Source organism: Eubalaena glacialis, chromosome 19 (genome assembly GCF_028564815.1).
Source record: "Eubalaena glacialis isolate mEubGla1 chromosome 19, mEubGla1.1.hap2.+ XY, whole genome shotgun sequence".
NCBI lineage: Eukaryota > Metazoa > Chordata > Mammalia > Artiodactyla > Balaenidae > Eubalaena > Eubalaena glacialis.
In genome coordinates, this window is record NC_083734.1 from 43,361,924 (window position 1) to 43,501,826 (window position 139,903).

At 50.8% G+C, this 139,903-nt stretch overlaps 6 protein-coding genes, 1 non-coding gene and 2 pseudogenes across 7 annotated transcripts; 7 read left to right on the top strand and 2 right to left on the bottom strand.

The window, feature by feature from the left end:
* Positions 1-12,286: 12,286 nt before the first annotated feature.
* On the top strand, positions 12,287-19,766 carry HAP1 (huntingtin associated protein 1). The gene is made up of 12 exons (XM_061175675.1): positions 12,287-12,758; positions 13,786-13,865; positions 14,256-14,372; positions 14,492-14,676; positions 15,039-15,141; positions 15,220-15,286; positions 16,609-16,739; positions 17,120-17,194; positions 17,528-17,662; positions 17,795-17,886; positions 18,223-18,261; positions 19,346-19,766. The coding sequence occupies exons 1-12, from the start codon at positions 12,287-12,289 to the stop codon at positions 19,764-19,766; spliced, it is 1,917 nt and encodes a 638-aa protein (XP_061031658.1).
* Positions 19,767-20,112: 346 nt separating this feature from the next.
* Positions 20,113-21,035, top strand: LOC133079933 (huntingtin-associated protein 1-like). The gene is made up of 2 exons (XM_061175676.1): positions 20,113-20,293; positions 20,954-21,035. The coding sequence occupies exons 1-2, from the start codon at positions 20,113-20,115 to the stop codon at positions 20,998-21,000; spliced, it is 228 nt and encodes a 75-aa protein (XP_061031659.1). The 3' UTR covers positions 21,001-21,035.
* A 10,529-nt stretch (positions 21,036-31,564) lies between these two features.
* GAST (gastrin) lies at positions 31,565-32,021 on the bottom strand. Its single transcript, XM_061176430.1, has 2 exons — positions 31,811-32,021; positions 31,565-31,668 (listed from the first exon to the last, which is right to left on the bottom strand). The coding sequence occupies exons 1-2, from the start codon at positions 32,019-32,021 to the stop codon at positions 31,565-31,567; spliced, it is 315 nt and encodes a 104-aa protein (XP_061032413.1).
* Positions 32,022-52,208: 20,187 nt separating this feature from the next.
* On the bottom strand, positions 52,209-54,829 carry EIF1 (eukaryotic translation initiation factor 1). The gene is made up of 4 exons (XM_061174874.1): positions 54,641-54,829; positions 53,769-53,932; positions 53,523-53,624; positions 52,209-53,085 (listed from the first exon to the last, which is right to left on the bottom strand). Exons 1-4 carry the CDS (start codon positions 54,669-54,671, stop codon positions 53,041-53,043), a joined length of 342 nt encoding a protein of 113 aa, XP_061030857.1. The 5' UTR covers positions 54,672-54,829; the 3' UTR covers positions 52,209-53,040.
* Positions 54,830-89,858: 35,029 nt separating this feature from the next.
* Positions 89,859-89,961, top strand: LOC133081047 (U6 spliceosomal RNA). The gene has a single exon (XR_009698717.1). It is a non-coding gene; the product is annotated as a U6 spliceosomal RNA (small nuclear RNA).
* An 8,512-nt stretch (positions 89,962-98,473) lies between these two features.
* LOC133080520 (keratin, type I cytoskeletal 42-like) lies at positions 98,474-105,795 on the top strand (annotated as a pseudogene).
* A 2,098-nt stretch (positions 105,796-107,893) lies between these two features.
* LOC133080464 (keratin, type I cytoskeletal 17-like) lies at positions 107,894-111,954 on the top strand. Its single transcript, XM_061176366.1, has 6 exons — positions 107,894-108,415; positions 109,482-109,564; positions 109,959-110,115; positions 110,733-110,894; positions 111,501-111,626; positions 111,730-111,954. Exons 1-6 carry the CDS (start codon positions 107,894-107,896, stop codon positions 111,952-111,954), a joined length of 1,275 nt encoding a protein of 424 aa, XP_061032349.1.
* Positions 111,955-119,871: 7,917 nt separating this feature from the next.
* Positions 119,872-122,262, top strand: LOC133080609 (keratin, type I cytoskeletal 16-like). The gene is given in 7 exon segments (XM_061176599.1): positions 119,872-120,378; positions 120,854-120,936; positions 121,086-121,214; positions 121,216-121,237; positions 121,345-121,506; positions 121,594-121,719; positions 122,038-122,262. Coding segments are annotated over 7 exon segments (1,254 nt in total).
* A 15,349-nt stretch (positions 122,263-137,611) lies between these two features.
* On the top strand, positions 137,612-138,629 carry LOC133080192 (mitochondrial fission factor-like; annotated as a pseudogene).
* The last annotated feature ends 1,274 nt before the right edge of the window (positions 138,630-139,903 follow it).

Below are 139,903 nucleotides of genomic sequence, written 5' to 3' on the forward strand. Positions count from 1 at the left end.
AGGGCAACCTCAGAAGGAGAGATGAGCAGGAGTGAGCCTGCAGGCTGTATGGGTGGCAGGGGTTCTACGGAACAAGAGCCCTGTGGGAGAGAGCTTGGAGGGGCTTGGAGAGGAGGAAATGGCACTCTGCCCAAGGTCCTGGCCACCCTCCCTGGAGCCCCTGCGTCCCACCCCGACCATTGGCCCAGGTACTTCCCCTCTGTCCTCTCTCCTTGCTTCTCTCTCTTCCCTGTCCTGGCCAACAGCGGGGCCTAGAAACCAGAAGACAGTGGGCTGAGGGGCTCAGGCCCCCAGTGCATCCCCATGTCCTCACCCCGGCTCAGGGGAGGGCTTGGAAGGCTCAGTGCCCCAGGAGTCTGGCTGGGATCCTGGGAGGAGGAGTAAGGGAAAGGGGGCGCTGAGGGGAGGAGGGACCCGGGGGATCGGGGGTTACACTGTCGTGGCCATTGCCTGGTTCTGCTGGGGAAGTGGGACCAGGAGAGGGAGGAGGGCTCCCCTGAGGCCTGCGGGAGACGAGCGGGAGTGGAGGTGGGGGTGAGAGGTCTGTGCTGTCCCACATCCAGGGCACCCCTCCGTCCTGACCCCCAGTCTGATGCAGAAGGTAGGCCTGGTGCCTGGCCCTGCCCAGGTCCCTGCATTCAACCTCAGGGGCTCTTTCCATGGGGAACCCTGTCCCAGGTGGCTTTTTCCAGGTTCAGGCCAGGGGAAGTGGCCTGAGCTGGGTGTGTGTTGCCCAAGGCTGGGGATCAGAGTGTCTGTGCCCCAAGTTCATGGCTGCGGTGAGGAGTGTGCCTGGCAGACCTGGGCAGCAAGCGGCAGAAACCCAACAGCCAGACCGAAATGCTTATTGTGGAGGGACTGGGGGTCTGAGCCCTGGTTTTTCCATCTGAAAAATGGAGTCACCATCCCTGCACTGCCTCTTCTGTGGGGTGATGACCCTGCAGGCGAGGGAGCTGGGGTGGGGTGGGGTGTGGGTGGGGGCATGTGGACTGGTACTGCCCTCTGGTGGCTACAGTGAGAGTTGCCAGGCACTAGTGCCTGGTCCTAGAGGGTGTTGTTACCTGGGAGCCTGATGGGTCCCCTTCAACTCTGTCTTCTCCATCCCACTTCCTTCTTCTTTACCCCACACTTCCCAGGGGTCTCAGGGCTACTTTCTCAAGGACTGGGATAATTCAGTTCAGCAAACATCTATTCAGCAAAAATTGAATGGGCCCCTACTCTATGTCCTGTTCCGTGCTTGGTGTTGGAGCTACAGAGATGTCTCAGTAAGACTGTCCAGGAAGCTAGGGGCTAGTGGGGGAGCCACTCAACAGAGTTGCAGAGCTGCAGCCTCATGAAGTCCGGGCTGTGCTGATGCCCGGTCACGGCCACCTCCTGGTATTCTCCAACCTCCCTGTCCACAGCAAGCCCTTGGGGTTGGGTTGTGTCTTCTTAAAACTTTTTTTTTTTTTTTAAATAAATTTATTTATTTATGGGACTTTCCTGGTGGCACAGCGGTTCAGAATCCGCCTGCCAATGCAGGCAACACAGATTCGATCCCTTGTCCAGGAAGTTCCCACATGCCGCGGAGCAACTAAGCCCGTGCGCCACAACTACTGAAGCCTGCGCGCCTAGAGCCCATGCTCCGCAACAAGAGAAGCCACCGCAATGAGAAGCCCACACAACACAACAAAACAGTAACCCCCACTCACCGCAACTAGAGAAAAGCCCATGCACAGCAACGAAGACCCAATGCAGCCAAAAAAAAATAAATAAATTAAAAAAATAAATAAATAAAAATAAATAAATTTATTTATTTATTTTTGGCTGTGTTGGGTCTTCATTGCTGCTCGCAGGCTTTCTCTAGTTGCGGTGAGCGGGGGCTACTCTTTGTTGCGGTGGGCGGGCTTCTCACTGCGGTGGATTCTCTTGTTGTGGAGCACGGGCTCTAGGCGCTCAGGCTTCAGTAGTTGCAGCACGTGGGCTCAGTAGTTGTGGCTCACGGGCTCTAGAGCGCAGGCTCAGTAGTTGTGGCGCACGGGCTTAGTTGCTCTGCGGCATGTGGGATCTTCCCAGACCAGGGCTCGAACCTGTGTTCCCTGCATTGGCAGGCAGATTCTTAACCACTGTGCCACCAGGGAGGTCCCCTTCTTAAAACTTCTTGTTGACAGACAGAGAAAGACAGATATCAAATGATATCACTTATATGTACAGTCTTATATGTAAATAAATCCACAAATGGACTTATTCACAAAACAGAAACAGACTCACAGACATAGAAAACAAACTTATGGTTATCAAAGGAGGGGCAGAGGGATAAATTAGGAGTTTGGGATTAGCAGATACCAACTACTATATATAAAACAGGTAAACAACAAGGTCCTACTGTATAGCACAGGGAAATATATTCAATATCTTGTAATAACTTATAATGAAAAAGAATATATATATATGTATAACTGAACCACTTCGCTGTACACCAGAATCTAACGCAACATTGTAAATCAACTATACTTCAATAAAAAAAAATAAAAAACTTTTTGCTGACAAATAAACCATAGGAAAAATGTGTACACTATATGCACCCCTATGTTCGTAGCAGCATTACTTACAATAGCCAAGATATGGAAGCAAAGTGTCCATCAACAGATGAATGTATAAAGAAGATGTGATATATATATATATATACACATATATATATATATATATATATACACATATATATATAATGAAATATTACTCAGCCATAAAAAAGAATGAAATCTTGCCATTTTCAACAACACGGATGGACCTAGAGGGTATTATGCTAAGTGAAATAAGTCAGACAGAAAGACAAATACCTATGATTTCACCCATATGTGGAATCTAAAAAAAAAAAAAAAAAGAACAAACATAACAAAACAGAAACAAGGTTATAGATAAGAGATACAAACAGGTGGTTGTCAGAGGGGAGGAAACAAAAAGTTGAGGGAGATTAAGAGGTACAAATTTTCAGTTGCAAAATAAATGTCATGGGTATGAAATGTACAGTGAGGGATATAGTCAATAACTATGTAATATCTTTGTATGGTGACAGATGGTGACTAGACTTATCATGGTGATATATATATATGTATATATATATATATATATTTTTTTTTTTTTTTTTTTTGCGGTTGGGGGCCACATTGCGGGACTTGCGGGATCTCAGTTCCCCAACGAGGGACTGAACCTGGGCCACGGCAGTGAAAACCCGGAATCCTAACCACTATGCCACCAGGGAACTCCCATGGTGATCATTTTGAAATGCACAGAAATATTGAATCACTGTATTGTGTAACAGGAATTAACACAGGTTGTAGGTCAATTATACTTTAAAAAGAAACACATAGAAAAAGAAATCAGATTTGTGGTTAACAGAAATGGGGGGTAGGGGAAGGGGGAAGTAGGGGAAGGCAGTCAAAAGGTACAAGCTTCCAGTTACAAGATAAAGAAGTACTAGGGATGTGATGTATAACACGATAAATAGAATTAACACTGTTTTATGTTATCTGTGAAAGTCGTTAAGAGAGCAAAGCCTAAGAGTTCTCATCACAAGAAAGAAAATTTTTTTGTTTCTTTAAAAAAGATCAGTGGGGGACTTCCCTGGTGATGCAGTGGTTGAGAATCTGCCTGCCAATGCAGGGGACACGGGTTCGAGCCCTGGTCTGGGAAGATCCCACGTGCCACGGGGCAACTAAGTCCGTGCGCCACAACTACTGAGCCCGTGTGCAGCAACTACTGAAACCCGTGCGCCTAGAGCCCGTGCTCCGCAACAAGAGAAGCTACTGCAATGAGAAGCCCGTGCACTGCAACGAAGACCCAACGCATTCAAAAATAATAAATAAATAAATTTATAAAAAAATAATAAAATAAAATACAGCTGCTATAAAAAAAATACAGTTGCTAGAACATTTAAAATTACATGTGTGGCAAAACAAAAACAGATGGACATAGAGAACAGACTTGTGGTTGCCAAGGGGGAGGGGGTGGGGGAGGGATGGATTGGGAGTTTGGGATTAGCAAATGCAAACTATTATATATAGAATGGATAAACAACAAGGTCCTACTGTATAGCACTGTATTCAATATCCTGTGATAAACCACAGTGGAAAAGAATATGAAAAAAATTACATCTGTGGCTTGTGTTTGTGGCTCCCATTCTATTCCTATTGGACAGTGTTGCTCCAGAATTCATTCTTTACCCAGGAGCCAAAGTGATCTTTTTATAAACGTAAGTTAGACCATGTTGCTCTCCTGCTGGAAAATCCTCGGGGGCGTCCCTTCCCACGAGCATCCAAGCATGCACGGGTCTCCAGGTCTTTGTACTTGCTTTTCCTCTGCCTGGACAGCTCTTCCCTCATATAGGCGGGGCTCACTCGCTTAATTCACTTTGGTCTGTGCCCAAATGTCACCTCCTCAGGGAAGCCTTCCCAGAACACGCTTTCTGAAACAGTAACATCTGTTCCTCCTTCTCCTTACTTGGCTCTCTTTCTCTCCCAGAGTGCTTATCACCATAGGATATTATAGATGGTGTCACTATGTGACACTATAGGTGGTGTTACTGTGTCTACTTCCTTAGAGTGGAAGCTCCCGACGGTAGGGACTTGTCTTGTTCATCGCTGTATCTCCAGTTCCTAGAACAGTACGAGGCTCTTGGAGGGGCTCAATGAAGACTTGTTGAGTGAATGAATGAAAGTGTGAGAAGTTCCAAGAGTTGGGAGAAGTCCTGCATGGCTGGAGCGGGGGGATGTCAGTGGATGGCAGAGGTGCAGGTGGGTGAGACGGGAGCCCCAAACAGGAATGAATGTGCTGCCAAAAAGTTGGACTCTTGTTGGCCTTGATGGCAATAAAACTATGTAAGATTGGAATGTTTTGGGCGACAAAGCAGGAGAGATGCTTACAACTGATTTTCAGCCCTCTTTGTAGAGGATAGGGAGTTATCAGGGATAATGTGTGTCTGTGTGTTACTACTTTAAAAGTAAGATTTTATTTATTTATTTATTTATTGGCTGCGCCGCGCAGCTTGTGGGATATCAGTTCCCTGACCTGGGATTGAACCCCGGCCCTGACAGTGAAGGCGCCGAGTCCTAACCACTGGGCCACCAGGGAATTCCCTAAAAGTAAGATTTTATTAAGACACCCCCCCCCAATGTTCATAGCAGCGCTATTTACAATAGCCAAGACATGAAAACAACCTAAATGTCCATCGATGGATGAATGGATGAAGAAGATGTGGTACACATACAGAAAGGAATACTACTCAGCCATAAAAAAGAATGAAATAATGCCATTTGCAGCAACATAGATGGATCTAGAGATTATCATACTAAATGAAGTAAGTCAGAAGGAGAAAGACAAATACCATATGATATCACTTATATGTGGAATCTAAAAAAATGATAGAAATGAACTTATTTACAAAACAGAAATAGACTCACAGACATAGAAAACAAATTTATATTTACCAAAGGGGAAAGGGAGAGGGGGAGGGATAAATTAAGAGTTTGGGATTAGCAGATACAAACTACTATATATGAAATAGATAAACAACAAGGTCCTACTGTATAGCACAGGGAACGATATTCACTATCCTGGGATAAACCATAATGGAAAAGAATATGAAGAAGAATATGTATATATATGTATAACTGAATCAATTTGCTGTACACCAGAAACTAACACATCGTAAATCAACTATACTTCAATTAAAAAGTAAGATTTTATTATGGAAAACAAAAAACACACGAGAGAGAGAGAGAACAGTATTATGATCCACCTGTGTTTATCCCACGATGACGACACTATTTATCAACTCATGGCTGACCTTGTTTCATCTATGTCCCCATCGGCTTCCCCCTCCTGTGTTATTTTGAAGCAAATCCCAGACATTGTTTCATATACAAAAAGTTCGGTATCTATCTTTAAAAAATAAAGGCTCTTTTCAAAAACATCAGGGGACTTCCCTGGTGGTCCAGTGGGTAAGACTCCGCGCTCCCAATGCAGGGGGCCCGGGTTTGATCCCTGGTTGGGAAACTAGATCCTGCATGCATTCCTGCAACTAAGAAGCCCACATGCCCCAACTAAGAAGTCCACATGCCTCAGCTAAATATCCTGCATGCCGCAACGAAGATCCTGTGTGCTGCAACTAAGATCTGGCGCAGCCAAAATAAATAAATAAATAATAAATAAAACAAAAACGAAAGGACATCAGTAGGTGAATAGATTAATAAACCATGGTACATCCAGATGATAAAATATTATTCAGTGCAAAAAAAGAATGAGCTATCAAGACATGAAAAGACATGGAAGAACCTTAAATACATATTAGTAAGTGAAAGAAGCCAATCCAAAAAGGCTAGATATTGTCTGATTCCAACTATATGACATTCTGGAAAAGGCAAAACTATGAGATTGTGAAAATGTCTGTGGTTGCCAGGGTTGAGGTGGAGGGAGGGATGAAAAGGTGGAGCACAGGAGATTTTTTAAAATTTTTAATTTATTTTTGGCTGCATTGAGTCTTCATTGCTGCACTCGGGCTTTTCTCTAGTTGCGGCGAGCGGGGGCCACTCTCTGTTGTGGCGCACGGGCCTCTCACTGTGGCGGCCTCTCTTGTTGTGGAGCACAGGCTCTAGGCACGCGGCCTTCAGTAGTTGTGGCTCGCGGGCTCTAGAGCGCAGGCTCAGTAGGTGTGGTGCACGGGCCCAGCTGCTCCGTGGCATGTGGGACCTTCCTGGACCAGGGCTCAAACCCGCGTCCCCTGCACTGGCAGGCGGATGCTCAACCACTGCGCCACCAGGGAAGTCCCGAGATTTTTTTTTTAATTGAAGCATAGTTGATTTATAATGTGTTAATTGTTGCTGTACAGCAAAGTGATTCAGTTATACATATATGTATACGTTCTTTTTTATATTCTTTTCCATTATGGTTTATCACAGGATTTGAATGTAATTCCCTGTGCTATACAGTAGGACCTTGTTAAACAACAAGGTTATCCAAGGTTGTTATCCATTTTATATATAATAGTTGGCGCCTTCTAATCCCAAACTCCCAGTCCTTCCCTCCCCCATCCTTCCTCCCCCTTGTCAGCCACAAGTCTGTTCTCTATGTCTGTGGGTCTGTTTCTGTTTCGTAAATAAGTTCATGTGTGTCATATTTTAGATTCCACATATAAGTGATATCATATGGTATTTGTCTTTTTCTTTCTGACTTACTTCACTTAGTATGATAATCTCTAAGCCCATCCATGTTGCAGAGGATTTTTAGGGCAATGAAAATGCTCTGTATGATACCATAATGATGGCTACATGTCATACATTTGTCCAAATCCATAGAATGTAAAACACCAAGAGTGACCCCTAATGTAAACTATGGACTTTGGGTGATTATGATGTGTCAGTTTAGGCTCATCAGTTGTAACAAATGTCCCACTCTAGAGGGAGATGCTGATAATGAGGAAAGCTATGCATGTGTCGGGGGAGGGGATATATAGGGAACTCTTTGTACTTTCTAAGCTCAGTTTTGCTGTGAACCTAAAACTGCTCTAAAATATAAACTTTATTTTTTTTGAAAGATAAAATATGGAGTGATGGATATGTTCATTATCTTGATTGTGATGATGGTTTCATAAGTATTATAAGTATATCAAAATTTACCCGATTTAAGTATGTTCCACTTTAAGTATGTTCAGTTAGAATTGTCAATTATACCTCAATAAGTCTGTTTACAAAAAAAGGAATGAAGTATTGATATATTCTACACCTTGGATGAACCTTAAAAACATGATGCTAAGTGAAAGAAGCCAGACACAAAGGCCACATATTATATGATTCCATGTATATGAAGTGTCCAGAATAGGCAATCCATAGAGACAGAAAGTAGATTAATGGTTGCTGGGGCTTGTGGGGGAGGGGAATGGGGAATGACTACCAATGGGTATGGGGTTTCATTCTGGTGTGATGAAAATGTTCTGAAATTAGGTAGTGGTGTTGGTTGCACAATTCTGTGAATATACTAAAACCAGAGATTAAACATTTTTTCTCTTTTTTTGTTTTATCTTTTAATTTTTGAAATTATTTATTTTAAATTTATTTTATTTATTTATTTATTTAAAAATTATTTATTTATTTTTGGCTGTGTTGGGTCTTCGTTGTTGCGTGTGGGCTTTCTCTAGTTGCGTCGCGCGGGGACTGCTCTTTGGTCCGGTGTGCAGGCTTCTCACTGCGGTGGCTTCTCTTGTTGCGGAGCACGGTCTCTAGGTGTGCAGGCTTCAGTAGTTGTGGCTCGTGGGCTCTAGAGCGCAGGCTCAGTAGTTGTGGCGCACGGGCTTAGTTGCTCCGCGTCATGTGGGATCTTCCCGGACCAGGGCTCGAACCTGTGTCCCCTGCACTGGCAGCGGATTCTTAACCACTGTGCCACCAGGGAAGTCCAGATTGGACACTTTTAAATGGTGAATTTTATGGCATGTGAGTTATATCTCAAAAAAGCTTTTATTTTTTTTAAAAGAGTGATAGGGTTGTTACAGACTGTTTTGTCCTCCACCTCCCTCTGCAATTCGTAGGCTGAAACTTCAGTCCCAATGTGATAGTATTAAGAGGAGGAGGCTTTGGGGAAGTGATTATGCCATGAGGGTGGAGCCCTCCTGAATGGGAATTGCGGCCTTATAAAAGAGACCCCAGAGAGCTCCCTTACCAGGTGAGGACACAGTGAGAAGGGAAGAGGGCTGTCTATGAACAAGGAATTGGAACTCTCACCAGACACGGAACATGCCGGCATCTGGATCTTGGACTTCCAGCCTCCAGAACTCTGAGGAATAAATTTCTGTCGTTTATAAGCCATCCAGTCTATGGTATTTTGTTAGAGCAATCTGAACGGACTAAGACACCCCCTACTGTCTGTCTATTCTCAGCCAAACAGCCAGAGCCTTCCTGTTAAAAGCTTAAGTCAGGTCACATCACTCCTCTGATGTAAAGTCCTCCACTGACTCAAATTAGGTCTAGCCCATCGGGCCCTGCTGTTACCTTTCCGCCTCCCTCATCTATAGTTCCCTTTGTTCATGCCATTTTAGCCACTGTGGCCTCCTTCTCTGGCCTCGAGTCTTTGCATTTGCCGTTGCTGCTTCTCACCCTCTGTCGGTGAATATTCTCCCCAGCTCCCTCCCTCCTTCAGCTCTGGACTTAAGTGACTCTTCAGTGAGAGCTTCCCTGACCACCCAAATATTTAAACTTGCAACCCACAGCCCACCCACCCCTCCCAGGTCCTCCTCCTGCTTTCTTTTCTTCTCCCAGCACTTTTCACATCATTTATGCTATGTGCTCTACTTCTTTGTTTATTATTTGTAGCTCTGCATTGCATGTGGGCCCTATGAGGGCAAAGATCTTTGTTTTGTTTCACTGATGTGTCCCCAACACCTGTCACAATGCCTGGCACCAGGTGCTTGATAAATGTTTGTTGAATGCACACCTATGTTCATAGCAGCACTATTCACAATAGCCAAGACATGGAAACAACCTAAATGTCCATCAACAGATGAATGGATAAAGAAGATGTGGTACATATATACAATGGAATACTACTCAGCCATAAAAAAGAACAAAATAATGCCATTTGCAGCAACATGGATGCAACTAGAGATTATCATACTAAGTGAAGTAATTCAGAAAGAGAAAGACAAATACCATATGATATCACTTATATGTGGAATCTAAAATATGGCACAAATTAACCTATCTACGAAACAGAAACAGACTCACAGACATAGAGAACAGACTTGTGGTTGCCAAGGGGGAGGGGGAATGGGGGAGGGATGGAGTGGGAGTTTGGGGTTAGTCGATGCAAACTATTTCATATAGAATGGATAAACAGCAAGGTCCCACTGTATAGCACAGGGAACTACATCCAATATCTTGGGATAAATCATAATGGAAAAGAATGTAAAAAAGAAGGTATATATGTGTATAACTGAGTTACTTTGCTGTACAGCAGAAATTAACACAACATTGTCAATCAACTATACTTCAATAATAAATAAATAAATAAATAAATAAATAAATAAATATTTGTTGAATGAATAAGGAGTAGAAGGTAAGTTAGGGGGACGAGAAGAGCTGAGATGAAAGAAGAAATGAAGCCAACAAATATTAAGGTTGTTAAAGATTATGACCATAAAAAATGGCCGTGGATCTTAGATGCCCCACCTTTTTATCCAAAGCCTCTGGCCTGAGCCACCTTTAACAACTTGGCAGAAGTGCCCTGGAGTCTAGATGGGAGGAGAGGAGAGGAAGAGGGAGCAGGGGCCAGGTGGGCAAGGGTTGGGAAGGGTCTGGTTCTGCAGGGGAACCACTTCTTACTTCCCAGCCAGTGAGGGGGCTGCATTTGAGCCACTGTTTCAGAAACAACGTAACTAGTGCAGATTGCTCCTTTGATAAACTAGCAGATGAATCCCCGTGGGGGTATGCAGGATTTGGGGAAGGGGAGGTGAATTGGCACCAGGGTTCACTCACCAATCAGGAATAAGAAACACAGGCTCCTGAGGAGAGAGGCTGCCACTGGAGGGGTGTGGGTATGAATGGGCTGTGAAGGTGGAGGTGTGGGTTGAGATGCAAAATACTATGCAATTAATGATTTCTCCTCTCCCACGGCCCAGACCACCCTGTCAGTAGCACTTTCCATTTTTCTCAGTCATAGCTCCCTGTTTGTTTCTTTCAGAGAACTCCCCACACTCTGTAACTACCTTACTTGTTCTCTTGTTTATCTGTCTCCCCTTCTAGACTCTAAACTCCAGGAGAGCAGGGATCTAGTTTCTCTTGTTCCCTGGTCTAGCCTGAGAGTCTAGCACAGTGCCTAGTATATATAGTAGGTGCTCAAGAAATATTTGTCAAAGGAATGAATGAACCCAGACAGAAGGAAATACTCTGATCACAATGCTTCTCCACTGGACGGCTGGGGATGGGGCACTCTGATCCTCCTTCCTGGGTTGTGCCTCTTGTTCCAGGCTGTGTCATGGACACCTGGCCCCCAAAGCACGCTGTCAGCACGAGGAGCCTCTGTCCTGGGCTCCGGCTTTGAGTGGTGGCTGTAGGAAAAGGGCTCCTGGAATTCCTTAGCTAGGACAGGGGTATGAGTGAGAGAGATGGGTTAGAGATGGAGTCATGTGGATGGGGGTCGGGTGGGTGGGAGGATAGACTCACAACAATCTAGAAGAGAGAATGAGGCCTCAACAGCAGAAGGGCTGAAAAGGAGGTGGCACATTTGAGAACTATTTAGGAGGTAAATTAAGCAGGATTTGGTGATTGACGGTATTGAAGAGAAGGAAATTGGGGCACCAAGAATGATCCCAAGGCTTTAAAAGAATCAGTGCCGCAGCCATTTCTTTTTGGCCTGTAGGTTCCTCCGGTCCAAAGGCACAGAAATGGCCACTGGACTCCTCTGCCGCTCCATAGTTCATTCAGGACTTACGGCGACCCTCACAGGTATCCCGTCCTGTGTTGCGCTCTGAGGGACACGCTCCCTGTGTTGAAGGGGCGCACGTCTGGTCTCGGAGACACACACAGTGTGACCACTGCGGCCATCGCATAAAGGATGCTCTGGGGCCGAGAAGGACAGGGTCGGAGGAGTCTTTACGCGGAGACACCTAAGTGGGGTCTCCCGGAAGAACAGGTGTTTGCTAGCGTGGTATGAGGTGGGCAAAGTGAATGAGGGCGGAGGTAAAGCACTAGGAAAGACAATAAAACGACTTAAGAAATAAGAAAGAGGTCTGTCAAGCGGCTGCAACACCGGGAGTGTGAGCGCCGGCATCATGATGCCCCAGACTGGGCAGCGCGTGGGGGCCGTACTGGAGTTTGGATTTATCTCCCAGCCCACGCGGGAGAGACACAATACGGCCCCAACTCACAGGTCAGATCCAGGGAAGGCAGCCGAAAAGCCTCGGGCTGGAGCTGAGCGAGGGGGTGCCCCCAGTTAGGGACTTCCAAGTCCCTGTAACCCAAACCCCGGGAAGCGGCGGCTTTGGGCAAAACCATTCTCCGGAGGTGGAGAGGGGAGAGAAGGCCAGCACTCGGAGCCCAAGTCCGCTGAACCAGCTGCAACGTCCACTCGCCTCTTCTCCTCGCTCTTCTCTTACTTTTGCGCTCTGTTCCGCCCCATTAGCTCGCCTCCTGCGCGCCCGCCAGTGCCGGGCACCACCAGTTGCTCCTCGGCCGCCCCCTCCCGCGCGTGGTACGGCCCGGCGGGCGCGCGTCCAGGCACAGGTTATAAAGGCCCTGCTGCGGCAACCGACTGCGGACTCAAGATGCGCCCTAAAGAGTTGGGGCAGGGCTCAGCCGGCGACTGGCCGGGACCCGGCGATCCGGCAGCAGTCACCCCAGCTCCTCCGCCTGCAGCCAATCCCGCTCCAGAGCCCTCCGCCGAGCCTGAACCCGCCCCTGTGCAGGTACCGGCGGCAGGACCGGGAGCAGGATCCGGATCCGCAACCGTCTCGGGACCCTCAGCGGGAGCTCGCCCGGCCTCCAAGGCTGGATCGGAGGCAGGAGCCCAGCGCGCGTCCGCATTCTCGGCAGTCCAGGGGAATGCCCAGTCCGTGCCCGACAACTCGGACGCGCCGTGGACTCGCTTCATATTCCAAGGTCCATTTGGCCCCCGGGCCGCTGGCTTGGGGACTGGAAAGGCAGCGGGCATCTGGAAGACGCCGGCTGCCTACATCGGCCGGCGGCCTGGGGTGTCGGGCCCCGAGCGCGCCGCCTTTATTCGGGAGCTGGAGGAAGGTAAACTGGGTCCCCGGGCCCCCGGAGCAGGTGGGACTAGGGCAGCAGCAGGGAGGACGGGGCCCCGTCGGGTCCGGGCGCCCGGTCCCCTCTGGCACTCAGTCCCACCCCTCCGCCCACCCTTGCGAAGTCATGGTCTGCGGCGCCTCTCCGGTCCCCTTTTCCCCACCTCCTTCTCCCCTTCTCTCGTTCCCTATTTCCGTCGGTGGGTAGGATCCCCGGGGCTCGCGCTCCCCTGCCCCCCTCTTCACGCCTGTTGCTGCAGCAGATCTGCGCACTCTCAGTGCCCCCCTCCCGAGGCTACCGCAGTGCCAGGAGAGGGGCGGGGGGCTGCGGGAGGGCGCTGCCCGGTGCGCTCTGAGCCTGCGCTGGTCCGCCGTGCCAGCGACGGGGAGGTGGGTGGGCAGAGGGGAGGTTTTGCCAACCTCTTGGCTGCTGGGGTCAAGATCGGGCTCCCCCCCCACCCCAAACAATCTTGGGGGTGGGCGGAGCCTCAGACAGATGCTGCCTCTCCTCTTCCCTCCCACCTGCTCCTGGGTCGCTGGAGAGCTCCTGATTGGGTCTAGAGGCTCAAGTGGCCCCTACCCCAGTGCTGGAGAAGTCTCCTCCTCCTCTCCTCACGCAACAGGTGCAGGGTGGGTGACTGCGTCTGTTTTTAGGACCTGTGAGGCTCCAGTGAGCTGGCCAAGGCTGCCCTCTGGGTAAGGGGTGATGAGTCAGTCGGCGCTGTACTTCCGCTAGCTGCCTCTATTCTCCTAGGTTCCAGGAACTGTAGGACTGGGATATCCTTACCTCTCCCAGGCCCCTCCAGAAAAAACAATCAAACAAACAAACAAGAGTCCAGTTGGCCCTGGGAGCAGGGAAGGGAGTGCTGATTACTGGGGGTATGGAGAGGATATTGGGGGCAGAAAGGGAACTCAGTCTTCTCCCTTGTTGCTGACCCTTGCTGTTGAGGGCAGGAAAGAGTAGGGTGGCAGGTAGCATATGCCCCCTTTTTCCTGATGCGGCTTCCCGCTTTCTCTTGCAGCGCTGTGTCCTGACCTACACCCACCAGTCAAGAAGATCACCCAAGAAGATGTCAAAGTGATGTTAAGTTTGCTAGAGGAGGTGTGTGCTGCCTTCCCTGCCCGGGACAGCCCCAGCTGTAGCCAGGCTCCCGTTTTAATTATGTCTGTAGGGGTAGGAGTGTTCTTGCCTGACTACCTCTCTGGGGGCCAAGCTGGAGGTCCCTCTTATGGAAGGCAGGTAGATGTGGGATGTCCAGGCTGGAAGAGCTCTTAGCACCATCCGGTCTGATCTCTTTTTCCATAGGGGGAGACTGAGTCAGGTCCCGCAGTGGGTTCATGGCAGGCTCTTGTCTAGTACCTTGGAGAACTAGGGGATGGAGAGGGTCTCCAGTAGTGGCCTAGCTTTCCTCTGACCGCTAGCTTCTCCCATCTGTCTGGGAGATCCCAGAAACCAGGAACATATTCCCCATGGATGGGGGTCCCTCTGCAGAGAGAGCGGGACCTGAACACGGCAGCTCGCATTGGCCAGTCCCTGGTGAAACAGAACAGTGTTCTGATGGAGGAGAACAGCAAGCTGGAAGCCATGCTGGGCTCGGCCAGGGAGGAGGTACCTGGGTGGGGAGGGCAGGGGGAGGCGTATCTCAGGCCTGCCTCCATCCCACTGTGCTGGGATCTGTGCCTGCCCCTGCCCATACCCCGACCCAGGGCTCCTCTTCCTCCTGCCAGATTTTACGTCTCAGACACCAGGTGAGCCTGCGGGATGACCTCCTTCAGCTTTACTCAGACTCTGATGATGATGAGGAGGAGGAGGAGGAGGAGGATGAAGAAGAGGAAGAAGAAGAAGAAGAGGAGGACGAGGGGGAGGAAGAAGAAGAGCAGGGGCATGATCATCCCTACGAAGACTCAGACCCGTGAGTGTCCTGCCTTTTTTTTTTTTTTTTTTTTTTTTTTAATTTTTGCTGCGCCACGCGGCTTGCGAGATCTCATTTCCCCAACCAGGGATTGAACCTGGGCCACGGCAGTGAAAGTGCCAAATCCTAACCACTGGACCACGAGGGAATTCCCCACAAGTGTCCTGCCTTTGCATCTGGGCGGCCCCTTCTCTGAGCCTCAGTTTCCTTGTTCGCAAACAGGGACACCATGTACCTGCCACTGGGGTTGCTGGAGCTAACTGAGACCACCGCAGTCAGCCTGGGGTGGGGGAGCCCTGGGTGGGCAGGGAATTGGGTCCCCCGAGCCCCTGCACCCCGACTCCCATCACTCCCTCCCCTAGGACTCCTCTGACAGAGTCAGAGTCACACCGATGCCCGCAGCTGGAGGCCCTGCAGGAGCAGCTGCGGCTGCTGGAGGAGGAGAATGAGGAGCTGCGAGAGGAGGTGAGGATGGGGGAAGAGGGCGTGCCTGTGGGCAGGGGGTGTTGACTCCCCTGCCCCTTCCTCTCTCCCTCCCTGCAGGTCTCTCAACTCGATGACCTTGAGGAGGAGGAGCAGATGTTCATCCTGGATTGTGTGGAGCAGTTTTGTACGTGAACTTGTAACGCGGGGTAGGGGGCTGTCCAGAGGAGCAGAGAGAAGAACCCGGGATTTGGAGTCTGGAGACTTGAGTTCATGTCACAGCTCTGACACCTCCTAGCTGTGTTAGCTTGGACAAGTTCCTTAACCTCTCTGAAACTTCATCTTTAGAATGAGGGTTAATAATCTTGGCCCTGCTGACCTCTCCAGGGGTTACAGATGAGGAAGTGCTTTGTGCAAACTGTGAAGAGCTGTACAGATGCCATGGGGCTCCGCTAAGCCTGTCTCCTTTTGTTATTTGAGAAAGGGGAGGGAGGGGGCTGGGAGCAAGGAATGGAGGGAGCCATGAACTGCCAGAGACCAGGCCCCCCCTCCCTCCTCAGGCACTGCATGATTAGGCAGAGGCTGTGCCTGGCGCTGTGTGGTCGTGAAGATGAGTGAGGCACAGCGTTTGTCCCTGAGGAGCTCAGGCCTAGCTGGGGAGATGCATACTCAAGGTGGCAACAGCTGAACTCGTGCTGTTCCGCTCACCCCAAATCTGGCCTGCCTTCCCCCTGGGTTCCCTGAATGGCCCCCCTGGTCCCAGGCCCCCGGAGTAAGAGCCAGTCCCCACATTCTGTTGCTTCTATGTCCTAGGAAAGGCTCACGTCTCTCCTTTTCCCACCCCAGCTGCCTCTAGCCCAGGCCACCTCTTAACTGGTCTCTCTGCCTCCACTCCTACCCTTCCAGGCCCTTCTGCACACAGCGCAAAGGAGTTTTCTAAAACCAAATCTATGTCACTCCCCTGCCTAAAATACCCAAATAACTCCCCATTGGCCAAAGGATAAACCCCACCCTCCCTGCCCCAGCCCTAGTGATCTGGGCCCTGCCCACTGCCCCAGCCACTCCCTCCTGGTGCCCTCTGGGCCTCTCCACACCCTGCCTGGGCCCTGTCTTCCCTTCTGCTGGGCGAGCCCCACTTCCCCGAGGAGGTCCTAGCATCTCAGACCTTGCCAGGCTGGCCTGGGTGCGGCAGCTGTGACCCCCGATGCACCCTTTACACTTGCTGCAGCCTAGTCCATAATATGCACTATTGTGATTTCTTTTTCCCTCAGTCTCCACACTGGTCTTGAGCTCAATGTGGGCTGGGGCCAGGTCTTGCTGACTGCTTGTCCAACACCCTGCTCTGTGTCAGTCAATAACTGTTTATTGAAAAGAAGACCCAAGTGAGGGATGCTAAGCCCTGTGGAACCTGGGGTACTTGGCGCGAGCTGAGGGGTGCAGGTGGACAGAGGCATCTGGGAGACTGAGGGCCCGGGGAACCAGGGCTGACCTCTCCCCACTCCTCCCCAGCGGAGGCCAGCCAGCAGATGGCCGAGCTGTCGGAGGTGCTGGCACTCAGGATGGAGAGCTATGAACAGCAGCAGAGGGAGGTTGCCCAGCTGCGGGCCCAGGTCATGAAGCTGCAGCGGTGCTGCCAGTCGGTGCGTCGGGGTGTGTGCGGGGCTCCTTGCTCCTGTCGTGGCCCCGTGGGACCCACACCTCCTTCTCCCTGCCCCCACCCCATGGAGCTCAGAGGCCCAAGGCCCCTCTCTGTGTCAGAGTCAGTGTTGGAGGAGACATCAGAGAGCGCCTCATCCTGTCCCCTCGTCCCAAGTTGGGGACCGAGCCCAAAGAGAGACACAGGGTGTTCCAGGAAACAGACCACGTGACTCCCCACGTTCTTTGGCCTTATTCCATGTGACTTCTTTTTTAAAGAGCTGCCAAAGACTCACTGATGAGCCTGGGAAGACTTGCCAGAAGCAGGGTGTGCACGGGAGTGGGGAGGTCTGGGGTGAGGTTCACTGGTCTTCGGTCCTTCCAGTATGGGGCTGAGGCTGAGAAGTTGCAGCAACAGCTGGCTTCGGAGAAAGAAATCCAGATGCAGCTCCAGGATGAGGTGAGGCCCCCCTGGGCTCTTGGCCCAGCGTGGGGGACCTGGGACCCTTGGGCAGCTGCCTGACTCTCCTGAGAGGACAAGCTCCTTGCAGCAGGGACTGGGTCTGTCCTTTCCATACCCTCAGGCTCTGGTACAGGGCCTGGCAGGTGGCAGTTCATTTGGGGTCTTGAGTGGAGTGGAGTCCGGGGATCACCCTGCATATCATTATGGGGGTCTAGAGTCTGGGCCTCTTGCCTCTTTGCCCAGGCTTCCCCACCCCCTGGGGAGAGAGTGGGCAAGGCATCTGGGCTGGGTGTGCCTGGGTCCCAGCAGAGCCTGGGGGCGGGTTCCCAGCTGCAGGACCTACGGGAGAAGTACTCCGAGTGTGGGAGCATGCTGATTGAGGCCCAGGAGGAGGTGAAGACCCTCCGCCAGCAAGCCCCGGCGTCCACTGGCTCTGTCACCCACTACACATACACTGTACCTCTGGTGAGGCCCCCCGGCTGCCTGCCTTTTACCTCTGTGTGCTCTGTGTCTATCCGCAGTCTTTTCCTGTGCCTGGAGGTACGGGTGGGGGGTTCTGTGGGGATCTTCTGGTAACGTCCCCCCTCTCCACCATAGGAGGCACTTCCTGATTTCCAGGAGACCCTGGCTGAGGAGCTCAGAATGTCTATAAGGAGGATTATCTCAGACCCTGTGTTTTTTATGGAAAGGTGCACTCTGGGCCCCAGACCTTTGCCTGCCCTGCACTCACTCTTGCCTACCTGGTAGGCAGCAGCCTTTCTGGTAGTGGGAGGGGTTCCCCCCCCGCCCCACCCTGGCTCTGACCTCCCTCCCCCCTCCCCCTCCCCCCCTTCCCCCCCCCGTGGTGCCCCTCCTCCTGCCTCATTGGTCCTCGGCCCATTCCACTCAACACACCTTTCCTCTGTGCACACGTTCTGGGTGCATCATTTCTCCCTGGGATTTTTCTGCATGATGGAGTCCCAGGGATTTCGCACTTTCAGCTTCCCGTTGCCTCGGGACAGTGAAGGCCCTTTTCTATGTTGAAGGAATTATGAAGTGACTCCAGAGGAGACCTCAGATCTGGGGTATGCCGACCAGGGGCTCCCCCTTCACCTGCCCTCACCTTTTTTTTTTAAATTTTATTTTTTTTTGGCTGCATTGGGTCTTTGTTGCTGTGCAGGCTTTCTCTCGTTGTGGCGAGCGGGGGTACTCTTCATTGCGGTGCGTGGGCTTCTCATTGCAGTGGCTTCTCTTGTTGCGGAGCTTGGGCTCTAGGAACGCGGGCTTCAGTAGTTGTGGCTCGCGGGCTCTAGAGTGTAGGCTCAGTAGTTGTGGCACATGGGTTTAGTTGCTCTGCGGCATGTGGGATCTTAGTTCCCTGACCAGGGCTTGAACCCGTGTCCCGTGCATTGGCAGGTGGATTCTTAACCACTGTGCCACCAGGGAAGTCCCCACCCGCCCTCACCTTTCAGCAGCCAGACAACCCCCTGCAGCTGGTTCTGTGACCCTACAACCCTGGAGAAGCCCCTGCTCTCGGGCCGGCTGGGCTAAGAGTTGTTCTGGGAAGGAGCTGCCCCCTTTGCCTTCAAATCTTGCCCCATAGGTGGCCGTCTGATTTGAGGCTTCTCCAAGTGGGGGCTGAAGCCTTCCCTTCACCTGACCAGGGGCTGAGAGGCGAATGGGCACTGGCCTAGGAGCTGGGAACAACTGGCACTGAGTCCCAGCTTGATCCCTTTACTGGCTGTGTGTCCTTGGGCAAGTCACTTGACCTGTCTGGGCCTTACTAAAATGGATTTGTTCCTATGGCAACTAGATGTGGGATGGGTTGTGAACGTTAAATAACGAAGGAGGGGGGCAGAGGGGATGTTATTCCTGCTGGTCTGTTCCGTGCAGCAGGGTGGGGTTACTGGGGGAAGGCGGAGCCTATGCAGTGTTGGTGACCATTCTTCTTTCTACCAGGGTCATGGGCTGGGTGTTTGAAGCCTTGAGGCTGGTACCCAGCTGCCCTCTCCCCTGGCTGGGACAGAAGTGGGGAGTAACCATCAGGGTCTGTGTGCAGACCGGGGCGGAGAGCAGGAGCCCCAGTGGCTGGAGATGTCCTGGGGGAGTGAGGAGGGGTGGCTCTGGCTTTGGGGGGTTAGGGAAAGACTTTCCTGTCTCCCTGCCCAGATATGAGCTGCACCACAGTGAGGATCGAGAGCAGGAGCAGGGGCTCGAGGCAGAGGAGGGGCTGATGTCGGCTGAGCATTTCGTGCCTGCGGAGGAGCTGGGGGCCACAGAAGAGGCGCTGCCAGCTGAGGAGGGGGTGACGGAAGAGGCAGAGCTGGTGTCTGAGGAGGCTGAGGCCTGGGAAGAGGTGGAGCTGGAGCTGGATGAGGCAACGCGGATGAATGTGGTCACGCCAGCCCTGGAGGCCAGCGGCTTGGGCCCCGCGCACCTGGACATGAAGTATGTCCTCCAGCAACTGGCCAACTGGCAGGACGCCCATTACAGGCAGCAGCTGAGGCAGAAGATGCTCCAGAAAGGTGAGTGCTCCCGTGGGGGCCTCCCTCCGGCCAGCCGGACAAGCTGCAGATCGTCAAGCCGATGAAAGGTGAGGGTAGGTGAGCCCCCCAAACGCTCACTTACCCCAGCCCGGCCCCACCCAGCGTGCTGATTTGCATGGACTTTGCATATCATTTACATAGGCACCTCAGGTCCCCCTCAGTGGGAACTGTGGCCCCAATGCTTATTTACGTGGAGTTTGCATAGGATTCCAGATCTTCACCCTTTTTGCTCCTGGGGCTGGGCTGGGGGTCAGGGCGCGGACTGTAGCCCCTCACTGCGTCTCAGCTTCCTGTCTCTGCCCGCTCCCTTCCCGTGTCCCCCACCCCCACCTCCCCCATCCCCAAGGCTCCCCAACCCTGCAGCAGTGGCAGCAGCAGGCCAAAACAAACATGGGGGGCGGGATCGTGGAGGAGCACCTGGGGGTGCCAACCCAGGACTTTCGGAGGCTGGAGGAGGAAAGGGCCAATCACCCTCCCAGGGCCTGGGAGGAAGAGGGGCCTTCTGGGGCCACCCAGGCCATTGGGATGAAAGCCTCTGCCAGCAAGGGCCGCAGTCGGACCAGTCCCCTGGGTGAGTCTGAAGGTGGGCTAGGGTCTCCTACAGAGTGATGGGGGGCGGTTAAGGTCTCCTCTCCCCAGCTGGAAGCCCCAAACGTTGGGGAGTAACACCTGCTGAGTACAGGCCTTGTGCTAGGCCATGAGAGCCCTGCCTTGAGGAGCTCATGGAGATATCAAAGGTGATTTAGTGATGCGAATTATCTTCTTTAATCCTCACACCCCTGTAGGTACGTATTATCCCCATTTGGAGAGGAAACGGAGGTTCAGAGAGCAAAATAATTTGTTCAAGGCCACTGAACCCGTTTTCTTTACTGCTATGCCATAACAACTTTTCCGACCCATCCCTCCCTCCCCTCTAACCCTGTCCTGGTGCCTTCTTGGCCTTCTGGGTGAGCTGTGAAGTTTATAACCTGTTGGCAGCCTCACCATTATATCTGATCTGCCCTGACTCTGATGGTCACTGCTGGGTGGCCTCATCGGGGTCGCCATGTAAGGTTGTGCAGGTTGTAAACTGAATGGTGACCTCTATGGCCGGGCAGCAGACAACCTGCATAACTCTCAACGGTGGCTGTCTCTTTCTGGTATAGCTGACCAGGCCTAGCCCCTGCCTGCTGCCCAGGCCGGACCTGTGGTCCTCAGGCCCCCAGTTCACGTCCACCCCCTTCTCTTCCAGGCTTTGCTGTTTCCCAGCAGCCTGCAGAGGCCCCACAGACAGGCTGAGGCCCCTCCTTCCGCTGCCTGGCCAAGCCCCACCCTCCCCAGACCTCCCTTCCCTGGCTCAGAAACCGGACCCCCGATCTGTCACCAGCCCACCCGCTGTCCTGATGAACCTGGGCCGGAACTTGAGGGCCCAAGCCTTGACCCTCTTCTGGGACAGGCTGAAGGAACCCCGGCCCTCGTTCTGCAGCTGGTGCAAAAGCTGTGGCTGCTGGGCCTGGATCACTTGGTGGCCCCGGGGGTGTAAGAAGCCCAGGGGGTGTGAGAAGCCCAGGGGGAGGCCCACCAGCTACCAGACTCCGCTCTGAGCTGGGGCAGGGCTCAGGCCCGGGGTGTAGGAAGTTGTTTTGAGCACCTTGCTCACTACATGCCCCTCACCCCTTGACCCCCAAATCAAAGGTGGCTTCCCAGTCCTTGGTGACTTTTAGGGACCTGGTCGTCTGTCCCGGTTCTTGGCTCTTTCTTCTCAGTCCCTAATTGCTGTGTGTAACCAGAAGCATCTGTCTGTGTGGGCGAGGACTCCCTCTGCCCAGGATGGGGGTGCAGGGCCCGCTCCCCTCCCCTCCCCTCCCCACCTCCCCGCCTGTGGCCTGTGAGTGTCCAGGCTCCCTCCCAAGGCCCTGTCACTCCCACCACGTCCTTTCCTCAGTGCCCCTTGTTTCCTTGTTCTAGATGTTTCGCCCTTTCCCACCCTTTACTCATAAACACCTGGAGTCGGGGGCGCAGGACCCCCGTCGGTATCTGCCCACCTCCCCACTGTGCTTCTCATGCTCCTGTTGCTTGTCAGCCCGTGTACGTGCCGGTGCAGGAAATAAAGGACCTGTGCGCTACCTGGCCCAGCCTCTGCTGTCTTTCTCAGGGAGTGCACGTGTGTGTGTGTGCATTGTGTGCGTGTGCCTGTGCACTTTGGTGGGGCAAAGCTGTGGAGAGAGGATGGGCTCCAGTAGTGAATCATGTGCCAGGGGCTTTGATTAAATACATAATCATTTCAACAACCCCTGGGGGTGGTGGTGGGTGATCTGACAAATGGTCGTCAGGTGATGAAACTGACACCTAGGCAGGTGAAGTGACCCTCCCAAGAGTGGAACAGCTGGTTGTGGAGCTGGGATTTGAACCCAAGCGCTCAGGCCTCCAGAGCCCATGCTTGGGCAGGCCCCCTTCCCTGATCCTTTCTGTTCCTGGGATCCTGACTCAGTGCCTGGCTGCAAAGGGTAAAGCAGGAATGAAGTCACCACTGTCTTAGGCAGAGGTCCCCCAGAACAGCATGTGAAAACAAGTCATTTATTCCATTAAATGAGGCTGTTGGACTGACTCTCGCCAAGGCAGGATGCTCAAACATGCAGGCAGAGAGGGACAGAAAACAGTATGAGATCAGAGGGTCCCAGAACTTTTGTTATGAGTCTGGCTTGATATGTTCAATTTCCAGTTTAGAGTTTATCATTTTGGAAAATAAGAGCTCAATTCTCAGAGCGGTTTAGTCACCTTCTAATTCTTGGTGTTTCCAGAGCATTGATAATAAAGATTTCAATCATGAAAAAAAAAAACACCCAAGTAGTTTATTTAGAAGATGATCCCAGGAAGCACTCTTGGTGGGGGAGTGGGGAATTGAGAACAGAAGGAAGCTAACGAAAGGGAGTTTTAGGCAACAGAGGCTCAGTCCTACTGGGGAACCCTGGGAGGGAGTGTAGCCCGTTGCAACTCAAAGTGTGGTCTGTGGACCAGCATCTTTAACATCTCCTGGGAGTTTATCAGAAATGCAGAATCTCAGGTCCCACCCAACACCTATATTGTTGGAATCTGTATGTTGACAAGGTCCCCAGGACCTTGACCTTCAATGCATATTGAAGTCGGCGATGCACCAATCTAGAACCCATTTCAGTTACCCCATCCAAGGGGCGAGGAAGCTGGGGCAGGCATCCTCCAAGTTTCGTTTGTCATTGGCCGAGGTCTGCTCCTGGGGGTATTAACTCACTGGTGCTCTGGCCTCTCCACACATACGCTGGGGAAAAGCCCCCTGGCAGAGACTAACTGTGCTTGTCACGGACCATGGTCAGCGTGTGCTAGAATGGTGAGTGCCGAGGATGCGGGCAGGTCACTGACTTTGTGCCACTCCGATGCACTCAAGCCCCATGTGGAGTTCACTCTGGCCTGGCATTGCTTCTTTAAGATGGCGGCTGGTCACAGTATCTTAGAAAGAAGAATTACACCTGGAGGATGAATGGTATAAGCTGTGGTCCTCAGCTGCAATTGGTCCTGAATCCCTAGATGAGATTTCTCATCTCCTTCCTCTACCACCCATCCTATATTCCCCTCTTCCTTGGTCAGCACTTCAGCTGGTCCAGGTTGCTCTCCTGGTGAAGTAACCTAGATCTTCATTCCTGAGAGGTCCGAACACTTGGTCATCGGCCCTGGTCAGGCTATTGTTACTGCAACTGCCTGTTTATGGTTATCACCAGGCAGGAAGTCCCAAGACGCACCTCAGTGAATCCCCCTGAGTTCCAGACCCCGAATACTCCTTCCTGCCCCCATTATGAGGCAGTGATCCTAGCCCCTCATGTTAATCAGAATCAGTAACCCCTGCTAATAATTGACCTTTCCTTGCCTGATGGTCTAATGACATGAGCCAAAAATGGCCAGGCAGCCCCTATAACTTTATTTTTTTCTTTTTCTTTCTTTTTTTTTTGTTTTTTTGCTTTTTTTGTTTTTGGCTGCACCGTGTGGCTTGCGAGATCTTAGTTCCCTGACTAGGGATCGAAACTGGGCCCCCTGTAGTGGAAGCACAGGGTCCTAACCACTGGACCACCAGGGAATTCGCAAGCCCCTATAACTTTAGATTTAGGAGAATCTTTACTGTTTTCCCTGGTGGAAGCATCTTTCCCCAGGAACCAGGATTTCTAGTCCAGGAGTGTCTAGAATCGTGGGGACAGGAAGTACAAATTTCTGAGGTGGGCCACTGGCAGTGATGGTCATAGGGACCACTTCCATTCTCCCCCTAGGTTCCCGGACCCGCGTGTTCTGGCTGTCAGGGACAAAGCACTGTTTGAGAACCTCTGGCTCAAAGTATATCCTGCACCCCACCCTCCAGGGTGCATCCCCAAGTTAGTGCCTTAGCTGCGCCTTTAATTCCAACATTCTTTTAGGCCTGCGGTCTCTGGGTCACATGGTGTCTGGTAGGACAAGTGGATCCCCATGGTCATGTGCTCATTGCTGCACCTCCTTCACTATAAAGCAGGTCCCTTGTCTGAGGTCATGTTTTTTTATTTTTTAATATTTTTTTAACTTAACATCTTTATTGGAGTATAATTGCTTTACAATGTTGTGTTAGTTTCTGCTGTATAACAGTGAATCAGCTATGTATATACATATATTCCCATATCCCCTCCATCTTGCATCTCCCTCCCACCCTCCCTATCCCACCCCTCCGGGTGGACACAAAGCACCAAAGCACCGAGCTGATCTCCCTGTGCTATGCAGCTGCTTCCCACTAGCTATTTTACATTTGGTAGTGTATATATGTCAGTGCTACTCTCTCACTTCATCCCAGCTTCCCCTTCCCCCTCCCCGTGTCCTCAAGTCCATTCTCTGTGTCTGCGTCTTTATTCTTGTCCTGCCCCTAGGTTCATCAGAACCATTTTTTTTTTTTAGATTCCATGTATATGTGTTAGCATATGGTATTTGTTTTTCTCTTTCTGACTTACTTCGCTCTGTATGACAGACTCTAGGTCCATCCACCTCACTACAAATAACTCAGTTTCATTTCCTTTTATGGCTGAGTAATATTCCATTGTATATATGTGCCACATCTTCTTTATCCATTCATCTGTCGATAGACACTTAGGTTGCTTCCATGACCTGGCTATTGTAAATAGAGCTGCAATGAACATTGTGGTACATGTCTCTTTTTGAATTATGGTTTTCTCAGCATATATGCCCAGTAGTGGGATTGCTGGGGCGTATGGTAGTTCTATTTTTAGTTTTTTAAGGAACCTCCATACTGTTCTCCATAGTGGCTGTATCCATCTACATTCGCACCAACAGTGCAAGAGGGTTCCCTCTTCTCCACACCCTCTCCAGCATTTCTTGTTTGTAGATTTTTGGATGATGGCCATTCTGACCTGTGTGAGGTGATATGAGGTCATGTTTTATGGGATCCTGTGATGGCATGTCACACACTGTGCGTCCTTAGATGCTCTGTGGTCCTGTAGCGCTGGGGGAGGCACTGCGGGCAGAAGGGAAAGCCTACCTTCAGAACGTGAACCACTCCCCACCAGGATGGTTCAGTGCCCCTTCTAAGGTGGAGGGTGTTTGATGGAATCAATTTACCAAGTGGCTTGTTGGTCCCCTAAGGGCATGGTCCCATAGCCAGGGCTCAGAAATGGCCTCTGCTGCTCACAAGTTGGATGTGCAGCTGAGGTAGTAGCTGGATTGACTCTCGGTTCCATGCCTGACCTCTGTCTCTGGCACCATGGTCACTTTATTCATGGGCCCACAGTGCAAGTAGGGAGTGGCCAAAGACTGCATCTAGCTGACCTCCATTGGGTGAGACATCCTGACCACCTGGTCGTTTCAGTGGATGCTCTCGGGTGGGCACTGATGTGAGACACGAAGGTCCACAGGCCCTGTGCTGCCCTCCATAGATCTATCTACTTGCCTCTTTCCCAGATGTCTTCGTCTCGGAATTTCTAGTCTTTCTCTTGCACGTCCCCTGACCGATCTGCTGCTGCCCAGAGGTCTGTGTGTGTTCTTCCCCCAAACCGCTTCTCCCTCCACGCCAAGTGGATGCCCAGGTCCAGAACGTGAAGCTCTACCCACCTGAAAGACTGCCCTTCACCACTGTCTTCCAGGGCCGCCCAGAGTGAGCCGTGGTTCAGCAGCAGTTCATTTTCAGTTTTTACCAGCTTATCAAGTCTACCCCCTCGTGAACCAGGCCTGAATTTTTCCTCCTGTATGAGCTGGCCATAGGGAACCTCCAGTGAGGCTATAGGGGTAAGCCGAGGAAGAGGCACTGGTGCAGTAGACGTAGGTGGCCTGGGGGTGTAGGTGACTGACTAACTTTTTTGTGCCTTCTGGCCTTCCTCAGGCCCAATCTCAAGTGTACCATTTCATCCTAAACTGAATCACTGCTTGGCCCATCCAACCTTATGACGTGGTGGGTCTGAAAACACCCAGCTCATGATGGGCAACTCTGATTGCATAGTAACTTAATGTTCAGTGGTCAAGTGCTCGTTCCCTACTAGGGCCCAGTAGCATGCTGGGAGTGGCTTTTTTAACAGTAAATAATTCTCTTCTGTAGATAGCATGCCCTTGACTCTAGAACAGGGGTCAGCAAACTATGACCCATGGGCCAAATCTGGCCCGTCACCTGTTTTTGTTTGGCCTGCAAGCTAAGAATATTTTTTTGTTTGTTTTTTTAAAATAAATTTATTTAAATTTTGGCTGTGTTGGGTCTTCGTTGCTGTGCGCGGGCTTTCTCTAGTTGCGGTGAGCGGGGGCTACTCTTCGTTGGGGTGTGCGAGCTTCTTATTGTCGTGGCTTCTCTTGTTGCGGAGCATGGGCTCTAGCCGCGTGGGCTTCAGTAGTTGTGGCACGTGGGCTCAGTAGTTGTGGCTTGCAGGCTCAGTAGTTGTGGCGCACGGGCTTAGTTGCTCCGCAGCATGTGGGATCTTCCCAGACCAGGGACTGAACCTGTGTCCCCTGTATTGGCAGGCGGATTCTTAACCACTGTGCCACCAAGGAAGCCCTAAGAATGTTTTTTATAGTTTAAATGGTTACACTTTAAATGGTTATTTGAGTACCTATGCAATGTCCTTGATTTTGCCTCTTGGCCTGCAAAGCCTAAAATATTTTCGATCTGGCCCTTTAAAAAAAAGTTTGCCAGCCCTAGGGGTACACTGCAGTTCTCTTATTGGGACTTCCCAGAGACTTCACATGAAATTCTTGTCCAACACAGATATTTCTAGCACTGTGGGATCTGTAGCATCACAATTACTGAGATTCTTTTTAAAAAATTTTTATTTTATATTGGAGTATATTTGATTAACAATGTTGTGTTAGTTTTAGGTGTACAGCAAATTGATTCAGTTATACACGTACATGTATCTATTATTTTTCAAATTCTTTTCCCGTTTATTGCAGAGTATTGAGCCGAGTTCCTTGTGCTATACAGTAGGTCCTTCACAATTACTGAGATTCTTATCCGTAGTGAATTAGGATGGGATCCAGGTGGATGAGGGTGCATTGGCTTATCAATTGCTTCAGCACTTAAGAGATAAGAGCAATGATTATTATGACTGTGGAGTTGCTTGGCTATTGTTAATCATCAGAGAATCTCTAAAGGAGGAAAATGTTAGGCTCATGTCAGCCAACCATTAACTCAGGATATGGTTGATATGGTATGAAAGTCAAATGGCCTCCATTGCAACAAAGGGAAGATTGCATTGGAAATCAGGACCAAGACCTGATTGTACGAGTGCAGAGTAACAAAGGAGGTTGAAAGCAGAACCCCAAAAGTCTCCTCTGCTGAAGTCCTAGAATGAAAGGAATGGGACCATGACACCCATGGGTGGAACATTTGAGGAGATGCCCTTAAGAATCTTGAACTCCCAACCCTCCTACACTGTTGGTGGGAATGTAAATTGGTGCAGCCACTATGGAAAGCAGTATGGAGGGTCCTTAAAAAGCTAAAAATAGAGTTGCCGTATGACCCAGCAATCCCACTCCTGGGCATATATCTGGGCAAAACTCTAATTTGAAAAGATACATGCACCCTTATGTTCATAGCAGCACTATTTACAATAGCCAAGACATGGAAGCAACCTAAATGTCCATTGAAAGATGAATGGATAAAGAAGATGTGGTACATATATACAATGGAATACTACCCAGCCATAAAAAGAATGAAATAATGCCATTTGTAGCAACATGGATGGACCTAGAGATTATCATACTAAGTGAAGGAAGTCAGACAGAGAAAGACAAGTACCAAAAGATATCACTTACATGTGGAATCTAAAATATGACACAGGGATTTCCCTGGTGGCGCAGTGGTTAAGAATCCGCCTGCCAATGCAGGGGTTCGAGTCCTGGTCCGGGAAGATCCCACATGCCGCGGAGCAACTAACCCCGTGTGCCACAACTACTGAGCCTACTAACTTGTTTGTGAAGCTCTACCCACCTGAAAGACTGAGAGCCCGCAAGCCACAACTACTGAAGCCTGTGCGCCTAGAGCCCGTGCTCCGCAACAAGAGAAGCCACCGCAATGAGAAGCCCCCGCACTGCAACGAAGAGTAGCCCCCGCTCACTGCAACTAGAGAAAACCCGCGCGCAACAATGAAGACCCAACTCAGCCAAAAATAAATTAATTAATTAAGAAAAAAATGACACGAACCTGTCTACAAAACAGAAACAGACTCACAGACATAGAAAACAAATTTATGGGGAATTCCCAGTGGTTAGGACTCGGTGCTTTCACTGCCGTGACCCGGGTTTGATCCCTGGCTGGGGAATTAGGATCCTGCAAGCCTCGCGTCCCAAGGCCAAAACAAACAAACAAACAAACAAATAAATAAATCCCCTACCCCATTTAAAAAAGAAAAGAAAAGAAAAACTTATGGTTATCAAAGGGGAAAGGGGGTGGGATAAATTAGGAGTTTGGGATTAGCAGATACACACTATTACATATAAAATAGATAAACAACAAGGGCCTACTGTAAAGCACAGGGAACTGTACTCAGTATCCTGTAATAAACCATAATGGAAGAGAATATGAAAAAGAATATGTATACATATGTATAACTGAATCACTTTGCTGTACACCAGAAGCTAACACAGCGTTGTCAATCAACTATACTTCAATTAAAAAAAAAAAAAAGTAAAAGAATCTTGAACTCCCCGTTTCTGGGAATCTTCTGGGCTGGAAGAAGGGCCTCTACTTTGCCAGAGGGGAGCAGCTTCCCTTTACCTGGAGGCTGCAAAGACCTCCTTGAGGCAGATGCCTCCTGAAATGATGCTTCTCAAGATTTGCCCCTGCCACCCTTAGGCGTTTCTAACCCACAAGCTAATGTCAGGTCTTAGCATGTGGAGAAGTACTGTTCCAGATAAGAGAAGAGAGGGATTATTCACCGCCAAATGCTGCAGGAGCTGAATGACCTGGATAATATGTACCAGCAGGGACCAGGATGACAAATACAGGAGTGGATTTTTGAGGTTGGTAGACCCAGGAGGGTGAGCTGGAGAATGGTAGAATGACTGGCTAGGGGAGAGTTTATTTTATTTTATTTTGACCACGCTGCCCGGCTTGCGGGATCTTAGCTCCCCGACCAGGGATTGAACCCCGGGCTCTTGGCAGTGAAAATGTGGAGTCCTAACCACTGGACAGCCAGGGAATTCCCAGGGGAGAGTTTATTGATATGGGAGACAAGGATGCTTACTCTCCTATGATTCAGGATTTAATTTCCTGGCAAAGACACCTGAAGCCAAATGCCTCGCTGGCAATGACTCCTTGAAGCTCAGACAAAACAACAGTATACAGCAATTGAATCGAAGATGTCTGAATTGCCTCAGCAGAGTATTGAGGAAGGAGACAAAAGGCTCAGAGAGGCAGGCTTGCTAGAATGGAATTGTGATGTAAGATGAGAGAATCCACAGGTGACAGTGATGCTTCAGGTGTTATCAGCACCCCTCTTAGCACAGCAATGGGGTCTGGCTAGTGCAGGACCAAATCTCAGAATCCCATCATGGGGGTCTTACTTCCTATAACCCCTTCTAGTACCCACTGTCTTAGGATGAGTTCCCCCAGATGCAGACTTGGAGATAGGGATTTGAATGCAAGTAGTTTATTTGGGTGGTGATCACAAGAAATATCCGTAGCAGCCTAAGGATGTGAGACAGGGAAGGGAAGGGAGCCAATAAAGGATATCGTTGAGCAGGTCACTGCTGTGGGTAACTAGGGCTCAGTGCTACTGGGGACCTTTGGGAGACAGAGCAGCATACACCTCAGAGTTACCCCACTCCAGGGGTGAGGGAGCTGGGGTATTCATTCTCCAACTCTCATCTGTCATTGACTGACAGATGCATCTGGAGGTACTAACTCCCCAGAATTTCCAGCCTGCCTTGCATTCTGAAAGCCCTCAGGTGGAGAGTAGCAGGTGCCTGTGGTAGGATGCTGTGACAGGCACAGGAACAGTAAAGGAATACGAGTGAAACGCCAAGTGTGTGTGCCAACCATGCGCCTATCCATTTGATAAATATTTTTAAAATTATTTATTTATTTAATTCATTTTTGGCTGCATTGGGTCTTTGTTGCAGCACGCGGGACCCCTCGCTGTGGCGCTCGGGCCTCTCTCTAGTTGTGGCGTGTGGATTTTCTCTTCTCTAGTTGTGGTGCGCGGATTTTTCTCTTCTCTAGTTGTGGCGCGGGTTCCAGAGCGCGTGGGCTCTGTAGTTTGTGACACGCAGGGCTCTCTCATTGAGGCACACGCGCTCAGTAGCACGCGGGCTTAGTTGCCCCGCGGCATGTGGGATCCTAGTTTCCTGACCAGGGATCACACCTGCATCCCCTGCATTATAAGGCTGATTCTTTACCACTGGACCACCAGGGAAGTCCCCTATTTGATAAATATTTATGGGGTATCTCCTGTTCTTGGCACTAGGGATACAGCAGGGAAGAAGGACGCGTGGTCCCCACCCATACAGAGTTTCCCTTCTAACTGGGGAGGCAGACAATAAACTGGCAAACAAAACAACTACGGACTGTGAAATGCGCTCTGCAGATAGTACTGTGCTGTGATTAAAGACTACTGGGGGCTGCGTGTGAGGAGCAGAAAAGGCAGGTCTCTCAGGAAGAGGCCTTTCAACCAAGACCCAAGAGAAAAAGAGGAGCCAGCCAGGAAATGCATGCCACGCACAGGGAACAGCAAGGACAAAGGTTCAGAGCAGGAAAGAGCATGGTGCGCTTGAGTGGCAGGAAGGAAGAGGAAGGAGAAAGGAATCTGGCACCCGTGAGGGGGAAGAGGACAGCAGGGCTAGGTCTTAGGGCTATGGCAAGGAGCCCACTTGGTTTTTTTGTTTGTTTGTTTGTTTTGTTTTTTTGGCCGGGCCACGCGGCATGCGGGGATCTTAGTTCCCCAATCAGTGATCCAACCCATGCTCCCTGCAGGGGAAGCGTGGAGTCTTAACCACTGGACCGCCAGGGAAGTCCCCAGGAGCTTAGGTTTTATTCGAAGTGCAACGGAAAGCACTGGGGGGTTGACTCTGGAGTGGCATGACTGATTTCTCTTTTAGAAGGCTCACTCTGGTTGCGATAATACCATCTATTCTCCCATCCACACTGTAGAGTCTTGTTCAACGTTAAACTCTGGGGACACCCAGGAGACTTAGCCAGTATCCCTGCCCCTAGGGGAGTGCTCAACCCTCCTCCCTGTCTCAACTCTGCCGCAACCCCCATTCCCTGCCCCATGACACTTGACACAATGTGATTCATTGGAAACTAGTTTATTTTGATATGTGTTTCATGGGGCTGGGCTGGGCGGGGCTGGGCTGGGAGGTGGCTGGGCTCTCAAGCTTGGTTCTAGGGACGTAGGTCCCCTTCCTCGGCACTGCGGCGGCCGAAGTCCATCCATCCATATGCTTCTTCTTCTTCTTCCACCCATGGTCCCTGCTTCTTGGACAGGTCTGAGGGTCAGAGGTGGGAGAGGAGGTGAGGATGCGGGAAGGACGCCTAGCCTCTGGAGACTGAGGCCAGGGCCAGCCTGTGGGGACCTTGGCTAAACCAGGCTGGGCGAGGCAAGTAGGGACTGTTGTCACCAGCTCCTACCTGCTACCAAGTGTGAGGGATCCTGGAGCCCCAGCTGCCTTCGGTGGTGAGAGGCTGGGCCCAGCCGGTCCAGCCCACGTGGCTCCTGGCCCCTATTGGCCCCTGGATCCAAGGGTGCATCTTGCAGGTGGGAGTGGGGCTTCCAAGAAGCTTCAGAGAAGGCGGCCAGAGCCAGCACCACGATCAGCACATACACACACAGTCGCTGCATCTTGTCTGCAAAGGAGAGAGGGGTTGAGCTTAAAGGTGGGGCTGTCCAGGCACCCAGAGGCAGGGCCAGGACCCTCCCTGCTGACGGGTCTGCAATTCTGCGTGGGGTTGTGGTCTGTTCCTCCAGGTCCTGCCAGCTCTTTCCCTAACTCCCAACCTCAAGCCTTGCCCCTTTGCTCCTTACCTACCCTAGTTACAGTGACTGCTTCTCTCGGAGGAATTTAAAACCCAGAACAATGGTTTCCAAACTGTTCTGAAGAATTTGAGGCCACGTGAGCGGTTCTGTAATGCTTAAGTCTTGCAACTGAAAGTGAACTTTTAAATAGTAATAGGAACGGGATGTACACACTCAGCTGCTTACGTCTCTCTTTGCAGCCAACCAGCACATTCACTGTGTAGTGGGGTCACCCTGTTTTTGTGCAGCCTTCGGAGGGAAGGTTCTCCTGCCATTTTCACTTAACTGAGGACTATCCTCTGACTATAATCCAGCACTTAAAAAAAAAACCAAACTGAAACTGTCACCATTTGCAGCTATGTGTCAAGGTGAACCAAGTTTGGGGAAACCAGTATACAGAAATAAAACGGACACTCAAACAAATCTAAAATTTATCAGAAGTAAATAATAAAAATCTTGCCTTCGGAGAACACATTTGTATTAATAAAATACTGGTTTCATCTGTTTTCTCTGTTAGATTTCTTTTGGAAGAGAAAGGGTTCTGCTGCTAAAGAAACAAACCTGAAAAATCAGTGATCTAGAGAGATGCTGTCCAGTATGGTAGCCACCAGCCACATGTGGCTCTTTACATTTAAATTAATAAAAATTAAAAATTCCTGGGACTTCCCTGGAGGTCCAGTGGTTAAGACTCCATGCTTCCTCTGCAGGGGGCACGGGTTCAATCCCTGGTCCAGGAGCTAAGATCCCACATGCTGGGTGGCCACACACACACACAAAAATTCCTCTCCTGCACAAGCCACGTTTTTAGTGCACATGTGGCTGGCAGATACCGTATTGGACAGTGAGGCTGTGGAATGTTACCACCAACATGGAAAGTTTCACGAGACAGTGCTGGTCTAGGAAAGAGCTTGAGATGGGTCTAGGAGCTGTGGGTTCCAGTTCCAACCCTGCCCAATTTGTGTGACTTTGGGCAAGTCACATCTCTCTCTGGGCCTCAGTTTTCTCCCCCGAGAGATGGGAGAATAGGCTTCGTCCTCACCCCGCAGGGCTGGGGTGAGCATGGAGTCAGAGGGTCAGGGAAAGGCCCTGGTTGAGGCAGCAGGGCAGCTCGAAGGCAAAGGTTGGGATGCCAGAGTGGGTCCTAGAGCTGAGATCTAACCCAGCTAAGGGCTAAGGGAAGGCTCCCAGCCCTGGAGACACTGAGGTGTGAGCCTGCTAACTGGATGAGGGCAGGGGTCCCATTAACCCTCCTCCCAGCTTCTCCCCTCCCTTCCTGGGTGCTCTCACCTGCAGAGTTGGGAGATGCGTGACGCTGCTGTTGGCCTGGCGCCTCAGTTCTCTGCTCTGCTGGGTGCTCCAGCCTGACTTATAAACCCTCAAGGGCCCTCCCAAGCCCTCCTCCCCCAGGAGGCCAGGCTCCCCACTGCAGAGGAATAAGGATGGGCACAGGTACCTCAGCCCCGCCCCACCCGGTCATTTAGTCAGCTGTCCAGATGTGGGGGAAGGGAAGGCGAGTTGAACTTCAGAGCGAGGGGCAGGAGCAGAGTGGGGGCAATTCTTCAGCTGGGCATATCTGGTGGGAGACAGGCTCCCTGGGCTCAGGACAGAGCCCCCTGCCATGTCCTTGGGGTCAGCAGCCTGGTGATCATCCCTTGGACCACATCCCAGTTGGATGGACCGAGTGACCTTAGATTCAGAGGAAGCATATTTCCCTAAGTGTTCATGTTTGAAGAGCAGGGAGTGTGTGAATGTGGAGTGATGTATTGATCCCCTGTCCCCTCTGTTGGGCTCTGCAAACAGGACGTGTCATAGTTATCAGGAGCAATGGGCCGTGGGCTGATGGTCCCGCTCTCTCTACCTGGTGGCTGCGTCCCGGTTGCCTCTGAAGCCCCTTCACCTCCCTTACCTGGAAAACCCTGAGCGTCCCCCTTCTGATGCCTTTGATGCCCTCTGCGCTGGGCTGGGTTTAGCTTGGGGTTCCCCATCATCTCTCGGGTCTGTCCCTCCTCCCCCACCCCTTGCATCCCCCATCAAAGCCAATTCCTTGAGGTTCCTGCACTTCCAGGCTCCCTCATTTTGTTTTCAAAGCAAGACAGTAATCTGCACTTGTCAATATCGAAATACATCTTTAAATGGTTAGCAAAGAGACTAAAGCGTTTGCCCGAATGTACCAGAAAACCAAAGAGTCCGTTTGGTCAACTTATTTGATAAACTGCTGCATCGACCTGGTTTGGGTGGATATAACTAGCTCTAGGCTGTGTTTGGTTTTTCCATGGTTGGGGCTAGAGATTTAGCTCTTGTTCATGCATCATCAGGGCCCCTCCTTGTCTGGGGGAGTTTTGATGCCCCTGGGTATCATAAGGGGCCGTGGTACCCATGCTCACAGCCAGACTTGCTGAAAATGAACAGGTGATGAAAGAAGCAGGCTGTGACGTGTCCATGGCAACCAGTGGCCAAACGTTCTGATAAATAACCACTCACATCCGGAGCAGGACTCAGTGACTCAGCAGATGAAATAAATGAAAATGACGAAAACGGGGCAGGCACTGTTGATAATTAATTGAATCACAGAATCTCAGAGATGGAAGGAACTTTGAGGGGGCTTGGGAGAAAAGGTGGGGTGGGGAGCAGCTCTGCTCACATGCTAGGGGAATAGAGGTGTTTGCGTTGCTGTGGTAACAGAAAATTATAAGCTTACAGCAGAGCCCTGGTTGTATAGGGCCCAAGACTTGATTTCTGCTGAGGAGGGGGTTATGCTCCTTTGGCTGTTCTTCTGCAGGCTGGTTGCTGGAGGGGTGGCCACTGCACAAAATAGAAGCAGGTACTCCTATGCAATAGGTGATGGTGGAAAGCGGCTGCTGCTGGTGGGCGTTGGCGGGCCTGCAGGGGGGCTCGCAGTCACAGAAACTGCATGTTCTCCTCACAAGGGGAGCTTGTCCGATGGCAAAGGGAAGGGTTTCCTGGCTCTGTCCTTTTCCAGTTTGGGGCAGATGGCTGTTTTATCCCCCCAGGAAATGAAGGAAGTAACTTGGAGAGGAGTCTTGAAGATGATGTACATAAAGCACAGTTGCCCAGAATATCGTGGGCATCTAATTTGTTTGCATCTTCTCCCCTTAGCCTCTCTGGGTCTCAGTTAGCCTCATCTGTGAAATGGGAATCACTCATTCCTACCTCACAGGGCTGTGGTGAAGGGGGAATGTGACAAGATCTATGCACATGTTTTGCATACATGGTGGAGCTTCTCCCACCCCCACTGCCCCCCCCAACCAAGGATTAAGGAACGCAGTTCCCTAAAAAGCATTGTCTGTGAACCCAAGGTTTTCCCTCCTGCTGGCCTGACACCTGCCCTGAATTGCTATTGAAAGGGGTGGCAGGGATGGAGGCTGTGGAGGCTGGGCTTCTCAGAGGCCGGCACCTACTGGTGTGTAGAGGGTTTTGGAATTGATGAGGCCAAGGTGGAATCCTGGTTCCAATGCTTTGACTAGCTGAGTTACCAGAAAATCCAGTTTCTGGGTGTACCAAGTTGAAGAGCAGATCCCTGGGTCCCAGCCCCCTCCTGCTGCCTGTGGACCCTGCCCCTGTCTTCACGGTAATGACCATGCCGAGTACCAGGCACAGATAAGCCCTTCGGGGGAATGAATGCAGTTGCTCTTCACCATGATCCTCAGACACAAGTGCTAGCATGTCCCCATTCTACAGATGAAGAAACTGAGGCTCAGACAGGTCTAACAATCCCTGTCCTGAGTTTACATGACTGAGCAAGGAGAGCTGGGCCGGAAACTCAGGTCTCTATCCTCCTAGTTCTGGGATCTTTCTCCTCCCAGTGGGGGTGTGGTGGGCAGAATAATGGTCCCCCAAAGAGGTCCACACCTCAATCCCTGGGACCTGTGAGGATGTGACAGTGCATGGCAAAAGAGATGTTGCACATGCAATTAAGGTTACAAATTTTAAAATAGGAAGTTTACCCTGGATGATCTGAGTGAGCCCAATTTAATCAGATGAGTCCTTAAAAACAGAGAGCGCTCCTCGGCCAGAGGCAGAAGTGATGTGGCTAAAGGATGAAACAGAGATTTGAAGAATGAGAAGGACCAGCCCTTGCTGGTTTGAAGACGGGTGGGGGGCAACGAGATGAGGGATGCAGGTGACCTTAAGGAGCGAAGTGGTCCCCCCTGACCACCAGCAAGGAACAGGGATTTCAGCCCCACGACCGCAAAGAACTGAATTCAGCCAACCACCTGGATGAACTTGAACTTGGATTTGTCCCTGGCACCTCCAGAAAGGAATGCAGCCCTGGCAGCACCTTGATTTCGGCCCAGTGGGCCATGCTATACCTGGACTCCTGACCTACAGAACTGTGAGGGAATGAATTTGCGTTGTTTTAAGCTTCTAAGTTTGTGGTAATTTATTATGGCAACACTAGAAAATGAATCCAAGGAGTTCCAGCCTTTTGAAGGCTTCTGTCAGTGAGAACAGACCCTGAGTGAGTTCGCGGGTGATTTTTCCAGTGCAGTTAAGGGAGATGTTCGTCAGGACATCTGACTCCCCATCTAGTCCATTTTTGTTCCAGTTATCGAGCATGTGCTGTAAACCACGGTCTAGATGAGGCCCTGGGGATAAGAGGTGACTGTGACCGGCCCTCTCTTGGCTTTGGTGGAGTTTAGATTCTTGAGGAGGGGGGACACATAAAATAGACAAAAGCGATGGTTCCCTGTCAAGGTGAAAAGATTCCCTGGACTCCGCTGCCACCACGTCCCCCGCCCCTCGCCCCAGCTACACTCCCTGCTGCCAGGACTGGCCTTGGGAAACCTCTGAAGAGCGGCTGTCAGGAAGGCAGTGCCTGGGCTTCCTAATCAGTTATTGATATGGAAAAAGGGAGAGGTTGACGGTGACTCAGTCACCCCGCCCCAGGCAACGGGGCCTTGGAGGGTGTGAAGGTGCTGGGACAAACAGGGACACCTGGGTGCCGTTCATATCCCCATGGGCATCCACGGTTCCTCCCAGGGCTGGGGCTGGGGCTGGGGAGAGGGAGGTGGGTTCACGACTTCTGGCCTCACCTGCTGTCCGAAGGTCATAAGGTAGCAGGACCAAGAGGACAGCCCGTATGATGCCCTCAGGCCTAACTGGAGAGGACACCCGCCAACCTCAAGGGCAGGTGACAGGCCCGGCGGAGAGGAGAGAGAGCAGAGGTGCTCCCATCCCAGCCTCCTCTCCCTAGCCCTGCCTCTCACCTTCTCTCTCTCTCTCTCTCTCTCTCTCTTTTTTTTTTGGCTGTGCTGCACGGCTTGGCGGGATGTTAGTTCCCCAACCAGGGATCGAACCCGGGCCCCCTGCATCCGGAGTGTGGAGTCTTAACCACTGGACCACCAGGGAAGTCCCACCGATAGTGTTTTTAAATGGGAAAATAATTCTAAAGGTACTAATGTGAGAGGACTCTTTACTCAGGTGCATTTTAGGGAGGGTCGGCCAGGTTGAGTCGCTTACCCCAGACCCCACGGGTAGGAGGTGAGGAGGCTGAGCTGTGAACCTGGTCCGTCTTCTTGGTCTCCGCGTGCTGCAGCCTCTCCTCGCCCACAGCCTCCTGTTCTACCCTTTCTCCTGAAGCCCAGCTCCTGCTGAATCTACCTTTGCTGGGACCTCCAGTTCCCCAACCCCGTCTGGGTCCTCACGACCCACCGACCCTTCCCGGTCTCACTTTCCTCCCCAGCCTGGGCCACAGGGTTTGTCATTTCAGTTGTGTGTGGTGCATCTGGATTGCTGCCCTTGTCCTGCTTCAGAACCTGCCAGGCTGGTCCCCAGTTCCTGGCAGAGGATGCCACTACCCCTTAGTTTCTGTCTCCCTCTCCCTGCAAACAGGAAAGTTCCTGAAAGTGGCCGGTTGATTCGATTACAGATTAATATGCTGCAGCTGGGCTGTTGCCTGGCAACCTTGTGAATCATCTCTCCCTTCACTCTCAAAGTCATCTGACATCAGCCCCCATCTCTCCACCACGACCAAGGTTGTCCAAGTCCGCCTTCCATCCTTTTTTTTTTATTTTTAATTTTTTTTAGGCCCCTTGGGATCTTAGTTCCCCAACCAGGGATCGAACCTGCGCCCCTGCAGTGGAAGTGTGGAGTCTTAACCACTGGACCACCAGGGAAATCCCTGCCTTCCATCTTTTTCTCCTTTCTGCCGTTACTAGAGGGGGCATAGCCCTGTTCAAGATCAACCCCCCTACCAGGGTCCTTCATCCCAGACCCTCCTGCCTGCTTAGAGACCTTGTGCCTTCACTTTTTCATTCATTCATTCATTCATGCATTCATCTGTTTCTTCAACAAAAATTCTCTAAGTTCTCACCTAGTGCCAGGCACTGTGCTGACCCTGGGGACACAGTGTTGATTGAGAGGGTCTTCATGCCTTTTCTCTTGAAGGGGAGACAGTATGATGCGAGCTTAAGGTACCACAGGTGGTTGGGGACGATGTAAGCAGGGGAACCTTGTCTATTTCCCTGGACCTTGAAGCTCTCCTCCATGAAAGCCTCCTGACATCTATAACACGTTTCCCCCTCCCTCTTCCCAGAATGACGGTGATTAAAATTTAGGGAGCACTTCTATGGCCAGACCTCCATGGTAAGCACTTTGCATGCATTATGTCTTCTAATCCCTACCACAACCCCACAAGGAAGGTAACACTCTTATCCCTAGTTTATAGCTGAAGAAACGAAGGCACAGAAAGAGTTGGTGATTGTTGGGAGAAGCAATGAAGTAATCCACTATGGACCTTGAGCATCCCTGGATGCTCTTGCTGAGGAGGCCAAGAATGCAAGGTTATGACCACTCTTCACCTGGGCCATGTCTCGGGGTTGTCTTTGGAGTGAGTAACCTTGAAGAATGAGGTTCTTGATCTCCCGATGGGAGTAGGGAGACTCCCCAAGCTGAGTGTTCCTCAGCTGCAACTACTGCCCATAGAGCATCCATCTGGGTCCATATTGTGTCACCAACTGTGGAGCTTGAGGGGCAAGGGGAATTGATGCAAATCATGCTGTTAGCTGGGTTGTAAGTAATAAGGTTATTTGTCTCTGACCCAGGAGTCTTGTGTCTTCTGCCGGCATTGATCAAAGAATAACTTATCAGCTCGTAAGTAGGATAAAATCAAATCAATCAAATCAATCCCAAAGTCAACACAGTGATTTGCCAAGGACACAGGGCTCATCCATTGAGATTTGAACTTAGGCAGTTTGATTTCACAAGCATTAAATAAAAGTCTTTCCTTGCTGCTTTCCTGCTCCCTGTATGGCAATCTTTGAGTGCGGTTGGTTGGAGGGACATGGGGCTAAGGAGAAATAGGAGGAGGTTTTGATGGCTGATTTTACCTGCGACCTCACTTGGCTATTGTGAAAAGCTATTTAAGGGAAGGGAGAGGGAGCAGTGTATTTCTTCAGGCTTTACTGAAGTTCTCCTGCATTTATAAACCCATCTCATTCTACACTATCCCTGGCAGAGAGTAGAGGACATTTGTGTTCACCAACCAAAGTGGTGCCATGTGGCAAGGGCAAAAATCCCTGCTCATAATTTGCTCACCCAGCCAGCTTTGAAAGGATGCAATTTAAAAAATACATATAACTTATTTATTTAGATATATTTCACATATCACACCATTCAGTCTTTTAAAGTATGCAATCCAGGGGCTTTCAGGATATTCACAAAGTTACCCAAATATTACCATTATTTAATACCATTTTCATCACCCCAAGAGGAAACCCTGTTCCCCTTTGCTGTCCCTCCTCATTCCTCCTTTCCCCTGGCAACCACTCATCAACTTTCTGGTTCTGGACATGTCTGGACATTTCATATAAATGGAATCATACAAAACGTGGCCTTTTGTGTCTGGCTTCTTTCACTTAGCATTGTTTTCAAGATTTACTCATGTTGCAGCATGTATCAGTACTTCGTTCCTTTTTTTGCCTAATTATATCGCATTGCATGGATATACTACATTTTATTTATTCATTCATCAATTAACATGATCAGATGGACATTTGGGTTGTTTCCACTTTTTGGCTGTTATGAACAATGCTTGCTAGGAACATTTATGTACAAGGTATTATGTGAACATATGTCTTCAGTTCTCTTGGGTATATACCTAGGAGTGGGAGGGCTGGATCACAGAGTAAGTCTATGTTCAACTTTTTGAGGAACTGACAGACTGTTTTCTTCAGAGGCTGTACCATTTTACATTCCCACCAACAATGTATGAAGGTTCCCATTTCTACACATCCTCCACCAAAAATGGTTATTTTTTGTCTTTTTGACTATAGTCATCCTACTGAGTGTGAAGTGTCATCTCAGTGGGGTTTTGATTTGTGTTTCCCTGATGGCTCATGACGTTGAGCATCTTTTCATGTGCTTATTGGCCATTTGTGTATCTTGTTTGGAGGGATGTCTATTCAGATCCTCTGCCCATTTTTCAATTGGGCTATTTGTCTTTTTTTTTATTTTTTTTATTTTACTGCTTTGTAAGAGTTCTTATGCATTCTAAATCTGAGTCCTTTATAGGGTATATGATTTGCAAATATTTTTCCCCATTTGGTGGGTTGTCTTTTCACTTTCTTGACAGTATCCTTGGAAGCACAAAAGTTTGAAAATTTGATGAAATCCAATTCAACTATTTTCTTTTGTCACTTGCACTTTTGTTGTCATGTCTAAGAAAGCTTTGCCTATCTCAAGGTTGTAAAGGTCTTATATTTTCTCTTAAGAGTTCTATATTTTTAGCTCTTATATTTAGGTCTATGATCCACTTTGAGCTTATTTTTGTATATGGTGGAAAGTAGGGGGTCCAACTTATTTCTTTTGCATGTGGAGATCCAGTGGTGCTGGCACCTTTGTTGAAAAGACTATACTCTTCCCTCTTGAATTGTCTTGGCTCCCTTGTTGAAAATCTTGTGGAAAATTTGAAATGTGATAATTCTTGACAATTTTTAATTTGGGGGTAATTTGTGTTATTTCAAATGCAGTGTATAGAGGGAGGCTTTATTAAAGTGGGTTTCCTAACAGTGTTTCTCAATTTTTAATGTGCATGAGACCCACTGAGGGTCTCTTTAGGATGTAGATTCTGATTCAGTTGGTCCCATAGGGGGCCTGAGATTCTGTGTTTCTAAAACGCTTCCATGTTAGCATGATGTTGTTGGTCTGCAAATCACACTTCAGTAGCAAGGTTTTATCAAATGCGATTTCAAATGTGCACAATTGAAATCCACAATAAGAAAGCCCCAGTTAAAAAAAGGTTTGTGATAACCACCCCAAAAGATGGGAGCACAGAGATCACTCTAAGAAGTGAGAACCCTTCTCTCCTCATCGATTATTTGAAATATAAAGCTACTCTCCTGAGGGACTTCCCTGGTGGTTAAGACTCCTCGCTTCCAATGCAGGGGATGCAGGTTCCATCCCTGGTCTGAGAACTAAGATCCCACATGCTGTGGAGCATGGCCAAAAAAAAAAAAAAAAAAAAAAAACCCACTCTCTTGAAGAACCTACAAAAAGGAAACGAATGCCACAAGGTACTTAGAAAATTATAGCCACGAGAATTCTAAGAGATGGGACCAAATCTGATTTAGAGCATTAAAGCATTCGTCATCAAGCAAAGGAATTAATACAAATGTGTGAATCTTTATACTCAAGAAGTTAGAAAAAGAACCACAAAATCAGCCAATGAATGTAAGGGGGAAAGAAACATGATAAAAGTGGAAATGAATGATTGAGAAAAACAGAAAAAAATGTTAGGGCTGATAAGACTAAGAATGGATTGGGGAGGCAATCAATAAAACAGAGACATCTAGCAAGTCTAATTATTCAAAAACCAGAAATCACATGTGGTTAGACATGAGAAAGAGTATGTAATTTTAAAAAATAGAGATTTTTAAAATGATAAGAAATACTGTACATACTTCTATGCTAATAAAAATGATAATCTCAATTAAGGGGACAATTTTCTGGAAAAACACACATTTCCAAAATCAAGAAGAAAACTCAAAGAGTCCAAAATTATGGAAGAAATTGAAGGAGTTGTCAAAGAATTACCTCTAATAAAGATGACAGGCCAAGAGGATTTAATGATGAAATATCATTCTGCCATTAATAATGGTGTTTTTGAAAAACAGTTAAGGACACAGGGAAATTTTCACATAGTGGATTACACAGATTTCTGTTTTCTTTTTTCCTACTTTTTGTTGTTTTCCAATTTTTCAGTGAGTGCATATCGTTTTCCTAGTCAAATAAAATATATATTTTTAAGGAAGAGTAGTGTGTATCCAATGCACCCACCTCTTCACCACCCCCCCCCCCACACACACACACTGCTCCTTGAAAAGGGGCTTCTGGCCCTTCTCAAGGTCATCAACTCATTGGCCTTGGGTGTCTCCTAGTTGCTTACAATTGTTTCCTGCAGCATTTGGCATTGTAGTCCAGCCCTCTGGCCTTCTTTAAGATCTCCTATTAGGCACCATTCAACCTCTTTACCTGCTTGAACCTTCCATTCCTTCCAAATATAGGAATTCCACAGGGATCGTCTGGACCCTTCTTCTCTCTCCCTTGATGGTCTCACCCTGTCATGACGTCAGTGTTCATGATCTTAAAGCTCTGTTTCCAAACACACCTTCTCTTCCATGTCCAGACCCCATTGCCAACTCTTGGCTGTGTTCATTCATTCATTCGCTCATTCATTCACATTTACGGAGTACTTACTTGGTGCAGGCGCTGTACCATGCGGGGGTTCAGCAACGAACAAGTCAAACCACACCTTTCTCTCATGGAGTTTCTATTCTAGTTGGGGAGTCAGATGCTAAGCCAACCACTGTACAAATAGCTAAATTATTTCCACTGTGTTTAGGCAAGGGGTCACATTCAGTGTGTGACAGGGAGAGGCACTCTTTTTCTGCTCTCTTTTTCTCCATAGCACTTACCACCATCTGGACAAGGATCTAATTCATTTGTTTGATTTTGTTCGTCTTCCCCCACTGGAATGTAAACTCCATATGGGCAGGGATCTTTGTTTAGTGCTATATCCCCAGTGCCTCAAAGACTATCTGGCACATACTAGGTGCTGAATAAATGTTTATTGAATGAATGAATGGCTCATGCTACGAGAAGTTTAAAATGAGCAGGGTTAGCCTATCTGGTAGAGCAGGAGGGAAAGGATGGGTGAAATCAGTGGGTCTCAAAAGGGATGTATGATTTTGCCCCCAGGGGCATTTGGCAATGTCTAGAGACAGTTCTGGTTGTCTGGGGAGGTGGGGTAGGGGAAGGAGTGCTATTGGCATCTAATTCATAGAGGTCAGAGATACTGCTAAACGTTCTATGATACACAGGACAGACCACCTCCTCTCCCCCCCCCCAATAACTACCTGGCCCCAAATATCAATAGTGCTGAGGCTGAGAAACCCTGGGTTACATGAGCCCACTGGGCACTGTCATAAACCTGGGAAAGCTTTTCAGAGTCACCCACACCCTGTCTTCTGTCCCATGTCCAGCAGCAAAGCATCTGAGATCTCTCTCAGTGAGTCTCAATTTTTTTGTATCAATGAGCCTTTCTACTCTCATATGAAAAATCTAGAGGGACTTTCCTGGTGGTCCAGTGGTAAAGAATCTGTCTTACAATGCAGGGGACGTGCGTTTGATCCCTGGTCAGGGAACTAAGATCCCACATGCTGCGGGGCAACTAAGCCCACGTGCCACAACTACTGAGCTCCCACGCCTCAACTAGAGAGAGAAAACCCGCAGGCCGCAACTAGAGAGAAGCCCTCACGCCACAATAAAAGATCCCACATGCCTCGACTAAGACCCAATGCAGCCAAAAATAAATAAAATAAACAAATAAATAATAAATAAATCTTAAAAAAAAAAAAGAATCTAGAGAGGAATTCCCTGGCGGTCCAGTGGTTAGGACTCCCCAATTTCACTGCTGAGTGTGTGGGGAACTAAGATTCCATAAGCCGCCACAAGCCACCACAAGAATCTAGAGAACCAGCTTGGGAATTTTAGATCATTTTCATCATATGCCAGGTATACGCCAGGCATTTTAAGTAAAAGATAATTTATTTGAGGTTGGTAATGATAGGTTCTTCTTTAAAGCTTAATTTAAAATATAATCTGTAACTCACAGACATAGAGAACAGACTTGTGGTTGCCAAGGGGGATGGGGGATGGGGGAGGGATGGAGTGGGAGTTGGGGGTTAGCAGATGCAAAGTGTTACATATAGAATAGATAAACAACAAGGTCCTACTGTATAGCACAGGGAACTATATTCAATATCCTGTGATAAACCATAATGGAAAAGAATATAAAGAAGAATGTATTTCTATATGTAAAACTGAATCACTTTGCTGTACAGCAGAAATTTACACAACGATGAAAATCAACTCTACTTCAATAAAAAAATAAAAATAAAAATGAAATAAAATAACTGTAATAATCATATCATTTAAAGATAAAATTTGACTTTCCCATTAAAAAGTGACAAAACATCGTTTATATTTAATTAGAAGAAAAAGCACGATTTTAGACAAATTAAAAAGTGATATTGCATCATGCTTGGTTATGAGAACAAATATATGTTAAAATGCAGATTTAAATTTCGTTATGTATTTTTTTAAAGCTGTAGTCCATAAGGATCACCTTATATTTTTTTATAAACTTTGTATTATTTTTCCTGGAGGGTGATATAAGAGAGTTTCAGGCTACTTATGCAAGCACATTACAGATAGCACATGAGAGATGGGCGCTGTCTTTGGTCCCAGTAAATGAAAAGCCACATTTGATATAGCCATCACTGTATTTTCTTCTTCAGCATTGTTTTTGACATCCTTAATCAGATGAACAGGACCTGCAGATCTGGTAGGGTTCGGTAGTGGTGAATGGAGAGATCACTCATGGGCCACTCCAGGGCTTCTGGCCTGAGGCTCTGAGGGCTGAGCTCAGGCTTGGTACCACTAAAAAGCGCCCCAGCTGACTGCTGTGACAGCCAGTTTTCTGCGCCTCTCAGCCGGTGCCATGTTATTTATTTATTTATTTTTGGTGTTTCAATAGAACTAGCTTTATTATTATTATTTTTAAACAAAAGAAATGGTCTAAAAGCAAATACAGATATGTACCAAGGGATGGATGTGACCTGGTACTTACAAAGGAGCTGCTGTGTCATAAATGAAAACAGCATGTTAGGAGAAAAATAATTTTCAGGTGCTGTCTGCTTGAATAATCTGGAGATGCATGGTAATGATCAGTGTACCACGGTACTAATCAGTTCATATTTAGCTCATAACTGTTGCTTTCCATTCTTCAACGGTCTGTTTTTGTGCATTTCAATGCATATCTGAAACTGTAATGGAAAATGCATTTATAAAAAATTTAAACTCATAACGTTACCGTTTTTCTTTAACCAGCTTGCAGATCACTCTATGAGGTCTGCTAATTTTATGGTCCAAGCTGGTGCTTCTCAAACTTTGTTAATGAAGATTGTTAAAGTGAAGATTGAGGGACTTTCCTGCAGGCACAGTGGTTGAGAATCCGCCTGCCAATGCAGGGGACACGGGTTCGATCCCTGGTCCAGGAAGATCCCACATGTCCTGGAAAACAACTAAGCCCGTGCGCCACAACTACTGAGCCTGCGCTCTAGAGCCCACGAGCCACAACTACTGAGCCCACGCGCCGCAACTACTGAAGCCTGCATGCCTAGAGCCAGGGCTCTGCAACAAGAGAAGCCACTGCAATGAGAAGCGCGTGCACCGAAACGAAGAGTAGCCCCCCGCTCGCCGCAACTAGAGAAAGCCCGCGCGCAGCAACGAAAACCCAGCGCAGCCAAAAAAAAAAAAAAAAAGATTGATTTAGTAAGTCTACTGTGGGGCTTGAAATTCTGCACATCTAACAAGCTCCCAGGTGATGCTGAGCAGCAGGTCTTTAGCTCTGTTTCCATGATGGGACAATGGAACCTAAGTAAGTCACAATCTCCCTGCACCTGATTTGGTCCTGTGTTTGTTTTCTACTGTTTCACAGAAATGGAGTGAGAATCAATGACTTGACACACGCACAGATGACTGTCACGTTTATGCTCCCACATTAACATTTTCCACCCTCTGTGTTCCCTACGCTTCCTGTTTTCAACCAGTTGTCCATTCTGGGTATAAATTAACCATAAAGGTCTAAGATTAAAGACAATTTGAACCTCGCAACGACCTGGATGGCTGCGGCTGGATGACGGCTGGTGATAGTGGCTGTGCAGCGAGTGAGTCGTGTGCGGGCTTCCGAGCGCCTTGGAGTCTGGCTGCTGTGTGCGCCTCCTGCTCAACACACACTCTGTTTCAGAGTTATTTTTAAATATTTTGAATAGTTATTAATTTTAAAAATCGATATTGAAATAGGCACTGTTACTGCTTGTAGTGATGTGCCTGGAAAACCTTTGATAATCCCTGGGGCTTTGCAAGTCTTGGGAGGAAATCATGGGCCGGAGATTCTTAACTGTTTCGGGTAGTGGCTTCCTTTAAGAATCTGATTAAAGCTATGGATGGTCTTGAAGAAAATGCACACACGTACGTTATACATGAACTCTCACAAAGTCTCAGGGGTTGGTTTCTCAGATGTTGGTAACCCTCGGTTACCCCTTTTTCTACCATCTTAAATAAATAAAATACTCTTTTTTTTTTAAAGTATTTATTTATTTATTTATGGCTGTGTTGGGTCTTCGTTTCTGTGCGAGGGCTTTCTCTAGTTGAGGCAAGCGGGGGCTACTCTTCATCGCGGTGCGCGGGCCTCTCACTATCGCGGCCTCTCTTGTTGTGGAGCATAGGCTCCAGACGCGCAGGCTCAGTAATTGTGGCTCACAGGCCCAGCTGCTCCGCGGCATTTGCGATCTTCCCAGACCAGGGCTCGAACCCGTGTCCCCTGCATCGGCAGGCAGATTCTCAACCACTGCGCCACCAGGGAAGCCCCTAAATACTCTTTTTTTAAAGTTTTTTTTGTGTGGACCATTTTTAAAGTCTTTATTGAACTTGCTACAATATTGCTTCTGTTTTATGTTTTGTTTTTTTGGCTGCAAGGAATGTGGGATTTTAGGTCCCCGACCAGGGATTGAACCTGCACCCCCTGCCTTGGGAGGCAAAGTCTTAACCACTGGACCACCAGGGAAGTCCCTTAGATAAAATACTCTTGATTGCCCTGAAGTTTAGCTCTGATGATGCTTCTCTCCTGCTCAAGTTTCTTCAGTATCTCCCCATTAGCCGCAGCAGTGTTTTCCCACATGGGGTTTGTGGCCCTCCCATAGGAACTGGCTGATGCTGGTTAAAGGGCAGGGCCCCATTTAACCAGCTGGGCCCCATTTCAGAGCTTCTGGATCAGAATCTCTGGCCCTAAAGGCAGGGTCATTTCCTGGAGTTTGTAGGCCTCTGTAATATCCTCCGAGGCTATGTCACACCTCATACCAAATGAATAAAATGTACTCACAGGCCATATAGACATACATTTTCTGTAACTTTTTTTTTTTGAGGAGGGAGGAAGCAATTCTGTAACAGTTTTGAAAACATATTTATAAATTTTACAAATCTAAGTTTTGTTAAAAATAATATTCTTTCTCTAGAACCTTTATTACGTTTACATATAGTTATGTAAGAATTATATTGCAGCTCTTGTAGTTAAACAATTATGCTGATTTTGCAGTTTTTGAGTCAATTTTTGGAAATGATGCATTTTTCTTCAGTCCTTAGACATTTTGTAGGCCCTTGAAAAGTAGCTGGGACCCGGGCACTGGTTAGCTAATACCCAGTACAGCCAAATTGTCCTGGGAGGGGCCTAGAATCTGAATTTTTAACAGGTTCTCCCAAGAACAGTGCATTTTATGAATATTTTAATTGGAGTTGAGTGCAAGAGAAGAAATTACCAAAGCCTCAGATTATGGGCTAATTTTGAAATAATGTCTTATCTCCTTAAAAGTTAAAAATTAGTCAAAGGGTTCTTAATTTCAAAGTAATTGTGACAGTGAATAGTAGTTTTTTGTTTTGTTTTGTTTTTTTAATTCTTTTTTAAAAATTTTATTGGAGTATAGTTGATTCACAACGTTGTTAGTTTCAGGTATACAGCATAGTGATTCAGTTATACATATACATATATTCAACCTTTTTTAGATTCTTTTCCCATATAGATTTTATTTTTTATTTAAAAAAAAAAATTATTTATTTATTTTGGCTGCTCCAGGTCTTAGTTGCGGCATGCGGACTTCTTAGTTGCGGCATATGGACTTCTTAGTTGCGGCATACGGACTTCTTAGTTGCGGCATGCAGACTCCTAGTTGCAGCATGTGAACTCTTAGTTGTGGCATAGCATGTGGGATCTAGTTCCCTGACCAGGGATCGAACCCAGGCCCTCTGCACTGGGAGCGCAGAGTCTTACCTACCGGACCACCAGGGAATTCCCTCCCATATAGATTTTAAAATTTAATTCTTTTTAAAAAAACTTTATTGGAGTATAGTTGATTTACAATGTTGTGTTAAGTTTCAGGTGTACAGCATAGTGATTCAGTTATACATATACATATATTCATTCTTTTTCAGATTAATAGTAAAGTGTTTTGACACTGATGCCACAGGGGGTACCACCCAGGCTGGTAAACAAGGAAGGGAGTCAATTCTAGAGCCTCCTGGTACAATGTTTGTTCACGAATATACTGGGTTTCTTTGACCTATTTATAGATTAAAAATTGAATAGGTTTTAAAGTAGTTTTAGCTCACCAGTCTGCATTTTGCCTTCATTTTGTGTTTGGCCCTGCTTGTCCCTGTTGCCAAGGGTGAGCATTGGGCTGGGCAGGGAGACTGAAGGAAGAGAGGGGAAGGATGAGGCAGAGAGAAGAAACTGGGGGTGGGAGAAAGGAACTAAGGAGAAGAGAGCTGGGAGACTTTTTTTTTTTTGGCCGTAAATTTTATTAATCATCTTCCTAATCAGTCTTTATTTTTTTGGCCAAGCTGCACGGCATGCAGGATCTTAGTTCCCCAACCAGGGATCGAATCTGTGCCCCCTGCAGTGGGAGCGTGGACCCTTAACCACTGGACCACCAGGGAAGTCCCTGGGAGACATTCTTTACTGTGATTCTTTTGCATATTAACATCAAAGTCTTAGCTCGTGGCTCAGCCCACTCTGACCTCACACCAATCTTCCCCCCAGCCCTTATTCTCCTCCACCCCCTCCTCCCCACCTACTTGCTGGTTAAGTTATATTTCCTCTCTGAATCTGTATACCATGGGACTGAGTCCGTACTGCGAAATGAGTCGTTTAGCACAGGCCTGGCATATAGTGAGAGGCAGTACTGAATTATTTCTGCTCCATGCAGAGCCTTTGTTCCAGCCATGGATTCCTCACACACACTAGGTGCTTCCACCCCTGGGTCTTGACTCCTCGTCTTTGTCTGGAATGCCCTGTTTCTGATGGCACCTCCTTTATGAAGCCTTCCCTGGTCCTATGGGGTCCAGATGGAGGTGGGGAAGATTTCCCAATCCCCAGAGATCCTGCAGCTCTTTGGTCAAGCCACTGGTGGCCTTGACCCCTCTCTGCCTTGTGTCCCGGCTGTGTGCCAGTCTCACACCCCTATCTGGGGTCAGCATCCCAAGCACAGGGTGTCTGATTAGCCTTTTTGAGGCCCACGATTCCTTGCATGCTGCACTGCATATACCAAGCATGCAACCTCTGTAAAATAAACTATTTAGGTCATCTGGTGGGAAGAGCAGTGGAGAGTCCTGGGTTCTAGAAAATGTGCAACCACCCATTAGCCTTGGGAATGTCCACATTTCATATTTCTTAACTATCAAATGGAGACAATTAGGCTTTTTTTGGGGGGGGGCCACGCCCATTTGTGTATTTATTTTTTGTCCATACCACGCGGCATGTGGGATTTTAGTTCCCCGACCAGGAATTGAACCCGTGCCCTCCGCAGTGGAAGCGTGGATTTTTAACCACTGGATCGCCAGGGAAGTCTCTAGCCTTTCTTAATTATTTCATTCCCTGAGATACACCCAAGTCACATCAATTGATTAGAATGTTCACAAACCAGGACTTCCCTGGTGGTCCAGTGGTTAAGACTCCAAGCTTCCACTAAGGGGGCACAGGTTTGATCCCTGGTCGGGGGACCTAAGACCTCTCATGCCACTTGGTGAGGCCAAAAAAAAAAAAAAAAAAATAATAATGTTCACAAACCTCTTGCCATTATGTTCAGATACTTGTTTTGGTTGGTTCCAGACAGCTGACTGAATACTGATGTTGCTAGTTTTCCAAAGAATAGTCCCATTCTGGAGAACTGGAGGTCTTTAATAGCCACAAGAGATGTTAACAACCTAGCACAGGACCAGCACACCAACGGCACAGGATTCTCTTACTGTTTCACCCCATCTGATTTTTTTTTTTTTTTTTTTAATTTTTTTAAATTTTATTTATTTGGTTGTGCTGGGTCTTGGTTGCGGCAGGCATGCTCCTTAGTTGCGGCTCGCCGGCTCCTTAGTTGCGGCATGCATGTGGGATCTAGTTCCCTGACCAGGGATCGAACCCTGGCCCCCGGCATTGGGAGCACAGGGTCTTAACCACTGCGCCACCAGGGAAGTCCCCCATCTTCTTTTTTTTTAAACAGATTTAAAAAAAAAAAAAAATTTTACTTATTTATTTTTGGCTGCATTGGATCTTTGCTGCTGCACGCGGGCTTTCTCTAGTTGCAGCGAGCAGGGGCTACTCTTCATTGTGGTGCATGCGCTTCTCATTGCAGTGGCTTCTCTTGTTGAGGAGCATGGGCTCTAGGCACGCAGGCTCAGTAGTTGTGGCACGCGGGCTCAGTAGTTGTGGTTCGCAGGCTCTAAGGCACAGGCTCAGTAGTTGTGGTGCACGAGCTTAGTTGCTCCGTGGCATGTGGGATCTTTCCGGACCAGGGCTTGAATCCATGTCCCCTGCACTGGCAGGCGGATTCTTAACCACTGCGCCACCAGGGAAGCCCCTCATCCCATCTTCTGATTGTGGTCTTCTGTGGGTTTGGCCTCTAGGTTGTTCTGTAATAGAAGCCCCTATAAGCCCTTTTGCTTAACAGTCAGATCTTTCTGATTTTTAAAAGTATCATCCAAATGCTTTGAACAACGCTGCTACATTTGGAGCCAAGTGGTTAAGTTGTTCATTAAACACAATCAGTTTTGTAGGATCTTGGGTTACAAGCCTCTGCCTCTGGGGTTAGAATCTTGTTTTCAGGGCAGTTACCACTGGCTCAGCCCTGCATCTCATTGGTCCTCCTCTTCCTCACACACCCCCCTGGCTCCAGGTTGGCCTCTATGTGGGAGGCTAACCTTTATTTACAAAATGGGCCGGCAACCGAGAGGGGAAGGGTTGACTCCTAACGACCATTCTGAGTTTGAAGCCTGACCAGTTCATAATCCACAAACGGATTTTGTGTTTAACAGAATGGCCCTAAGAGCAGACTTTGATACACTTCACTGCTCATTGCCCTTTGTCAAGGGATGGCCTCCCAACATTGTTTCAGCTTCTCCAACATTTTAGTAACTACATTTTTACTACTACAAACCTATTCTCTAGAAAAAGTACTTTCATTATGCCTTTTCTAGGGTTTGTGGATTACATCAAGCCGCACACCATGTTTATCTTTTTGTCACAGTCCTTAAGACCTGTTAAGAAGGGAACTCAAGGATTTCCAAACCAACCCTGCTCTGTCATCTCACAAGGCAAGTTCCTCCACAACCACTAAACCACTCAGGCAGTTGGCCAAGTGTCTGTCAGCCAAGCAGCACTTTCTTTCAGGACAGATTAATGGGACAGCACAGCTCTGGCTGAATGCTTACAGGACAGCTGACATGTGGGGCACTTGGAGGGACAAGCTCACTAGTTTTTCATTAAGAGGCTGAGGCCCCATTTGAGGAGCTGCAGGTGCAGATGTATCCTCTACTGCCATTTCTGTGGTTCCTCCACACATACAAGATTGTCTATAACTATATATTAAACAGAAATCTGCAAGTCAGATGTTTCTGAAAACAAGTTTTATTTAAATAAGGGTTTAAATACATTACATAACATTAAAACTGAAGGGGAAAAAACCCCCCCAAAAAACCAAAAACCAGTTTGTTACTTCACATGGCATTGGGCAGCTGTTGCTAGTAAGTTGCGAGCTCTACAGCTACATGACTGATACATCGGTTTGAAATTTGTTCCCTTGTCAAAAGTTTAACTCTGATAGAAGGTTGGCCTCACGTTCTAGTTTGGACATCGATCAGCTAAGATATGTCTGGTCAAAAAGACCTTGGTGGCAAGCCAGATGTCCTCTCACCTCAATAAAATGAAGGTGGCTGCTCTAAGCTCTGCCCACCTGGTCACGTTGGAGATACCAGGGGATCTTTCCCCTGATGATCAAAGACTCCCTCTAGCAGTACAGCTGCCGTCGCTGCCTCACCCCATCCTCCACTCTCAGCTTCACCGAGGGCTGTTCAGGTGGCAACATTCTCTTAGGGCAGGGAACTCTGTAGAGGGATTGCTGAGGAGCTTCTGGCCAGACATAGCCGTCTGTGATCTTGGGGCTCTGGACTTGGCTGAAACATCACTGTTATTGCTTTGTTTCAGGCTGGACACTGCCAGGTGCCTACTGCTTGACCTCTGTTTAAATGAGGGACTTCAAGACTAGACAGCATGGCTCTTTTCAGTTTATTGCATGAAGGAGTTACACTAGTCCAAGTTAAAAGCAGACCCCAAATGGTTACATTACACAAACTGTGAGGTTTTTAAACTTGTGACAAGGGACAGAAGGAAAATTCTACTCATTGCAAGGAAATCCTCACTTAAGCTTCAGTGAGCCAGAAGCACTTAAAACCCATGAACCTTCAGCTGATCGTCCTTAGCCAGTCCAATCTGCAAAGGAAAAAAGGGCAGTTTTAAAGCCTCCATTTCTGATGACAACAATCCTGTCCTCCTGCTTCTACACTGGTCAAGAGAAGTCCCAGAGCCCAGATGCTCTCAACTCAGGGTACACTCAGTTAACCACCAATGGTGTAATAGGTAGGATTTTAGCACCTAGAACAGCCAACCAGACATCCTGCTTGTTTTAGTATGTGTCTGCATGCAATTGCACCCTTAAAGTAGATCCATGTAAACAGTAAACTTAAGGCAGACAAATCCCTTGCTTTCAGAAACACATTTTGTCTATGAACTTCAAAAACTCTACTGTTTGGCTTAGCCTTAGAAAACAAACTTCTATGTCCCCAGCAGAAACTGACTAGACTAGGCAGATCTCAGATTAGTTAGCCAGGGCAGAGGCACAAATGTGCTAACAAGAAGTGACAACTCACCTCTACGAGGAACTGGCATATGTTCTTGCGCTGGTCACCCTGTAGCTGAATTACTTCTCCATATTCTGGATGCTCAATTACAGTACCATTGCAGGCAAATTTCTGCAAGGACAACGCAAGCAAAACAAGTTAGGCAGCGCAACGGCCTGAATGCCACTAATAACCCTTTTCAGGAAGTAATACAGGACAGCAGCCCCATGTAGGCAAGGTAAATGCGATTTCCCTACAATCTCATTAAAAACCTACCTTCTTAAACGCCTTCACTAGTTTCTTTTTATCGTAATCATCAGCGATCCCTTGGACAGTAGTAAGGGTCTTCCTGCCGTTCCTCTGTTGAATTCTTATATGGATATAATCCTCAGTGCCAGCAGGAAGCAGATCATCACCCTTACTTGCATCAGCAAAGGGGTCTGGGAAAAAAGGTCAAGCTCGTTTAGTGCTGTTGTGCTCAGATCCCACTGCCACCCTCCCACTGGATCTCTTCCGTGTGCAGAAAGTGATACTGAAATCGTCAGGGCCTGGTCAGATCAGATATATTCTTTCTTGGCTCTCCTCGAACAGGTCAGTCCGGGACGGCCAGCTTCCCCAGTCCGGGAGAATGTCTGGGCTTCCTGCCCCAGGCCCGCCCTCGGAAGCCGATCACATGTCGGGGGAGCCAGGGTTGGCCGGCGGCGCCCCACCCAGCTGATGCAACCGGCCGGAACTCAAGCTCCGAGGCGTGGCCACGCTTCCCGCCCCATTGGCGCGCGCAGCTGTCACTTACGGCTGGCACCGCCTCTCCCTCCCAGCTCCGTGACAACGGCGGTGACGTATGGGATGTGACGAAAGGGTGGCGGGAGGGGCGGGTGTGGCCCGATGAGGCCAGGGAGCCATTAGTAAATGCGCCACCCGAGACGCCGGGCCCGCCCAAGGGCTGACCTCCCGCCCGCTCCTTCCGGTCGCGCTCAGGGGCCAACCCCAGGGCCCAGGCCGCGGCCCCACTGCCTGCGAGCCCGGACATCTCCCCTCTACCCAAGTTCACTAAGGCCCGGAACGCTTAGCAGCTTTCCGGGCCCTGGCTGTGGACCCGGAGCGCCCCGCCCGGGCCTTCCTCCTCTTGGGACCTTTCCGGGACTTACCGAAAGAGTGGAGGTTCTGGATAGCGGACATACGATACGATTCCTTTTCCTCGGTGGAAACGGCCTGCGGAAGGCGGCGGCTGGAGAAGGCAGGCGGGGGGGACGGAGCGTCGGGAAGCGAGGGGGCTCAAGGGGGAGGCTGCTGAGTCCTCGGCGGCGGCTCAGTGACTGGGACGGAGGGGCGGTGCCTGTATTCACTTATATAGCCGCCCCTGTGACGCCAGCGCGCTGCCCTCACGTCCAGGCCCCACCCACGGCGTTCTGCCCCCTGCGCCCGGGCGCCGCCGCTTCCAATTGGTCCGGAAACGGGGACGCGGGACGGCGCTTGCGCAGGAACTGTGTGCTGCGGGAGGGCGTCCTCTCGACTAGGAGAGAGATGGAAGGGGGAGGGAAGGGTTGGTTCATCTAGGCGCCTGCGCAGTGCTGGAGGAAGGTGTCTGGCCGGTGCAGACAACTGGCGGAGGTTTCTGCGCCTGCACCCTATGTTCTTTGGCTTGTTCCGCCTTCTTGACCCTGTTGCAGGGAAGGGTTTTTTCCTGGGGTAGATTGGCACTCCTTAGAGGGGATTTAGATGCTGACCCTCCCAAACACGACAAATTCCCACTATCTCATACCCACCCAACTACCCACTTACTCCCTACTTTACAGATTTGCTCCGTGACAGATTTAGGGCGGCACTTTTTCAACGTACAATAGTATAACCAAAACCTTAACTTTATCATTTAGATTAATTTATCATTTAGATGAATCTAATCTAAAAATGGATTAATCTACTTTAAACGTATCGTTTAGATCGTCTAAGGAAAGAATGCCCAGATCATTAGCACGAGTTCAAGGGAGAGTAACGTTGGTTCTGGGGGCCAAGAATTCACGCACTTGGAAGGGGGTCCTTTCTGTCATACAAATTGTGTGGGGCTGAGCCTTCCCAGAGCTTAGTTGAACTATTTCCTTCAAAACAGTCAACCTTTCTAGCACTTTCAATTTATTAATTGAAATGCTCATAGTTGCAGGGGTACCTAGTGTGGTTTTAGACTCCAAAGGCTTCCAGGGGCCAGGGAGGTAAGATAAAGGAGTGCAGACAGCCAAGGGTGGTGTAATGGGGTGTGGTGAGCGCCGGGGTGAAAATCAGAGGCTGCAGCGCCTCCAGCCCATTGTGCTAGATCTTCTTTTTCAAGAGAACCCTGAAATTCAGATGTTTCTATAAAATCTTTTGATTTCTAAACATCGCCAATAAATTTAATTTTGGAAAAACACTGTGCAAGGCAAACAGAAAAATGTATGCTGGCCCCAAGGACTGTGGGTTTATGTCTCTTGATGGTCAGGGTCACTGGCACCAGTGGAGTCTAATGGGAGAGAGAGACAATAAGATGACAGATTGTGACAGGTGCCAAGAAAGAAGTAAATAAGGTGACATGATAGAGTGACAAGTGTCATGGTCCGAGCACGGGTTGGAAAAGAATTTCCAGATGCAAGGCAGAATGTAAGGAAGATAGAGTTTATTAAAGAGAAGGGTCGCTGCAAGAACAGTGAGCCGACTTCCTGGTAGCCAGGGAAAGTCGAGGATGAGCATGGGTTGCTTGTCTGTTTTTATAGCCAGGGAACAAAGAGACTTGTGAGTCACCTGCCTATTGGGTAGGGTCCACATGTTTCCAGTGGGATGAATACCTTCCTTTATATGGGATGGGAAAGGAGCAAGGCATGCTGCTTGGGAAAGCTCAGAGATGTTGCAATGGTCTTATTGTGACAGAGTGATAAGGGTCTGGTAACTCTCTGTTCCGGTGATGTTGGCCCTTTGAGTTTATCTTGTTCTTTGTCCTTGGAGCACATCACAACAAGGGCTTCAGGAGGCCTCTGAGGAGGTGACGTCCCAGTTGATGCTTAAATGGAAAGAGCCCATCACATGGAAAACCCCAAGGGAGGAAAAGCTGGGTGTACTTGATAGTTTTTTTAAAAAAATTAATTTTTATTGGAGTATAGTTGCTTTACAATGTTGTGTTTGTTTCTACTGTACAGCAAAGTGAATCAGCTATATGTATACATATATCCCCTCTTTTTTGGATTTCCTTCCCATTTAGGTCACCACAGAACACTGAGTAGAGTTCCCTGAGCTATACAGTAGGTTCCCATTAGTTATCTATTTTATACATAGTATCAATAGTGTATATATGTCAATCCCAGTCTCCCAATTCATCCCCCCACCCCTCCTCTCCCCTTGGTTTCCTACGTTTGTTCTCTACATCTGTGTCTCTCTATTTCTGTTTTGCAAGTAAGATCATCTATACCATTTTTCTTGATAGTGTTTTTGATTCTGTATTTACTAAGTAGTCTTTTCAATAATCATGTGGCTTCCTTGATATCAGGAATTGGGGAACCATCGCTAGAAGGCATGGGCGTCCCAGCCTCACACCCATCCCAGTGTGAGAAGCTAAGGACACGACCTTCCTCCACCTGGAAACCTCTACACTCACAGACGTGGCTGTGCTTGAAAGGGGTTTGGGGAGAGAGAGTGAATGAGTCAGAGCTGGCTCCCCCAGTGTGCACACATATTTTGTTATAAGAAAATTTAAAATAACAATGTGGTCCAGCTTATCTTTTCCTTTAGGAAAAGATCCTTTCTATGTCATATTGAAGAAATCTTTTCTCTGCCTCCAGTTTATAAAGATACCCTGTTTTTTTTTTTTTCCGAAAGTTTTAAAGCTTTGCTTTTTCACATTTAGGTCTTTTTAAAAAAATGGGCTATAGTTGTTTTACAATGTTGTGTTAGTTTCTACTGTACAGCGAAGTGGAGTTCCCTATGCTATACAGCAGGTTCTTATTAGTTATCTATTTTATACATAGTATCAATAGTGTATATATGTCAGTCCCAATCTCCCAATCACATTTAGATCTTTAAACCACCTGGAATTGTGTGTGTGTGTGTGTGTGTATGTGTGTGTGTGTGTGTGTGTGTGATGTGAGAGAGGGGTCTAATTTTTTTTCCTATGTGGATAGCCAATTGTCCCAGCACCATTCATTGACTAGTACCTGATTTGTCCTGCCTTCTCTATCATAATCGTATTTCCATTTATGTGTGGGTTCGTTTTCAGACTCTCTGTTCTGTTCCACTGCTCTATTTATCCCAGAGCCATAATCTCTCAATTATAGGAGTTTTACAAAAAGTCTCTGTGCCCAATAGCATGAGCTCCTCTGTTTTGTTCTTCAGGATTATCTTGGCTTTTCTTGGTCCTAGTTCCCCTTCACCTCATGGTGTATCACCACTCCCCACATTCTACAACGTTCTTTGAAGCACCCGATCTTTCTCATTGCAGGGTCTGTACGTGCTGTCCCTTTTCTTCCCTCCTCTTCTCTGTTTGATATCTCCCACTCATCCTCCAGGACTCAGCTGGGAGTCTTCTCTGTGCCCCCTCTTCCTCTCTTTGGCATTAATCACACTGCATTTTGCTTGCCTGTTCCTTGAACTGGCTACATAAATTGCTGGGCCTGGTACAAGATGACAGCGTGAGGCTCTTTGTTCAAAAACGATTCAGAATTTGAAGACAGCGACAGCAGAACATTAAGGCAAGCACAGGGCCCTCCTAAGCGGGGGGCCCTGTGTGATGGCACAGGTGGCATGCCCGTGGTCTGGCTCTGCCAGTTCCCTTATTTATCTCCCTGTTAGACTGTGAGCTCAAAAGAATAGGGTACGTGCCTCTCTCCTCTGCTGTGTATGTGCGGTAGGTGCCTGCACACAGTGGATGCTCAATGCTTGTTGAACGAACAGGCATTGTAGGTGCTACCAATTAGGGTTCTTGGCCTTCCCTAATCAATAGAAATTGATAAGAGGCCAGACAAGAAATTCAGGCAAGGCTTCACTGGGGGCCCTGCTGCGGCAGGAGGGGAGCAAAAACAAGCAACCGGTTCCCTTGATTGCTCCCGAGGAGGGACGAGCTGGTTCCCTATATGGGGTGAGAGTAGGAGTGTATCCAGGGGTCGGGCCAGAGGGGTGGCTGAGGTGGTCTGCCCACCCCTTTGGTGGTGTTGAGTTCAGGGGGCATGTGCAGTACCCTGCTTTTGCTCCTGGGTCTTCAGAAGTGGCAGTTGGGTTTTTGGTCTTTTTGTATCTTGTTATCCATAATTTGCCCCAACTGTGCATGCATGCAGTTATTTTTAGTCCCTCGTAGTTTCTTTGCATTTTGTTGCTCTAGGAGATGTTTGTTCAGGTGCAAACACTGCAGCAAAGAGTCCCAGGTCCCAACTTGTCTCATAGTTGCTCAGTTACTAGGAATGGCCAACCCCTGGCTCCAGGCTGCAACCTCTGCCGCCCTCTTAGAGAGTCCTGGGGTGAAGCACTGAGAAAAAGTCCTTTTCAGAGGTCCGACTCTGGGCTCTAAAGGGAGCTCCTGGACCCGGCTTCCTGGTGCAGGGCAGGGAGGGTGGCCCTAGATAAGCATGTTCCCCAGCTCCTCTTACAGGGACCTGGTGTCCGGTGCCAGACCTGACCTCAGTGCGTTGTAAACAGTTATTGCCACAAACACACACAGGCTTTGCTTTGGCCAGCCTACTCAGAGGCCAGGCCAGGGGCAGGTGGCTAGGAAAGTGGGACACCCAGTTCTTGGTTACCACCAGCTTCCTGGGCGACCCTGTTTGCCTCTCAGGGCTCCCATTTTATCCCCTAGAAGGAGGACTCAGTAATTTCTAAGGCCTTTTCCAGGTCTAAAGTCTGTAGCTCTGTGTTCCCGTTGGGGACATTTCCAAGGAGGGTCTATAAGAGTCCACTATCCAGGGACTTCCCTGGCGGCCCAGTGGTTAAGACTTCGCCTTCCAATGCAGGGGGTGCGAGTTTGATCCCTGGTAGGGGAGCTAAGATCCCACATGCCTTGGGGCCAAAAAACCAAAGCATAGAACAGAAGCAGTATTGTAACAAATTCAATAAAGACTAAAAATGGTCCACATCAAAAAAAGAAAATCTTATTTGAAAAAAAAAAAAAAAAGAGTCCACCGCCTAGTGTGGAGGTTGTCCCAGCCCGGGGAGCTTGTAGAGTAATGATGGAGCCAGGACAAATCTGTCTGAAAGTGACATCTGTGCCTGCCGATAATACTGGCTTGTTCGTTACCGCACTCCTAGTTCCGAGTCCTGGCCCCAGAGCACGGGCTCTGGAGTACCTGAATCTGAGTATCACCTCCACCTCTTCCTGCCTGGGTGACTCAGTCTCCCAACCTCCATATTTTTCATCTGTACAAAAGGATACGAATACTTTCTCTCTTAAGCTTTTGAGGAGATTTAAAGAGAAAAATATGTGTGACAAGATAAAAATGTAATGTTATTAAATCACTAAGTAGATTATGCCAGATTCTCAGCAGAGAAGGGAAAGAGAGAGAGCTCAGAGCAGCAGGGGACAGGAGCAAGTCCCTGAGAATGGGGGGACAGATGTGGGCACCTCTCCAGGGTGAGCTTGGGACATGGCAAGGGCATGGCTGTGTGGGACTCCTGGGGACCTTCAGCCTTGATTAAGATTCCCCAGGGCTCTGAACCTGGCATGGAAGCAGCAGAATCTCCCACCAGGAAAGGATCACATCCTCTGGGGAAATAGGCATCTCCATGGTAACCAAGGCAGATGGCTGATCTGGTCCAAGTGGCCTCTCTGTAGCTCTGGTGCTACAGAAAACCCCGTGACCTAGAGGGAATCCTGGGGATCGCTGGAGGCCCTGTCACATCCAAGGTCAGATTTCTGGGCAGCTGGTGGGATAACTGGCACAGGATTTAACTTGATTGAAAGAAAGTCAAATAAATGCGATCTTTCTTGCATTCCTTATTTGGGAGCTACCAGTATGTACGTACATGATGGGAATCATGTCCCCCCACCCCTCCTCAGTGAATGAATGAAGTCTGCTATTCTTACCACTTGGAAAAGGAGGCAGACCTGGGCTTGCTGCAGCACTGACCCAGATTGCATGGGGTTGTTGTGAGATGTGCTTTAGCCCTCAGCTGGGGTTCCGCTCATGATACATCACCCCTTCAACCTCCCCCCACCCAGGGTGTGTAGTGGGAAGCGACGCGAGGGACCCTTATGGGGTGCTGAAAACGATCTCGATCTTGATCCTGGTGGTAAAAATTCATGGAGCTGGACCCTTAAGCCTAGTGTGCTTTACTCCCCTCCAGCCATCCCCCCGCCCCCTGCCGCTGCCCCCCACCGCCAGGCTCTCTTCTTGTTCTCACTTTTCCTCCGCTTGCCAGGGGCTCCTGCTCAGTTCCTCTTTGCCGGCAGAGCATCTGCCTTCCCCGTCCTGCTTTCTGCTCCTTCCCCTCCTCTTCTTCCTCCTCCTTCTGGGAGTCCTGCAGGACCCTCTGTGGATGGGATGAGAGGGAGGCAACTTTGCTTAGGAAGGGAGGTACAGGCCAGAGACCCTGGTTCCCCTCCCCTGGGCAGGCAAACTGCAGACTTGGTTGCGGGGAGGATAAAGTGTAGCCTGCGCTTGCAGAGGAAGCCTAGAAGGCACCTACCTGGCACCTACCCTCAGAGAGTTCACAGCTTGGCAGGGTTCAGAAGATGCCCCCAACGAGCCAGGGGCCCAGGCGGAAGGGAGGAAGTGCCGGGCACAGGTGCACAGAGGGTGCTGCATTCTGAGCGTGGCAGTAGGAGTCCCCTGGGGTGGGGTTGGGGTTGGGGTAGACATTCCAGATGGAGTAAAGAGCATCAGATGTGTTGTGGGGAAGTCAGTTCACACCTGGTCCCTCTCCGGGAGACGCTCACAGGTGTGTCTGGCAGTCTTCCTTGGACAGAGACCATACCTCCTCAGGTTTATTTTTATTTTATTTTTTAAAAAGCTAATGTGGGGCTTCCCTGGTGGCACAGTGGTTAAGAATCCGCCTGCCAATGCAGGGGACACGGGTTCAAGCCCTGGTCCGGGAAGATTCCCACATGCCGTGGAGCAACTAAGCCCATGCACCACAACTACTGAGCCTGCGCTCTAGAGCCCTCGAGCCACAACTACTGAGCCTACGTGCCGCAACTACTAAAGCCCGTGCGCCTAGAGCCCGTGCTCTGCAACAAGAGAAGCCACCGCAATGAGAAGCCTGTGCACCGCAATGAAGAGTAGCCCCCGCTCGCCACAACTAGAGAAAGCCCGCGCGCAGCAATGGAGACCCAATGCAGCCAAAAAAAAAAAAAAAAAAAAGTAAAATATCTCAATAACTTTTATATGATTGCTTATTGAAATAATAATATTTTGGATATATGGGTTAAATAATATAGATTATTAAAATTAATTTCACCTGCTTTTTACTTTTTTAAAAATGTGTCTACCAGGAAATTTAAAGTTACATGGGTGGCATGCATTATATTTCTACTGGAAAGCACTGCTCTAGATGATTCCAGACTGAAGAGAGGGTTCGTTGACACAGCATGTGGCAAATCCACACTCATACACTTGGCTGTTCCCCCCAGCCTTCTCCTCACCAGCATCAGACTTGTTTCCTGGTCTCCTACTCCAGCCTCAGGCATCTCTGATGAGCTTGCGAATTGCTTCCTGCTCCCAGTTTAGAAAACAGCTCAGGGATGGTCATGTGAAGAGAGTTACATGATCTTTTCCTTTACCAAGTGGCTTATCTTCGCCCACCCAAACTGGGTCTCTTCCTGGGCAGGGCTGAGAGTTCTACCACGAAGAAGGTGAAGGTCTTTCCTTTTGTTTCACTCGCCCAGCCCAAGCTGACACCTCCACCAGCTAGTGACCAAATATGGCCACCTGACCATGCCCCAGGGGCTGGGGCACCGAACTTGTCCTTTGCCCCAAACAGCTTAGATGCTGTCCACTCTACCCCTAGATAAGACTCTTCCTAAGAGGAATTCTAGGAAATAGTTACAAAAAAATAGACTTTATTCTTTAGAGCAGTTTCAGGTTTACAGCAAAATCGAGAGGAAAGTACAGAGAGTTCCCATATACCTTCTGCCCCCACCCAGGCATAGCTGCCTCTTCCACTGTCAACATTCCCACCAGAGTGGTACATTTGTTACAACTGATGAACCTACAGCGACACATCACAATCACCCAAACCCCATGGTTTACATTAGCATTCACTCTTGGGCAATACATTTTTCATTTTGTGAAACGAACAATTATTGAGTACCCACTACCCACTAGATGCTGTGCTGAGTGTTTCCCACTCCTGTCCCACGAGATTCTGACAAAGCAGGTGGCATTAGCTCTTCTGTAGGTAAGGCGCCTGGGCTTGGACAAGGACACTGGCCAGGGTGGTGGTGGCCCTCTTCCTGCTGGGCAGCATGGCCACCTGGAGTGGCTGGGTTTCCAGGGGAAGCCTTGGGGTGATTCTGCCTTTGTAAGGGGGTTGGTCATTTGCTTGGTGGGGCTAGTGCCTGGGAGTGCATCCCAATTCTTGGGGTGAGGGGGGGATGTTACTACATGCTTGAGGACTGAGTCTGGGTGGTCACTGCTGCTGTGGACAGGGCAGCTATCACAGCACATAGACTAGGATTTAAAAAACATTTTTTTGGATCCCTAATTCCTTTCTTTAAACAAAGAGTGGCTGAACCCACACTTTGACAGAAGGGTCAGAGGGGCCGCCAGAGTTCAGTTGTGCTTCACAGATGAGCGGGACAACGTATGTGCGTGTGTGTGTGTGTGTGTGTGGCTGTGTGTGAATACGTGCAGGTGAGAGTGCATGTGCAGGCTATAGGCATGTGAGTGTCAGGGTGCGTGTGGATGCATATCTGAGTGAGTGTGAGCGTGTATTCGTGGGTGTTTTCCTTTCTCTCTTCCCAGATGCTCCCGAGGATCTGAGAGCTTCCTGCGTTGCAGCCCAAACCCAGGGGAATCCTCTCAGTCCCTACAGGAGGCCCTGCTAACAAAATTGGGGTTTTAAGTCAAGGGACCGTTTGAGATGCTGTCCTGCTACTCGTCTGTTCTATGTCCTCAGGCTGTAACCGAGTCCAAGCTCGTACTTCTCACCGCAGGACAGGCCAGTAAATCAAGAGACCAGTTGTTGGGGCAAAGGATAACGACTTTACTCGGAAAGCCAGCAGACAGAGAAGATGGTAGACTAGTGTCCCAAAGAACCGTCTTCCCCGAGTCAGAGTTCAGGCTTCTTTTAGACTAAAAGGGGAGGGCGTGTGGTTGGTTGCTGCAAACTTCTTGGTGCCAGAATCCTTTGTTCTTTTTTTAAAATTATTATTAAAACAATTTTTTAAAAAATTGGAGTATAATTGCTTTACAATGTTGTGTTAGTTTCTGCTGTACAATGAAGTGAATCAGCTATACGTATACCTATATCCCCTCCCTCTTAGACCTCCCTTCCAGCCCCCCATCCCACCCATCTGGGTTGTCACAGAGCACTGAGCTGAGCTTCCTGTGCTTTATAGCATGTTCCCACTAGCTAGCTATTTTGCGCTTGGTAGGGTATATATGCCAATCCTAATCTCCCAATTCGTCCCACCCTCCCCTTGCAGCTCTCTGCGTAGGTCAGGTTTCGATGTTCCTGTAAACCTTCAACAAGAAAAATGTTATTCTCTGTTCTGCAACTTTTTATTTCTATATGAATAGAAAAGTGTTATACCTTTAAAGGTCAGAGCCTTAAGAATGGACTATCCTGTAAATTGCAGGCTATAAGCAACATTCTTAACTTGTAAGAAAAGCAGTAGGATGCAAAGGTTAAAGTAAAAGAAACAGATCCAGTATGGAGTCAGGTTTGTTCTTCCCTATTACAGGACAACTTGCATAACCTCTCTGAGCCTCAGTGTCCTTTCCTGTATGTATCAGGAAAAAAACCCACTGGTTTATCTATAACCTGCAGCTCACCTTCTAAGGAGAGAAGCTCCAGTGCCCTGAGGGGCCTTAGTTGGCAGGTGGAGGCGACTGGTGGAGCTAAGGTGCTGGGCGAAGGATGAGACCCCCGGGGAGACTCCAAGGGAGGGGTAGGTGTGGCCAGTGAGGCTGGGGGCCATGCAGTCTGTGGGGACAGGTGGAGAGGGAGGGTCTGGGAGAACCTGGATTTGTGCACCGTGGGTGTCCCACCTGACCCATCCTCACTGCTCCTGCCGAATCCTTCGTAAAATACCAATTGCTCACTGGTGCTTCTGAAGATAGGATTTTCTTTTGGGGACAGAGTGAGGTTTGGGGTTTAGCTTCAAGACTGGCCTGGGCTTCTGCATGGGGGAAACTGTGACACTTTGGTTACCTTATAGGGAGGCCATGGCCTGTTGTAGAAATATTATTTACTATCTGCTTCCAAGTGATGGGCTTGGCGTTAAGCACTTTATATTTACTGTCTTGTTCAATCCTCCCAACACCCCACCAAGTGGGAATGGCTCTTCTCTTTTACAGACGAGGACACTGAACTTAGAGAGCTGGGATTATTTTCGCAAGATCATAGCTAGTAAGTTGCAGGGCTGCATTCAAGCCCTGAGCCTGTGCCCTTAACTGTGAGGGTACTCCCGCCCTGGAGGACTGTCTGTGCCTGGCTGTGCCCCCTAACAGATACCCCCAAATTACTGCTGGCTTCTCTTCCCAGGGCGGAGGAGGCACGGAACCCCCGCCCAGGGCAGGACAGCCTGGCATGGCCCTTGAGTGAACCCACTTCCTTCAGTTCTTTCAGCATCTCTATGCTTTATTTTATTTTCAAAATAATGATGATATCTCCCCAAATTGTAAAATAATACATTCTTATTGCATAAAAATTTAAAAAGTAGAAAAGTGACCCCCCAAAAAACACCTGTTAAATCAGTTACCACCTAGGGATGACCAGGACCCATTTTGGCATGTTTCCGTCTGTTTACGTGGATTTTTATGAATCTGCCCACTGCTTTGAGTGTCCTTCTGCCTTGTGCCTTGCTATCCTGTACACAGCCTTCGGCATGGCTTCATATCCTCCCCAAAGAATCCATTCTTACTTAAAACATGAGTGAACGATGTTAAGTTTTACCCAGTGACCCTCAACAGAGGGCACTTACACCACCTCCCCTAACTTAGCTCAAAAGTCGTAGCTTGCGCAGACCCCTCCTGGTCTTTCTAATGCGGCTCTTTCTCCATCCGGGACCCACCTGTGCTGGCTCCTTCATCTCCCCCTTTGATCCTTTCCCAGTTCCAGGCCTTAAACTCTTGCCCCCTTGATTTTGCAGTTCAGCTCTGCGCCATGCCTCCCTCTGCATGTGTACAGTCAAGACCCATCTCCACTTGGCAAAACAAAAGGTGTGCAGGATTGTAGGATCTCTAGAGAGCAGATGCGGTTAGAAACATCAAAAATGTTTTTTTTTCTATTATTGTACATTTAAAAACAATATTTTTGTTTGGGATCAAACTTTACAAACTGTTTGTAACTTGTTTTTGTCTGTAATAGATAAGGAGGTACCCTAGTCTTAGTAAGAAAAAGGATACGTGTGTGTGTGTAAAAAAAAAGGTCTTAAAAAAAAAGGTTACTTGTAAGGGGAAAGAGGGGATATAGTAGAGGGGACAGGAATAGAAGCTGGATTTCCATGACTTTATCTTGTTCTAGAGATTTGATTTTGGAACGATGTAAATATTTTACATAATTATAAGGATAATACATGCAATAGATTGAAACATACCATATGTATTTATTTTTTAATATTTATTTATTTGGCTGCACAGGGTCTTAGTTGCGGCATGTGGGATCTTTAGTTGCGGCATGCATGTGGGATCTAGTTTCCTGACCAGGGATCAAACCTGGGCCCCCTGCATTGGGAGCACAGAGTCTTAACCACTGGACCACCAGGGAAGTCCCCAAATATGTTTATTTTAAATATATTTAAATTTATAAGTTTGTAATGAGGAAAGAAAATCCTTATGAGTTACTGTTGGAGGATGCTAGGGAATCATCTCATCACTTTGAAAGCTTGCCTTTCCCATAACAACTGTGGAAACAAATTGTAGATGCAGGGGAGGGCCATGATTCTCCTTATAGCAGTATTCCCAGGTAGTAAATGAAGAAGTACAATCAGAGTGTTGCCATTTTGCAACTACTAATGAATGAATGGATCCGGGCATTGATCATCTATGGCTGCTAAAGTCACCAAAAGAGAAACAACGTATTTCTCCCGCACCACCTATAAACTGCCCCTGCTGAGAAGGAGGAGGAAACCTTAAATTTGATCAAGACTTTAGGTCTAACTAGCAAGTTTCAGGCAATACAGAGGACAGGGAAACATGTTAAATTACACCATGGGAATGCAATCAACGAAGTCCAGACTCTGGCCATTGGGTTGACCAGCAGTCCGGGTCTACGGGACAAATCATTTTTTCTACAACAGATACATTGGGAGGGGAAAGAAAAGACAGGGAGGAGGTACCCATCATTTGAAAGACTTAAGATATATACAACCAGTTGTTTTGTGTGGACTTTATGTGGATCCCAAATTCAAAAGAAAAAATTGTCATTTACAAGACAGAAATTTAAACACTGACCAGATATTGGATTATGTTGTGTGGTATTATGATAAAACAAATAAATATTTGGTCTCTGTCCCCAGTTCCTGGCACAGAGCTTCTAAAACCATTGTGATTTCCTGAATGATAGGGGTGCTGGGAGCATCTTTTATTAGAATATTTGGTCTTAGTCCCTGGTTCCTGACACAAGAGCTTCTAAGACTCTTAGAATCTCTGGAGTGATAAGAGTGTCTTTTTGTCTGTTAAAGTGATGCCTGGTGGCTGGGGCCCCTAGATAGCTTCCGGATTGGGGCTGGTTACCAGAGGAACCAATCACGTGATTAGAGGGTTAGAACTTTCGGTCTTGTTCTCCAACCTCCTCTGGGGAGGGGGAGGGGCTGGAAATTGAGTTAGTCACCAGGGGCCAAGGATTTAGTCAATCAGGCCTACATAATGGAAGCTCCATTAAAACTTTAAACAACAGGGTTCCTGTTGGTGAACACATCCACGTGCTGGGAGGGTGGTGTACTCATTCCCTGGGAATAGAAGCTCCTGAGCTTGGGACCCTTCTGCACCTTGCTCTGTATTCCTCTTCATTTGGCTGTTCAAGTCTGTTGTTTATAATATCCTTTATAATTAACTGGTAATAGTAAGTAAAGTGTTTCTCTGAGTTCTGTGAGCCATCGTAGCAAATTATCGAACCCAAGGAGGGGGTTGTGGGAACCCCCAATTTGTAGCCAAGTTGGACAGAACTATGGGTACCTTAGGACCCACCACTTGTGATTGTCGTCTGAAGAGAGGGACTGAACCTTTAACCTGTGGGGTCTGTACTAACTCTGGGTAGTTAGTGTCAGAATTGCTTGGTATGGAAAACCAACGCATTTTGTTCAGAAGTCTTATGAGTAGAGAAACCATGTTCCTTTATTAAGGAATTATTAATTATTTTAGGTGTGATAATTGTATGTGGTTATGTTAAAGAAAAAGAGTTCTTATTTGCTAGCTACATACTGAAATATTTATGGATGAAATGCAATGATTCTTGGGATTTATTTGAAAATAATATGTAGGAGGAGGGAGGAGGTGGGGGGGTTATGGATGAAGGCTGTTTGTGAGTTGGTAATTGTTGACTTTGGGTGATGGGTGCATGGGGGTCTATTACATTATTTTTTCTGCTTTGGTGCATGTTTAAAAATTTCTGAAATAAAAGAGTAACAAATATATATATTTGAGCCTCTTTCTGTGCTGATAAAACAATTCTACAACCACATTTTTAACGGCTATGTAGTTTTTATTTATCTGAATGTAGCATAAATAATGTTACCAGTTTCCTTTTCTTGGACATCTAAATCATCTCCAATCCTCTGTTCTCAAAAACAGCACTGGATGAACATCCTTGTGGGTAATTCAACTTGCACACCTTTCAGGAATTCTGAGGATAATTCCTCTAAGTGGATTTTCTGGGTCAACAGATAAGCATATCTTTAAGGTGTTTGCTAAACTGCCCTCCAGAGACAAACTGGTTCACATTCCCTCTAGCAGCCCATGTGAAGGAGGGCCTTTCCCCTCTCTCCCAGCCACTTCTCTCTTTCCTCCCTGGGCTCTGGGATGCTCTCTCAACTCTCTGCCAAGGGTTTTACAAATCCTAGTTCATCATATTTAGTTGTCACGTCAACCCGATGAGGCAAGGACTTTTTAAAAAAAATTAATTAATTTTTGGCCGTGTTGGGTCTTCGTTGTTGCGTGCGGGCTTTCTCTAGTTGCGGGGAGCAGGGGCTACTCTTCGTTGTGGTGCGTGGGCTTCTCATTGCGGTGGCTTCTCTTGTTTCAGATCATGGGCTCTAGGCACGCGGGCTTCAGTATTTGTGGCATGCGGGTTCAGTAGTTGTGGCTCACGGGCTCTAGAGTGCAGGCTCAGTAGTTGTGGCATGTGAGCTCAGTAGTTGTGGCTCGCGGGCTTCAGTAGTTGTGGCTCTTGGGCTCTAGAGCACAGGCTCAGTAGTTGTGGCGCACAGGCTTAGTTGCTCCGTGGCATGTGGGATCTTCCCGGACCAGAGCTTGAACCCATGTCCCCTGCATTGGCAGGCAGACTCTTAACCACTGTGCCACCAGGGAAGTCCCGAGGCAAGAACTTTTATCATCACCATTTTATAGATGGGGAGACAGAGGCTCAGAAAAGGTAGGTAGGGACTTACCCACTTATAAACAAACAAACAAACAAACAAACAAACAAACAAACAAATAAATAAATAAATAAGAAAGGGTAAGTAACCAGCCCAAGGTCACACAGCTGCTAGCAAGCTGTGATTGGCTGTCCTGTCCTGGGACTGTACTGACAGGCAGCTCTCCCTTTGCTTTCTCTGCTAGCTCCCCTTCCTTCTCTGGACTCCTGCCGGGTCCCAAAGTCCTACTTCCTGCTGTCTTGGGTCTCACATTCCTCTCTTCTGCAGCAAACTGGCAAACTCGTTCCCCACCAGCTCTATGAAGATGGCTCCTAAGTTTGCACCTCGGTTCAATTCAGCTCCCACAAGTTTCTATTTCCAGGTCTGTCTCTAGCAGAGGTTTCCGAATCACAGTGGCCAAGCGAACCAGAAACATCTCTGGGGCAAAAGCATCCTTGGCTCAGGGCTCTGCTACCCCCTGTAAGTTCCTTTCCCTGTCTGATTCTCAAGCCCTCCTGTGTAAAAGTGGGGAAAAAACACACAGGGTTGGGAAACAGCATAGCAGCGCCTCAAAAAAACTAAACATAGAATCGACATATGATCCACAATTCCACTTCTGTGTATAAACCCAAAAGAATTGACAGCAGAGAGGCATGAGCAGATGTACACCCATGTTCATAGCAGCACTGCTCACAATAGCCAAAAGGTGAAAACCTCTCAAATGTTCATTGATGGATGAATGGATAAACAAAACGAATTCCTATACAATGGAATATTATTCAGCCTTAATAAGGAATGAAATTTTGACATATGCTACAACATGGATGAACCTTGAAAACACTATGCTAAATGAAAAAAGCCAGATACAAAAGGACAAATATTGGATGATTCCACCTAGATGAAGTGCACAGAATAGGCAAATTTATAGAAATAGAATGATGGTTGCCAGGGGTTGGGGGAAGGGAGAATGAGGAGTTATTTTTTAATGGGTACAGAGTTTCAGTTTGGGATGATGAAAAGTTTCTGGAGAGGGATTGTGATGAGGAGGATGGATGATGGCTGTACAACAATGTGAATCTACTTCATGCCACTGAATGATATACTTAAAAATGATTAAAACGGTAAATTTTATGTTACGTGTACTTTCCACAATAACACACACACACAAACGCACACACACATGGTTACCAAGTGGGTTGAATGAAGTTAATTCACTTGATATCCGCCTTATGATGTTTAATAAACACCCCAAACTTACCAAGCCCTAGTCTGAGCTCCTAATCTCCCCTCCCCGCCCAAGCTGCCCCATTCACAGTCGCCCCATCTCCGCTGATGGCAGCTCCTTCCCCGTGGAGACAGCATCCTGACTCTTCCCTTCTCTCCCACCCCACATCCAATGGTTAGGCAACCCTGAGCTCTCTCTGCACAATATATCAGAGCCTGATCACTGCTCATCACTCCTTGGTTCCTGCCCCAGACTGAGCCACCATCATCTATGCCTTGGATTGTTGCAATAGCCCCCCAACTTTCACCCCAGCTCCTTGGAGTCTGGTCCCCACACGGCAGCCTGAGGAAGCTCCTTAAAATGGAAATCACGTCATGACTGCCATCTGCTCAAAAGAAAAAGCCGGTCTTCACATGTTCTACAGGGCCCCTGTATCAACCCTCGTCACCTCTCCCAGCTCATCTCAACTACTCCACCCTCCACCCCCAACTCCAGCCACACCAGCTCCCTTGCTGGGTCTAGAACATGCCAGAAATGCTCCCACTTTGGGATCTGGAAGCTTCTCCCCAGATATTCACATGGCTTTCTTTCCCAAAGTGCTCTAGGGGAAGAAAACATAATTTTCCCTCCACGCTTCTAAGTTCTTGGCTGAGACTCCTGTAATAAAAGACAGATTAACAAGAGAAAAACAAACAGGTTTATTAACATGTATACCTCATGCATACGGGAGAGGTACCCAGGAAAAAAAATGAGTAATTCCAAGGTGGCTTAGAATTCAGGCTTTAAATACCATCTTAATAGAAAAAAGGGAAGGCGGGGGGAATATAGGCCTCTTAGGGGAAAGTAAACTAAAAAAATTTAAAAAATTGAAGTATAGCTGATTTACAATATCGTGCTAGTTTCAGGTGTACAGCTCAGTGATTCAGTTATATATAAATATAAATAAATAAGTAAAATAAGTAAATAAATAAATTCTTCTTCAGATTCTCTTCCCTTATAGACTATTACAAAATATTGAGTAGAGTTCCCTGTGCTATACAGTAGGTCCTTGTTGGTTATCTATTTTATATATAGTGACGTGTGTATGTTAACTTCAACCTCCTAATTTATTCCTCCCCCACACCCCCTTCCCCTTTGGTAACCATAAATTTGTTTTCTATGTCTGTGAGTCTCTTTCTGTTTTGGTAAAAAGTTCATTTGTATTTTTTTTTTTTTTTAAGATTCCCTGCTACCCTTCCTCTCGAGGTTTTGCTTAAATGTCTCCTTTCTTGACCACCCTGTTTTATTTATTTATATTTTTTAAAATTAAATTTTATTTTTTTTAAATTGGAGTATAATTGCTTTACAATTTTGTGTTAATTTCTGCCGCACAACGAAGGAAATCAGCCATATGCATACACACATCCCTTCCCTCTTGGACCTCCCCCCTGCACCCCCTCCCCCCGTTTTAAATTGCAGCCCTCCACCTGGTCCTCCCATACTCCTTTCCCTGCATTACTGCTCCTTTTTTCCCATAGCACCTTCTAGAACACCGTGTACTTTACGTATTTATTAGGGCTGTTAATGTCTGTCTCCCCTACTGGAATCAACCACCATTTACTGATGGATCCCAAACCATTTAGCACAGGGCCTGGTGCATAGTAGGGGCTCAATAAATACTAGTCAAAGGCATGCATGAGTTAAAGTGCTTTCTTTACTATGTAGTCTGTACACATGTGAGCGAGTGTTACTGCTTCCACTTTTATTAATTTATTATTTCTAGTTGCATGAAGGACGTCTTCACGGAGAGCAACTCAAGCTGAAGTCCTCGTCTCTCCTGGTGGCCCTGGCTTGTCGGCACTCTCAGTAGTACCACCATCAGCGCTGCATGTTCTTCATCCGTTCTCTTTGCCCAGCACCTTCTCAGCTGCCCAAAACTGCTCTCCTGTTTGCCCTGTTCACTCCCCTCCTCTGCAGCTACTATGCTTTTTTTTCCTGGAGAGATCCCTGACAGAGCTGTGCCCCTGCTCAGAGACTTTTGCTGGCTCCTTACTGCATAAGGATTTAAGTACAAACCCAGCTTTGCCCGTTAGGCTCCCAAATGATCTTGCCCTCAATGCCTTACATCTGACCTAGGCTTGGGACAAACTGGATTCCTTAGAACCGATGTTTTCCTGCCTCTGTACCTTTGCTCAGGCTGGTCCCTTCACCTGGAGTGTCTTCTTTCATCTTCGCTTGCCCCCAGTTCTACCTGCCCTTTAAAGCCCAGCTGCAACATCACTTTCCTGATGTCTCTCTCCATCTTTTGAACCTTTTGCAGACCTTCTATTTTGGTGAGTATCTGGCGCTGAGTTGAGTTTTGGACCATGTCACTTGGAGGCCACCCGGCCAGACTGGAAGCTTTAGACGAACTGTAAAGGAACGGGCTGTGCCTTGTCCCTTTCTATGTCCCTGGGAGCCGGAGCACACTGCTCAGTTTCGCTCAACCCAAGTGTTAACTTGGAACTTTACAGGACGAACGCAGAGCGGCGGAACAGGCGCACTTCCTGCTAAGGCCACAAGATGGCAGCATAGACCGGGCTTCAGAACAGGTGAGGTTCCCGCCGGTCCCCCCCGCCCCCCTTGTTCCTACCACCTTCCCAGCAACCAAAGCCCTGAAAGGTTACCCGGTTCCCTCGAGGTGTGTGGAGGAGAGTCCTCTCGCTAGGGCTGGGGGCGTTAGGTCTGGGGTGGGGACACCAGTTGGAGGCCTATAGTGAGTGTGTGCGTGTGGTTCCTGTACCGCCCTCTTCCAAGGTCCCTTTTCCAAGAGAGATCCCGGTAGGATGGAAGGAGCATCAGGCAGGGAGGGAGTGGCAGGTTTGGGTCCTTGTTCTGCACTGCGGCCTCGGGCAAGTGTCTGTGTACCAGGAAAGGGCCGATCACAGAGTCCAGCTCGCGGCAAATGCCCACGAAGTCTCCTCTTCCTGTTCTCTCCCAGTCCCCCTGCCCCGATTTTCGCGAAGGCAAATGATGGTTGCACTAATGACCTGACGGTCACCACATTCTCCCCCTTTCTGGGATTCTGTGTGGCCCAGAAGAGGGGCGATGTTGGAGCAGGGAGGGACTTTAATAATTTACTATTATTATTAAAGTCCTTTTCCGCTCCAACATTTGACAATTGAGACCAACTGAGAGAGCGGGGGTGGGATGGCGGGGATTTAGGAATGCCTGAAATGTGCTTGCCGAGGGCGCAGGAGAGAGGCGAGAGGAAAGACAAAGATGTCTGCGGAGGGTCAGGTACACTCTGGGGCTTCCCTGGGCGACGGGGTGTGTGAGGAAGGGGCGGGACTATCCCCAGTGGTTCGCGGGCATAGAGGGGAGGAGGGGGCGGGGCGGGGATAAGGACTGCGTGTCCCCCCACCCCCTCCCGCGGCGCGCAATGATGGGTCTGTCCAACAGAGGGCGCCGCGAGCACGCAGGACTCAGTCTTGAGCTTCCTCCAGCTTCTTAACTGAGTGGGTTTGTCTTCCGAGCTTTGGGCCTCTGCACCTTCACCAGGGATGTGATAGGGGCGAGGGTACTGCTGGTTAAGCTGGGGAGCTGAGTCACCGTTTGTAATTGTGCTGGCCTGCGTCCCGAGTGGCAATTGTGGGTTTGCATGTAATCAGCACAGTGATCATTCATTCACTCATTTATTCACTCATCCAGCTAAAATTATTGAGCACCCACCAGGTGGCAAGCACTGTACTGGGAGTGAAGTGGCAAACGAGGAGCGCTCACTGATGACCGACACCTAAGACCCACGTCACAGGTCAGCCCAGGGCCCTGGGGGCACACCGAGGGCGGGGAGCACTTCCTGCCTCCATCCCTCGCAAGTGCACCCACTCTGAGGTGAGCAGTGTTATGCCTCTTTCACAGAGGAGAGAATCGAGGTTCAGACAGGTTAGGTAAGAGGCCCAGGGTTACACAGCCATTAAGGGGATGAGCTGGGATTTGCACCTGGAGCCTGGTTCCAGAGCGCCCTCCCACCTGCCCTGTGAGGCTGCCTCTGTCAGGGAACAGCCAGTGAGGCTGTGAGGGGGTGAGAGGCTGTCTTGGGGGCAGGGAGGCCACTCCACCTGTGCATGTCCTGAGCGGGACAGGAGTCTGTAGGCAGGGGGAGCTTACAGCTGGCTACTTCACCTCAGAATGAATAACTTTCCAGCGATCAGAACTGCCCAGTCATGGAATGGGTGAGCCTGAGGAGCAGAAGTGCCCTGCCTCTTCCCAGACATTGCAGGGGCTGCCCGTTGACCATGTGCATTCACCCAGCATTGGAGGCTCTGCCTGGCACAGTCCGCTTCTCCCTCCAGCCTCGTCTTGTGTCCTTGCCCGGCTGCTCTCTGTGTTCCTGCCTCTCAGGACTTCTTTCAGCAACTTGCTGGGCACACTCACCTCTGGGCCTTTGCACATGCACTCACCCATCTTCGGGCCACTTCAAGCCTTCCCCAAAGCCTTGTGTGCTGCTCTGCTGGTTTAGGCTTCTCCGCTCCCCCTAGATATGGCTCCTCATGCCTTACTGAAATTATCGGGTAATAGCCTTTCCCACTGGACTGTCAGATGCACGTGGCAAGGACACTGTCTTGTTATCAGGGCATTGCCTCGTTTGGTGCTCAAGAAAGTTTTCTTGGAAGAATGAATGAATAATGAATGAAGGTAAGAAAAAATGAAAGAAGCATGCAAAGCCCAATGCATGGTTGGGGGACTTGGGTCAGTTCAAGATCTTTCAAGTCCCTTCCAATCATCCTCTGGCCGCAGCTCTTGTTCCCCCCACACCCCCACCCCCGCAGGAAGTGGAGACTGACAGCCACAGTCAACACCTGACGTTTTTAAGCATCTAGGCATCCCGCTAGGCACTGTCACATGTATTCTCACCCATCAAATAAGCAGGAACGAAGTGAAACGTTTTCAGTGGACACTAGCTTGAAGGCTTCAATCTCTGCCTGAATAGTTTGCCGGTTGGCCTCGGTCATTGCTACATCTATCTGCACGGGACCCGCCTTCCCTCAGACCTCGTCCGCCTGGGCCCCTGGCTGCACTTCCGAAGAAGGCCACCAGGTGGCGGCAGACGCCAAGAGTCGGGGCTCGGCGCGCGCCGTCCAACCTCCGACCGCCGGCAGGGGGCACTGCTGCTCTTCCGGGTGCTCGGAGGTGGGTCGGGTTTGCCAGCAGGGCTAAGGAGGCGGGGTCAGCCCTGCCTGGAGTTGGGGGCAGGTCCGAACCTCAGCAACGGAGGAAGGCTGCGTAGCACCCTCATTCTTCCTCATTCGTACAGTGCGGTCTTAACCTCTACTTTATAGGCTTAAGAGGCAAACTTTTTTGTAAAGGGCCAGATGGTAAATATTTTAGGTTTTGCTGGCCATTTGGTCTCTGTCACAACTACTCAACTCTGTCCTTGGAGTGTGAAACAACCCATGGAAAAATGGGCGTGGCCATGTTCCAATAAATCTTTACTATTGGACATCGAAATTTGAATTTTGTACAATTTTCTCATGTCACAAAATGTTGTTCTTTTACTTTTTTAAAAAACTACTTAAAAATGTAAAAACTATTTTAGTTCTTGGGAAGGGATCAGGTGAGCCCTGATCTAGGTGAAGTCCCAAACCAGTGCTTGTCGTACAGTAGGTGCTCAATGAGGGGGTCACTGATGTCAGCCACCCAGAAACACTCAGCAGGGGCTCCATGGACCCTGGTCTCCAGCAGCCCTTGGAGGGGGTCAGGACGCTCTCCTCCCAGTTTTGGCCTTGGCTCTCCTCCACCCCTCACAGAAGTGCTCAGTGAGGGAGACCTGTCTCCTCCCCTTCTTCCTGTGGCTGCATTTTCCCACCTCCATGCCTCCACCTGGGCAGTTCTCTCTTTCTAATGAAACCCCTGTCCTTTTTACCTTGCAAGTCCCAATCTCATCGCTCTCTTTGTAAAAATTCAACTTTAATTGAGGTATTGAAGTATTCACCCATTTTAAGTGCAGAGTCCATGAGTTTATTTATTTATTTATTTTTTGGCTGTGTAGGGTCTTAGTTGCGGCACGCGGCGTCTTCGTTGCAGTGTGTGGGCTTCTCCCTAGTTGTGGTGCGTGTATTTAGTTGCCCTGTGGCACGTGAGATTTTAGTTCCCCGACCAGGGATCAAACTGGCGTCCCCTGCATTGCAAGAGGGATTCTTAAACACTGGACCACCAGGGAGGTCCCAGAGTTCACGAGTTTTGACAAATGCGTGCACCCAAAGGACCACCACCCCAATCAAGATAGAGAACATTTCCTTCACCCCAAAATCTTCCCCATGCACTTTCCTAGTCAACCTTGGATTGTTTTTTTTTAAATGTCTCCCAATTATCAAGCACTTGCAATGTGCTAGGCTTCACGGAGGCCCTTGACAAGTCCTGTCTCACTGAAGCCTCGGGAACCTGGTGAGGTGGGGGCAATTGTTATCCGTGGGCATCTTTCAGCTCAGGACCCCGAGCTCTGGGTTGGGGAGACACGTGACCACTGCAAATCAGGACAGGGCTGAGATTTGATCCTGGCCTGCTGGTTCCTAACCGCTCTTTTACCTGCTTTTCTCCCAGCCCCCTTCGTGTTCCCAGGGGCATTGTGCACACACATCTATACTCCTGGGTGCTTGCAGAGTGGCCTGGGACCGGGAACATCAGTATCCCCTGGGAGCTGGCCAGAAACGCAGACTCTCAGGCCACACCCAGAACTACTGAGTTCCCAAGTCCCCAGGTAATTTCAAGGCTGAGAAGCGCTGTCCTGAGCCCGGCTCTTTACTGGGGAGTGGTGGCTGTGTCTGTGTCCACTTCCCAGATAGACTGTGAGCTCCTGGAAGGCAGGGGCTGAGCCCACCTCAAGGCCTCCATCCTGCAGCCCCCTTGTGACTCAAAGTTGAACCAGTAGGTGCAGGGAAGAGCAGGAGGCTGGAGCTTCGGGATGAAGGTTTGGAGGTGGGGGCTATGTATGCTAGGAACTAGTGCGAGGACTGAGACAGGGCTAGGGGGTGGTCTATCCCTTTGGAGTTTGAAGGTCTGGCTGTCCCCTTGCTCTGGCCACTGTCCAAGTTGACCCAGGGAGTCTAGTTCATTTGCATATTATTTGCATACAATGAGCAAGTCTCTCTGGTGCCTTTCCTCTTCTTGCAGATTACATGGTGGTGGGGGAGGGGAGCAGACTGGATTTGGGAGGCGGTGGACAGGACACAGAGCCGTGGGTTTTGGGGAGGCCTTGGGCTGCAGACTCAGGCCTGGGTCCTGGCTGATGCCCATCCTGGGAGCTGGTCTGGCGTTAAGCAGTGACCCTCTTTGGGTTAGGAGGGGCACCTGCGAGGTCCTCCAAGCTCCAGATACTTGCTGTGGGAGCAAGGTTGGGGGCTGGGCTGTTTCTCACCTCCCTGCCTTCGTCCCCCAAGTTCCCCCGCCTGGAATGTCCTTTCCCACGTCCCTGTCACCATCCTACACGTCTGTTCACACAACAGGATTCTCTCCAGCAGTGAGAGAACCTTGCAGACGTAATGTTCAGCAAGGAGACATAAAAGGAGCTGTGTTATGAGTCCAATTATATAAAGCACGAAAGCAGGTCCTATGAGTCTCTGCTGTTAGATGTAATGGTCCCCCTGGGGGATGGTTAGTACCTGGAAGGGAGCACGGGGTAGGGGGGGGTGCTCTGGGAGATGCTCAAGTCACTTTGTGATCTGGGTGTTGGTTATATGGGTGCTGGTTTCACTTTGTGAAAATTCACCGAGCTGCACAGGGATTACACATGCATTTTTCTTTTTTTCTTTCTTTCTTTCTTTCTTTTCTTTCTTTCTTTCTTTCTTTCTCTTTCTTTCTTTCTTTCTTTCTTTCTTTCTTTCTTTCTTTCTTTCTTTCTTTCTTTCTTTCTTTCTTTCTTTCTTTCTTTCTTTCCTTTCTTTCTTTCTTTCCTTTCTTTCTTTTCTTTCTTTCTTTCTTTCTTTCTTTCTTCCTTCCTTCCTTCCTTCCTTCTTTCCTTCCTTTTTTTCTTTCTTTCTTTCTTCTGATTTACTCAACATTTATTTTGTATTTGCTATGTAAGAAGTATGGCGATAATATGAATTATAAAAATTCACTTTCTGGACCAAGCGCCTACACTATGTCTGTCCCTCAGATCATTTATATTCAAAATATGTCTGAATTTCAGGAACTAAATTGTAGCATTCTAAATCCTCCAACTTTGCTTTTCACATGTCCTTAAAAAAGGAAAGTTTTCATTAAGATCCATTTGCATTTTCATATCTTAACAGGTAATTTTAATGTGTAATAATAGCACATGGAGGGATCACTTTATGAACTACTGCTCCGTACGTGCATTTTTCTGTATACAAAGTTGAAAAAAGACCAGGTTGAATGCCGAGATGAATCCTGTGCACATGAGCTGCTAGGAACGCTTCTCTCCCGCTGCCTGCCCTTTGCAGCTGATAAGGCCCTGGCTGCTCCGTTGCATTTCAGTTTTCTCTTGCCCTCTTCTCCCCTTGGGCTGGGACACCCTGACATCAGGCCCAAGCCTGATGTGTCTCCTGGCCTGGGACCTGGCACGGAGCAGGCGCTGAACATCTCAGCATGACTGTGGTTCCTCAACATCCCTGGGCTGGCCCACGAGGCCCTGGGGCACCAGACAACATGTGTATGGTGGTATTTCTCCTTACTCCCTCTCACCGCCCTGCAAAGGCCAGCATTAAAACACCTGGCTGTGGCCCAGGGTTAGAAGTGGGCTAAGGGATGGGACAGCAGAAAGTGCCAGAGGAGAGAGAGGGGCCCCTGGTGTGGGGAACCACTGACATTCTGGGCCCTCAGCACCCTGGCCTCTCATCGCTGCTCCCTCTAGCCGGGGTCGGAGCCTCCTCTTGCCTTGTGCGTTCACCCCTGACCCTAAGGGTGCCTGGGCCCTTGCTTAGTCCCCACTTCAGTCTCCAGCAGGGGAGGCTGAGGCCTGGCTTCTCTGCACTTGGCTCTGTGCTCAGGCTGCTCTGAACCTGCCCGGCCCTGCCTCTGACTCACCCCTGCTCACCCTGCCCTGCAAGTTGGGGCCTCCTGGTGGTGCCTGAGTTACAGAGAACTGCAAGCAGACACAGAGCCCCCTCCCCACGGTCTGGAACTTGTCATAGAGGAACTTTGGGCAATGGTCTGGCCTCTCTGGCCTCGGTTTCCCTTTTCCGTAGAGTGGGAGAGCAATTTTGCAGCTGTGGGGTCTGAGGAGTGTGGGAGACCTTGGGAGCCGGAAGTGCAGGGTCAAAGGCCTGCTGGGGAGGGGGGATGGCTAGTGAGGGGCCACACGGCCCTTCCCCCTCAGCTGGGTGGGTCTGCATGGCGGGGGCAGGTGAGGGGGTGGAGAGGTCTGTGCTGCTCTTCCCAGGGTTCCTCTGGGAGGTGGGTGGAGGTGCCGGGGGAGCATGGGAGAGTCAGGGGCCTTGGTTTTGGCCCGACTTGGTCCTAACTGTCTGCAGGCCTGGTCCTGCTTCTATGGGCCTCAGTTGACTCCTTTGTCAAGGGGGCCATTTTGTTCCATTGTCCCTCAGGCCCCCAGAACTCTGAGGCTCTCTCGTGCACGTGTTTGACCTGCCTGGGGTGTTATTTTGGAATCAGTGTCTACATTTAAAAGATCAGAGGCCTCCCGGGGCTTCCCTGGTGGCGCAGTGGTTAAGAATCTGCCTGCCGATGCAGGGGACACAGGTTCGAGCTCTGGTCCGGGAAGATCCCACATGCTGCGGAGCAGCTAAGCCCGTGTGCCACAACTACTGAGCCCACGTGCTACAACTACTGAAGCCTGCGCGCCTAGAGCCCGTGCTCCACAACAAGAGAAGCCACTGCAGTGAGAATCCCGCGCACCACAAGGAAGAGTAGCCCCCGCTCGCCACGACTAGAGAAAGCCCGCGCGCAGCAGCGAAGACCCAATGCAGCCAAAAATAAATAAATTAAAAAAAAAAAAAAAAAAAAAGATCAGAGGCCTCCCAATCAAATCCTGCGTTCCAGCTTCCTGAGCAGGCAGGCAGAGGTCTGGCCTCTTTGGGATTCTCTGTGCCAGCAGCAAATGGGGACAGCTGCTCCCGGGGGCCTCCATTCCCTGGGGGCCCAGCCCCCTGCAGTGTCCACACCTGGGAGCCTAGCCCCGCGGGCATTTGAGTGGAGTCGCTGGCTCCCCTTCCAGCCTGGGGCCGTCCCTGCCCAGGACCCTCTGCTTCCAGCCACGTCAGCCCTGTGGATGTCCCACCCCCAGCAGCCCAGTGGTCCAGCAGCTGGCGCACTTGCACGAACGGGCCTCTTTTCTCTCTGTTTTGCCAACTTAAGGCTTTGGAGGGCAGGTCTGGATTAGTTGGGCCTTGGCTCATGTGTTTATCCAAAGCAAAGACCTAGGTTTCGGGATTTCCGGGGGGTGTCTAGAGCCTCGGTCAGGGCCCAGAGATGGTGTCTGCTTGTGGGGAGGTGGGTCCCTACCTCCTGGGGCCAGGTCCTTCCCCTCCCCCTGCGATGACCCCCATTCTCAGTGTCTCAGCCTGGTCACAGGGCCCTCGGAGACCAGCTCTCCGTCTGCCTGGTGATCTCTTGGCCTCACCTCCACACCCCCACCCGCAAATGCCCACACTCATCGTGTTCTTGGCGGCGCTGCTGACTCTCCGCATCCCTAAGTCCCTTCCCCTCCTTCCTCTGCCTCAGCTCCCCCTCCCCCTCCCCCTCCCCCCCAAGCCTGCCCTGCTCTGTCCCCATGGGCTGCTCCATGATGCCCGTAGCCTCCTGCACCATGGCTGTGTCCCTGGCGCTGGGATGGGGCCTCGGTCCGGCCTCCCAGCCTTGAGCACAGAGTCGGACACACAGTCAGTGCTCAACGCATGTTCTAACGATTGAAGCTGCCTTTTGTCTGAGGGGCAGGGGGCTGGTGAGGAGTCACCGGAGGTCAGGCCGAGATTCTTTCAGCTGTTGCTTGGCCATTGCTGGGAGAGGGAGAAAGGGTAGCCCTAGCCGTCGGGCGAGAGGACAGGGAGGCTCCCTCCCCTCTGACACCATTCCTGGCCACAGCCCTGGGCTCCTGCCCTCAGCCACTTGTAGGCACTCAGGTGTGCCAGCTCCAGGATGGGCAGCGGCCTGCGGAAATCCAGCCGGCCGCGATCCCCTTCCCACCGCCCTGCTCCTCCCCCTCCCGGCTCAAGCCGGCCCAGCTCATGGTGGGCAAACAGAACTAGGGAGGCTTCTCAGGGACCACCCAGGCCAGCTCCTGACACTTTACAGATGGGGAAACTGAGGTCGAAGAGGGGTGGTGACTTGACCTGGAGTCCTGGGACCCTCTCCCAGGTGGCCTGAGTCCTGGGTGGTGCAAAGTCAGTCCTGGGGGTCGGGACATGGCAGTGCCTGCTGTGCGGGGGGCCCCTGCCCCCATCTGAGCAGCAGGGGAGCCAGCCCTTCCCTCGCCCGGTTCCACCTGGCCTGGTGCCTCCCAGAGCTGGCAGAAAGGTAGGGCGGGAGCAAGTCTGAATCAGCCCAGGTGGCTTCAAGTCCCAGCCGGCCCTCCCTGCCCTCAGGCCCTGGGAGCGGGGACTGAGCTCACACCCCAAATCCTCTGCCTTCCCTCCCCACCCATGCATTCAGCCTGGGGCCCAAACATGGCAGGGAGCCAGCCCCAGCCTCTCCTTGGTAATGGAGGCACAACACCCAACAATACAGACTCTTTGCCCTGCCAAGGTCACACCCAAACCTGGGCTTTCATGCCTGGCCGGGGAGAAGCCTGGCTGGGGGAAGGGGGAGGCAGGGGGGGTGGGAGGAGGGGGCAGTAGGGTCCCTGGGCCTAGAGACCCTTCCCTCCCTTCTCAAGCTCAGGGGAGCCAGGGCTGTTGTCCCAGCAGCCTTGGATGCTGTGGCCCCAACCTCAGCCCTTCAGACTTGGTAGCGCGTGGAAGGCGGAGATGGGCCAGGTAGATCACAGGGAGAAGTGTGGGTCTAAGCAAGAGAGCCCTCCTGGGCCAGCTGGGCTGTGGGAAGGGCTCAGGGAGGGAGGGTATGAGAGGGTCCTTCTGTTCTGGCTGGGGGGCAGCAGGGCCTCCTTCCCCAGCAGGGGAGGGGTGGGACGTTCACCAGCCCCCAGGTTGGGGCAGCGGCACTGGGAAGCCGTTCCACCCTCATGTTTGGGGGCTGCTTGGGTGGGTGAGCAGAGGGGGACAGGGCCTGGGGAAGCTGGGATGGCGCTGGAGAGGGGAAGGACAGTTTTTCTGACCTTCACTGGCCTTTGGTTTCTGTGGCCCAGGGCTTGGGATTGTGGGGCGATACAGGCAGACAGGGTCTCTGTCCCTGGGGAGCCCCCGTCAGGGAGGAACATGGCCCCAGACCTTGGGAACTCTGGGTCTGAGGGGGGAGGCCCAGCCTCTGTCCTGGGGAGTTTGGGAACATCCATATGGGTGACAGAGACAGAGGACAGCTGGAGTCACTCAGCTCTGGGGCACGGGGCTCACCGGGCCTCCCTGGTGAATGCCTCTGCCGCTTAGGGAGTGATGGAACCTGAGGGTCTTTCTGCTTCTCTTCCCTGGGTTGGGGGTACCACCCCAGAGCTGATGGGCCCTTCCCCAAGTTACCAGGCCTGGTCAGAGCTGTGATCAATTGAAACTGCTTGTCCAATGCTTGCAGGTTAAGCAGAAACTTCTCCCACCACGTCTGCCTGGCTCTGTGGGGAGGAACCATCATTGGCCCCCCTTTATGGATGAGGAAACTGAGACTCAGGGACGTGAGATGCCCGTGCTAGAGGGCTTGGGTCCTATGGGCCAGACCACTGTGTTTAGAGTGCCAGCTCTCTGACGTTTGGGGGAATCTGAGGCAGGCAGACCCTGGGCAGTGCAGGGAAGGGCAAGTCAGATCTGTGTCCCTGCTGTCTCCCAAGTCCTGAGACCCGGTGTGTGCCGTCCCGGCTCTCGGCCCCTCTGTTAGGCCCTGTACCCTGCTTCAATCCCCGGGGGACCAGAGGGGAGGGTGGGGCCGGGGAGACTGGGTCCTGCTGAGGCTGCATCTTCCACGCCCACGGCCCACCGAGGCTGAGTCAGGGCCGGGCAGGAGCTACGGGGTGGCAGCTTTCCCAGGACCAGCCCGGGCGGTATCCACATTCCTCACAAGCTGGGTGCGTCTGGGCTTGGCCAAGCTAGGAGTCCTGGGCCCCGCCCAGGCCCCCGCCTGCCCCAGAGCCAGCTCAGCACCATGGCCTTGGCCTTGTAGGGACCCCGCCTGGACCGGGGTGTTGGAACTGCTTGCCTTGCACATACCTGCTGAGTGGGGCGCAGGCTGGGGTGGGGGGGATCCTGCTGGAGCCCCAGCCCCCCACCATGGCCCGGGCATTGGGGTGCCCACTGCTCACCCCCTCCTCAGGCCCCCCCTTTGCCTCTGCGCTTGGAGACCTGGAGGCTGAGGCTTATGCCGCCCATCTGCGGTTTGGGCCTCGGTCTTGCTCATGGCTCAGCAAGCGCTGGTGGAAGGGCGAAGCGTGTTCTGACAGCTGGGGGGTGACGAGGGCCCCTCCAAGGCCAGGAAGCAGCAGGGGGCTCATCCTGTTTGTAGCCCCCAGTCTCTCAGGGAGGGCTTTGTCCTCAGCAGCTTGGAACCCTGGGTGCCAGGTGCGGTGCTGGGGCGGAGGCTCTGAGTGGGCCCTGTGCCCACGGGGGCTCCAGCTCTGGGGGCTGCCTACAGCTTGCCCCTGCCTGCTTCCTCTGCATGCCCGCCGGGCTCTCTGCAGGGCAGGGGGCTGCTAGGGATCCATGTAGGGGTTGGTCAAGGTCAGTCCCCACCTCTCCTTTGTGAAACGTTGCCCGCAGTCCACCTCCTCTCTCTGGGCCTCAGTTTCCTCTCCTGTCAAAGGAGGACAGACCCCCCTACCTACCTGCTGGGTGGGGTGCAGGCTGGGGTCGGGGGGAATGTGAGGCCCCTGGGCTCTTGGTGGGCGGACTGTGACCTTGAGACTGAGACGGGCTGTGCTGGGCCACCTCCCCCTCCCCACCGGGGGACCCTCCACCCCAGCTCCGCAGTTTCCCCATCAGCCTCTGTGGGTCAGGCCAGGCCCCTGCCTGGGGGTAGGGGAGGTAACCTCAAATCTGGGATCTGGGGACCCTGTCCATGGTTCCCCACTTCCTCTGAGGGCTGCTGGTGGAGCTAGCGTTTCATTCGCTCCAGCGAATGGCTGCCAGGCGCCACTTGCCTTCCCGAGTCACCCAGTTCTGCAGCCTCAGCAGTTCTGAGTTCAGCCCGTGGGGCCTGGGCTGGTCGCCTCTGTCATGTCCCGGCAGCAGGCAGGGCCGGGCTGTTTCCTGGGCAGGCCCAGGGCTGCTTGGGCTGCAGAAACCACTTTCCAGGCCTTGGTGGGAACCAACGGGCCCTGGCCCAGCGCCCAGGGTGGGCGTGGGAATTCTGTCCTGCATGGAAGGTCGGGAAGGGTGACACCGGGGCTGTCGGAGGAGGGGCAGGGGACAAGCTGAGATGTCAACTCAGCATGTCACTTGGACAGGCAGCAGGCTGAGTGCCAGGCGACCAGGGGGCCTGGGCCAGGGGAGGGGGGAGCAGGTGGGCACAGCCCCTACCCCATCTAGCCCATCACTGAGCACCGCTCAGGCTCCCCCCTCCCCAGCTTCCGACGGCTGAGCCCTAGAGCCAGCGTTCTGGGTGACCCTGTTCCTGCGGACCCTCTAGGGCAGCACTTCGCCCTGGGAGTGGTGCTGTTTGCAGTGGAAGGAAGTGCCTCAGCCCCTGAAAGCCCGCTCTGTGTCCTGGTGTCCTTGGGCTAAGGATGGTTCAGTGTGTGTGTGCGTGTGTGTCTGTGTGCGTGTGTGTGCGCACATGTTTGTGTTGGGGGGAGGCAGTTGCCCCAGTGGAGGTGGATTTCTGGACATTCAGACCAGGGTCTCTCTAGCTGGATTCTGAACCCTGAAGGGTTCTGGGAGTTAGCACTGCGAACTGGGCCCGGGGCAGCCTGGGAAACCGTGGGAACAGGTGAGAACAGGTTGGAAGGGTGCGGCAGCAGCTGGAACATGTAGGCTGGAGCAGCTCCACCCTCCCTCATACAGGAATGGGCGTTGGCTGGGGAGCTGGGACCCTGTGCCTTCCCCATGCTGTCCCCAGATCTGCTCCGCTGGCCTCCCCAGCCCCTGCTCCCTCCCGTGGGGCATCCCCACACCCCCTCACTCCTTGCTGGGCTAGAGCCAGTGGCTCAGCTGGGCCAGGCTGCTTGGGAGAAGCTGGCCACTTTTCCTGAAGATTCCCAGGTTTTTGGTTTGCACGTTTGTTTCTGACCCTCTGCACAGACAGACTCTGTCACTCACGGGGGTCGTGTTCTGATGAGTTAGGGAAGCACACGGCTCACCTATGGGGTGTTCCCTGAACCAGTGGATGGAGTTTCTGGGCCAACTCTCCTCCTGGGATAGGGGATGAGGGCACCTGCCATTCCCAGAGCTTCTGGACACACTGTTGGCCTCTGCAGAGAGGCTCTGTCCTCGCCTGTCCTTCACGGTTGATCAGGGAACCCTGTAGCCATCAAGAGAGAGGCCGTGCTCCTTAGCAGAGCATACAGGGCCTTCCACTGCGGGCCCCTGCCCGCCTCCTCAGGCCCAGCTCCCATCTCGGCCTCCCCAGCCAACCCCCCGCATCCGGGGCGTCTCACTTCCCTGAGGGTGCCAGGCCCCGGGGCCTCCCGGTTTTTGCACATGCCAGTCACCTGCCAGGAAGGCTAGTGTCTACCTGTGACCCTTATGTATACCGGTCCCTGCTCAGACCCCTGCCCCAGCTGTCCTGCCTCTTGGGCTGCATCGGGGGTCCCCCTTAGGTGCTCCCACGGCCCACCTGGTCAACCAGCTTGTGATGTCTGGTGCCTCCCCCGGGGACCGAGCTCCCTAAGACCAGGGCCCACTGTCATGTGTGTCCCCTGCCACGTCCCCAGGCTCTCCCTCACGGAGGTCGGGGAGTGAGAGGATGAACTAGTGAATGGGTGCAGGCAGCTTGGGGAATTCCTCTGAGGCCTGCAGACTTGTAAAGGGCTGTCACGTGATCCTGGCCCTGATTCTGCTCCCTCCAGTCTGAGGAAAAACATCCCTCTACCTTGGGATTGGGGCCTCCTGGGCAGATTCCAGAAATCTCTCTGAGAGCAAGGTGGGTAGAAGCTCCCCACCCCCCCAGGGGGAGGACTCAAGGTTAATGGGCCAGTGTGCATGGCAATGGCTGCTTTGTGTGAGTGGGTGGGTAAAGGACAAGCCGTGAGAGGCTGTGTGAGTGTGCACAAGTGTGAAAGTGCCCACGAGTGTGTGAAAGTGCCCACGAGTGTGTGAAAGTGCCCATGAGTGTGTAAAAGTGTGAGCGTGAGTCTGTGAATGTGAATCAGTGTGAGGCTGTGCACGTCTGTATGCATGTGTGAGGGTGTGGACACGGGTGAGTGTGCATGGGCGTGTGGGTATTAGGGTGTGTAAGTCTGTGAGTGTGAATGTGTGTGAGTCTGCGTGAATGTGCGTGAGAGCTGATTGTGAGTGTGGGTGTGGGTGTCTGTGAATGTGTATATACTCTGTGCGAGTGTGTATGGATCTATGAGTGTGTGAGTTCGTGTGCATCTGTGATTACGACTGTGTGAGTCTAGGAGTGTGAGTGTGACTATGTGAAAGCTGTGGGTGAGCGTGTGAAGGTGGGAGCCTGAGTGTGTGTATGTGAATGTGCCTGAGAGCGTAAGAGTCTACGAATGCGTGTGAGTGTGTGGTATGAAGTTGTATGAGTGGGAAAGTGTGAATGTGAGTGTGTAAATGCACGAGTGTATGAGTGTGTGAATATGTCAGTCTGTGAGCATGTGACCATGGGCGTGTGAATGTGCGTGTAAGCTGTGTGTAAAGGTGTGGCTAATCCTGGAGGGTGGTGGCAGGGGACCCAGGGCCGTGGTAGAAGCTCAGGTCTCCCCTTCCCCAGGGTGGAGGTCAACCCCAGGGAACCCTCCCAGGAGTCTGGGGAGACCCTAGGAGCTGCCAGGCTCATGTTTGCCCCAGAAGTTGACTCAGAGGGGCAAGGGGTCTTTCCCTGTTCTAGAGAGAGCTGAGGTCAATCTTTATTAGAAAGAAAAAAAGTACCACCAAATGGATTCAAAATAATATCTACAAAATATGGGTAGGATTTAAGAATTAAGACAACAAACACCTGTGAACCCACCACCCGATTTTAGAAACGTTGACAGCACCCCCTCCCATCTCACCCCGACCTGCAGTGTGGATTCTGTGCTGTTAATCCCTTGCTCTCTTTGCAGATCTGAAGCACTTCTCTCCAGGCCCCGTGGGTGAGACACAGGCCTCTTTCTGCCTGTCAGGCTGCCAGCGGGGCCAGAGCGGCTCAGTGCTGCCTCCTGGGGGCGCGGGACGCCGGCCTCCTCCCTCTCCGCGTCGCCGCCGCCTGGGTAGGCGCCCCCGCCAGGTCACTCTGCAGACCCCACAGAGGTGCACGTACTCGCTGTGCACGCACGCGCAAGGCACGCCCGGACACATGTGCACACCAGGCACTCACAGAGCTTTGCACGCAGACGTGATCCATCTATTGTGAAGGGAGCAGGTGCCATACTCTGTGTGGGGCGCTCCAGCAGGAGCCAGCCCACAGCAGCTGCTGCCCCAGGGAGCTGGAGGCAGGAAGGGGGTGGTCCTCACGAAGGGGGTCCTCGGGGACCCTTCCACTCAGGGCTGGGGGAGTCTCGGTAAGAAGTACCTTTAGGGTGAGCCATTTAATAGAAAGGTCTAAGAACGGGGTTGCCGGAGGAGGGCTTTGTGCCAGAGGCAGGGAGAGGTTTTTTGGAGATGGAGAACGAGGGGAGAGACATAATGCAATGCACAGGCCAGCTTCAACAAGGAATTTCATGTCCATTGGCCTGGAATGGACGCAATGGCCCAGCCGGGGCCCCTGGTGCTACGGGGGTCATGGGACTACAGGGAGAGGAGCTGAAGACGGTGAGGAGGAGCCAGGCCCCTGGAGAAGGCGCCGGTGTGAAGCGCAGGTGGAGGATGTCTTGAGTCCCGTGGTCCCTCCGCTAGTCGCAGGTGCCACCTCCCAGGACTGCTTGGCAGAGGCGCACGACCCAGGGCGGCCAGCAGAGGGCGCTCCCGCTACAGATTTGAGGCTCCACTCGGCGCGGTCTTGAGCCCGGGGTTTAACTAGGATCAGATCATTCTTGGAAAGCGCCCGGGCCTGCAGTCCTGATGGAAGCATTCTGGCTTCCCCCTTGGGGGCTACGGAGCAGAAGGGTGAGAAGAGACGACCACCTGAGGTGGGAGCCCCACGAGTGTCCTCCTTCTCCCTTTCCTCTGCTCCCTGGTCAGATGCTGTCCGGTCAGTGTTTGCATCCCCTGTCTCCAGGTGGCGACCTTGAAATCAACCCAGAAACGCGACTGGCTCTCCTAACCTGCCCTGGAAGTCTTCCTCGAGGCCAGCCAGCTTTTCTAGAACGTTCCCCAAGGAACTAGTCCCCGGGCTCTGCCTCGGGAGTCTCCCCGCTTCCCTCGCTGGCCACTAGGTGGAGGACTTCCTCGCCTGGTGCCCAGGAGGCTTCCCCAGCTGCCACATCCACCAAGCCCGTGGATGCTAGAGTTTTCAGGACCAAATGCAGCCCTTTGTCTTCTGCCACAAAGCGTGACAGGCTTCCACGTGGCCGGTTGGTGGGCCCAGCCAGGTCCAGCTGACTCAGACGAGGTGGCAGCCCCATCAATCCCTTGGTGGTGGTGGTGGTGGTGGGGGATTATGGAGGAGAAAGTCCCTTCATTTGTGAGTGCCTCCTTCCACACCCTGGCATCTCCACCCAGGCAGAGGCACCTCGAACTCAGGTCATTCACGTATTCATTCATTTCTGCAGTTATCAAGCACCATTTGCTATGTCTGTTCCTGGGGGCAGAAAGGAGGCAGGGTCCCTGGCTGAGTAGAGGAGGAGACAGGAAATAGGTGTGACCACACAGGGTGGTACGTGCTTTGAGGTCAGTGAATTGGTTTCTTCCTCTGAACCCCGCTTTTCTCTCTGGCTTCTCGGACCCAGTCAGTGGCATATTACCTGCCCATCTGCTCAACCCCGAAAATGCAGAGTCATCCTGATGCCTCCCCTGCTTAGGCCCATCTCCCTGTCGGCCACTGTGTCCCATCCTTGCCCTCATCATCTCTCTCCCAGGCCATCCCTTTAGCCCCGGAGCTGGCCTTTGGCCCCCTTCCGGCTTTCACATCGCCACCAAAGTGAGCGCTTCTTCAAACTACCTGATGCCCAGAGGCATAAAAGAAAAAATTAGCAAATGTGACCTAAGGGAAATCGTTTTGTCTGGGGAAAAAAACACTGTAAACAAAGTTGGAAGACCAGTGGTCAGCTGGGAAAAGACATTGCAACCCATGTGGGAAAGGCCTCCTTCCCACGTTGACCAAAAGCTCACACAAGTCAGGAGGGACAAGATCCCACAGAAAAAAAAAAAAATGGTGAAGACTAGGAAGAGCTGGTTCATAAAAAACAAGAAGGGTGCTGGGTTTGGCAGCACATGTACTAAAACTGGAACAATAGAAGATTAGCATGGCCCCTGGGCAAAAATGACACCCAAATTCGTGAAGCATTCCATATTAAAAAAAAAATGATACAAATGAACTTATTTAGAAAACAGAAACAGACTTTGAAAACACACTTATGGTTACCAAAGGGGAAATGTAGGGGGGAGGGACAAACTAGAGTTTGGGGTTAACAGATACACACTTCTATATATAAAGTAGATAATCAACAAGGACTTACTACTGTATAGCACAGGGAACTCTACTCAATATTCTATAATACCTATATGGGAGAAGAATCTGAAAAAGAATGGATATATGTTTATGTATAACCAAATCACTTTGCTGTACACCTGAAACTAACACAACATTGTAAATCAACTCTACTCCAATATAAAATAAAAATTAAATTAAAAAAACCAACCAAACAAGAAGGGACCAAAAAATTTAGGGAAGGATAGTCAGTCTTACTCATGATTAAAGAAATGGTAACTGAAGCAATAGAGAGGACTTTTTCAACTATCAAAAAGACAAAACTTGGAAAACAACAACAAACTTCAAAGCTTGATGAGACTCAGTGCTGATGGGTGTGGGTAGGTGGAGGGAGGAGTTATTCTCATTCATGGTGGCTGGGAACGAAAATTTGTAGAACTTTTCAGGAAGACTTGGAGGTGAAGATCCATGACTGGTACAGGGCCCTGGGGCTGCCCGTGACCTTTTTTTAAAACTATGGCAATTTCAAATATACACAGAAGTAGAGAGAATGGCAGAACAAACTCCCATATGCCCATCACTCAGTTTCAATAATCGTCAACATGCTGCCATTCCTTTTTTTTCTCTTTTCAATATTTTTTTAATCAAAGTATAGTTGATTTACAATGTGTTAATTTCTGCTGTGCAGCAAAGTGATTCATTTATACATATATATATTCTTTTTAAAATATTCTTTTCCATTATGGTTTATCACAGGATACTGAATATAGTTCCCTGTGCTCTACAGTAGGACCTTGTTTTTTATCCATTCTGTATATAATAGCTGACATCTGCTAACCCCACACCCCCACTCCACCCCTCCCCCAACCCCCTCCCTCTTGGCAATCACCAGTCTGTTCTCTATGTCCGTCAAAATGGGGCCATCCTTGTTTCTTCTCTCCCCTCCACCATCTTCTGTGGGGGAGATTAGAGTATTTTAAAGCAAAGATATAATTTCAATTCACTCTGAATGAAAATTTGGCAAGAGCTATCAAAAGAGAAAATGGATCTACCCTTTCACCCAGCAATCCCACGGCTAAAATTTCCCCTAAGGGTATATTTGTAAAAGTTCACCAGGCTTATGTTCAGGGAGGTTTATTACGCCATTGTTTGTAAAAAACCTGGACACCGTTTTGGGGGGGACAGGAGTGAGTGAATTACAGCTCACAGTCACGATGGATTAAAGAGAGTGAGGTGGCTCTCCAAGAGATATTATTAGCTGGGAAATTGAGACATTGAAGAGATCAGTCATATCCCTTTGTATAATTAAAATCTCTATAAACAGACAAATTGAAACAAAACAGTACAGCAATGCTTGGATGACTGTATTGCTATAGAATAAAGTCCAAACCCTGCAGCACACTTTTCATGGAGGTCTCTCTTTCCAACTTTCATTCTAGCCATTTCTCCCACTAATATGCCCTATGAATTGGCCATTGGATTCCCAAAATGGGTTCCAAGGAACCGTAGCTCCACATGCACCTCCTGAAAGTGGGTCCATGGGTGATTAAGTTTGGGAAACGCTTAGCGCTCTATCTTCTCCTTGTACAGTCACAATGCACATTAGTTTGTTAAGGGCTCTGGGAATTCTGCAGTCAAACAAACAAAAACTGCTTGACATGGATGTACGTGCCTTACCCTGGTCTCCCAGGCTCTGGAGCATGGTTCTCAGCCTTGGCTCTCATTAGCACCACCTGGGCCCAGCTCTGTGCATCAGGGCTGAGACCACTACTCTGCAACGTTGCCCTGCCCCTTTCTGAGCTTATGTAGCCCCACTCTCTCCTTTACTCACCCCACCCCAGCCATAATGGCCCTTCTTCTAGTTCCCTGAAAAGGAGTGTCTTGGTTCAGCCCCAAGGCCTTTGCACTAGCTCTTACTTTGGCCTGGAATGCCTTTCCCTGCACCCGCTCGCTCCTTCCTTAATTCAGTTTTCCCCTTAAGTGTCACTTAGAAGAGGCCTTCCTGCCCTGCCCAGGAAGCACTCACATTCCCTTTCATGTTTCCTTGAAGAATGTTTCATTCTCTGGATTAATTACTGTCCATCTTACCCCCTAGAATGTTTGCTCCATAAAAGCAAAAATGGTTTCTTTTGTGTTCATCACCATATCCCCAGAGCCTAGGGCAGTGCCCAGTACACAGTAGGTGCTCAATTAATAGTAGCTGAACAAATGTGTTTCCTTCGAGATCTGCTTTCCTTTTGCTCCCCCTGAAATTGTGATCCAGCTGCAAGTCTCCTGATGGCCCCCAAACGCGCTGGGCGCGTCCCCACTTCTGCCTGGATGAATTCTCACCTCGTCTTCTCTGCCTGGCAAAGCCCTGCCCTGGCTTCGAAACCCAGCTTTCTGGTCCCTCCCTATGAAACTGCCCTCAGCAGCCTGGTCTGAATGAGTCGCTCCTTCCCGCTCCTCCCAGGTGCTTGTACACACACACCTTCATCACCACACAGTAACATGGTGCTTGGATGGACTGTTCGTCTGTCTGTCTCTCGCTCACCTGCCTGCATTCATTAAGGGCAGGGCTAGCTGACTCAGTGCCGAGTTCTTGGGCACCCAGCCCAGTGATGGCCACACCATGAATGCGATGAATGGGTGCAGAGCAAAGCCCAGCATTGGGCTCTTACTGCCTGCATTTATCCAGCCAGCATTGATTGGGCACTTCCTGTGCGCAAAGCACCGAGTTAGACCTTAGAGTGGGTCCAGAGATAAACAGAAAGCCATCTTTTGGCTGTAAAGGATTATCATTCCAGAAGGGAAGCAGATCCAAATAATTCTAACACAAGTGAGAGTGGCTAGCACTCATTGGTGCTAGAATGGGCTGGGGGAGTGTATTAATTTCCTATTGCTCTTGGAACAAATGACAACTTTAGGGCCTTAAAGCAAAAGACACTTATTACGTTACAGTTCTGGAAGTCCGAGGTCTGAAATGCATCTTAGGAGGCTAAAGTCAAGGTGTCAGCAGGGCTGAGCCCCTTCTGGAGGCTCTAGGGGAGAATTGTCCCTTGTCTTTTCCTGTTTCTAGAGTCTGCTTCCCTGGCTCATGGCTGCATCACTCTGACCTCTGCTTCTGTTGTTACATCTCCTTCTCTGACTCTGACCCTCTTGCCTCCCTCGTTTAAGGACACTTGTGGTTATATTGGGCTCAACCAGATAATCCAGAATAATCTCCCCATTGCAAATCCCTTGACTTAATCACACCTGCAAAGTCCCTTTTGCCATATAAGGGGATAAGGCCGTGGACGTCTGCCTAGCACAGGGAGGGAAGGGTTACATCTCACCCCGGGGGCCTTCACCTAGCCAGCTTTGGAGTCATTGATCCTTCCCCCGAATCCCTGGTGTACACGAGGACTGGGGCCAGCTGCTGTGACAAGCTATCTCATGTAAGCCTCACAAAGAGTTTTTCATGGAAGCCGAGTAGCCTCATTTTGCAGATGAGGCTAAGAGAAGGGATATGACTTGTCCACGGCAGAGTCCATATTGACCCAGGCTCTTGCACTTGGCCTTCTGAGCTCTTTTCATGAGGTGCGGAGTCGTGATCACAGATAACATGCTTCACGATGGGGGTCGTGAAGATCAGGGGCTGTGGTTCCTCCCCCACAAAACCTTGCTGGAGAAAGTGTATCACACCTGAACTGTTAAATAACAAGCCCCAGGGCCCGGGTTCTGAGGCAGAGGCAGGGACAAGGGGGCTGTGAAACTGCCAGGTTGGGGCAGCTTCAGGGACGAGGCCGGGTTTAATGGCGAGGAGCAGGTGAGGGGCCTGGGGTGGGGCGGAGTATTCCATGGAGCCCAGGCCTCTGCACAGGCGTGCTCTCCCTGTTGGTCAGCCACGTGGATCATCCTGCGGTGGGCTGGGCTGTCAAAGAGCCAAGAGCGCCCCTTCCTGCCGGCGGTGTCAGGTGAAGGAAGGAGGCAGGCCATGCTCAGAGCAACCCCAGGCTCACACGGGGGAGACACGGCCTCCACCCCCAGCGAGCTCCCAGTCTGAGTGGGGAGATACAGCTTCTATCCTAGAAAGCCTCCACTCTGAGGGGAGAGACAAAGCCTCTCTCTCGGGGAGCCCGGGCCGCACCTGCCCCTGGAGGAAATCACTCAAGAGCATTGAAGAACAGGGACCAGTGAGGGTGAATTAACGGAGAGCAACCAGCCTCGCAGGGCATGGAGGGCGAAGAGCAGAGTGGGCAGGCGGGGCAGGGCCCAGGGGCCTGGGAGGCTGGGGTTTCTGACTTGGTTCCCCCAGACCCTGCAGGGCAAAGGGGAGGGGGTGAGCACCAGGTCCGAAAGCCCGCCCACCTGACCTGCTGCCCTCTCTTCCTCCCCCATAACTCCCTGAGGCCAAGGAAGGGGGGAGGGAGGGAGGGGCAGAGGGGAGGGGCTGGCCCTGTTAGGCTGGAGTCTTCTAGCCTGGGAAGAAGCCAGGGTTCCCTCCCTCGCTGGAAGGCCGAGGCTCCCCTTCCCAGACCTCCTCTCCACCCGTTCCTGCTGTTTCTAGGCCCTCCCTTGCCCTCTCCTCCTGTCCTGGGTCCCGTGGGGGCCCTGGGACCTCCGGGCCCTTTCTGGGGCGGGGCCCTGGACAGCGGATGTGGCTCTGTCCGGAGGGGGCGGGGTTTCCCCGGGCGGCTGAATCCGGTCTTGGGTCCACCCCAGGCACATGTTTCCTGGAAGCCAGTTACTGGGAGGTGGCTGAGTGTGCTTGTGCGGGGAAGGGAGCACCTGAGGACCCCTGGAGTTCAGGGGGCACTGCAGGACATCCCACCTCCGACTCTCCTAATCGTGCCTCCTGGGAGGCGGGAGCCAGGACCGCTCCCCGCCTCCCGTAAACCCCGCCCCGCCCCGAGGCGGAGGGTGGGGCCTTCTTTGGAGTCAGACATAAATCATTAGTGGGTGGATCTGGGCGGGGTGGCCCTGGGGCCTCAGGACAGAGGCTGAGGAAACGGAATAGAGGAAGAGGATTCCACCTGAGGGCAGGTGTGGCGGGGTGAGGGTGCCTTTGGCAAGGGGTGGGGAGGCTTCAGGGCTGAGGTAAAGGGAGGGGCACCTGTGAGCTCCTTGGTGACCTATACTGGGCAAGGTGCCTGCAGGTGAGAGGGACTACGTGTCTGTGAGGAAAGGAGCTGACAGGTCCTAGTGGCAGGGTCTGGGGGTGGGGTCCAGTCTTTGGGACCCCAGAAGAATTTGGGGTCCTCTCCTCACCAGCCAAGCCAAAGTCCAAGCTGGGAGCCCACCCCCAGATCCTGGACCTCTCACTTCCCCAACCTCACCTGATACGGATGGACCCTTTCCCTTGGGGGGAGGGTAGAGGTAGCCATGTATTCCTTTCCTGGGCCCCTGTCTCCGCCCCGGTCATGGCCCAGGCTCCCTGTTCCTAACAACTCAGCGAACACTTACAGAGCACCTGCTGCATACCTGCCGTGCCCTGGGTTCTGGGTGGGGGTGGGCACTGTCCTAGGAAGGTGACAGTTAATGCTCGGGGGGCCTGTAGGAGCCAAGGTCGGCTGGGCCGATGTGGCGAGACCTTTGTCAACATCGATACGCATCTATCGAGCATCAAGTGTATACGGGGCCCCCAGGCCACCCTACACCTTGTGCCTTCCATCAACATCGTAGGGTGGGTACGGTCCTGGGGACTCTCCCCCCACACCCTAGTCCTGCTCAAATCTGAGACAGGCTCTGTCCTAGTCAACCCGAGAGCACGCTGGCCGTTCAGCAGCCTCTAGCGAGGAGATCCAGGGCCTGTGGCGTTGGGCAAGGCTGGGGCTGGCTGGGGACACTGGGGGATGCTGGGAGTTGTCCCAGCCGTCTCCCTGGGGCCTCCTCCTCCTGTCCCCTGCCCCCTGTGCTGGACCTCCGGCAGGCTGTGGGGTTGGATCGCCTCCTCCTTTTCCTCTCCTCCTCCTCCTCCTCGTGGGCCAAGCTGCTGACAACCGTGAGGGCTGTGGGCCTGGCTCTGCCCCTCTGGCTGCTGGCTGGGAGGACAGGCCCGGGCAGGAGAATTCACAGCCGAGAGGACCTTGGCATAGCCCTCCGACCGGCTCCTGCCAGGCCTTCCTCCCCTGGCAGGGGGAGTGGGCGCTGCTGGGGCCCTGCTGCAGGCCAGGCTCGGCTGCTAGCGCCCGGCTGCCCTGCCGCTCCGGCACCCTGGGCCTCAGTTTCCTCATGGCGTCGTTGGCAGGATCTGGCTAGGGCTGTCCTGAGCTGTGAGGGAGGAGTGTCCGGGCTCTTCTTAGGCCTGCCAAGGGTGGCCACACTTTCCAGAGGGCCAGGGAGGACTTCCTGGCTCTGACCCTGTCCTTTCACCTGGGGAGAGGGCTTGAGCCGGGCCTGTCCTTCAGCAGCAGGTGAGGCCTCTCTGGGCCGAGGTTCTGGAGGGGGCTTCAGAGGTGGCAGAGTCTCCAAAGGCCAGAGGCAAAGGGCCTAGGGGTCACTGGTGTGGACACACACCGAGGCCCAGACCTTGACACACAGCCTGACATCGGGGGGTGGCAAATGGAAGTGATGGGGGGATGGTGGGACCTTGGTGATTTTGGAGGGAGAAAGGAAGGTTAGTAAACTCTCTGCCCCTTCAAACTGGGCCTCAAGACTAAGGTCTGAGGGCTTTGGAGGTGGGGTGCGGGCTGGGATGCAGGCTCTGAGAGAGGCAGAGGGTGGGTGGTGCCCTGTGGCCTGGCCCCCTCCCCCGGCCCCTGGCTCTGCTCGAAATTCACTTCTCTGAACTGAGTGAGGCCTGTCTGGTGGGAGGAGGTCAGTCAGCTTCTGGGGGAGGGGGCTTCCTGGGAGAGTGGCTCCAGTGGGAAGGGGGAAGGTCATTCCCTGTGAAGGTGAGTGGGTGGTGCAAGGCTGGCCTCTGAGCCATTCAGGTGACCCCAGGTTCTACTTCTTCCCTTCCCCAAGACTGTCCTGGAGCAGGAGGAAGTCCTCCCTGGTGTCTGGCCTCATGGAAGAGCCCCGGTGTTCTGACCTTGCTCCCTAGCCTTGACCTTGAGCCCCCTCCGTGCCCCCAGGAACCCTGAGAACCCCCAGACTTTACAGGCGGGGTGGGAGCAGGATGAACTCAATCAGGTTGTCCCCTCTCCCACAGTAGCTTGTGGAGTCCCCACTCTCCAAGCAAGGAGACATCCTTGCGTGCGAGGGCACTCACTTTCTTTCCCTGTGTGTGGGCCGAGAGCCCAGGCCAGCCACGTGTCTCCCTCCGCCCCTGCCTGGCCCGAAGGCCTCGCTGTCCCTGGAAGCTCCCCATTCAGACAGGCCCGGTGCAGACGCCAGGGTACTGGCAGCACATAAATCATTAGCACTGAAGCGATTAAGGCTGGTAATCTCCTGGCTGGGCGTGGGCGGTTGCCAGCTGCCAGGATGTGGGATTGTGCTTTGTCCTCGCAGAGGCCACGCTTCCCCAGGGCGCGGCGCCGTGGGGGGGTACCCGCCGCACAGGTCCTGCTTCTCCTGCGCCCCGCATCTCCTCTGGGGGCCCCTTGGGAGTGTCTTCCCGCCGGTACTGTGGGGGGGGGGGCGGGTGTGTGAGCAGGAGTGCCCTCTGCTTCCTTCTCTCCCTCAGCCCCAGCTTGACTGATGTCAAACATCTCTCCTGATTCCCTCAAAGACCCCCCTGGGAGGCAGGAATTACCCCCGTTTTGCAAATGAGGCAACTGAGGCTCTTGAACTGACTCCCTGAAAGGTTTGGATCCAAAGCTCCCTCAGGTCAGTGGCTGTGACTATTCCCCTCAGATAGGGCAGCCCCCAGGCCAGGGGCTACGTCTCCTCCCACAGACTTGGAATAATCCCAAGAGACCTGGGGGGCTCCCTCAGGTCAGAGGCTGATTCGCCCCCCCCCCAGCCTGGGGGGCTCCCTCAGGGCCACATTGTACGGGGTAGGGGAAGGTGTCCCCTGCATCTCTCCACCCTCTCCCTGGGACCCAAGAATGCTGGGTGGGGGGCCAGACCAGCCCCAGGCTCTGGGCCTGTGGAGCCTTGTTCCAGGCCCTTTCTGGCTCCCAGGGCTGGGTTCTCCGGACTCCCCCCAAGAATGAGCTCAGCCACCTGATTGCGGCTGAGAATGGAGGATCACCCTACCCCGGGGTTGCGGCTCCAATACCACCTTTGTTTCTAACAGACAGTGGGCTGCTAAGAAGCCATCGTGCCCAGGCCAGGCTCGGGATGCACTTGGTGTGTCCAGCCGGAGCCCTGGGCCCTGGGCGGCTGGTACAGAAGCAAATTACACAGCTGGGGTTTTGGGTCTGTCTTCAAGAGCCAGGGGCCCAGCCGCCCTTTAGCCTGGCTATAAAGGGCTATAAAGGGCTACCTGGGGTCTCTGTGCAAATCAGACCCTGCGCCTGACTTGTGGACACCATGGCCTCCACCACCACCAGCATCCACCGGCTTTCCACCTCCGGCTCCGTCAAGGGCCTGTGTGTGCCCAGTGGCGGGGGTTTCTCTCGATGTCTTCCATCCGTGTTGGGGGTGCCTGCCGGCCCCGCAGCCTTCTGGGAGCCAGCAGCTCTGGCAACATGTCTGTGTCCTCGTCCCACTTCTCCGTGGGCACGGGGGGCAGCTATGGCAGGGGCTGCTCCTGCAGCCTGGGTGGGGGCTTTGGTTCCAGCTTTGGGGTGGCAGACGCCCTGCTGGGGGGCAGCGAGAAGGAGACCATGCAGAGCCTCAACGACCGCCTGGCCTCCTACCTGGACAAGGTGCGTGCTCTGGAGGAGGCTAATGCCAACCTGGAGGTGAAGATCCACGACTGGTACAAGAAGCGGGGCCCCGGGCCCGCCCTCGACTACAGCCACTACGTCAAGACCATCGAGGACCTGTGGAGCAAGGTGGGCGCTCCCTGCCCTCTGTCCTTAGTACCTGCTTCTGAGTCACACCATCCCAACTTTGGACCTTTGCCAACATTTCTCCTCCAGCCTAGGTCTCCATCCCTTGCCCATTCATTCATTCACTCACTCTCTCACTTGCTCTGGAACCCAGCCCTGTACCAGTCACTGGTCCCAGGCCTGGAGGACATCCCATGCTGGGAGGCTGTTTGGAGTTCCTCCTTTCTGGGAGAGGGTATTTGGGGTGGGTGATAGAGGAGTGGGCAGGGAAGGCTTCAGAACCTTGACTGAGGGCAGCAGATGGCATTCCAGGTATAGAGATCAGTGTGGACAAAGGCATAGATGTGGGAACAAGTTTGGTGTGGCTGCTGGGAGATGAGGCTCAATGTCTCCTTCTCACTATCCCATTCTCCTTTGAGTTTGCCCCCCACCCCGCCTGCCTCACCTCCTCCAGGCAGTCCTCCTAGATGGACGGCACTTGCCTTTTATCCTTGGATCTGGGGGTCCCTTCCGCACTTTGAGGTTCAGTCTATGCTCTGTTCATTGGGCTGATTTCACTGAGTCTGACATGTTCTCACAGCTGCTTTCATTGTTGGTCCTCCTCACTCCTTCCATGATGGTCACTGTGGGGGTCCCTAAGAGCGGAGGCTGTCTCTGCTTGCAGATTGGTGGGGGGGTGGTCCCTGAGGAAAGGAGCTGTGTCTTCCCACTCAGACTGGAAGCTTCCAAGGGGAGATATTTCTCTAACTTAGTCTGAGGGAGGAGACAACACACATACACACACACACACACACACACACACACACACACTATGATCTCTGTGAACATGACCTTGGCATTCTGTAAACACGGCACCTGGGTCTTCTGCGCAAACCTTGCCCCTGGAGGGACTTACAGGGCTGCAGCCTCCAGAGGCAGGAGAGAGGTCAAAGAGGTGCAAGAGCCGGGCTTGGGGAGAGCCGGGCTGGAGGCTGGCTGGCCCGGGGTCAGCCCACTCAGTTTCCTGGTGGAGAACCAGGCCTGCTGCCCTGCGAGGGGCTTTGCCTGCTCCTGTCCGGGACCCAGGCCCGGAAGGGAACTCCAGCAATTGTCCACTGGAAGCAGAGCTACTGGGAGTGCCAGATCAGACACTGGGCTTGATCTGGGCAGCAGGGAACTCAGGGGAGCCCTGGTGAGTCAGTGTTCCTGAGCTTCGGGGTCAGCCAGCTCCTCACCGCCAGCCCCCAGTGCACTGTGCACCAGGCCTCTGAGTCACTGCCCCTCGGCGGTTTTTTACCACTGCCCCCTCGCTGGACCCAATCAGCCTCCTAAGCAGGGAGGTGGATGGGGGCCCAGTCTGCAGGTTACCGATGGGTCTAGTGAGGCCCTGGGGCGGGTTCAGTCAGACTGGCTCTTAGGTTCAGTCTGGAAACGGAGCCTGACTCAGGGTGCCTTTTCAGAACTTAGGGCCACGAGCGGGCTCTGAGGCCCAGGATGAGTTTACTGGGGCTGCCCCCTCTTACAGCTTTATACTTCAGCTCTCAGCCTTAAAAAATTCCAGATTCTACTCAGCTCATCTGCCACCTCCACCGCGACCTCCTCTCTGCTTGTTCTGGGCAGTGTGGAGGGGCCTCCCCCTCCCCCCAGCCCCATGGCCTTTGACCAGAGCCTCTCTTGGGTATTTCTCCCAACAATAACGACAGCAGCAGTGATAATAACCAACCCTCTGCTCCTTCCAGAGCCTCTCCCTTCCCTGTTGTCATTTAAACCTCCCAGATGACCCTGTGGGAAAAGAAAACCTTGCCCTAGGTTTGACGTGGGGCCAGCCATAACATTATTAATTATTTAATTAATCGTTTAATTAAACTAATGTTTCCTGGGGGCTGACTCTCGGCCAGGCACTGTACTCAGGGCTGGGGATTCCAAACTGAAGGAGACAGACATGAGACAGGGCCTTGTTCCTCTGGAGCTCAGAGTCCAGTGGAGGAGAGAAAAAGACACACAAAAAAGTCACAGAAAAAAATTGCACTTGGGAGAAGTACTGTGTAAGAGAGATGGGCCGAGGGGAGGTATGATGGGGAAGAAGGACCCAGACGGGGAATTGAAGAGGGCTTCCTGGAGGAGGTGGCAACTGAGCCTAGAGGTGAATTTATTTTATTTTATTTATTATTTATTTATTTATTTATTTTTTTGGCTGCATTGGGTCTTCGTTGCTGTGCGCCAGCTTTCTCTAGTTGCAGCGAGCTGGAGCTACTCTGTTGCGGTGCGCGGGCTTCTCATTGTGGTGGCTTCTCGTTGTGGAGCACGGGCTCTAGGTGCATGGGCTTCAGTAATTGTGGCACGTGGGCGCAGTAGTTGTGGCTTGCAGGCTCTAGAGCGCAGGCTCAGTAGTTGTGGCGCACGGGCTTAGTTGCTCTGCGGCACGTGGGATCTTCCTGGACCAGGGCTCGAACCCGTGTCCCTTGCATTGGCAGACGGATTCTTAACCACTGAGCCACCAGGGAAGCCCTAGAGGTGAATTTAGTTGGGGGAAGATGGAGTGAGGTCCAGGCAGCTTGGGCAGTGACCCTCATGGTGGGAGAGGGGTGCATATGGGTCTCTTTCCTGGCACCATGGTTACCTGTACCTGGGTATCATGCCCCCACCCCTTGTGAGCCCCCCAGCAGGGTGCTCAGAGGAGGAGACCCCAGGGACCCTCATCTCCCTCACTCTCGCCCACTCTCCAAAGGGCTGCAGGAGGGGTGTTGCAAGGTCTTCCTGTGGCTGCCCAGGGCGCTTGCTCACCAAGCCCACTGTGTCCCCCAGATCCTGGCGGCCACCATCGACAGTGCCATCTTGGTGCTGCAGATCTATAATGCCCGCCTGGCAGCCGATGACTTCCGCACCAAGTGAGTCTGGGCCTCGGGGACAGCTCAGGGGGCTGGTGGGGGTCTGGCTCTCTGTGTGTACGAGGGTGTCCTAATGGCACTCCATGGCTCAGGCTTCCCTGCCTCCCCCGCTGCCCTGCCAAGGTATGAGATGGAGCTGAACCTGCGCGTGAGCGTGGAGGCCGACATCAACGGCTTGCACAGGGTGCTGGACGAGCTGACCCTGGCCAGAGCCGACCTGGAGATGCAGATTGAGAACCTCAAGGAGGAGATGGCCTACCTCCGGAAGAACCATGAGGAGGTGAGGCCAGCTCGGGAATGCAGGAGAAACTTGCCTGAGAACAAGCAAGGCCGGGGCCCCCAAATCTTCCTGGGCCAGGGCCACGCTCTCCATCCAGTTCCCATCTCTGCTGGGTTCCTGGCTCTGACCCTGGGAGACTCTCATTGGGCCCTGGTTGAGGCCTGGAGGGCCCTTTCCCCCCAGAGATACTTCTCTGTCCCTCGAGGCACTGCCTACTGTGTGGTGGCGGTTAACTATCTAATGGGCGAATCAGTCTAAGAACACGCAGGCTAATTATTATAGTTAATTGTAATGGTGATAGTCGTAACAACCACAAAAATCTGCCCAGCCCATTATGAGTGTTTCACAGCAATTATCTCAGCTGATACCGACAGCCTCACTGGGAGAAAGGAGCAAGTTCTTCTCTTTACCAGTGAAGAAACCGAGGCTCAGAGAGGTTAAGGAATTTGTCCAAGGCTGTACAGGGGTGGGTCTTCCCTCAGGTCTGCCTGAGCCATATCCACACCCAACTCTGACTCTACCACTCTGCCACTTCTCCCACCTCCCAGGGACCCCAAGGCTCAACCCAAGGATAGGGATCCAAGACCCTGCAGGGGGACTAATGAACCTTGTGGCTTTCTTCCCATCCGACTTCTGGGCTGGCCTGAGCTGAGGGAGCCTAATGCCCGAGTAGCAGGCGTCCAGAAAATGTCTCTACTTGGCTTTGAGACTGGTTATAGGGATTGCATCCCCCAGCAGATTCACATTTCCTAATGAGGTCTGACTCCGCCGATACCGACAGAGGGCTGCTTTCCCCATGCCTGTGCTGCGTGGTTGGTGATGGGGGTGAGGCGGGTGGTCAGGGCTGGAGTGAGGTTGTCCTGGCTCATCCCCCACCATGACCGGGAGTTGCCATCTCTCCCGGCCCAGCACACACCGGGACTGGGCAAAGTCCACCCCGTGAGCGTGTGTTGGGGGAGATTGTTGATATCCACAGCCCTGCATGTTTGAGACATGATGACATCCACCTCCACCTTCAGGGTGAGGAACTGTTGGCCTGTCTGTGTCTGTCTGTCCTCTGCACCCATCTCCCCCAGACGTAGAAGGCAGCCCCAGGGACTCTTCCCAGGATGGCCCTGAGTGAGCTCCTGCTCCCCTCTCTGCCCAGGAAATGAACGCCCTGCGAGGCCAGGTGGGTGGTGAGATCAACATGGAGATGGACGCCGCCCCCGCTGTGGACCTGGGCCGCATCCTGAATGAGATGCGCGACCAGTACGAGAAGATCACGGAGGAGAACCGCAAGGACGCCGAGGACTGGTTCTTCAGCAAGGTGGGTGGCCTGCGTGAGCAGGTGTGCACACGTGTGCGTGCATGCGCTGTGTGCTGAGCACATGTTGGAAAACTTACAGATCCACAGACTGTGGATTCCCAGCTGGAAGGACCTTTGGAAACCAGGGGACCAACCCCTCACGTTCAGGGGGACATCGTGAGGCTCAGAGAGGCCTTACGCTCACACAACCCTTCACTGTGGCCTGGGGAGCAGATCCAGGTCTCCTGATCCCACTAGGGATTCTCCCAGCCCCGGCATTGGTAGGTAGGTGTGTGTCTGGATGCAGACTCTCATGCCCCCAGTAAGCATGCACTGAGCAGCTGCAGGGCCCGGACAGTGACAGGCACAAAAAGAGTAAAACCCAGGGCCTGCCCTAGAGCAGTACCTGCAGTCCAGCGAGGAAACAAACGACCACAGAGCAAGGTGAATTCTACAAGTTCCAGGGTATGCAGGTGGGCTTGGGGCCCTGCAGAGGCCGGGGAGGGGCAGGTCTGGGAGGTCAGCCCCCTGCCCCTCCTCTGCAAGCCTCCGCAAGCCCCTAGGGCCCATCCTGCCTTCCAGACGGAGGAGCTGAACCGCGAGGTGGCCACCAACACCGAGGCCCTGCCGAGCAGCCGGACGGAGATCACGGAGCCACGCCGCACCGCGCAGAACCTGGAGATGGAGCTGCAGTCCCAGCTCAGCACGTAGGGCCTCTGTCCCCTCCCTGTCCTGTACCCGTCACTCCAAGTGGGCCCCGCCTCCTGGACCCCCACTCGGAGAACCAGAGGCTGCCTGCCCCACCTGCCACTGCACACTCTGCCCCACTTACTACCCCACCCACAAACCCACACACGTGGGGCCCCCTGCTGGGGGCTCGGTCTCACCAGCCACCTCCACCTTGACCCACAGAAAGCGTCGCTGGAGGGCAGCCTGGCAGAGACCGAGGCGCGCTAGGGGGTCCAGCTGGCCCAGCTGCAGGGGCTCATCAGCAGCATTGGGCAGCAGCTGTGCTAGCTCTGCTGTGACATGGGCTGCAGAACCAGGAGTACAAGATGCTGCTGGACGTGAAGACGCGGCTGGAGCAGGAGATCGCCACCTACCGCCGCCTGCTGGAGGGCGAGGACGCCCAGTGAGTGGAGGGCGCCCCGCACCTGCTCGGTGGGCTGGGTGGCTTCACCCAGGGAGGGCCAGCACCAGCCGAGGCAGGAGGTGAAGCTGAGAACACTGGCTTGGGTCCCACTCGATGGAGTAGGCAGTGGGGAGCCACGGGGGCTTTTGCGCAGAGAGAAGTATGATCATCAAGACATCTTAGAACATTCACTCTGGCTGCAGAGGGAGAAATGCATCCGAGGGGCGAGGGTGGGGTCAGGGAGACCAGTCAGGAGGCTGGAGCAAGGGCGTCAGGCCAGAGAAGACCTGCCATAAGGCGGGCGAAGGGCAGGGAAGGGGAGGTGGTGCACCAAGAGGATGTGTTATAGCTGAAAACAGCAGAACTGGATGCCTGCATGCAGGGGCAAGCGTGGCTTGCAGGCGGGACTCGATGAACGTTTGAGTTAGCACATGAAGTGGTTAATGATGATCCTGGCTTTCTGGTTCCAGTGATTGCATGGTTGGTGATCCCATTGTCTGGGATGGGTGGCGATCTGGTTTGGAGTTGGATGGGTGATGGGGCGCTAGTGTAAAGGGGCCGAGGATGTCCTGGAGTCTCCATGCTTAGTCACACATTCCAGCTTTTTGCTCTATGACGATGGCTAAGTTTATCTACAGTCTAGCCACAGTCTCTCCTGCTTTAATTAAGTATATTTGTTGGGCCCTTCAGGATCTGGAGAAACCACTTGCTCAGCTTCTCCTTGTAAATCCCTGGTTGGCCGCAAAGTGCCTCTGGGCCTTCTGTTGGGGTATCCCCTTTCCTTACTCCTGCCCACTGGGCCTGTGCCCTTTGACCCTGTGGTTGCCATTCTTTCCTGTATACTCCCTGCTGTGATTTCTGTCCGATTTGCTGGGACCTCTCTCCCCTCGGCCGGGGGCCTCCCCAGCTGCTCCTCCTCCCAGGGGGCTGGGCTCCCAACCAACACCACTGGGCTGACAGGTCCCCCTTTCCCTGCAGCCTGGCCACCCAGTACTCCTCGTCCCTGGTCTCTCAGCCCACCCGGGAAGGTAAGAGCCTGCCCCGTCCTGCCCAGGGCGGGTGGGGAGAGGCTGAGGACCCTTCTGTGTGGGAGGCTTGGGGAGGGCCTCCAGCCTGAGGTTCCCTGTGCCTCCCTCCTCCTCCGCCTGTAGCCGCGGTGACCACCCGCCAGGTGCGTACCATCATGGAGGAAGTCCAGGACGGCAAGGTGGTCCCCTCCTGCGAGCAGGTCCATCGCTCCCCCCACTGAGGCCCCGTGTACCTGCGACAGCCCAGCCTCCAGGGTCAAGGGGCAGCCATTGCCTGCAGCTCCCAGCATGCCACTGCTGTGCCCCGAGTGCCCGTCTGGGCCACCGCCCAAGAGCGGTTGCCTTTCTGTATCTGCTTCCCACAGCCCCTCACCAAGGGGACCTCCTGAGTTTGCCCCAGTGACTGCAATTAAAGCTTTGCTTGAAGTTCAATACCTCCTGTGGTTTGGTCTGGTCATTGGCTTGGGCAGTGTGGGCTGAGGGATGGGGGGACAAGGAGAGTTTGCTGAGGGTTTGGGGCTGCTTGTCCCCTGCCAACCTGTTCTGCCCACCCCATTCGGGCCTGGGGCTCAAAGGAGGGAGACGGGAGGCTTGAGGGCTGAGAGATGGGACAGCCCATCAGGTTGGGAAAGTTCCTGAGAATCAGCCCCTGGGTCCCTATTGCCTGTGGCTGGTCCCTGGGAGGGCCCCATAGACTTTCCGGGGAGCCACACCTGTTATAGACAGCTCCCTGTCTCAGCCTGGGGCCGTACAAGGTCAAGATCGGAGGGAGAGGGGCTGGGCAGGGCGCTTTCTGGAGAAGTGGTCCTGGGTGCTGAAGCGTGCAAGGGATGGCAGTGGCACGGCCAGTCCAGGAAACCAGACCGGCTCTGTTGGGCTTGCTGGTGTGTGGGGTGGGGTGGCCCCTCTGCGTGTGAGCATGGGCGGGGGGGTGTCCTCCTTGCTTTGGTGGCTTGGCAGCTGCTGGGCTCTTGGGGAATCTCTCTCAGCTGCTGGCAGGGGCTGTCTGGGCCTGTCTGGGAAGTGGAAGCCATCGGCAGTCTGAGACACGAGCACGTTCCGCCCACTGGGCCTGCCGGGACCCTGGAACTGAGGGTGGTGGGCAGGGCAGGGTGGGGCTGTGGGGCGGGCACCTGGCCCATCCTGAGGGGCCAGGTCAGGGGATTGGGTGGGGCCCCTGGGGGAGACTGCAGGGAAGGGGAGCGGGGGGGGGGGGAGGGGGGGGAGAGGGGAGGGGGGAGGGGACTGGCCGGAGGGGCGGGGTCTCAGGAAGACCCTCTTCTTGGGCAGTGTCCTTTAGATTTCCAGCTGGCTGGGACCCAAAGGTATATGCCCCCTGCCTGAGGCCTCCTGGGGAATAGGAGGGGTAAGGAGGGTGGAAGGGGCCTGCCCCTCACCCTTCTTCCTGTTGCCTTTACCACGATGCCCCCTCTCAGCCTGCCACTTCCCCAGCCTGCAGCTAAGCTCCCCTTTGCCCACTCCAGCCCAGGACTCCCCACTTGTGAGAGAAAGATGGGGAAAGGTCAGAAAAGGACACTGGGTCTCCAGGGGGTTCCAGGGATGGGGACAGGGTCAGAAAACTGGACAGAGGGAACCACGGCCCCTGCAGTGCTTCCTTGGTGTCAGGGCTCTGCAGAAGGGGGCCAGTGTGTCACAGGCCCCTGGGGAGGCGTATAGGTGCTGTGGCAGGGTGCGATGAAGGATGAAGGATGAAGCCCTGCCAGCCCCGTTCTGAGTTAGGTGGGGCGGTGGGACACTTTCCCTCTACAAGCCCCAGTTTCCTTATCTGTAAATGGGGTGGTAATCTGAGACCTGACCGAGCTACTGTGTGTGGTGAGGCTGGTGGGTTTGGGTCTAGTTTCCAAGGCAGGATGGGGTACCGGTCCTCGCTGTCTCCCCTGCACCTCGCCCAGGGCCAGGGTCGTGTGTGGCGTGGTGTGTGGCTGGGGGCAGCTGCCTGGCAGGGCTCAGTGACGGTGATGTCCTGCTATTCCTCTTGTCCGTACTAGGTCATGGGAAAGCGTAGCTGAAGGGCCTGCCTGAATCACAGGTGACAGGCCTGAGACCAGGGACACGCACATACACACAAGCAGACGCCCAGCACGGGGGTTCGGAAGAATGATGCAAAGCCCCGACGGTGGGAGGGAAGGGGACCCACAGCCACCTGGGAGCTGGCGGGCAGCCAGCGGTGATGAAAGCCCAGGGGAATGGAAACAGAGGAGCGAGCCTGTTGTGATCGTTACGCCCATTTGTTGGGGCTTATAAAGGAGGCGGGCGAGCCCTGGCAGCAACACACACCTTGGGCCTCTCTGCTCTCGAGCCCTTTCTCTCTGTGTCTGCCTGCCACCCGTTGCCGCCACCATGACCACCACCAACCGCCAGTTCTTCTCCTCCAACTCCATCAAGGGCTCCTCTGGCCTGGGGGGCGGCTTGTGCCTCACCTCCCGCCAGCTGTCTGGCAGCCTGGGTGCCGGCTCCTGCAGGCTGGGGTCTGCCGGCAGCCTGGGCAATGCCCTTGGGGACGGCAGCTACTCCAGCTGCTACAGCTTCGGCTCTGGCGGTGGCTATGGCAGTGGCGGCTATGGCAGTGGCGGCTACGGCAGCGGTGGCTATGGCAGCGGCGGCTATGGCAGCGGCGGCTTTGGCACTTGTGGCTATGGCAGTGGCTTTGGAGGTGGTGATGGGCTGCTGGTGGGAGGCGAGAAGGCCACCATGCAGAACCTCAACGACCGCCTGGCCTCCTACCTGGACAAGGTGCGTGCCTTGGAGGAGGCCAACACGGAGCTGGAGGTGAAGATCCACAACTGGTACAAGAAGCAGGCCCCAGGGCCGGCTCCCGACTACTGCCACTACTTCAAGACCATCGAGGACCTGAGGAACGAGGTAGGGGCTGTGGTGGGAGGGGACCTGGCGGGGCACAGCTTTTCCTCCCCTACCTCCTGACCTTGACCAAGGCCTGGAGTCCAGCCTGGGGGCTGCCACAGGGTCTTGGGGAACTAAGGACAGCTTGGATCCGGCTTGGCTTCTGGGAGCCCACCTTGGGGCCACCTTGTGGCCTATGGTCTCTGTTTTTGGGGCAGCAGCCTGGACTAGGGACAAGCAGGCCTTGTGGAGCTCCTTTGAGCCTCAGTTTCCCATCACGGAGATTTTTGCCACCTTGTGTGATTGTAGGATAAGGTGAATGGATGCATGTGGAGGGCTGGGCCCCTGGGGTCGCTGGATACTCAGGCACCTCTTCCCTTGGAACAAGAGGGGGATTTAGGGCTACAGTGAGGTCAGGGGTCTGAGTGAGCTCCTGCTGGCACCTGCTAGGAGGAGGAGGCGAGAGAGAGGGGGCGGGGCCTCAGGAGGCCACTTGTGTGCCTTATTTGGGGATTTTTCTGGCTTCCCCATCTCTCCTGCTGTGCCCTCAAGACTGGGGCTCAGCAAACCTGGGGCGGGGGCGGGGCCGGGGCTGCCTGCTGGAGCCCGGGATCAGGGCTTAGCAGGGGTCATGACTTCTGATTTGGAACTACTCTTTGGTGAGGGTTCCTTTAGTCTTCCTTTTTGGGGGAGCCTCTCAGGGACACTATATCCCCAACTGTAAAATGAGGTTTCCCACATCCGTCTTCTTTCCAGGATTCGTGAACAGCTTCTGCCCTGGGGCATCCTCCCATTCTTTTTTTGTTCTCCTGCATTCCCAGCCTGGCACTCCCAGATGGCTGTCCACTCTGGTTTAAGGCAGAGCCTAGCATGAGGGTGCGGGGCAAGGTTTCAGCCATCAGACTCGGGCTGGCCCCGCCTCTCTTACCAACTGTAATGCAGTAAAGGGGAATGGCTGGGTGGGAAGGGAGCCTTCCTGGAGGAGGCAGCCACATCCTGGCCCCCAGACAGAGAGACCCATCTCAGAACCCTCGTCTGTGCTGAGCTACTCCCACCCAGTGACCTGATTACTCTCCCATCTTCCCAGATCCTCATGGCCACCACATACAATGCCAACATCCTGCTGCAGATCGACAATGCCCGTCTGGCTGCTGATGACTTCTGCACCAAGTGAGCCCTGGCCAGGGGGGCTGGGGAGGAACTGGGGGCACCCCTCCCTACCCCAGGACTCCTCAGTTGCTGGTGGCAAGGTCCAGGAGCTGGGGGTGGGGGAGTCCCTGCTAAGAGTCCTGCACCTCTTAGCCCAGGATGCAGCAAACGCAGCAGATGCTGAAGGTTGCTGGGCTTAGTCAGGTGATGGAAGAGCGGGAGGGGAGGCGGGAGGCAGAGAGGAGAGGAGCCAGGAAGCCGGGTGGGGGTGGGGCCTTGCCCTGCGTGGTCCCAGGCCCCCAGGGCTGCGATGGGCTTCTCCTGCACCCCCTCATCGTTGGGAGGCAGGGTCCTGGCCAGAACCTGCACCTGCCAGTCCAAGCATCTTGACGGAAATCTCTGGTTCCCTTCGCAGGTTCGAGACGGAGCACGCCCTGCGCGTGAGCGTGGAGGCCGACATCAATGGCCTGCGCAGGGTGCTGGACGAGCTGACCCTGGCCAGAGCCGACCTGGAGATGCAGATCGAGAACCTCAAGGAGGAGCTGGCCTACCTCCGGAAGAACCATGAGGAGGTGAGGCAGCCGGGGCAGTAGATCAAAGAGGATGCTGAGTGGGTGGCAGGGCTCTGGGGCCATGCCAGGTTGAGACTGTGGGAAGAGCACAGGTGTCCAGGCTGTTCGCCTTACAGCGCTGCCCTGTCTGCAGAGCCCTGATCCCCATGCAGGGCAGCCTCCTCCACGTACTACCTTGCTTCCCTGCATCTGGGGAGCCTCCCAGGGGCCTGCAGAGGCCTCTTCTGCCCCTCCTGGCTTCCCTCACCAGGACAGGAGAGAATCGAGGAGGTTGCCCCCTTGTCCCAGCTCAAACCCTCGAATCTGGCCCCTAGGTAGATGTTTGGAAATTAGATGGGATGTTTTGGGGGCTCAGGCCTAAGAATTAGATTTTATCTTCAGAGAGCCCTCAGTCTAATGGGGGAAACACAGAATCTGTCCTCAGGGAACCCCTAGCCTGATGGTGGAGGCAAAGCCCACATAGAGCAGGTGGATAAAAATCATTCAGAGGGTCAGAGGGTAGAGGGCAGGCAGAACAAAGGAGGTGTCCTTGGGAGGGGTCTGGAGAACTTGCGTGGGAAGGGTTGGGAGTGAGAGGTCAGGATGCATGCCCACACCCACCATCCCCTCCTCCACAGGAGATGAATGCCCTGCGAGGCCAGGTGGGTGGTGAGATCAATGTGGAGATGGACGCCGCCCCCGGCGTGGACCTGAGCCACATCCTGAATGAGATGCGCGCCCAGTACGAGAAGATGGCGGAGAAGAACCGCAAGGACGCCGAGAACTGGTTCTTCAGCAAGGTGGGGGCTGCCGCAGGCCAGAGGCCTCCCCCAGGGGATGGGGTGCAAGGCTTGAGTCCCCACAGTAAGCCCAGCGCCTGGCATCTTGGGTGCCTTATCCCCAGTGAGCCACACGGACACCAGGGGTCAGGGTCGCCTGTTGCATCCACAGGCCTGGAGCTTGGCTGAAGCTGGGATCTGGTGGGTGGGTAGGGAGCCCCCCTCAGGAATAAAACCAGAGGGTCAAGACCCCAGGAGCTTGCATCTGTCGCTCAAGAAGTCAGGAACTAGCACCAGGGGTCCTCAAGTTTCCTATTCTTGTGCTTTACACTCGCAGGGATTAAAGATAAAACTTAACATCCTTTCAAAGGCTTCTGGGTTTTGGGAAGTGGGAAGCTGGTGGGAAGGCACTGCTCCCACAGTCAGGTTTGGGAGGAGGCCTGAGAGGCCCAGGGGAGGTCAGGAAAGTGGCCATGGTGAGGGGGTGCTGGGGGGAGTGGGGAGAGCCCAGGTGCCTGTCTGGGCACAGAGTGGGCCGTGGGCTGAGCATATGGAGGCCATGGGGGTCACCTGACTTGGAGACGGGAAGCTGGGCTCACGCTGCCCTCTCCTGTGTCCTGTTTGCAGACAGAAGAGCTGAACCGCGAGGTGACCACACACTGCGAGCTGGTGCAGAGCAGCAAGTGCGAGGTCTCAGAGCTCCGGCGCACCATGCAGGCCCTGGAGATCGAGCTGCAGTCCCAGCTCAGCATGGTAGGGGCGGCTGCCAGGCCTCGGGGGTGGGGGCGAGGCGCCCAGGTCCCTGGAGGGGGCACTGAGAACCCTTCTGACCCCTGCCCCTCCCGCTCTCCTGCAGAAAGCATCTCTGGAGGGTAGCCTGGCGGAGACAGAGAATCGCTACTGCCTGCAGCTGGGCCAGATCCAGGGGCTGATCTGCAGCGTGGAGGAACAGCTGGCCCAGCTGCGCTGCGAGATGGAACAACAGAGCCAGGAGTACAAGATTCTGCTGGACGTGAAGACGCGGCTGGAGCAGGAGATCTGCACCTACCGCTGCCTGCTGGGGGGCGAGGACTCCCAGTGAGAGGGGGCCCGGGGCCAGGGCTGGGGGCCTGGGGCAGAGGTGAGGCTGAGACCCACATCTAATCTTCTCTCTCTCTTTTTTTTTGCAGGCAGACTCTGCGCAAGCTCGATGAATGTAAGCATCTTGGTAGCTGAGGGTGGGGCTGCATAGGGCAGGCGACCCACCTGTACGTTGCTGGGGGAGGGTGTCCAGGAGCTCCAGGAAATGATGGCTGATCCTCAGCAGGGGTGGGCGAAGGGACCCGGTAGGGCTCAGGGTCCTAATCAAATGAGGGAGACACTATCTGGTCCAATGGGGGAGGGGCAGGGAAATGGCCCTTACCTTGGAGATCCTAGTCTGAGGTGGGAGACATGGTCCCAGCTCTGGAGACTCTCATCTGATGGGGAGATAGGGACATGGTCTCATGATCTTTGCTCTTGGGACCCTACAGATGAGCAAAAGCAGTCTTGTGTCTGGAGTCTCTTGTCTGATGGCAGAAAGGGACTTGGTCCTTGTCCTCCAGATCCCAGTCTGATGGGGAAGAAAAAATCCCAGCCCTGGGGCATCTAGTCTAAGAGTGTGGACCAGGGTCTTGTCTTGGAGATCCGCTTCTGAAGGGAGCATGACCCATGCCCTTGAGACTGCAGAGAAATGGAGACAGACCCCATTTCGTGTAGCATCCAGTCTGTGCAGTCTTTCTCTTGCAGAAGGACATGTGGGTCAGAATCAAACCATCTATTCGGGAGGCAGGATTCACCCAGGGGCACCAGCAAGGAACAGGGTGCGAGGGAAGGAGTGGCAAGGTCAGGGGGACACCCGTGCGGATGTGATGTTGAGGGGCCAGCAGAGGTGTGGACACCAAGCGGCCATGGGAGAGGAGAAAGCTGGCTCCGCTCAGGGGGCTGGGGGCTGAGCCAGGACCTCTTGGCCCCCGCCCACCCTGAGTGTCTGTCTCCTGCAGCTGTGACCACCCGCCAGGTGCGCACCATTGTGGAAGAAGTCAAGGATGGCAGGGTCGTCTCCTCCCACGAGCAGGTCCACCAGTCCACCCACTGACAACTCTGCTCCCCCCGCCGGCCCCTCTGGGGCCCCCCATTGGCTCCGCAGACACCCCAGCCCCAGCCCCCGGCTTCAGTCCCTTTCCCATCCCCCCTCCCTGACCAATAAAGCTTGTTGACTGAGACATGGAATGCTCCCTGTTTGTGGCCACTGACGTGGCCCTAGTGCGGAAGGGGTGAACCGGTGTGGGGGGCGAATGGGGGCAGGGGGAGGAGTCCGTGGACACCCACTGTTGTTGACTTGGAGGTCAGGGGTCATCTTAGAACAGGGTGAAGACTAGGTCCGGGCAGAACTCGAAGTGGTGGGGGCTGCTTTTTATCTCCCAAGAGCTGGTGATCCCGGGGAGGGTGGTTCAGGCAGCGCCAGACCCAGGGCGAGGTCAGCGTGTCAGGGGGAGGTCTTAGGTGTCCTCTTCTTGGCCTGTAATTGGGTCCGTGACCTTGGGCGGCGCCTTCCCCTCCCTGAGCCTCATTTCCTCATCCATAAATGGACAAGATCTCAGGAGCCAGAGACGCAGGGATAAGGCGTCCGACCGGTTGCTCCTCACGGTCCTGTGGGCTGTGTCCTCCTCTAAGAGGGGACAAGGTGGGGAGGGGGCAGGGAGGCAGGCCAGGACAGGAATCAGGATCCTCCTGAAGTGGGGGATGGAGGATGGAAGGCAGGGAGGCAGGCTGGGTGATTAGGGCCCAGGTTCCTGTGTGAGTCTCAGGAAACCCCTAGAAGGGGTTTGTGGGTCCGGATGCTCCCATCGCCTCAACCCGAGGAATGTGAGCTGAGAAGCCAGGTGTGGGAGAGAGGGTGGGGCCTCTCCCAGGGATATGCCTTCAAATGGTGAGCTCAGGATGGGGCGTTCAGGGGACGTTGTGCCTGGGGAGCGGCACTGCCCTCCCTGGCACTTTGTCCCCTCTTGGTTCCAGCAGCTTGGAGGTCGGGGAGGTGGGAAGCTGCCTCCTGGGGAAGGGGGAGGGGCCGTCCTGCCCCAGCCGCTCCAGCACCCTCCAGCCCAGCCCCTGTCACTCCATGGGCAGGCGCTGAGCCAGCAGGAGAGGAGCCCCAGAAGTCTTCCTTTGAGTAAATCTGGAAACCAGTGGGCCAGGCGGGTCTGATTTCCTGGTTTTCTTCAAGAAGTGGGGGTGGGTGGAAGGGGTTAACGGGAGAAGGGATGCCCTCACCCCGGTTCACTGACAGGCCCCCTCCAAACACCTGCTCTCGCCCGGTGCCTGGAGACCGAGGGCGCGGCCGGGGCAGGGAGGGGGCAGGAGCAGCCAGAGCCCCAAGAGGCTGGCGTGGTGGAGGCGTGGGACCAGCGGAGGCCCGGGAGGAGGAGGTGGGGCAGTGGCATGAGCGCTGTCTATGACGTGGGCAGCGGGGTGTGAGGACTGGGCAGGTCACAGGCCCTCTCTGGATCTCAGAAGCCACAGTAAAGGAGGGGTGAGATGAGCCGCAGCTAACGGCCCTTCCGGCCCTGATCCCAGGGACAGGGAAGACAGTGAGTTCCTTTCTGTGGCAGGCACGGCAGACTGGAGTCCAGGGCCCGTGTCTGCAGAGGCAAATGCCGGAATCAAAGCAGGCTGGGAGCGTGGGCTCCACTCCTGCAGGGGCTGGCATCTCTCAGCTGCCTGGGCAGCAATCAGGGTAGGGATGGACGGCAGGAGGGAGGGAGGCACTGTACCCACCAGGCCCCCACCGTACATCCAGCCACAACCGGGAGAACCAGCCCTGGGCTGAGGATGGTCCGTCTGGGGGTGATCTCATTTACCTGAATGACAGTCCCAGGAAGAGGGGAGGGTCCGGGAAGAGGTGCCGCATTATGTGGATGGGGACACTGGGGCTCCGAGGAGCGGTGACTCAGCCCCTGTTCGGAGCCTGGCATGTCAGGGGTGGAGTAGGGCGTGGGAAGGGAGGCAGCTATGCTGGGAAAGCGGCCAGAGCCCCACCCCCTGCCCAACCCCAGGCTCTTAGGCAGGGCCCTCTCTCCCCGCAGACTCTGGGGGTCCACTTTTACTGATGGGGTGAGTGAGGAGGGGTCAGAGTGTGGGGCTGGGAGAGGCAGCCCCTGCCCACAAAGCGAGTGGGTGGGTGGTCAGGAGGCCACGATGGGGGAGCAGCCAGGTGTCCCGGGAGCTGCACCAGGAGAGCAGTGGCTGCGGTACCAGGGCTGGAGGTCCACAGGGCAGAGTGCTGGGCCCAGAGAGGGAAAGCTCCGCCCTTTCCAGGAGTGCTCAGCCCAGGCCGGGGCAGGTGGGGGCCGCAGGGAGGAGTGACTGGGGGTGGAGGCCTGTGGTCCCCTTGGGGATGGTATGGCTTCGTCCAGGCACACCACGCTGACCCAGGCTGCTGGGGCACGTGCCTGCGGCTGGACCGGGGGACCCAGCTGTGGGACTCTCCAAGGGACTCACAGTTCATCCACACCCGCCCACCTGCTGCACAAGATGTTTCAGTGAGCCGGTCTGTGCCTCCCCTGGGTGCCGCCTCGCCCACCCTCGTACGATGGACACACGCACCTGATGCCCAGGCTCGGGCCGGCCACGGGTAGTCAGCCCCCGTGACTCTTCCTCCACCTCGCCCACACTCTGCAAGGGTGACCTGACGGTGCTTTCTGCAGAGAAATGACATGGCAGTAACAATGTCCACGGCACTGCGTTGCTCCGTGCCTGGGTCTGCACTGGGCCCGGGGGAAGGCAGAGACCCAGGCCCTGGTTCGGAGGGACCCTGAGGGACCCCAAGGGACCCCAGTCTAGGAGTGGTAAGCCGGGCACAGTGGCAGGCCTGACAATCCTCCCTCAGCCCTTATGCAGTGTGGTCTCCTGTGCCACCCAGGCTTTGGGGGGCTGAGGGGAACAGAGGGACCAGAGCCAGGACAGTTCAGCCCCCAGGCAGAGTCCAGACTATCACCCAGCTTAACTCAGCCACAGGCTCCCCTGAGGGCCCCTGGTTGTGCAGACCATTGTGAGGGGCTGCGAGAGGCCCTGCCTTGGAAGAGGGAGATCCAACACCGTGGGGGAGGATCGCCTAAGGTGGGTAAGGCACTCACAGACTCACCCAGATCCTGGGACCAGGCACGGGGCCGGAGCCTGCCTGGGGGCCATTTGTTCACTCCCAGAGAGCCCATCCCCTCTCTGCAGGCCCCCTACCCCCCATTATGGCCTGAACACTCAGTGTTGGGGACGTCTCTACCTCCTCCAGACATTCTGCCCTGAGGGCCTCTCTGTCTTGTTCTTTGCATCTGACTGTCCACACAGTGTGTGGCACATAGTAGGTGCTTTATAAATACCTGAAGATAAATGCAGTGATAGCCACCAGTCTGTGACAGCTGCTTTATTTATTTCACCTCTCTGTGCCTGTGAAGTAGTGCTGCCATTCCCATTTCCCAGAGAAGGAAACTGAGGCTCAGAGGGGAGGAACGACTTGCCTAGTATCTGACCCCTGCTGGCCCGACTCCAGCCTGCTCTGTCCTGGCTCATCTGGCTCCTCTCGTTCTTCATCCTGCCCTGAAGCCTGTGACTGTGGCTGTCATCAGTGGCTGGGGGCTTTGCAGCCGCCTCCTCTCTCCCCTCAGGCTCCCTGGAGTCTCCTTCCCCTCCCCTCCCCTCCCTCCCCCAGCCGCCTCTTGGTTCCCAGCCTAGCTGGTCACCAGAACCCCCTGGGAGCTTGTAAAACCTCCCCACCATCAGGCTTGTCCTGGGCGATGTTGATGAAGTGGGTCAGAGCAGGGCCCAGGAATCTGTATGGGGATTCTCGTGTTCAGTCAGATTTGGGAACCACTGCAAGTTGAGGTGTGGCATTGGCCAATAATATTTCCTGGCCAATTCAGGTATGTGATGATGATACCTGGGATGGAGCTGGGCCAAGGAGAGAGGAAAGAGGCTTGGGTGGAGGAAGGAACCCACTGCCTGGAGGGGTGGTGAGAGTCTGTGCTCTGTGCCGACCAGGTCTGGTGATTCTGGCTCTTGGCAACCTTGGGGCAGGTGTGCCTCACTGGCATGTAGGAAGTGCCAGCTGCATCCTGCAGGCCAAGCATCCCAGGTTTCCTGCTGCACTGTGCTGTCTTCCCAGACTTAGTTTTCTCTCCAGGGTCAAATGATAAGTTCCAAGGTCAGAGACCACGTCAGCATCTCTCTCCTCTCTGCCACACCCCAAATGCTGGACACATGGTGGGTGCTCGGTCTGTGGTGTTGATTGAGTGATCTGATGGGTTGGTTGGCAACTTCCGGCAGCTTCTCAGCCCATGCAGATCCCCGACCTCCAGGGCTGGGCCTGTGTGTAATCCCAACCCCAACTCCTCCAGGAATGGGGGCAGGGGCGGCGATCTGGTGAGAAGGGAGGTGGAGGGTTGGGGGGTGGTGCAGAGAAGGAGGAGCTCCCAGAGACCACCGGGAGAGTCAGTGTGGATTTCGGTCAGGGTGCTGGACCTGGGTCTAGTCTCTGCTCCTCTGCTGCTGCTGCTGCTTCTTTTTTTAAAAAAATTTTTTTGGCTGCGCCATGCAGCATGTGAAATCTTAGTTCCCCAACCAGGGATTGAACCTGCACCCCCCGCATTGGAAGCATGGAGTCTTAACCACTGGACCTCCAGGGAAGTCCCTGCTCCTCTGCTTCTGTCCTGTTTAACATGGAACAAGTCTTTGGTGCTCTCTGGTTGGGGCTTGGTGGTCTTTGCTGATCTTGAAGGCCATTTCCAGTTCCGAAGGTGATGAATCTGTGATTGGACCTGAACTCCAGGCCCATCCTGAAGCCTGGGATGGTGGGAGTTTTGTCTAAGATTCCAGGGTCCCTTTTGCCTATTTTGGGGGTTAGGGGAGGGAATAGCAGGTTCTCTCTCCCAGGCCTGGCCCTGAAGGCATATGCTGGGTACCAGGTCTGCTCATCCCTCTGGGCCCTGTGCCTCCAGATGAGGGACATGATGTGGCAGAAACAAAGCCCTGGTTATGCGGAGACAGAATTTCCTGCCCCAAGGTTCAAGGTGGTATTGCCCAGCAGGACTCAGGCTGAGGCAAGCCCTCTTCCGCCTCCTCTCACCTCCACAGAGGCACTGCAGAGCAAGGACAGTGGCCAGCTCTGTCGGTCACCCCCCAGGGCACCCCAAGGAGGCCTCTTTGTTGGAGTCCAGACCCCCCAATCCTGCCTTTAGCCCTCAGGCCAATATCATGCCCACCATGGGCAGAGCTCATTCCAGGCACCTCGGGGAGGCAGATGATAACGGACATGCTTGCCAGGCATTGCGGGAGAGTTGAAGACAGCCCATCTCTGAGATCAAGTCCCGGCTCTGCAGCTTAAACCCAGTGTCTTTGGGCAAATCACCCTCTCTCTCTGGCTCTCTTTGGTTCTCCTTCTCTCCTCCTCACCTCACAGGGTTGATTCAAGACAGGGATGTATGTTGGAGGGGCAAAAAGAGAGTGGTTCAGGATGGTGGAGAGGACTCGGGCTGGGTGAGCAGACAGACGGGTTCAAGCCTCAGCTCCCCACTGACTGGGGTCTTGGTAAGCCCACTTACCCTTCCAGCCTCCTCATCTGTGAACTGGTGGCAGGAATAAGGCCCCTCACAGAACTGTGTGGCATGTATAGGGCACTCCATGCAATACCTGAGCGTGGCAGGTGACCAGAGAGCCACCTTCCCCCGTCTCCTCGACTGAACGAATAAAGTTGCCAAGTCCAGCCTGGAAGCTGTGGACTCTCCAGAGAAAACTGTTGGGATCTAAGCCCTGGATACAGTGTGGGGTCTTGGAGTCTTGTGGCGGGGTTCGGGGTCACAGGTAGTACCGGCAGCAGGATGGGGAGTGCCTCCCACCACAGTTTACGGTGGGTGCCTGTGATTAGGTGAAGCAATGCGCTGGGCGGGGGAGCTGCTCAAAGGGTGGGAGTGTGGGAGAGCAGAGGAGAGGGCAGGTGCCAGAGCATAGAGGTGGGCGAGGAGGGGCGGGTGAGGGGTAGCTGGGCTGGAAAGGAAGGAAGGGGAGGCTGGGGGTCAGGGCTGGCCATTGGGGAGGGGCCAGCAGGGTCCCTCATGCATGTTCCTTTGTGGCTGGTGGTGTGCCCTCCCCTTTTACAGATGAGAAAACTGAGGTCCAGAGGCTCATAGACTAAAGGACTACCTATGCCACGCAGCTTGTACGGGGCAGGGCAGGGATTCAAGCTGCTACCTGCTCGTTTCATGGTACATACCACTTCTGGCGGTCCTGGGGGCTCAAAGGCAGCCTCTGAAACTGGGATAAGAGTCATAGAATTTTTAGAACTGGAAAGGACTCTGAGATTGCCTAGTTCAGCCTTGTCACTTTACTGAGGGCAAACAGAGGCCCAGAGAAGGTAGATGGCGGGTGGGGGGCACAGGTCACACAGTGAGCAGAGCAGAGCAGGACCATGAACCCAGCTCTCCTGTCCACAGCCAGCCATGTAGGGTTCCCACAGCTGCATCCCGAGACAGCCCCTGGACAGCATCATTGAGGCCATTCATCCAAGGTTGTCACCGTGGGGCAGGGAGTCCTTCCATGGGTTGACTCACTGCCCAGGGATGCAGTCACCACAAATTCGCCTGTGCCAGGGCACTGCTGGCCCCTCAGGCTCCAGGAACTAACTCCAGCTAGATTCCCGTTGCCTAGCATGAGTCACCACCAACTTGAGTTGGTATGTTTTCTCTCGGCTCCACACCCCCAAAAGCTGGGTGGGAACTCAGAGAGGCACACAGGAAGTGAGTTGACCCCGGGCTGAGTAATCTGGAGAGGGGAGTTGGATGGGATCTGGAGTGATGAAATCCGGAGGGGGGCCCGGAGTCAGCAGCTGGGAGGGCCCCTCCTTCCTCACGTGCATATAAACGTTCCTGGGGTTTGAGGACGCCTCAGCATCCTCCCAACCTCCCCGAGCACCTTTCTCTTCTCTCGTCTCACCATGACCACCTGCAGGCGCCAGTTCACCTCCTCCAGCTCCATCAAGGGCTCCTGTGGCATCGGCGGTGGCTCCAGCCGCGGGTCTTCCGTCCTGGCCGGAGGCTCCTGCCGGGCCCCCAGCACCAACGAGGGCCTGTCTGTCTCCTCCTCCCGCTACTCCTCCGGGGGTGTCTGTGGGCTTGGGGGCGGCTATGGTGGCAGCTTCAGCAGCAGCAGCAGCTTTGGTGGGGCCCTGGGTAGCATCTTCGTTGGAGGATATGGTGGTGGCCTTGGAGTCTGCCTCAGTGGTGGCAGTGGTGGCAATGTTGGCCTCCTCTCTGGCAATGAGAAGATCACCATGCAGAACCTCAACGACCGCCTGGCCTCCTACCTGGAGAAGGTGCGCACCCTGGAGGAGGCCAACACGGAGCTGGAGGTGAAGATCCGTGACTGGTACCAGAATCAGAGGCCCAGGCCTGCCCGTGACTACAGCCCCTACTTCAAGACCATCGAGGACCTGAGGAACAAGGTGGGTGGCCAGGTGGGCGGCTCTGGTGGTGGAGTGTTGATAGAGGTCATGGCTGCAGTGGACCCTAGAAAAACGCTTGCTAGCATCTTCATTTTACAAACAGGGAGACTGAGGCCCGCTTTTGAGGAGTGGCCATGGACTACTCAGAATTGGTGGCGGAGGGTCCCTTTTTAGCATCAGGGTATCTGAGCTGGACCTGGTACCCTGAATCTCTTGCTCCCTGCAAGCATTCTTTGGATCAGCTTCTCTCCAAAGTAAGATGGGGCCCAGGGTGGGGTGGGGGATATGTGGGTGCATCCCCTGCACATGCTGAGCTGGGTGGAGAAGGCACCCTAGGCTGTCTGGGGGAGAGTAAAGACTGACCTGCCAGCCAGCTAACCCCAAGTATGGGGAGGCTCCTTTCTCCCCTCTTTGCTGTTCACCCCTGAGCAGCAGGGCCTTGGCTAACCAGACCTGTCCTTCACCCCCTCTGCAGATCTTCGAGGCCACAATAGAGAATACACAGCCCCTTCTGCAGATTGACAACGCCAGGCTGGCAGCCGATGACTTCAGGCCCAAGTGAGCAGCACGGTGGTGGGCTGAGGGCAGAGGGCAGAGGGCAGAGGGCAGGGGGTGAGCAGTGGCGTTGTCCAGACAGGAGGACCAGCAGGTCTGGAGCCTCAGAAGCTTCATGATGGACCCTGAGGCCCTGACCTTTGTCTTGCCAGGTATGAGCATGAGCTGGCCCTGCGCCAGGGCGTGGAGGCTCACATCAATGACCTGCGCAGGGTGCTGGACGAGCTGACCCTGGTAAGGACTGACCTGGAGATGCAGATCGAGGGCCTGAAGGAGGAGCTGGCTGAAGAAGAACCATGAGGAGGTAAGATTGCTGCTGGCAGTGGGAGGCTGATCCAGTGGGTCTGCAGATGCACCTGGGGCCAGGGAAGGGGGCAGCTGAGCTGACCACCTCCCCCCATCCCTTCCTAGGTGATGCTTACCCTGTGGAGTCAGACCAGCGGGGACGTCAGCGTGGAGGTGGATGCTGTCCCCAGCGTGGACCTGAGCCACATCCTGAATGAGATGCGCGACCAGTATGAACAGATGGCAGACAAGAACCGCAGAGATGCCGAGGCCTGGTTCCTGAGCAAGGTGATGTGGGTCCTCAGTCCTCCTGCAGGACTTCCCAGCCGGGGTGCCTCTGGAGTGCCCCACACCTTCTGTTCTTTCCTATCTCAGACAGAGGAGCTGAGCAAAGAAGTGGCCTCTAACAGCGAGCTGATGCAGAACAGCTGCAATGAGTTGAATGAGCTCCGAAGGGTGCCCTGGGGCCTGGAGGTCAAACTGCAGTCCCAGCTCTGCATGGTGAGAAGGATCAGGCCCAGCCCCAGCCTCCAAGTCGCCAGTAATGGCACCACCCCTTGTAATGGAACACCGCTGCAGTACGGTTCCATCTCTCTTTTCCCAGGAGTGGGTTGGAGGGATCACTGTACCCATTATATAGATGGAGAAATTAAGGCCCAGAACAAATAGTGGAATAACTTTTCTCCACGTTGTCTAGCCCATCAGTAGCCCAGCTGGGGTCAAACATCCATGCACCTCTCAGGAAACATGCCCAGAGACCTGGGGGGACAGCAGGGACCCCCTCCGTTGACTCTCTCTTTCGCTCTCTCACATTCACAGAAAGCATCCCTGGAGAAGAGCCTGGAGGAGACCAAAAACCGCTACTGCCTGCAGCTGGCCCAGATCCAGGAGCTGATCTGCAGCGTGGAGGAGCAGTTGGCCCAGCTGCGCTGCGAGATGGCACAGCAGAACCACGAGTACCAGATCCTGCTGGACGTGAAGACGCAGCTGGAGCAGGAGATCACCACCTACCGCCGCCTGCTGGAGGGCGAGGACTCCCAGTGAGTGGGGACCCCCCCTGTCCTGCCCCACAGACCCTTCAGCCCCACCCCTGCTGCTCCCAACACACCTAACCGCTCTACCTTTTCTCCCCTACAGCCTCTCCTCCCAGCACCCATCCGGCCAGAACTATGTTTCCTGCGAAGGTAAGGCTCCTGAGGGTCCCGGAGCCGCCTTTGCCCACCCGCCGACCTCACCACCTGAAGGCCTGGGTCCAGCCCCTGCTCGCCCCAGCTGTCTTCCCTCCCTCTCTGCTGGTGGTGGGCTAATAAAGCTGACTTTCTGGTTGATGCATCAATCCTGTGGGGTCTCCGTTCCTGAGCTGATGGGAGGGGAATTGGAGGTGCCTCCCAGGAATCTTCTGGGACCTCACAGCCTGAGGGATGCAAGAAAGAGCCAAGCACAGAAGAGCTTGTAGGGTCTTCCTGGAAGACCTGCATGCTGTCGGGGGAGTGGGAGTTGGGACATAGGATGGGAGGGAGCTCGCTCGTGTTGGCAGATGCTGTGTGAGGCGTTTTACAGCAGCTCTTTCCTCCGACTCACCTGGCGACTGTGAGGGGGCTGTGGTCAGGCTCATCTTGGTGCTTAATGTCACACAGACATGACGTGGCACAACTGTGCCTCAAGTCTGTCCAGCTGCAAAGTCCATGCCTTTCTTTTATACGGCTCTATCTTTTTAGGTATTTTAACCCAAGACTCCCAAGCTTGAGCTCTTAACTCTACCCCTTGGAGCCTCACCTTTGCACACAATGATTTTAGTGATGGATGGGGGAGGGAGAGCCTTCTGCCTTGGGGGTGGTGTCCACGGTTAGGACTGAATCTTTCTTCTCCAACCTGCTCCCCCTCATCACTCCCATCAACTCCCTCCTCTTCCTCGTTCCCCTCAGCCAGTGAATCGTGTGCCAGTGAGTCCCCTAGAAATGTCTGTCACCCCTGCTTCCTTTTCATCCCCACAACCACCGCTGCCATCAGACTTGCTTCCTCACCCTAGAACTGGGCCCATCCTACTAATTGGAATCCCTTGCTGTCCATCTCCCCCACCCTCATTTCTACCTAATGACCTTTCTAACGAGAATGTGGTACAGATCAAGAATAAGGAGGCCATCAGGACCCCTCCGTTCAACCACCTGTGTTGTTCCCTCTCTCCTGGGATGCTTGGCCTTCCCGTCTCAACCCACCGTGGTGCCTCTCCCCACCCGCTGCACCCCATGAATCCACCCTACTTGGCTATTGACGTGTACCACACTTCTCACTTGCTGTGGATGCCTTCCGTATTTTAAAATTTTGATTAAAAAATCAAAGCTATGGGAATTCCCTGGCAGTCCAGTGGTTAGGACTCGGCGCTTTCACCGCCGGGACCCGGGGTTCAATCCCTGGTTGGGGAACTAAGATCCCGTAAACCATGCAGCGCAGCCAAAACAAAACAAAACGTAACAAAACAACAAAAAGAATCAAAGTTATGTCTGTAGAACACAATCAGATTTTAAAGAAAAAGAGCCATTCCCAGGCTGACATCCCCAGGTGTCACACACCTCCATACCTACCTCCCACTTTCAAGTCTTAGTTCTTACTTTTGTCATTTGCCTCGTGCTTTCTTTTTGTTTTTGAATTTTATTTTATTTATTTTTTTATACAGCAGGTTCTTGTTAGTTATCCATTTTATACATATTAGTGTATGTATGTCAATCCCAATATCCCAATTCATCATCCCTCACCCCTGCCGCTTTCCCCCCTTGGTGTCCATAAGTTTGTTCTTTACATCTGTGTCTCAATTTCTGCCCTGCAAACCGGTTCATCTGTACCATTTTTCTAGGTTCCACATATACGCGTTAATATATGATATTTCTTTTTCTCTTTCTGACTTACTTCACTCTGTATGACAGTCTCTAGATTCATCCACGTCTCTACAAATGACCCAATTTCGTTCCTTTTTATGGCTGAGTAATATTCCATTGTATATATGTACCACATATTCTTTATCCATTTGTCTGTCGACGGGCATTTAGGTTGCTTCCATGACCTGGCTATTGTAAATAGCGCTGCAATGAACATTGGGGTACATGTGTCTTTTTGAATTATGGTTTTCTCTGGGTATATGCCCAGTAGTGGGATGGCTGGGTCATATGGTAATTCTATTTTTAGTTTTTTAAGGAACCTCCATACTGTTCTCCATAGTGGCTGTATCCATTTACATTCCCACCAACAGTGCAAGAGGGTTCCCTTTTCTCCACACCCTCTCCAGCATTTGTTGTTTGTAGATTTTCTGATGTTGCCCATTCTAACTGGTGTGAGGTGATACCTCATTGTAGTTTTGATTTGCATTTCTCTAATAATTAGTGATGTTGAGCAGCTTTTCATGTGCTTCTTGGCCATCTGTATGTCTTCTTTGGAGAAATCGCTGTTTAGGTCTTCTGCCCATTTTTGGATTGGGTTGTTTGTTTTTTTAATATTGAGCTGCATGAGCTATTTAAATATTTTGGAGATTAATCCTTTGTCAGTTGCTTTGTTTGCAAATATTTTCTCCCATTCTGAGGGTTGTCTTTTCGTCTTGTTTATAGTTTCCTTTGCTGTGCAAAAACTTTTAAGTTTCATTAGGTCCCATTTGTTTATTTGTGTTTTTATTTCCATTACTCTAGGAGGTGGATCAAAAAAGATCTTGCTGTGATTTATGTCAAAGAGTGTTCTTCCTATGTTTTCCTCTAAGAGTTTTATAGTGTCTGGTCTTACATTTAGGTCTCTAATCCATTTTGAGTTTATTTTTGTGTATGGTGTTAGGGAGTGTTCTAATTTCATTCTTTTATGTGTAGCTGTCCAGTTTTCCCAGCACCACTTATTGAAGAGACTGTCTTTTCTCCATTGTATATCCTTGCCTTCTTTGTCATAGATTAGTTGACCATAGGTGTGTGGGTTTATCTCTGGGCTTTCTATCCTGTTCCATTGATCTGTATTTCTGTTTTTGTGCCAGTACCATATTTTCTTGACTACTGTAGCTTTCTGGTATAGTCTGAAGTCAGGGAGTCTGATTCCTCCAGCTCCGTTTTTTTTCCCTCAAGACTGCTTTGGCTACTCAGGGTCTTTTGTGTCTCCATACAAATTTTAAGATTTTTTGTTCTAGTTCCGTAAAAAATGCCATTGGTAATTTGATAGGGATCGCATTGAATCTATAGATTGCTTTGGGTAGTATAGTCATTTTCACAATATTGATTCTTCCAATCCAAGAACATGGTATATCTCTCCATCTGTTTGCATCATCTTTAATTTCTTTCATCAGTGTCTTATAGTTTTCTGCATACAGGACTTTTGTCTCCCTAGGCAGGTTTATTCCTAGGTATTTTATTCTTTTTGTTGCAATGGTAAATGGGAGTGTTTCCTTAATTTCTCTTTCAGATTTTTCATCATTAGTGTATAGGAATACAAGAGATTTCTGTGCATTAATTTTGTATCCTGCAACTTTACCAGATTCATTGATTAGCTCTAGTAGTTTTCTGGTGGCATCTTTAGGATTCTCTATGTATAGTATCATGTCATCTGCAAACAGTGACAGTTTTACTTCTTCTTTTCCAATTTGTATTCCTTTTATTTCTTTTTCTTCTCTGATTGCCATGGCTAGGACTTCCAAAACTATGTTGAATAATAGCGGCGAGAGTGGACATCCTTGTCTTGTTCCTGATCTTAGAGGAAATGCTTTCAGTTTTTCATCATTGAGAGTGATGTTTGCTGTGGGTTTGTCGTATATCGCCTTTATTATGTTGAGGTAGGTTCCCTCTATGCCCACTCTCTGGAGAGTTTTTATCGTAAATGTGTGTTGAATTTTGTCAAAAGCTTTTTCTGCATCTATTGAGATGATCATACGGTGTTTATTCTTCAAATAGTTAATATGGTGTATCACATTGATTGATTTATGTATATTGAAGAATCCTTGCATCCCCGGGATAAATCCCACTTGATCATTTTATATGATCCTTTTAATATGTTGTTGGATTCTGTTTGCTAGTATTTTGTTGAGGATTTTTGCATCTATATTCATCAGTGATATTGGTCTGTAATTTTCTTTTTTTGTAGTACCTTTGTCTGGTTTTGGTATCAAGAAGATGGTGGCCTCATAGAATGAGTTTAGGAGTGTTCCTTCCTCTGAATTTTTTGGAAGAGTTTGAGGAGGATGGTTGTTAGCTCTTCTCTAAATGTTTGATAGAATACACCTGTGAAGCCATCTGGTCCTGGACTTTTGTTTGTTGGAAGATTATTAATCACAGTTTCAATTTCATTACTTGTGATTGGTCTGTTCATATTTTCTGTTTCTTCCTGGTTCAGTCTTGGAAGGTTATACCTTTCTAAGAATTTGTCCATTTCTTCCAGGTTGTCCATTTTATTGTCATAGAGTTGCTTGTAGTAGTCTCTTAGGATGCTTTGTATTTCTGCAGTGTCTGTTGTAACTTCTCCTTTTTCATTTCTAATTTTATTGATTTGAGTCTTCTCCCTCTATTTCTTGATGAGTCTGGCTAATGGTTTATCAATTTTGTTTATCTTCTCAAAGAACCAGCTTTTAGTTTTATTGATCTTTGCTATTGTTTCCTTTGTTTCCATTTCATTTATTTCTGCTCTGATCTTTATGATTTCTTTCCTTCTGCTAACTTTGGGTTTTGATTGTTCTTCTTTCTCTAGTTCCTTTAGGTGTAAGGTTAGATTGTTTATTTGAGATTTTTCTTGTTTCTTGAGGTAGGCTTGTATAGCTATAAACTTCCCTCTTAGAACTGTTTTTGCTGCATCCCATAGGTTTTGGATCCTCATGTTTTCATTGTCATTTGTCTCTAGGTATTTTTTGACTTCTTCTTTGATTTCTTCAGTGATCTCTTGGTTATTTAGTAATGTATTGTTTAGTCTCCATGTGTTTGTGTTTTTTACATTTTCCCCCCGTAACTGATTTCTAATCTCATAGCATTGTGGTCAGAAAACATGCTTGATATGATTTCAATTTTCTTAAATTTACTGAGGCTTGATTTGTGACCCAAGATGTGATCTATCCTGGAGAATGTTCCTTGTGCACTTGAGAAGAAAGTGTAATCTGCTGTTTTTGGATGGAATGTTCTATAAATATCAATTAACTCTATCTGGTCTATTGTGTCATTTAAAGCTTGTGTTTCCTTACTAATTTTCTGTTTGGATGATCTGTCCATTGGTGTAAGTGAGATGTTAAAGTTCCCCACTATTATTGTGTTACTGTCGATTTCCTCTTTTATATCTGTTAGCAGTTGGCTTATGTATTGAGGTACTCCTATGTTGGGTGCGTATATATTTATAATTGTTGTATCTTCTTCTTGGATTGATCCCTTGATCATTATGTAGTGTCCTTCCTTGTCTCTTGTAACATTCTTTATTTTAAAGTCTATTTTATCTGATATGAGTATTGCTACTCCAGCTTTCTTTTGATTTCCATTTGCATGGAATATCTTTTTCCATCCCCTCACTTTCAGTCTGTATGTGTCCCTAGGTCTGAAGTGGGTCTCTCGTAGACAGCATATATATGGGTCTTGTTTTTGTATCCATTCAGTGAGGCTGTGTGTTTTGGTTGGAGCATTTAATCCATTCACGTTTAAGGTAATTATCGATATGTATGTTCCTATGACCATTTTCTTAATTGTTTTGGGTTTATTTTTGTAGGTCCTTTTCTTCTCTTGTGTTTCCCACTTAGAGAAGTTCCTTTAGCATTTGTTGTAGAGCTGGTTCGGTGGTGCTGAATTCTCTTAGCTTTTGCTTGTCTGTAAAGCTTTTGATTTCTCCATCGAATCTGAATGAGATCCTTGCCGGGTAGAGTAATCTTGGTTGTAGGTTCTTCCCTTTCATCACTTTAAATATGTCAGGCGATTCCTTTCTGGCTTTTAGAGTTTCTGCTGAGAAATCAGCTGTTAACCTTATGGGAGTTCCCTTGTATGTTATTTGTCATTTTTCCCTTGCTGCTTTCAATAATTTTTCTTTGTCTTTAATTTTTGCCTATTTGATTACTATGTGTCTCTCTGAGTTTCTCCTTGGGTTTATCCTGTATGGGACTCTCTGTGCTTCCTGGACTTGGGTGACTATTTCCTTTCCCATGTTAGGGAAGTTTTCGACTATAATCTTTTAAATATTTTCTCGGGCCCTTTCTCTCTCTCTTCTCCTTCTGGGACCCCTATAATGCAAATGTTGTAGTGTTTAATGTTGTCCCAGAGGTCTCTTAAGCTGTCTTCATTTCTTTTCATTCTTTTTTCCTTATTCTGTTCCGCAGCAGTGAATTCCCGCATTCTGTCTTCCAGGTCACTTATCTGTTCTTCTGCCTCATTTATTCTGCTATTGATTCCTTCTACTGTATTTTTCATTTCAGTTATTGTATTGTTCATCTCTGTTTGTTTGTTCTTTAATTCTTCTAGGTCTTTGTTAAACATTTCTTGCCTCTTCTCGATCTTTGCCTCCATTCTTTGTCCGAGGTCCTGGATCATCTTCACTATCATTATTCTGAATTCTTTTTCTGGAAGGTTGCCTATCTCCACTTCATTTAGTTGTTTTTCTGGGGTTATATCTTGTTCCTTCATCTGGTACATAGCGCTCTGCCTTTTCATCTTGTCTTTCTTTCTGTTAATGTGGTTTTTGTTCCACAGGCTGCAGGATTGTAGTTCTTCTTGCTTCTGCTGTCTGCCCTCTGGTGGATGAGGCTATCTAAGAGGCCTGTGCAAGTTTCCTGCTAGGAGGGACTGGTGGTGGGTAGAGCTGGCTGTTGCTCTGGTGGGGCTTAATCCACTTGTCTGCTGATGGGTGGGGCTGGGTCCCCTCCCTGTTGGTTGTTTGGCCTGAGGTGACCCAACACTGGAGCCTACCTGGGCTCTTTGGTGGGACTAATGGAGGACTCTGGGAGGGCTCATGCCAAGGAGTACTTCCCAGAACTTCTGCTGCCAGTGTCCTTGTCCCCACGGTGAGCCACAGCCACCCCCCTCCTCTACAGGAGACCCTCCAACACTAGCAGGTAGGTCTGGTTCAGTCTCCCCTGGGGTCACTGCTCTTTCCCCTGGGTCCCGATGCGCACACTACTTTGTGTGTGCCCTCCAGGAGTGGAGTCTCTGTTTTCCCCAGTCCTGTCAAAGTCCTGCAATCAAATCCCGCTAGCCTTTAAAGTCTGATTCTCTAGGAATTCCTCCTCCTGTTGCCAGACCCCCAGGTTGGGAAGCCTGACACGGGGCTCAGAACCTTCACTCCAGTGGGTGGACTTCTGTGGTATAAGTGTTCTCCAGTTTGTGAGTCATGCACCCAGCAGTTATGGGATTTGATTTTATTATGATTGTGCCCCTCCTACCGTCTCACTGTGGCTTCTCCTTTGTCTTTGGATGTGGGGTATCTTTTTTGGTGAGTTCCAGTGTCTTGCTGTCGATGACTGTTCAGCAGTTAGTTGTGATTCCAGTGCTCTCACAAGAGGGAGTGAGAGCACGTCCTTCTACTCTGCCATCTTGAACCAATTGATCTCCTTATTTCTAAATAACAGGCTATGCTACAATTTCTTGATTTTTTTTCAGTTTTAGTTTATTTTTTTTTAAATTGAAATATAGTTGATTTACAATGTTAGTTTCTGGTGTACAGTAAAGTGATTCAGATATATATATATATATATATATATATATATATATATACTCTTTTTCATATTCTTTTCCATTATGGTTTATTATAAGATTTTGAATATAGTTCCCTGTGCTATACAGTAGGACCTGGTTGTTTATGTAGTTTATATATAGTAGTTTGTATCTGCGAATCCCAGACTCCTAATTTATCCCTCCCCACCTTTCCCCTTTGGTAACCATAAGTTTGTTTTCTATGTCTGTGAGCCTGTTTCTGTTTTGTAAATAAGTTCATTTGTATCATATTTTAGATTCCACATATAAGTGGTATCATATGATATTTGTCTTTCTCATTCTGACTACTTCACTTAGTATGATAATCTTGAGGTCCATTCATCTTGCTGCAAATGGCATTATTTCATTCCTTTTTTATGGCTGAGTAGTATTCCATTGTATATATATGTATATATCACATCTTCTTTATCCATTCATCTGTTGATGGACACTTTGGTTGTTTCCATGTCTTGACTATTATAAATAGTGCCGCTATGAACATTGGGGTGCATGTATCTTTTCGAATTAGAGTTTTCATCATTTCTAGCTATATGCCCAGGAGTGGGATTGTTGGATCATGTGGTAACTCTATTTTTAGCTTTTTAAGGAACCTCCATACTGTTTTCCATAGTGGCTGCACCAAATTACGTTCCCACCAACATTGTAGCAGGGTTCCCTTTTCTCCATACTTTCTCCAGCATTTATTATTTGTAGACTTTTTGATGATGGCCATTCTGACTGTGTGAGGTGATACTTCACTGTAGTTTTGATTTGCATTTCTCTAGTAATTAGTGATGTTGAGCATCTTTTCATGTGCCTATTGACCATCTGTACGTCTTCTTTGGAGAAATGTCTGTGTAGGTTTTCTGCCCATTTTTTGATTTTTTTTTTTATTATTGAGTTGTATGAGCTGTATGTACATTTTGGAAATTAAGCCCTTGTATGTCGCATCATTTGCAAATATTTTCTCCCATTCCATAGGTTGTCTTTTCATTCTGTTTATAGTTTCCTTTGCTGTGCAAAAGCTTATAAGTTTGATTAGGTCCCATTTGTTTATTTTTGCTTTTATTTCTATTGCCTTGGGAGACTGACCTAAGAAAACATTGCTACGATTTATGTCAGAGAATGTTTTGCCTATGTTCTCTTCTAGGAGTTTTATGGTGTCATGTCTTATATTTAAATCATTTTTAAAAAGTATTTATTGATTTATTTATTTTTGGCCACATTCTGTCTTAGCTGCGGCATGTGGGATCTTTCACTGTGATGCACGGGCTCTTTGTTGTGGCACACGGGCTTCTCAGGCTTCTCTCTAGTTGTGGTGTGGGGGCTCCAGAACGCATGGGCTCTGTAGTTGTGGCGTGCAGGCTCCAGAGCAAGTGGGCTCTGTAGTTGCAGCATGTGGGCTCTCTAGTTGTGGCCTGCGGGCTCAGTAGTTGCAGTGTGTGGGCTTAGTTGCCCTGCGGCATGTGGGATCTTAGTTTCCTGACCAGAGATTGAACCCGCATCCCCTGCATTGGAAAGTGGATTCTTAACCACTGGACAACCAGGGAAGTACTGTCTTTAAGTCTTTTTGAGTTTATTTTTGTGTATGGTGTGAGGGAGTGTTCTAACTTCATTGATTTAAAATGCGGCTGTCCAACTTTCCCAACACCACTTGCTGAAGAGACTGTCTTTTTTCAATTGTATATTCTTCCCTCCTTTGCTGACGATTAATTGACAGTAGGTGTGCAGGTTTATTTCTGGACTCTCTATTCTGTTCCATTGATCCATATGTCTGTTTTTGTATCAATACCATGCTGTTTTGATTACTGTAGCTTTGTAGTATTGTCTGAAGTCTGGGAGGGTTATGCCTCTAGTTTTGTTCTTTTTCCTCAGGATTGCTTTGGAAATTCTGGGTCTCTCATGCCTCCATATAAATTTTAGGATTATTTGCTCCAGTTATGTGAAAAATGCTCTTTGGTAATTTGATAGGGGTCACATTAAATCTGTAGATTGCTTTGGGTAGTATGGCCATTTTTCAGGTTTAGTTTTTAATCACTGCTGTATAGGAAGAGAATTTAGCTCTCTATGTGCATTTTCCCTATCCACTTTTTCCTACCCTCTCAATAAATTTTCATTAGATAAATGTTTAATGTTTACATTTTAATGACTATTTAAATATTATTCACAACCAAATCATGTTTTACACTATATTAAATTTCCTCAGAATAAATATCTGTTTTTCAGTTTGTGTAAGTTTTCTTTGTACCTATCACTAATTCATTGCCAGATGTATACATCTCCTCTTAATGTGTTAAACACTGCCTATTCCATCAATTTCATCTTCTTGAAGATGTCCTTCCTGGAGCCCTCTGTCCTCCTGCTCCAGTCTGTTCTGGGTGCTCTCTGGGCCTGCTGTCACCCAGGCATCTCCCTTCACCATCGTCTTGGACATCTCTTCTCTCTCTATTGCACCCCTTGTTTTCTGGATCCCATGTCTTCTTTTTTCTCCCTCTCCCTCCCTTTATTTGAGTGAAACACATACTCTTATGAAAAGTTTTATAGAGGTTAAATTTTTTGAGACCTTTCATTTCTGAAAATATTGTTAGTCTCTTGACTGATAGTTTGGCTGGGTATGGAATTCTAGGTTGGAAATAATTTTTCCTCAGCATTTTGGAGGTATTGTTTCTTCACTGTTTCCTGGCTTGTGGTATTACACTTGAGAAGTCTAATTCTATTTTGATTCTAGATCCTTCATACTATCCCATTCCCACCCTTCCCCCAGAAGGTTTTAGGTTCTTCTCTTTCTCTCCAGTGGCTGAAATATCACATATTCTGCCTTGATGTGGCTGTGTCTTCATCTGTTGGATTAGGCCCTTAGCAGAATCTTTCAGTGTGGGAACTCATGTTCTTCACTGATAACATTTTGGTGAGTTTCTTTCATATATATATACATATACAAACATAACTACAATCACACCAAATACAATTTAATGCTGTTTCCACTTTTTTTGGTTGCCATTTAAAATAATGCAACAATGGAACATCTTTCTGCATAAAGCTTTGCTTTCATATATTTTTTGCAGTATTTCTTTAGGCTAGATTCCCAGAAGTATAATTACTAGGTGAGAAGACAATGAATATTTTAAGGGTCTTAATTTGTATTGCCAAATTGATTTAAAGACAAGTTGTACCAATTTACATATTTTTCCATCAGGGAATGGGAGTGCCTATTTCAAAACATGCTCACCAACTTTGAGTATTATCTTCAAAAAATATCTTTTGTGAATTGATTCATCTGTCACTTTTAAAGCTGATGTTATGCAAGAACTCTGACACAGGCATATAGTCCTGGCCTGGGTTGTTAAAAACTCCTGAGCACATGCTCATGAGTTGTTCAGTAACAAGATGTCAGAACAGAGTGTGCAGAACACACTTTACCTGGGTGTGGGGAGTGATTTTAACAAAACTGTTTGTGCCTGTGTCTTCAGAATGAATACCACCCATCGGTGGACCCTCGGGAAGCTCCATGAGAAAGTCTTCCATTTGACAGATGGGGAAACTGAGATTTCAACTAATCAAGGAAAAAAAAATTTTCTTTGGATCTCTCAGCTAGTTAGAAAAATGGCCTAAGAGCAGGAACCAAGTGTCTCCTGTTCATTGCTGTGTCCAGTGTAAACAAAACATGAGCCCCTTTTATTTTTTATTAATATTTTTATTTTATTGAGGTATAGTGGATTTTCAACATTATATTAGTTTCAGGTGTACAACATGGTGGCTAAATATTTTTATAGCTTATACTCCATTTAAAGTTATTATAAAATATTGGCTATATTCCTTGTGCTGTACAATATGTCCTTGTAGCCTATTTATTTTATACATAGTAGTTCTTACCTATTAATCCTCTACCCCTATCTTGCCCCTCCTCCCTTCCCTCTCCCCGCTGGTAGCCACTAGTTTGTGCTCTATATCTCTGAGTCTATTTCTGTTTTGTCATATTCATCATGAGCCCCCTTTACAGAAAGACATTATCGAAGCAGAAATGTAAATTTCACCTTCAGTAAAGGAAGCAGGTTTTCCATCTGGAAGTGCTTGGATTTCTCAAGCTAAGATTCAAGTCCAAATCAGACTGCATTTTAAATTTTTAAAAATTTTACTGAAGTATAGTTGATTTACAATGTTGTGTTAATTTCTGTTATACAGCAAAGCAACTCAGTTATGCATATATATATTCTTTTTCATATTCTTTTCCATTATGGTTTATACATTGATATTGAACATAGTTCCCTGTGCTATATAGTCCTTATTGTTTATCCATCCTATATATACTAGTTTGCTTCTGCTAATCCCAAACTCCCAATCCATCCCTCCCCCATGTCCCCTCCCCCTTGGCAACCACAAGTCTGTTCTCTATGTCAAATCAGACTGCATTTTGCTCTTGGCTGGTCTTTCCTGCTTCCTAAGATCCTGGCACCTGAGATGAGGAGGTTGAGTGCTCTTGAATGTTCCTTGTAACTTGTCTATTTTGAACACACCCTCAGATTCTTAATGCTTGAGTTAAGTGTCAAAGTTGGTAAAATATTGTTTTAGATAATTGCATAAAGTGTTAAACAATGGCTGAAGTGAGAATTAATGATAGCCCATAAAGTGTATCTGCTGATGTCAATGGCTTAGTGGTAAGCTCCTAAAGGTTTTGCGTTCTTTGGGCCCATTGTTTCCGAGAGCTATTAAAAGCACTGTGTCACTCCTGATATCTGAGATAAGTGATTTCTTCTGTTTGCCTTCCCATTGCTGTAGCTTGTAGTTTAAGATCTTCTGATGGCTTCCTGAAACATAACACACATGAAGCTTTTGGTTTTGCCTGTACCCAACAAACTTAGACAGCACCTAGCATGTAAGGGATACTCAAGATTTGTGGATTAGAGCCATGGGTTTGGTGTAGAAGACTCTGCTCTCTCTGGTCTCCATGAAACGTTCTCAGAAGGAAGATTCTTGGGGACAGGCTTCTCTAGATTCCATGTGCCTTTCATCACATTGCTCCAAGGTTGCCGCAGAAGAGAAAGCAAGTATCTTTTTGAGCTATGGAGGGATGGAGTCGGGGCTGTGAGAGCTGAGGCACTGAGCAAGTGCAGCTCTTTATCTGGCCTCCCTCTGATGTGCTGCCCCTTCCTCTGATGTGCTGTGTGGTCACTGCCATGGGCAGACATAGCTCTGTGTCCCTGCTTCCCCAACTGTCCAGGATGCCAGAAGGGCTTTGAGCAGATCAAGGGGTGTTAAAGCATAAAAGGTTATTTGGAAGGAGAGTCCATTTCTGACTCGGTTCCCTGTTAACCCACTGATGGGGTCCAAATGTTCCTTTCTTTCCTACAATTATAGGATTATTACACCTAAAACAGATATGTTTTGTTCCTTCCAATTGTAACCAAGCAGGACCCTGTGGAGTCTTCCCGGGACAGACCCCCCTTCATATCCTCTGTTGTAGCTCTTCTCTGAAGTACCCAGAAAATAGTATCTCATGCATACTTCCTGAGTTTTTCTTTAAAAATGCTTTGCTGAAACCCTTCGGAGAGTTCGGGGTTTTTTTTGGGCGCGAGCCACCCATTCTCCCTGCATGACCCTGCAAAATCTTTCTCTGCTCCAAAATCCGATGTTTTGGTTTGTTTGGCCTCACTGTGCATAGGGCACATGAACTTGCGTTCAGTAACACAGTTTTTATCTGCCATATGAATAGTGTGACAACACAAACGGAAAAATAAAAACCCAAAACATTCATCTATTGTTCTGTCCCCAAGATTTTTATTCTCCTAGGCTCCTTTCTGGCCTCCTTATATGTGAGTACATGGCAAAGGTGATTTTCAAATACTTAAGGGGCTTCATTATTAAATGAATAAGTTAATAGAAATAAAAGACCAGTATAAAAGGACATATGTACAAGAATATTTATTGCTGCATTATTTATACTGGTTGAAAATGGAAAACCAAGTGACAACCTTTGGTAGTGTATAGTAAAGGGGATAGTGCCATAACCAAGCAGGACCCTATGGGGCCTTCCTGGGACAGACCCTTCCCCCATATCCTCTGCTTTAGCTCCTCTCTGAAGTACCTAGATAATACTATCTGATGCACATTTCCTGAGTTGTTTTACAGGTGCTAAAACCCCCACCAAATGGAAGAAATTAACTACTTGATGACCATGAGCATGTAGCCCCCAGACCTACTGGAGCCTAAGGACTGATAATTTTAACAGAGTGATACCACTCTGTTACCTCACCATCAACCAATCAGAGAATTGTGCATGAGCTGATCACATACCCTGGGACTCCCTTCCCTCACCTGGCCTTTAAAAATGTTTTGCTGATGATAGTCAACATTTATTGTTTGTAGACTTTTTGATGGCCATCATCAAAAAGTCTACAAACAATAAATGTTAGAGAGGGTGTGGAGAAAAGGGAACCCTCCTACACTGTTGGTGGGAATGTAAATTGGTACAGCCACTATGGAGAAAAGTATGGAGGTTCTTTAAAAAACTAAAAATAGAGCTACCATATAATCCAGCAATCCCACTCCTGGACACATATCCAGAGAAAACCATGGTTTGAAAGGATACATGCACCCCAATGTTCATTGCACACTATTCACAATAGCCAAGACATGGAAGCAATTTGTAGCAACATAGATAGACCTGGAGATTATCATACTAGGTAAAGTGAGTCAGACAGAGAAAGACAAATATCATATGATATTCTGCTTGTATGTGGAATCTAAAAAAATGATACAAATGAATTTATTTACAAAACAGAAACAGACTCACAGACTTAGGAAACAAACTTATGGTTACCAAAGGGGAAAGGTGTGGGGGGGTGAGGGATAAATTGGGAGTTTGGGATTGACATACACACACTACTATATTTAATATAGGTAACCAGCAAGAACCTACTGTATAATGCAGGGAACCCTGCTCAATATTCTGTAATAACCTAAATGGGAAAAGAACTTGAAAAAGAATAGATACAAGGATATGTATAACTGAATCACTTTGCTGTACACATGTAACTAACACAACATTGTTAATCAACTATATACCCATATAAAATAAAAATTAAAAAAAAATGTTTTGCTGAAACCCATCAAGGAGTTCAGGCTTTTTGAGCATTAGCTGTCCCAGACTCGTTTGGTGTCCTGCAATAAACGCTGCACTTTCCTTCACCACAACCCAGTGTCAGTAGATTGGCTTTACTGTGTGCAGGCAAGTGGACCCAGGTTTGGTTCAGTAACAGTGCTCCATTCATACTATGGAATATTCAGCAGCTGTCATCATCAATAAATTGGACCTATGTCAGATGGCAAGAGAGATCCCTTAAATGTAGAAAAGCACTTGTAGGATATTGATCTCACTTGTGTGAATAAATAAAAGCCAGTCCCCCATTTATGTAAATGCATGTGTGTGTGTGTACAGTTATGAGCACCAAAAATATAAATGGGAACATATGCTGTGATTAGCATGGATTACCTTGGTGGTAGGGTGGGAGACTGATGTGGTGGAGGGGGAGAGTAGAAGAGAAGAGGGGATCCAAAAAAACAGGAAAGGAAAAAAAGTGCACACACTTTTATATATATACATAAAATTGTGTATGTGTGTCTATGAACAAAGAAAATAAACAAAAAAATTAAAAACCAAAGAATCAGTTCAGTTAATTTGTTGAATATCACAACAAATTCCTAGTTAAAAACAGATTGCAGCTCCTGGAGCCGGCGAGCGGCGGTCCTCGCCAGCGACTTTCAGCGGGCCCAGGGGGACAAAAGTGGCTCTAAATCCAGCACATGCATATTGAAGCAAGTTAAAGGATTTAATATGAAGCACAGAAACAGATAATGCCAAAAAGCAAGCAGTAGTTGGTACACATTTAGTGAGTGGGGCAGCATTTCCTTCTCCCAGTGCTGCTGAGATGGCGGAAATTAGTCGAATTCAATATGAAATGGAATACACCGAAGGTATTAGGCAGTGAATGAGGGTCCCGGAAAAATTAAAGGTAGCACCACCAAATGCTGACCTGGAACAAGGATTCCAAGAAGGAGTTTCAAATGTTAGTGTGATTATGCAGGTTCCAGAGAGAATTGTTGTAGCAGGAAATAATGAAGACATTCCATTTTCAAGACCAGCAGATCTTGACCTTATACAGTCAACTCCCTTCAAACCTCTGGCACTAAAAACACCACCTCGTGTACTTACGCTACGTGAAAGACCACTAGATTTTCTGGATTTAGAAAAACCTCCTCCAACCCCTCAAAATGAAGAAATCCGTGCAGTTGGCAGGCTAAAAAGAGAGCGCTCTATGAGTGAAAATGCTGTTCGCCAAAACGGACAGCTGGTCAGGACTGACTCCATACCTGTGTTGCGTGGTGCGTCTGCTGCCGCCACCTCTAACCCTCATCATGACAACGCCAGGTATGGCATTTCAAATATAGATACAACGATTGAAGGAACCTCAGATGACATGACCGTTGTAGATGCAGCTTCATTAAGACGACAGATAATCAAGCTAAATAGACGTCTACAGCTTCCGGAAGAGGAGAACAAAGAACGTGCTAAAAGAGAAATGGTCATGTATTCAGTTACTGTAGGCTTCTGGCTGCTTAATAGCTGGCTCTGGTTTCGCCGCTAGAGGTAACCTCAACTCTCAAAAATATTGTCTCAACAGCTGGAAATATAAAGAATTTGCAAACTTCTTTATTTCTGTCTTTGCATTGTATGCCGTTTTACAGTCCCCACCCTGAAAATGTATTTCTCCCAGAAAGGATGGGGGAAAGACATATTTGCAGAAGTAAAGGTATATCCTGTCAAAAAAAAAAAACAAAAAACAGATTGCACACACTAATATCCTGGACTGTCAATATTTTTTTTTTTTTAAGGTTTAAATCATTGTGGTTTTTTTTTTTTTTTTTTTTTTTTTAAAATAGGAAGGAAGGAAGAAAGGGAGGGAAAGAGAGAATCTTAGCTTGGGTTCTTCTTCTTTTTTTTTTTAATTAATAGCTACTTTATTTATTTATTTTATTTATTTTTGGCTGTGTTGGGTCTTCGTTTCGTGCGAGGGCTTTCTCTAGTTCCGGCAAGCGGGGGCCACTCTTCATCGCGGTGCGCGAGCCTTTCACTATCGCGGCCCCTCCCGTTGCGGGGCACAGGCTCCAGACGCGCAGGCTCAGCAGCTGCGGCTCACGGGCCCAGTTGCTCCGCGGCACGTGGGATCTTCCCAGACCAGGGCTCGAACCCGTGTCCCCTGCATTAGCAGGCAGATTCTCAACCACTGCGCCACCAGGGAAGCCCCATTGTGGTTTTTTTTTTTTAAAACATCTTTATTGGAGTATAATTGCTTTATAATGGTGTGTTAGTTTCTGCTTTATAACAAAGTGAATCAGCTATACATATACATATATCCCCATATCTCCTCCCTCTGCGTCTCCCTCCCATCCTCCCTATCCCACCCCTCTAGGTGGTCACAAAGCACCGAGCTGACCTCCCTGTGTTATGCAGCTGCTTCCCACTAGCCATCTATTTTACATTTGGTAGTGTATATATGTCCATGCCACTCTCTCACTTCGTCCCAGCTTACCCCTTCCCCCTCCCTGTTGGACTGTCAATTTTATATTGCTATATGAAAGTTTTTTTGTTATTTTATTGAAGTATAGTTGATTTACAATTTTAGGTTAATTTCTGCTGTACAGCAAAGTGATTCATTTATACATATATATAAGCATTCTTTTTCATATTCTTTCCCATTATGGTTTATCACAGGATATTGAATATATTTCCCTGTGCTATATAGTAGGACCTTGTTGTTTATCCATTCTATATATAACAGTTTGCATCTGCTAATCCCAAACTCCCAATCCATCCCTCTCCCTCACCCCCTCCACCTTGGCAACAGCAAGTCTGTTCTCTATATTTGTGAGTCTGTTTCTGTTTCATAGATAGGTTCATTTGTGTCATATTTTAGATTCCACACACAAGTGATATCATATGGTATTTGTCTTTCTCTTTCTGA

Coding starts and splice junctions, on each gene's coding strand:
- HAP1 (XM_061175675.1), top strand. CDS start 12,287: ATGCGCCCTAAAGAGTTGGGGCAGGGCTCAGCCGGCGACTGGCCGGGA. Junction 14,677..15,038: donor CCCTACGAAGACTCAGACCC/GTGAGTGTCCTG, acceptor TCCCTCCCCTAG/GACTCCTCTGACAGAGTCAG. Junction 18,262..19,345: donor GAGGAGACCTCAGATCTGGG/GTATGCCGACCA, acceptor CTCCCTGCCCAG/ATATGAGCTGCACCACAGTG.
- LOC133079933 (XM_061175676.1), top strand. CDS start 20,113: ATGGGGGGCGGGATCGTGGAGGAGCACCTGGGGGTGCCAACCCAGGAC. Junction 20,294..20,953: donor CAGTCGGACCAGTCCCCTGG/GTGAGTCTGAAG, acceptor CTTCTCTTCCAG/GCTTTGCTGTTTCCCAGCAG.
- GAST (XM_061176430.1), bottom strand. CDS start 32,021: ATGCAGCGACTGTGTGTGTATGTGCTGATCGTGGTGCTGGCTCTGGCC. Junction 31,669..31,810: donor TCCCTCACACTTGGTAGCAG/GTAGGAGCTGGT, acceptor TCTGACCCTCAG/ACCTGTCCAAGAAGCAGGGA.
- EIF1 (XM_061174874.1), bottom strand. CDS start 54,671: ATGTCCGCTATCCAGAACCTCCACTCTTTCG. Junction 53,933..54,640: donor CCAGAACCTCCACTCTTTCG/GTAAGTCCCGGA, acceptor CTTTTTTCCCAG/ACCCCTTTGCTGATGCAAGT. Junction 53,625..53,768: donor TAGTGAAGGCGTTTAAGAAG/GTAGGTTTTTAA, acceptor TTGTCCTTGCAG/AAATTTGCCTGCAATGGTAC.
- LOC133080464 (XM_061176366.1), top strand. CDS start 107,894: ATGACCACCACCAACCGCCAGTTCTTCTCCTCCAACTCCATCAAGGGC. Junction 109,565..109,958: donor GCTGATGACTTCTGCACCAA/GTGAGCCCTGGC, acceptor TTCCCTTCGCAG/GTTCGAGACGGAGCACGCCC. Junction 111,627..111,729: donor TGCAGTCCCAGCTCAGCATG/GTAGGGGCGGCT, acceptor GCTCTCCTGCAG/AAAGCATCTCTGGAGGGTAG.